The sequence below is a fragment of the Schistocerca serialis genome, chromosome 4, assembly GCF_023864345.2.
Source record: "Schistocerca serialis cubense isolate TAMUIC-IGC-003099 chromosome 4, iqSchSeri2.2, whole genome shotgun sequence".
In the NCBI taxonomy this organism is placed as follows: domain Eukaryota; kingdom Metazoa; phylum Arthropoda; class Insecta; order Orthoptera; family Acrididae; genus Schistocerca; species Schistocerca serialis.
The window spans coordinates 938,101,870-938,246,048 of record NC_064641.1 but is presented as its reverse complement, the minus strand read 5'-3'; positions in this window follow the sequence as shown (position 1 = coordinate 938,246,048).

Below are 144,179 nucleotides of genomic sequence, written 5' to 3'. Positions count from 1 at the left end.
TCAGAGCATTTTAATCATCATTATTCTCCTGGAGCCCAGCATCTTCCTCCGACTTACTTAATGATGCAGTTCCCAAACTCATATTTACGAATGGAGTAACCTAATCGTCTCCCTTGACAAATCCTGAAACACTCTCCTCTTCATTTCTGTCTGACTAGTGGAAGGAACAGAAGTGTGAAAGAATGCATTTACAAACCTATTCAGAATCAGTGAATTCTGAGAACCAAACTGATGTTAAGTCATCCAAAAATGAATACACTCTGATCATACATACGCTCCTAAACTCTGAACTTTAACGGTGCCTGGCCTTTAGTGGGTTTACTTTGATTGTTTACAGCAATCTCAATACACAGATCATTAACAGTAAATATTGAAAAATGCAAGGATGTAGATTTTCTGTATTAGCTCCCATCTTCCTCACACGAAAGACATTGAAATGTATTCATGATTCTATTTTTCCTCCCTCTATAAATCCTCTTTCACTTCAGTGACAGGTTTGCACTACGTAGTGTTCATTGTAACTTCTGACCCAGTTCTGACAATTTCAATTTCTGAGTGGCCTCCTTCGATAACTTCATTTAGTTTACTGAATAATGACTTCACATATTATGACTTCGACTTGTGGAATTTCTGGCCATTGGTTTTGCACTCTGTCTCTGGCATATGTTGGAAATTTTTATTTGTAATCCTGCTTTTTTTCACACAACCAAATTTTTTTTAAGAATGTGGTTAAAATTCTTCACAGTTGGAATAAATTTTTATTACACAAATGACCCATACATTTGCTTAACACTACATGTGGCTAACGCACGTGTCTACTTTGCCCTGTTTGGTTTAATGTTTGTGAAATAAATGTTTGAAAAGTTTGAACTGTTGGAACCCAACCAAGGTGAACACCCTGTCCCCTTTTTTGATTCTCCTGAAAGTTCCATTATCTACATTTATTTGAGGTGCATTGTCAATGTTAGTCTCTATTTCATTTAATGCTGCATTAATCTTGTGCAGAAGAAGCTCTTTATTTATTCCTTTTGACCCTTTGTCACAGTCTGTGGATTGCCAGTGGATTTCATATTCTCCAGTACACACTACCACATGCCCACAACCTCTACTGACCTTTCTTGCCACACACACTACTGCACATTGATGCTTGCTAGCCACTTTCATCTTGCACATAGCTGATCTCCATTATGTGTATGACTTTGTTGTTGGACAACCATGTTGATAACATGCTTAGACAGCATCTTTCCTAGAATTTGTCATTATGTTCAACTAATGCCTTAGGTGTTCAGCTGACATGTTTTAATACTTGGCCTCACTTCTGCAGATGTTTGGACCTGCTAAAGAGCTTTTGATGTGTTGGTTTTGTAGTACCGCCCAGGGATCATGTGTAGAGTCCTCTAAGGTTGACACATGTGCAAGTGAAGCTGCATTGACAGCTGAAATACTTTTATTAATCTTTTGTCAGTTATGCAACTTGTTAGCTATATCTTCTGTTGGATAAGTTGTTTATAAACATATTGTACAACATAGTGATTAAAGGGACAATTATGGAATAGTAAATAACTATTCAATACTGAACTAAATAAGAAAACAATATAAGGTTTTCAGCTCAGTGGGAAGGAGGTTGAAAATTTTTTACAGCAGCATACATAGCATCTCTCTGCAGCAGAGACGCTGCACGTAATTGCTCTGTTTACTGCCACACATGTGAATTGTTGAGTTCTGTCACCAAGTATCCAGTCTCTAGGAACAAGATTTTCTGTGGTGGATTAAACGCAATAAGTGGACCAGTGGGAATCTGTTTCATAGCCTCTCACAGCCAAACACCACTGACTTTTGTAACAGGACTACTCACCAATTTATCACCCTTAAGGAAAACGCAGTTGCAGTGAATGTTTGCAGATTATGTGGGTTGTTCTATTGTTGTATACAATCTTATTGGTGGATGTGGTCTGCCAGATTTCTGATTTGATTTGTGGACCAGTTAACGGCCCGTTGCAGCTTCTCGCTGTTTTCAACTTTTAGTAGAACTGTAGAACCATTAGCAAATAAGATATCTTTATATTCTTCTATACTTACATGCATTATGTTCAGCTGCTTCACCTTTTGGTCACTTTACCTAGAGTAGCATCTGCTGATGACGCTGTAATACACAGAAAAGTATTATTGTTTAGGGACTCTAGGAGGAAATATTTTGACGTGGACTGAATTTCTGTTTATTGTGATGAATTGCAGCTTGTTTTACATGTAAAAAAATGTAAGTGAATGTGTATGAGTAGGAGAAACAAGCCATTAATGTTCAAATACAGTACTGTGATGCTTGACACAATCTACATCCACGACTGATCTGGAGTTCAGAATAAAGTGCGTGGCAGACTGTTTGTCTACCCATCTTCAAGCTATCTTTTCCATCCCACTCAGGGACAGCATGAGTGAAAAATGAACACTTCAGTCACACCCTGTGAGCTCTAATTTATTTGGTGGTGGTGAAGATGATGATCATTTCTCGCTATGTAGGTGGGTGGCAACAGAATATTTTCACACTCTGGGAGAAAGCTGGTGATTGAAGTTTCATCAGAAGATCTGACTGCAATGAAAAAGAGCTTGGTTTTAATGATTGACACCCCAATTCGCGTATTATATCCATGACCCTGTCTCCCCTAATTTCACTATAATACTAATCGAATGGCCCTTGTTTGAACTGATTGTTGACCTATGTCAATAATATCTTGCACAGACCTCACAAAGCACAGCAATACTTCAGAAGATGGTGGATGTGCTTGATTATATGCAGTCTCTCTTGTAGACCTTTGGCACCCTCCAAGTGTTGTGCCAATACATTGCAGTCATTGGTTTGGTTTCCTCACAGCATAGTCTATATGATCATTCCAATTTAATTCATCTGTAATTGTAATTTCTAGGTATTAAGCTTAATGAACAGCCTTTATTTTGATGTATTGTGAAACCAAAATTTAGCGGGTATCCCCTCATACTCGTGTGGATGATCTCATTTCTCCTTATTGAGAGACAAAAGCCACACTTTGCACCATACAAATATCTTGTTTAAATCATTTTGCAATTCGTATTGATCATCTGACAACTTTACACGACGGTAAATGACGGCATCAACTGCTAACAATCTAAGAGGACTGCTCAGATTGTTTCCTAAATCATTTGTGTAGATCAGGAACAGCAGAGGGCCTATAACCTCTGGTGGAGATCACCAGATATTACTTCCATTTTGCTTTATGGCTTTCCATAAATTATTATAGTCTATGACCTTTCTGACAGGAAACCATGAATCCAGTGCACAACTAAAATGTGATGCAATTTTATTAGAAGTCATGTCTGAGGAATAGTGTTGAAAGCCTTCTGAAAATCTAAAAATATGGCATCAGTTTGAGATCCCCCTATCGATAGCACTCATTACTATATGGAACTAAAGTGCTAGTTGTATTGTGGTGCTCCATGAGAAAAACATTTTCCAAATCCATGCTGACTGTGTGTCAACAGATTGTTTTCCTGGAGGTAATTCATGATGAACACACACAGTTTATGTTCAAAAATCCTGCACCAAATGTGCATTATTGATATAGGTCTGTAACTGAGCAAATTACTCCCATTCCTTTTCTTTGTATTGGTGCAAATTTTACAGCTTATTCTTCAGGTGTGGATCTTATGAAGAGCAAACGGCTGTGTATGATTGCTAATTATGGAGTTATTGTATCAGATATTCTGAAACGAACCTGAGTGGTATACAATCTGGACTGGAGGCCTTGCTTTTATTGAGTGATGTAGGCTGCTTCTCAACATGGAGGACACCTATAACTAAGTTAGTAATGTTGGCAGTCATTCTTGTTTTGAATACTGGAATATTTACTTGGTTTTCGAAATTGTGTCCGCAAAGAAAACTATGCATCGTAACTCAGCTTCTGTGGCACTTCATCAGTAACATCACCATTGTTATCGTGCAGTGAAGGTATTGATTGCATGTTGGCACTGTTGTACTTTACATACAACCAGAATCACTTTCAATTCTGCCAGATTTAAGGACAGTTTCATTGCGGTAACTATTAAAAGCCTCTCTCACTGAAGTTTGCACTAAATTTCCAGTTTTTGTAAAACCTTTTCTGCCAGTTTTGGGATTTTACATTATTTTACATTTGGCATGCATTTCTTCATAGCTCCTGTAATAGTGTTCTGACCTGTTTTGTGTACTATGCAGATTCTCTTATTATTTTATTTGGTATATAGCCCACAACTGTCATCGATTCTATTTATTCGAATCCATACCATCTTGTCTAGGCCGACATAGTCAGATTAGAAGAAGTTGAGGCTGTCTCTTAAAAAGGGGTCAACCAAAATTTTTATCTGCTTTTATATATGTATATAGTGTTTATTTTTGTGTGCTTGGATTTTATGATATCTAGATTCACTACAATATATGTCTGGACACTAACCCGTGTATCAGTCATAATGCTCCCTATTTGCTCAGGCGTATTTGTTGGTAATTGGACTATTATGCTTTTGAAACAATTTCTGCTTAAAGTGGGACCCTGAGCTAATAATTATTGTTGAAATACTTATCTGAGAAAGCTTTTGGTATGATCTGAGATGACATCTTATACTTACAATCAATTTGTGATGTGTATTTTAGCCAACATATGGAGGGTAGATTGAAGTCATCACCATCTGTAATTCTATGACTGGGGTACCTATTTGAAATGACTGAGCATGTCTTTGAGCTGTTCAGCAACTCTTCCAGGTGGTTGGTAAAATGAGCTAGTCATAAATTTGTTCAAGATTTCAAATATAACCCATCCATACTAACTCACAGGGACAATCTACATAAATAAGTAAAAGGGAATGGTGATGAATTCAGATGACTTAAGCAGAGGGGAAACAGGATTAATTCAGGCTGTAGTTGTATTGTCTCATAAGAAGGTAATGACAGAAGGTTGAGGACATTTGAGAGGAGGAGCCATAATTCAGTTGGGTCGAGGTATTTTGTGGTTGACTGATGCTCAGAGTGCATCGAATGTCCCACCTTCACTGTGTTGAGTGTCCATCTTGTCTTTCTGTCCTCAGTTGACTTACTCTTCTGATAATTCATAATGTAATTGGATACATAGAGAATCTACTATATAGAAGGTCTTAAAGTTTACAAGCTCATGGAGCCAGTGGACCTTCCTTGTGGCAGAAATGTTGAAGGGGAAGGAAGAGGGGTCAAGGAAAAGAACTGGTGAGGTTTAGAAAAAAGGAGTAGAGATGGGAAAATTTGGAAGACTTCATGCAGCCATAGCCCCTTGTTTTGGTTGACTTTTCCAAATTTACTACTTTTACTAAAATTCATCAGGCCATCTCAGTCACCCCTCTTCCTTCCCCTTCAACTCTTCTGCCAGGAGAGGAGCCACTGGCTCCCAAAACTTACAAACTGTAATACCCTTTATAAGATTGTTCTCCTGCCAAAGGTTGCTGAGTGGACTTTTTATTTATTCAGTTGCATTATATTTTCAAAAACTGATTATTTTCTGCTGATAACTGCTGTGTTTTACTTCTTGTCATCATTTACTAGGTGAATTTGAAATTAAAACTACATTGATTCGGCCATAATTTGAGGATTACTTTCTCTGAACAGGCTAAACTGTTCGAGCATAGTTCTTTCACTGCATTCTGAGGAATTTTGCCAGCTTCAGTCAATATTGGCTTTTTGTCCTGAAAGTGGATTCTTTGCTCATGTAAGGATTCCTCACATGAGCCTCTAATTACATTAGCATCATCCACTCATCAGTGTCAGACAAGTGTTGCCATTCTGTTGTGTTAATGCAGGATCCCCAGTCTGTGGGGACAGATCCTTCTTGGTAGATTCAGCAGAGAATTTTTCACTAGAGTATCAAGTACAGGTGCAAGAGACGTGAGTAAAATAATAGACAGCTAACTGCAACTCTAGTTTGTTAATCATATGCGGGATGGCCTCCACGTATTTCCCTACCAGGTTTTTACAATTATCAGAGTTTGCAATGTAAGTTAATTTGACCATCTTCCCAGCATCATCTTCAACACTGGTATGATGTGGACATCTGAATTAGTTGCGTAATGTCCCTGTTAACATGATGCTGTTAAGTTTTTGAGAGAAAGTGTGTTTGTCACTACACATAGCTACATACATGTCCAATGTGTATTACGTATTTTGCTGCTGTGAGAGCAACTGTGTTGGATTCTTCCATACATTTGACACTATCCACATATTTACTTCAGGTTTATACAGATTTTGTCATAATTAAAAGCAAATAGTGACATATGTGAAAATACACTCCTGGAAAAAGAATTAGGTAAACCCTTTCAGAGGTTTCCAATTCCCTCAAGATTTATTGTTGCAACAGTATTTATGGAGTACATGAAATGACTAAATTTACAGGTTGGTAGCCGAAGTGGTACTGAGGTCTCAGATACCGGCCCATGCTGAAATTTCCATTTTAGTATGTGGTGCAGCCTCCAAATGTGTCAATGCGGATACTGACTCTGGCATCCAGTCCATCATACAGATGGTGAATATTGAAGAGGAATACACTATGCTACACCTGCCAGACCTGTTCTTGTAGTTCTGTAAGAGCTGTTGGGACAAGAAATGACTCGTGCCATTCGTAAACCATCATGTCCAGCTCGGGCTCCATTGGGGACAAGTGTGGAGAAAGTGCTGGCCCAAGGATTTTCTTCATGTCTTGCAGAGCATGTTGAGTTCCATGGGCACTGTCTGGGCTAGTGTTATCCTATTGGAACAACACATAATTTTCATGGTGCAAGAATGGCAAAAAAACTTGGCTAAAAACATTCTGCCCATACAGAGCAATGGTTCACATCCCTTTCATAAATGCAAAGATAAACGAGAGTTGTAGCTTATCGCAACCACAAACGTAAGGACTGTGGTGGGACCAGTGTGCCTTGAATGAAATAAGTTTATGAGACATCGCTCACCAGGTCTGTCATACACGCAAATGAGCATCACTTGCTGGCAGGCAGAATCTGCTTTCATCATTGAAGTCAATGACACACCATGCTGTCTTCCAAATGATCCTCTGATAGCATGAACAGTGCAAATCGATGCTGTGCCGTGGTTGGAAGATAGGCTAGCCTGACTGCTAATAACCAATTTTCAACAGTTCATGTTGGCACATATGGGCTCACAAGACCTCTTATCTGTGTGTGGTAGCTCTATCAACTGCCACTGTAGTCCTTACCATATGTCTGTCTATACAGTTGTCTGTGCGGTGTGTAAGTCCAGGATCTCTTTCATGTGAGTGACACACTGAGGGAGGTGGTGAAGTGGTTAGCATACTGGACTTACATTTGGGAGATAATGGTTCAAACCTGCGTCCAGCTATCCTGATTTAGGTTTTCCATGATTGCCCTAAATAACTTCAGGCAAATGCTGGGATGGTTCCTTTCAAAGGGTATGGCTGATTTTCTTCCCCATTCTTGTGTAATCCAGTGGGACCAATGACCTCATTGATTGGTCCCTTCCCCCAAATCAACCAACCAAGCAATGGGTGTGACAATACTGACATGACCACTGATAAGAGTGTCATTAGACAGCTGACACAACACATCTAGTCAGTCTCCTCTCTATGACATGCAACACACAAAGGCCCTGTAGTCAGATGTGCTTGACAAGTAAATGTGCTGCACTTCATACAAACTTTTATCATGGAGTTGCCTTTTTTTTCCTTCCACACACATGTAACACCCGTTCTTCTTCATCTCGGATGGCTCTGGTGTGTCAATGACAGCTTCTGAAGGGAATTTCCTGCTTAGATTGGAAATCATCTCAATGAGGACCGATACCTGAATTTCTATTTTTCAAGTGTTCATTTGCCAATGGAAATTCTTCAGAAAAATACATTGAATTATGACGATTCCTTTTGGTTGCGAAAGTGAATACAAAATTTGGCAATTTGTCCCTGTTATGTTCAGCATAAATGCAAAATGGCTAAGCAGGGATGGCTAGAGGACAAAAGTAAGGATGTAGAGGCTTATCTCACTAGGGGTAAGATAGATACTGCCTACAGGAAAATTAAAGAGACCTTTGGAGAAAAGAGAACCAATTGTATGAATATCAAGAGCTCAGATGGAAACCCAGTTCTAAGCAAAGTAGGGAAAGCAGAAGGGTGGAAGGAGTATATAGAGGGTCTATACAAGGACAATGTACTTGAGGACAATATTATTGAGATGCAAGAGCATGTAGATGAAGATGAATTGGGAGATACGATACTGCGTGAGGAGTTTGACAGAGCACTGGAAGACCCGAGTCAGAACAAGGCCTTGGGAGTAGATAACATTCCATTAGAACTACTGACGGCCTTGGGAGAGCCAGTCCTGACAAAACTCTACTATCTGGTGAGCAAGATGTATAAGACAGCCGAAATACCCTCAGACTTCAAGAAGAATAAATAAATTTCAGTCCCAAAGAAAGCAGGTGCTTTCAGATATGAAAATTACCAAACAATCAGTTTAAAAAGTCATGGATGCAAAATACTAACGCAAATTCTTTACAGACTAATGGAGAAACTGGTAGAAGCTGACCTTAGGGAAGTTCAGATTGGATTCTGTAGAAATATTGGAACACGTGACGCAATACTGTTCCTACGACTTACCTTAGAAGAAAGATTAAGGAAAGGCAAACCTACGTTTGTAGCATTTGTAGACTTAGAGAAAGCTTTTGACAATGTTGATTGTAATACTCTCTTTCAAATTCTGAAGGTGGCAGCGGTAAAATACAGGGAGCGAAAGGCTATTTATAATTTGTACAGAAACCAGATGGCAGTTATAAGAGTCGAGGGGGATGAAAGGGAAGCAGTGGTTGGGAAAGGAGTGAGACAGGGTTGTTGCCTCTTCCCGATGTTATTCATTCTGTATATTGAGCAAGCAGTGAAAGAAACAAAAGAAAAATTCGGAGTAGGTATTAAAATCCAAGGAGAAGAAATAAAAACTTTGAGGTTCACCGATGATGTTGTAATTCTGTCAGGGACAGCAAAGGACTTGGAAGAGCAGTTGAACAGAATGGACAGTGGTGTGAAAGGAGGATATAAGAGGAATATCAATGAAAGCAAAATGAGGATAATGGAATGTAGTCGAATTAAATCCAGTGATGCTGAGCAAATTAGGTTAGGAAATTAGGTTAGGAAATTAGGTTAGGACATTAGGTTAGGAAATGAGACACTTAAAGTAGTAAAGGAGTTTTGCTATCTGGGAAGCAAAATAACTGATGATGGTTGAAGTAGGGAGGATATAAAATGTAGACTGGCAATGGCAAGGAAAGCGTTTCTAAAGAAGAGAAATTTGTTAACATCGAGTATAGATTTAAGTGTCAGGAAGTCGTTTGTGAAAGTATGTGTATGGATTGTAGCCATGTATGGAAGTGAAACATGGACAATAAATAGTTTGGACAAGAAGAGAATAGAAGCTTTCGAAATGTGGCGCTACAGAAGAATGCTGAAGATTAGATGGGTGGATCACGTAACTAATGAGGGGGTATTGAATAGAATAGGGGAGAAGAGGACTTTGTGGCATAACTTGACAAGAAGAAGGGACTGGTTGGTAGGACATGTTCTGAGGCATCAAGGGATCACAAATTTATTATTGGAGGGCAGTGTAGCGGCTGAAAATCGTTGAGGGAGTCCAAGAGATGAATACACTAAACAGATACAGAAGGATGTAGGTTGCAGTAGGTATTGGGAGATGAAGAAGCTTGCACAGGACAGAGTAGCATGGAGAGCTGCATCAAACCACTCTCTGGACTGAAGACCACAACACAACACACATGTTCAGCATACTATAAACTAACACCATAGGCCAACTCCTAAATTTGGAAACAGCATAACCTATAATCATTTTGTCCACAGTATCCATTCCTCCTTCAGTGTGATTGTAATTTAATAATGATGCTTGGATTTGTTGTTTTAGGGGTGATATCATGCATATCGTGCATTGTGGACAGGAGTATCAGTGAACAATTACTTTTTGTTGGGTACAAGACAAGAGATTTATTAGCTTGGAAACCAAGTTTTGAAACCCCACAGGTTGATCTCTTAGATGTGAAATTCAGGAGGGATCTCTCTTCCCTACTTGCGAAGAGTGCATAGAATAGTCAATTTTTTTCTCTAACATGTCTTCCACTACTGGCAGCTTGTGTAAATTTCATCGATTGTCACATAATGAGCAGGATTATATGATCACTTCAGGTTGATTGCAAAGGAATGTGGACACTTTCTGACAGCAGTTATGCTGTCAAGTTTTTCCTTTCATTTTGAGTGGAAATGTTAGCAAACCTCATACAATGCATTACGCGCAGAAATCTGTTGTAGCTCATTAAGGCCGCATATGCAGTGGCTCAGTCTTAGAGTTAAAATGGATGGAGCAAGTGCTCGAGTGTCAGTCACCTCTGCTCTCTCTGAAGATGGCTGGATGGTATTCAGCCATAATATTAGAAGAAGAAAAAGAAGAAGAAAAAGAAGAAAAAGCAGAATTTATGTGGCTGAATGCCAAAAATTTAATGGAACAGTCTTTACACCATGACAATTTGAAGAACTGTAGGCACCAGCTTGTCACAGATTGGGTATTTAGTTCTGCTTTGAATGGTGTTACTTCTTGCCCCTGGGTTATGCTTACTAGTGTTAGTGACTAGAGCATTCTTCCTTGCAAATGGTAAAAATGCAACAGTAGCTACACAAATGTGTTCACATGGTATTAGTAGGATCTACAAAGAATAAATATTAGCAGAAATGAATGTACTGGAATCACCCTTCACTCCAATGAAACTTTTGAAGCAAATAAAACTGTCTAGATCATTAAAAATATGGTCTTTGTTCATTGTCTTCATGAGATATCTGCAATAACGATTAAAGGAACGTAAAGATTGATACATGCTTGTTAACAACATTGAGCTCAAAAAATTTAAAAAGTAAAAATTATTTTAAAGGTTCACTCACAAAGAAACTTTGAACTTGTGAAGCAAAATTCAGTGTCAATATTGAAATCTATGTCTAATCAGCACGTCACTTAATAACTGGTTGAAAGTTAATACAAAGATTTGAGTACTAGCTTACAGGCAGCACTGAGGTGGGAAACATTGCCTTCAAATTTCACTTTTTTATTAGTGTATTTTTCCTTATTCTAGTTATAATTATTAAAAAGCAGAAATAAGTTAAATTACAAATATACACAGTCAAATTATAAAACAGGATTAAATTCAGTAAAATTTCTTACTAATGGAACAACTTTTTAGATATGACATGTAGTCCATGTGCAGTGGGCCCAAACTTACCAAGTAATCACTGAATCTGTTAATATTATCTACACATCAGGCACATGAAATGGCAGTATTTAATAATAATAATAATAATAATAATAATAATAATGATGATGATAATAAATAGAAGTAGTATTGTCAAAATATCCACGGGTGTGCTGCCGGTCTACAGTGTCCAACGGGCACTGTAGACCGGCAGCACACCCGTGGATATTTTGACTATCAAATACGCCGGGAGAAACTCAAGGATCACAGAAGTAGTATTGTTACAATTAGGCTTGTATAATGGATAGAAAAACTGCGCCTTATGAACTAAAGCTTACCAAAGAATACACTAAAAGATGTAGACTTGTAAAATATATTATTTTCTTAATAGAAAAAAGAACCTCACTATTAAATTCAAATATTTTGAAGGCCACTCTATCTTGTGGAAGAACCAGCAACTCACATCCCGGTGTTGGTCATTTACTGTGCAACCAGCAGTGAATCCGCCAGCCCAGAAGATCTGAGGTGAGGTGTGGCCCAGTCAGCAGCAGGAGAGCATGCCACAGTTGGCATACATTACACCAGCAATTCTGGAAAAATGTCAAAAAACCATTTAGGGCTAAATTTATTTTGTTTCGTTAAGATTGTGGAGCTGTGCTTTTTTTGTGGTTCAAAATTTCTAGGTTCTCCATTTAGGGCTCTACACCACACTACCATGCTTTCATTTAGGTGACATAACTTATGCTTCTCCATTAGAAGTGCATTGTAAATGCACTTCCTTTTCTATCATAGGATTACTCCCTAAACCTTGTCATAGATCTGCTCCTCATTTGTCCTATATAAAACTTGTCTCAGCCGTTTCAGTTTATTTTGTATACTCCTGAATTGCAGTATTTGTCTCGCTTTATTTCCATTTTTGTGGAATAACCTATTTCCCAGGGTAATATCATCTACCAAATGCTTTGGGGACATTTTTGTGTAGATATTACAGCGCGGGATTGCACACAATCTACAAAATTCTAGCCTTAATCAAATTTATGCTGCTGTGGTGTTTGACATTCCTAACAGAGAATCATCCGACTCCAGAAACATATCGATCATTATAAGCAAGTATCCTGGTTACAATATGACGTGTGATTTAAATATTAGGTAGTCACAGGAGATGGGGTCAAAAGTTCTCTCTGTTTCCGGAACACTAATGTAGTGCTTTATCACTGATACTTTGCCATGAGGATGCCATCTGCTGAGTGCAGGAACTTGTGGATCATGGAATGCTCGGTGCAGATTCCACAGAATTCAGACTGTTCTGGGACTAGGATATTTGTAGTCTGTAATGAATTACTGGATCAATTGTATTTCAGTATGTTCAAGAATTCTGAATGAGAAAATAAGGAATGAGATTGGACTAGAACTTATGGGAAGAAGCAGATCATTTTGGGGTTTGTGGATGGTGATGGCCTCAGGTGACTTAACCTCAGAGGAAACAGGATATGGTGGCCGACCAATTCTAGGCGCTTCAGTCTGGAACTGCGCACCCGCTGCAGTCACAGGTTGGAATCCTGCCTCGGGCATGGATGTGTCTGATGTCCTTAGATTAGTTAGCTTTAAGTAGTTCTATGTTCTAGGGGACTGATGACCTCAGATGTTGAGTCCCATAGTGCTCAGAGCCATTTAAATTTGAATTTGAAACAGGATAAGAGAAGGTAGTGGTTGTATACTCTGGTAAGTAGGTAACAACAGAATATGCTTTGTTCACGTAAATCATTTCTGTTGCAAACCTCAAGTTGCTTAGCATTATCTGGTCGCCAGTGTTGCAGAAGTGCTTCCACTCCATCCTGTTCCTACGAGATCCCCAATCTGTGGGTGCAGGTCCCTGGCACCAGTTTCAGAAGAGCAAGCATACATGTGAGAGATGAACATATAAAACTTGATAGCAGAGTCGGTCATTGGGGGCTTTTACTCATATGCAGTATTTTCTCCATGTATTGCCTTACCATGTCATTACATTTCTCTGAGTTCATAATGCAAGTTCATTTAAGCACACTCCCAGTATCATCTTCAACACTTGTTAGGTCTGGATAGTTAGATTAGGTACATAATGCATCTGTTGAGTTAATGTTTATGTGTTTCTGTTAATATTTTGAGAGAAACTGTGCTTCTCCCTAAACATGGCTAGGTGTACATGTGACATGTATTTAGAATTTTACTGCTGGAGCAATTGTATTTAGTCTATCCATGTATTTAGCATAACCCTCCTGTTCAGTTATGTTTTGTACAGGATGTATCATAAGAAGTGAATGGTGAGCAAGAGTGAAAATATATGGTCTTGCCACTGCCTCATATGGAATACTGTCTTGCTTAGTGAAAATTTCCATCAAATGCAAACTTTCCTCATTTAATTGTGCTAAGACTTCATCCATGGGGTATTTGAACAGGAAGTTCAATACTACTTCATGACATTACTTGGCAGTATCTGTTTTACACAATTACCTGTTAAAGGAAATGTACATGTGTTGGTCATGGATAATATTTGAGCCTAATTAGGTAATTTAAAACTTTATCTTCAGGAATTTTATACTACTTAGTACAAATATATTTGACTTAAATCAGTGGCCATTCACAGCTACTTCTACAGTTACGTCACTAATGACTAATTTACTAGCTCGTGTTTGCAGGAATGTTTTCGTTTTTATTGCCACACACATTCGTTATGTATGAGGCGGAACTATGGGCCTCATGGGAAAAGGGTGACCCGGCTGAGTGATGCAGTTTGACTCTTAGTCTGATCATGAGGTGTGGCCATTAATTGCAGTGTTGATCATGTGTGCTCACATGAGGATCAATGAACTATATTTGATGGGATGTATCTGGAACTTAGGTGGTTAGAAAGTTAGTAGACAGGAATACAATTAAATACTTAGCTTTAATTCAGCATCAGCATTGAACGTTGATCTTGACGTTGTACAATAATATTTAGAAGTGCAGTTATAGACTGAATAGTTCTTTACAATTCTGATTGCTTCACGCATATAGATCAATTTTCAATGTGTAAACTGTAAGTGGCACCTGGCTAGGTCGTAGCTACTGACTTAGCTGAAGGCTATGCTAACTAGCGTATCTCTGCAAATGAGATCTCTAATATGAATGGTTCACTTGTTACGGCTTCAAAGTTGGCTGTAGAACTGGCCAGTGAGCTAGCCTGTCTCTTAAGACCAGCTGAGTGGCAGCACTTATTCTGCTAGTGTCGAGAGCGGCAACTCGCGGGTCCAATGTGTACTGACAGACTGCGGCCGATTTGAAGCCTACAACCTAGCAAGTGTGGTGCCTTGCGGTGTCACCACAACATTCATCTGTCATTTTTCACTACCTTCACCCTGCATATTTCTGTTAATGTTATAAGAGCAACTGCACTGTTCTCTCCACATGGTTGGGTGTAAGACATTAGTTTGGTTGTTACTTTTCCATTCGCTGCTACAAGAGAAAGTGTATTTGTGCCTCTACATATCTTGTGTAATTTCTCTGCTCGGTTAATGCATAAACCTCTTGGGTTTGTTACCGGATGCGTCATGTAAGTCCGACAATATTTCAGCAAAGCAACTGGAGTGTTGCCAGAATTCTTAAGAGAGTGTAAGCATCCTCAAAAGAGAAGGCATTAAAGTGTATTACTTGTCCACCAGCAACACTGAGGAATCAATTATGTTCATCCAGAAATGACATTGGCCTCAGAAAACACTGCGTATATAAGATTACTTACCACTGTGAGAAGTCATATTGGGCAGGGCAACTGCCAGTGGCATGGCAAGTAATGTAGTGTATGGCACAGCACAAAGCTGGCATATAGTATTTAACTTCAGATGTAACATACCAGTCTAAAGGAGCAGTGCCTACTGGACTGACACAGTGTAACTCATTTGTATGGCATCCTCACCACCGCCAGATGAACGTGTTGTGCTCCACTTTTTCCACATGCCACAACTGTGCTAGTCATTTTATGACAGTTTCTGTTTTGGTTGGGCTATTGTCACTGTGTCCAGGAATATGTGATAATCCATAGCTGATGTTCATTTAGTTGGTCTTGGGGAGAAATATCCATGTATTTAGGATTACAGCAGTGCTGAATACAGGACCAGGAGCACTTGATATAAAGGGCATGAAAGAATTGTGTCAATATAGGGAACAGGAACAGTAATTGATATTGAGTAAAAATCTCTCAGTGTACATGCCGCGTCAATTCAGGATAAAACTCCAAGCTTTCGATCACTACCTCCATGGTCGTCATCAGGGCTAAAACTGACTGTCGTGAACTAGTGAGGTTCCCACTTTTATATGCAAAGGACGGCTTCTGATTGGCTGGAATACGTCATGGCAGCAGCGATATGGCGCGTAGTGAAGTGGTGCCCTCTACTTCCATAGATGTAGTTGCTATCCCGCGTTGCTTGCAGCGCCATCCCTTGAAACAGGAGGTAAAGTGCGAGAAGTTTTTCTCTGCAATTTTTCTTTATCCGATGTTGGCCACATATAAGAAGAGGACCAACACATAGCGCGGCTTCCTTTTTGCGGTGCTACAACGAGCAAGATAGTCAGAGTCCTGAAGAGGCGAGGAATAAAACCAGTTTTCTGACCACCTAGGAAAGTTAAGGAAATGTTGAGACCAGTCAAAGATAGTCTCGGCTTAGGAGTGCCGGGAATTTATACTATTCCTTGCGAATGCGGCAAGAATTACGTGGGCCAGTCTGTAAGAATCGTTGCCGACCACTGCATCGAGCACCAACGCCACCTGAAATACAGGTATTTGGAAAAATCAGCGGTGTGGAACATAGCCTGCTTAACAAGCATAAGATTTTATTTGAAGAAACCAGAGTAATAGCCCACGCATCGAATTACTGGGACTCTGTGATCCGGGAAGCAGTCAAAATTAGACTTAGCGATAATAACTTTAACAGAGACAACGGCTATGCACTTAGCAACACTTGGAAGAGTGCACTGGATAAAGAAAAATTGCAGAGAAACACTTCTCGAACTGTACCTCCTGATTCAAGGGATGGTGCTGCAAGCAACGTGGGATAGAAACTACATCGATCGAAGTAGAGGGTGTGGTGTCACCGCCAGACACCACACTTGCTAGGTGGTAGCTTTAAATCGGCCATGGTCCATTAGTACATGTCGGACCCGTGTGTCGCCACTTTCAGTGATAGCAGACTGAGCGCCACCACACGGCAGGTCTAGAGAGACGTACTAGCACTCGCCCCAGTTATACGGACGACTTCACTAGCAATACACACTGATGAAGCCTCGCTCATTTGCAGAGCAGATAGTTAGAATAGCCTTCAGCTAAGTCAATGGCTATGACCTAGCAAGGCGCCATAGCAATTGATAGTTATCGTATGAAGCATGTCTCACCAAGAACGATGTATACAAATGATGGATTAAAGTTAAGTATTCCAGCAGCTACGTACTTTTCTTTATAGCATTCATTACGTATCCTGTTGCAGACCTATCTCTTGCCTGCATGAGCTAAACACATGCCTTTCGGCTACTTCCGAGTGGCGTGGCTGTCTTGTTATGCCACAACAGAGGGCACCACTTCACTACGCGCTATATCGCTGCTGCCATGACGTATTCCAGCCAATCAGAAGCCGTCCTTTGCACACAAAAGTGGGAACCTCGCTAGTTCACAACAGTCAGTTTTAGCCCTGATGACGACCACGGAGGTAGTGTTCGAAAGCTTGGAGTTTTATCCTGAATTGACGTGGCATGTACACCGAGAGATTTTTACTTGAGTAATTCGTCGCAAAAGACTTCATAGCCAGTAATCGATATTCATTAAATTTATTTCTGGAAGAGAAAGAAGGTTTAGAACTAAATAGAAATACAAAATGAGGTTTTGTATAAATTTTGTCTTGAAATTGTTTTACTCATCTGCTGGATGCCTTAGATTATTCACATACTTGGAAAATGAGACTAATCATCCCAAAAAAGGTAGGCAGTGGTTGGCTATTTGCCAGTACTGCTGTGGAGACCCCATTCCTTGTATTGTGAAGTCGACCATCGCTTAGCTAATTGGGCCACAGCAGTATTCAAACATTCAGTGCATGGAATTTGCCAGAGCAATGGCGTTTCTTGCCTAACTCAAAGTTTGTAATTTTCACATTGAAATTGAGATCAGCCAGTCCACCCATAAAATCAAAATATGATAGCAGACATATTTATATGTAAGTAACCAGCTCAGGTAACTAGCCACAGCTCATATCATGTGGAACTTACTGGACTGAGTCATAGATGTGTATGTAAAAGACCAATATTTGACATCAGTTGTTTCCTTATCATATTTCCCTACTAATCTGTTTCTGACAGCATTAATTCCAGGTCTCTCATAAACAGCATTGAGAAAATCATCTGAATAGACTCAAAAGACAAGGACATGATACTAATCGAATCTGTCATCTGTGGTGTTCGTGAGTTACCAGATAAAGTTATGTAGCAGAATAATATATGAACAGGAGATACTTCGGCAGTGATGTAATTTTAATAAAAAAATACATAGCCTGTATTTTGTTGTAGCATGTGAGAACTATCTTGATTTAATTTGGAAGTTAATATTTAATTGACGTACATACTTTCAGAGGTTTTGAAAATGTCAAAGAAAAATTTTATTGATGTAGTAAAACTTATTTGTAAATGTCACAATGCGGATGAGGAGAGGCTGGGGTGGGGAGAGGGAGGGATATAGTATGGTGGGAGTGGTGGACAGTGAAGTGTTGCAGTTTAGATGGAGGGTAGGAGAGAAGGTGTGGAGGGGGGAGGGGGTAAGTAGTGGAAAGGAGAGAAATAAAAGTAAAAATAAAATAAATTAAAAGACTGGGTGTGGCGGTGAAATGACGGCTGTGTAGTGCTGGAATGGGAACAGGGAGGGGGCTGGATGGGTGAGGACAATGACTAACAAAGGTTGAGGCCAGGAGGGTTACAGAAATGTAGGATGTATTGTGGGGAAAGTTCCCACCTTCGCAGTTCTGATGGTGTAAAACATTTTGATAGGACACTACCTACACATTTTTAGCATGCAGTTTTATCTACCCCAATGGTTCTCCTATTTGTCAACTTTACCAAAGAACACTGCAAAGAGCATTTGTTTTGCTTCTCAAGGCTATGTTACATCTTCTTAATGCTGCTTCTTGGTATTGGTATTGGTATTGAAAAATATGAACCAATTACATTGTGTCTGTATCTCAGGAACCTTCAATATTACCAGCTCTACCCAGAATTTCAAAATGAATTTTCACTCTACAGCAAAGCATTTGTAGATTACAAATTAGGAACTTCCTGGTAGAATAAATGTGTGTGCCAGGCTGGGACTCAAACCTGGGACCTTGCATTTAGCAGGTGTGCTCTACAAACAGAGATCTAGGCATGCCGCATAACCCGTGCTCACACCTTTACTTCCACCAGAACCTCATCTCATACCTTGAGTGTTTCACAGAAGTTCTGCTGTATACCTAGTGGAGCTAACACTCCTGGAAAACAGGGTATTGTGGAGACCTGGCTTAGCAACAGCCTGAGGGATTTTTTTCTAGGAGTGTTAACCAGCATGGCATGGGGGAGAATTTCTGTGAAATGTGGAAAGTAAGAGATGAAGTACTGGGAGATGTAAAACTGTCAGGGTGGGTAGTGCATCATTTTATTTATTTGTCCAACAGACAATCAGGACTGTATGGATGTTATCAACATAATTATAAATTTGTGTACCTATTGTGTACAATCAGAATTTGTGACGATTGTAACATAAAGGTACATTGTTAAACCACTTAATAACAGATTTGATAATTTTTACATATATCTATATGTTTCCATCATTCCAAATAGTACGTGACAGAATAAATACACTTTTCTGAGATGTTTCTTTAGCAAATTCCTGAAGTTATCTATTTTGCTTGTGTCTTTGATTCCTTGTGGAAGAGTGTTGTACAATTTAATTCCATTATATAACATGCTATTCTCAGTTTTTCATTTGTTTTTCCTATAGAGGTGTAAGTGCTGTCTGTGTCTGGTTTCATGTACATGTATGGAACTGTTTATTGGGAACTGGTCAATGTGTTTTAATGTATATTACTGTCTGAAAAATGTATTTACATGGAACTGTCAATATACCCAAAGATTCGAATAACTCCAAGCAATGGGATCAATTGCTACTTTCTGTTATGATTCGTACAGTCCTTTTTTGCAACTTAAATATTGCTTGTCTGTTCTGCTTTGTTGATCCCCAGAAGGATATGCCATAACTAATTATACAGTGGACATACACAAAATATGCAGTACTAGTACATGAGCTACTACACACTGAATTTATTATCCTAAGTGCATAGTAAGCTGAAGCTGTTTGCTTTCCAAGTACTGCAGTGTGCTCAGTCCAATTTAGTTGAGAGTCGACATGCATGCCTAAAAATTTTGTTGATAGTACACATTCTATCTGCTCTTCATTAACTTTTAGCTTGGTACTGTTTGGTTTTCTGTTTAAGTAAAAAATAATACTGTTGGTTTCTTTTTTACATTTAGGGTTAATTTATTAGTCTATCCACTGGCATACAAGCTTAAGTGTTTCCTCAAATTTTTCATTGAGCACACTTTGCAACTCAGCTTTGGTTTAGATGTTACTGTCATCAGCAAACAATACACATCAATGATTTTCCACACAGTGTCACACATGGTGAATCAGTACTAACAAAAGGATTAGGCCCAGCACACTTCCTTGAGGGACTCCTATATTGATGTATTCTGAATTTGAAAGATATGATTCGAGTTAGTTTGAGTGATCTCCACCTGTTGGACCCTGTTTTGCAGGTAATGCTTGTTATGTACTCTCCTTTGTCTAGTGCTTCGAGAATAACATTTGAGAAATGAGCTACAGCTGAATTTGTGCTTTTGCCAACCCAGAATCCAAATTGCTCTTTGCTCAGAAGATTGAGCTTTAAGTACCTCATGAGCCTGTTTTCCATTATGGTCTCTATGACCTTTACCAAGGATAAGAGTAACGACATTTACCTGTAATTTTCTATGATTTCTGGGACATCTTTCTTATATATAGTTATGATTTTTGTATGCTTCAGTAAGTCTGGGAAGCAACCTGTGGAGAACGATTCATTGATGATGTGCATTAAAGGCTCTTTGATCTTTCTTATATATAGTTATGATTTTTGTATGCTTCAGTAAGTCTGGGAAGCAACCTGTGGAGAACGATTCATTGATGATGTGCATTAAAGGCTCTTTGATGTTGTCTATGCAGTCCTTCAGTAAGCACCGGGTGTCCCGACTCTTGGGGGGGGGGGAAGGGGGGTCCATATTGGGGGTCTGGCCCTAAGAAATTTTCTTAATTTTAGATGGAAAAATAGTGAGTTTCAAATTTTTTAAGCATTTTAGAGTCATATGCTCAACATTAGAGCCCCGAAAACTGGACTCTCGATAACTTGACGCTCTGGGGAAACTCAGCAAGCCGGACACATTTCTTGGCTTTGAAATAAAGAAAGAAAACAAACCAAAACATAAACACGCAAGCTATTTTCATAAAAAGGTAATTTAATTTACAGTGATAATCATGCTTATCATCTATTACAGAGCAGTGAATATACAGCCCTTAAAAGACTGAAATTATATTTCAATAAATCATAAAGTATCATTAAAAGAATAAAACGTAAAATATTGCTGTCACACAGTAATAGCACTTTTATTAATAAGTGAAATAGCTAATTTAAGCTTACTTTGAATAAGGCTCAAGATTCACTAAACAAAAACAATAAAACAATGCTTTAATGCTTTAATACAGTTAATACAGTTAATGAAGTTCATATAGTATGCCTAATAATTTCATACAAAAAGTATGTAAATAGTGGGTTTTAATTGGGTTTTCCACCCTGAAGATATTTAAGTATTTGAAAATAATACAGTAATATAGTAATACAGTACTACACTAGTACTAATACTTTGATACTGAAAATTTAGCATTATGTATGTATTTATATAGTAGAGAGTTAAAGATTTTTGATATTGTTCTAAATGTTATTATCTGGGCTCAAGTTTCTTTAAAAAGGTGCCCCAGTGGGCATGAAGAACAGCCAAGTGGTTCAATTGCTTTTGCCCCATTGATGATCAGAGATATGGCTTCAGCCATCTAAGGGAGCTAAATGACCATTCTGCTGTTGCTGCCATGACTGGAACTACTTGGAGAAGTTTAATGCACTTCAATACTTCACATAGCATTCCTCCACCTGAAGGCTTTTGTGTAATGTACTTTCTCACATCATGCATGTTTTTTAAGACCAGTTGTTTTTTATTAGCAATATTGGCTAACATATTCAAGTGTAAGTGTAGTCTCTCAATCTCTAGGTCATTTTTGAAAGACTCAGTTGATTTTTCCAAATTTGTTTCACCTCTGCTTACTAAAAGCAAGCACTCTTGTTCAACTGTAATGACCTGTGTGAGTACAGTTGAAACAAACTGCTCAGTAATGCAAGATTGCACCATTTCACAAACTTCAATGTAAATAGCTTTGTAGTATTCCTTTTGGGTTTTAAAAGTGTGTGGTGAGCTGGCTTCATTGTTTTCACACTTCTTTGGTATACTTAGATTCCAAGGAACCAAAGGATCATCAACTTGTGAAGTTTTTCTTTTAAACACAATTCCCAAAAGTGTTCAAAACTATCACACATTCATTCAATATACTACTCTAGCCCCCATATATATTTTCAGATCAGCAACACTTAGATTAGGGCATTGAATTTTTTCATTGACAACCTCTACAGGGTTCATTGCATGGCAATAAAGACTTAAAAAGAAATAAGTCTTGAATTGTAACATTGACTCAAGGTAGCCTGCACATTCATAACCTGCCTCTGTTTTGTCATCTGCAGAAAATGTTTCATAAAACTCTAGAAGTTCTTCAAAGTTTTTAAATATTCTCAAGGTACTACAAAATCACATAGTCTATCAAGTTGAGCAAAGGGGTCATAGTCCAGCTTGGTCTTTGGCACTCTCACAATGTATGCTCCTGGAAAGTCCCATCCTTTTGTTGGATTCCCTAATGGTGTTTATTAAGTCCTTGGCTAAAGCCATAATGTCCCTTATAAACTTAAGATGTCAGAAACTGTCTACAGCTGCCAAGTCTAACCTGTGAGCAGTGCAGTGCATATACCATGATTTTGGTTGTATATCCAAAACTAACTTTTTTAGTCCTTTGAACTTACCTCTCATATTTGAGGCACCACCATAGCACTGTCCTCTGAAGTTATCCATTGACAAATCAAGACAAGCAAAAACAAATTTTAAAATACTAGAGTTTGTGATTCAGTCTTGGGGGTATGGTATTAGCCAATATAATCTTCCTTGATGATTAAGGAATCATCAACAGTACAAATACAAAATGACACTTGTTCATTAATCGAATAATTACTTGTTTCATCAACCATAATAGGAAAATGTTCATTCTTCTTGATTGAAGCCAATACCTTTCTCAACACAAACTTTCCTAGTAGATCAACGATCTCATTTTGAATATCATGGGGTGTCCCCTTATACCCCAAATGCCCTAACCAATCTTTAAACTCATGTATGTCATTCTTCTGGAGTTCCAGCAATTGGAAAAAAAATTGAGTTTACATCTTCCTGCCCTCTAATTTCTAGTCCTTGTTGCCATAGAAATTGCACAGTAGTAAAAATTGTCTCAAGAGCTAAATGGTGTTTCTTCATATCACTGTCTAACTGTTCATTCAATTGGGACTCCACTCTTCTGAAACTAAATTCTATCACTAACTGAACACCTTCTTTATGCGTAGACATATTTTCATGAAAACAGAATTTTTCAAAAGCCTTTTTCCAGTTAGAAAACCCTACCGGAGTAAATGAATCTTCTTTTTTCGAAGAATTGTAATAGACTTTTAGCATCTGCCTCTTTCCAGGTTTTGCAAAAAAATTTTTGGTTGATTCTTCATATTCTAGCCATGTATATTTAATCAACAAAGTCTTCTGGAATGATCTTCTCTTACCAGATTGACCAGGTTTTGGCTGTGCATGGTTGTCACCTGAAGACAATGAAGCAATTGATGACACAATGATTCCAGAATGAGATTTTCACTCTGCAGTGGAGTGTGCGCTATTGTGAAACTTCCTGGCAGATTAAAACAGTGTGCCGGACCAAGACTCGAACTTGGGATCTTTGCCTTTTGTGGGCAGGTGCTCCACCAACAGCGCAGGAGAGCTTCTGTAAAGTTTGGAAGGTAGGAGATGAGGTACTGGTGGAAGTAAAGCTGTGATGATGGGGTGTGTGTCGTGCTTGGGTAGCTCAGTTGGTAGAGCACTTGCCCGCGAAAGGCAAAGGTCTCAAGTTCGGGTCTCGGTCCGGCACACAGTTTTAATTTGCCAGGAAGTGAAACAATAATTGTTGGCGGTTGACTTGCAGTATCACCAACTTCTAAGTGCACCATTTTGGTATCAAATTTATCCATTGCAAACTTAATTCAGAATACACTAAGAGACTAAAGTAAATGAATAAAATATAGTCATACAAAATAGTCCACTAGACACTAAAATTAGAATACTAAACATGTCTGTAGCATGCACTGAATGAAACTACCCACACTGAATGACTGTGACAGCAGGGTGGGCTTTTCATAGCTGCAATGTCATAATGTCTGAAAGTGTCAAGGCGATGCAAGGCAGAAGGTTCCAGGCACTTCTGCTCCAGTCCTTTTGATGTCACCACAGCCTCAGTGCTGGCCTACCGGCGCCAGTCTTTACCCAAAGTTTCACACACTGGGTCAAATACTAAGTGTGCCTGCAGCACTGTAACACTATCATGATCACACCCCTCGTTTTCAGTTAACCTGCTTACTACCATAATAATTACTTGTTTTAACTCATTACTGAATGTATTTTAAAAGGTAACTATTGCAAACAAGGAAAATAATAAAGTCCAACATAATTTTGTGATTTTACAAAGCACAATATAACTAATAAATTTCTGAAAATGATTTTTTGAGGGCCTTGGTCCTCCTCAGGCCTCATGGAGTCGGTGCCTGTGTAAATGCTTTGTTCTGTTGAACTTTGCCAATCAATATTGCGGCATCATAGCAACCACACTACAAACAAAGTTTGCTAGTTTTTTGGTGTCATTTATTTTGATATCATTATGTTGAAACTGTATATTTACTGGCTTTAATTTTTTCCTATTAGTTTCCTGTTCAGTGATTTTCCATACTGCTTTGCTTTTGTTATTACTTTTCTATAAAATTGTCATTTTGGTACCTTTTAGTCACTAACAATACTTTTCTATAGATCTTCCTGTAAATGATAATAGTTATGAAATGCTGAATCGTTATGGTAGTTTTTCATTGAGCTAAGGTGCATTAAGGTTTCAGAGGATTTTCTTATCCCATTGGTTACCCAGCTGTTATTGTTGCATGAGTTAGTGATTCTCAGAACTTTATGAAACACTTCTCCAAATCTGAATTTAAATATTGACAGAAACTTCCGAAACTTCCCTTTTATCATAGTTTCCCCCATACATTTCTTCCCATGTTTCACTGTTAATTGGTGAGGCAAATAGAGCTCTTTTTGACTTAGAGAAAACCCTACTGTACTTAGGTATAGTATTAGGTAATAACACTAAAATACACAAGTTTAATAACTGACTGGAATGGTCTGAGATGCCAAGGTCATCTATTATAATGTCACACCTATCTTCCTCTCCGTCCGTTAGCATTTGGTCAATACTTGATGCTGAAAGTCTGGTTATCTTAGTAGCAGTGTTAATTAATGGTGATATGTCATAGTTGTAGATAATGTTATGAAAACTATTGCATGACATATCTGGGTTCATCATGTTAATGTTTAGACCTCCACAAATGATGATTTTGCCGTTGGGGCTGGAGACCATATCTAATGCTTGGGTTAACTTTCTAGTGAATGTGTCCATGTCACCACTGGGAGCATGATAACTACATAGTACAGTTAGTCTTTGGAATACATGTAGGTTTTTTATCTCTAAAGCTGATATTTCTACGTGTTTATCCTCGCTCAATGCCATAATCCCCTCACTAATTTTATATATAATCCCCTCCTCCACATATTTCCATGATCCACCACATTTCATAGTGTTTCTACTGTAATTACAGGCTAGACTGTATGAATATAGCACTAAATTTGTTAATTCTGAACCGTTACACCAATGCTCTGTTATGCAAACAAGTGAGCTGTCCATAGACTGCAGTTCCACCTCTAATTGTTGCACTTTGTTTCTTATGCACTGCATGTTTTGGTGGAAGACTGAGAAGCACTGAGCACTGCTTACCTTGTAATCTTTGTTTCTCTTGCCTTGGTCTAAAAAATCCTTTTGGTGATGAGGTGTTACAGTTATCTTACCGATTGATGCAATGGCCACTATTTCTTCTGTTGGATCCTCACATTTTCTTGCTGTTTTTGCTGAAGATGATTCTGGCACTGACTCTTCTTGTTCAAGTGATGATCCTGGCTGTGCTGATGCTGTAAGCTCAAAATTTATGATTCAGTTTTCCTGCAGATCATGTCTATGAGGCATGCTTGTCACTACAATATTTGGCACGTTGAGGTTCAGTAGTGTTGTTTTTAGACACTGTGTGGCAAATTTACCCTCATTATTTATACATCATCACTTCCATCTGTGATTATGAACATGTAATTCTTAGATAAGTCATTTAGTGAATTACTGTTTTTCATTATCTGGGTCAAAGGCATGGTCAGCTTAGTTGTTCCTGTCACTGTAAATGAAGAACTGTATTCATTTGTTTTATCAGCGATTTTCTTGGTGACTACCACCAAGTAAAAGGGCTCATTTTTTTGCAGTTCCCTGTTTTATTGATTGTTCAAATTTTCTTGACTGTGCATTTCATTTGACGTTTTGTCACTGATTTTGGTTCATCTGTGTTTGGTTCTAAATGAAGACTGTAATAAAACAGCAATTATTTATTTGATAGTGGTATCACCAGAGCTGTACTTACTGTTTGTTTACATGCTTTAGTTGGCACATGCCACATTTTGTGCATAGAAAGACTGTTTACAGGAACATCTTGTGCTAGCTGGTGATTTTGCTCCAAGCCTTGGTATTTCTTGTTATTTCTTCTAGAGTTCTTGGTATTTTGTGGTTATGGTCACTAAATTGTGTGAAAGAACCATTATTATTGTTTTTTCTGATTTTAGTGCATTCAGTATTTCGTTTTTTGTGGCACTCGTAAAGCACTGATGACATGTCTAGTCATGATATTTCAGATTCACTTTTACACATCTTATTGTGGTACCACGACTTGCACTTAATAGACAGGATACCTTGCTTGACCTTTCTCACACAAATATCACACACTTCACTATCACATTTTACAGTAATTGAAACATCACTATGTGAAGTAGTTTCACCCAGCACCTTCTTGAACTGTCTATAAAGGAGATAGCTTACAAATAACTTGTGTAACCAGTTTTAGAAAACTGCTGAAGTGTGTGGGACCCTTACCAAATAGGACTAGCATGGCATATTGAATCTGTACAGATAGGGGCGTTATGAATCATGTTTGGATAGCTCACTCCACAGAAAACAAAGGTTGCAGTTTAAGTGTCTGCGTCTGCCATGAAGTAGTCCTGAAAAAAATTTAGACCACAAGCAGATTTTTATGATCACAACATAACATTCTGACAATCCTTGTAATGTCATGTGTGCCTCACGGTTTTTTTTTTCTTTAACTAATTTGTGCCTGATTTTATTCTGAGAAGCTCAGTAATGTATGTAAATCCCCAAAATGTAAATGTGAATCAAAAAGTACTTGAGGTGAAGTGAAGCACAGCTGGACAGCAAGAAACTCTTCTACATCTACATCTACAGTTATACTCCGCAAGCCACCCAACGATGTGTGGCGGAGGGCACTTTACGTGCCACTGTCATTACCTCCCTTTGCTGTTCCAGTCACGTATGGTTCGCGGGAAGAACGACTGTCTGAAAGCCTCCGTGCGTGCTCAAATCTCTCTAATTTTACATTCGTGATCTCCTCGGGAGATATAAGTAGGGGGAAGCAATATATTCGATACCTCATCCAGAAACGCACCCTCTCGAAACCTGGCGAGAAAGCTACACCGCGATGCAGAGCGCCTCTCTTGCAGAGTCTGCCACTTGAGTTTGTTAAACATCTCCGTAACGCTATCACGGTTACCAAATAACCCTGTGACAAAACATGCCGCTCTTCTTTGGATCTTCTCTATCTCCTCCGTCAACCCGATCTGGTACGGATCCCACACTGATGAGCAATTCTCAAGTATAGGTCGAATGAGTGTTTTGTAAGCCACCTCCTTTGTTGATGGACTACATTTTCTAAGGACTCTCCCAATGAATCTCAACCTGGTACCCGCCTTACCAACAATTAATTTTATATGATCATTCCACTTCAAATCGTTCCGCACGCATACTCCCAGATATTTTACAGAAGTAACTGCTACCAGTGTTTGCTCCGCTATCATATAATCATACAATAAAGGATCCTTCTTTCTACATATTCGCAATACATTACATTTGTCTATGTTAAGGGTAAGTTGCCACTCCCTGCACCAAGTGCCTATCCGCTGCAGATCTTCCTGCATTTCGCTACAATTTTCTAATGCTGCAACTTCTCTGTATACTACAGCATCATCCGCGAAAAGCCGCATGGAACTTCTGACACTATCTACTAGGTCATTTATATATATTGTGAAAAACAATGGTCCCATAACACTCCCCTGTGGCACGCCAGAGCTTACTTTAATGTCTGTAGACGTCTCTCCATTCATAACAACATGCTGTGTTCTGTTTGCTAAAAACTCTTCAATCCAGCCACACAGCTGGTCTGATATTCCATAGGCTCTTACTTTGTTTATCAGGCGACAGTGCGGAACTGTATCAAACGCCTTCCGGAAGTCAAGAAAAATAGCATCTACCTGGGAGCCTGTATCTACTATTTTCTGGGTCTCATAAACAAATAAAGTGAGTTGGGTCTCACACGATCACTGTTTCTGGAATCCATGTTGATTCCTACATAGTAGATTCTGGGTTTCCAAAAACGACATGATACTCGAGCAAAAAACATGTTCTAAAATTCTACAACAGATCGACGTCAGAGATATAAGTCTATAGTTTTGCGCATCTGCTCTATGACCCTTCTTGAAGACTGGGACTACCTGTGCTCTTTTCCAATCATTTCGAACCCTCCGTTCCTCTAGAGACTTGCGGTACACGGCTGTTAGAAGGGGGCAAGTTCTTTTGCGTATTCTGTGTAGAATCGAATTGGTATCCCGTCAGGTCCAGTGGACTTTCCTCTATTGAGTGATTCCCATTGCTTTTCTATTCCTTGGACACTTATTTCAATGTCAGCCATTTTTTCGTTTGTGCGAGGATTTAGAGAAGGAACTGCAGTGCGGTCTTCCTCTGTGAAACAGCTTTGGAAAAAGGTGTTTAGTATTTCACCTTTACGCGTGTCATCCTCTGTTTCAATGCCATCCTCATCCCGTAGTGTCTGGATATGCTGTTTCGAGCCACTTACTGATTTAACGTAAGACCAGAACTTCCGAGGATTTTCTGTCAAGTCGGTAAATAGAATTTTACTTTTGAATTCACTGAACGTTTCACGCATAGCCCTCCTTATGCTAACTTTGACATCGTTTACCTTCTGTTTGTCTGAGAGGTTTTGGCTGTGTTTAAACTTGGAGTGAAGCTTTCTTTACTTTCGCAGTAGTTTCCTAACTTTGTTGTTGTACCATGGTGGGTTTTTCCTGTCCTTCACAGTTTTACTCGGTACGTACCTGTCTAAAATGCATTTTACGATTGCCCTGAACTTTTTCCATAAACACTCAACTTTGTCAGTGTTGGAACAGAAATTTTCGTTTTGATCTGTTTGGTAGTCTGAAATCTGCCTTCTATAACTCTTGCTAAACAGATAAACCTTCCTCCCTTTTTTTATATTCCTATTAACTTCCATACTCAGGGATGCTGCAAAGGCCTGATCACTGATTCCCTGTTCTGCACATACAGAGTCGAAACGTTTGGGTCTGTTTGTTATCAGTAGGTCCAAGATGTTATCTCCACGAGTCGCTTCTCTGTTTAATTGCTCAAGGTAATTTTCGGATAGTGCACTCAGTATAATGTCACTCGATGCTCTGTCCCTACCACCCGTCCTAAACATCTGAGTGTCCCAGTCTATATCTGGTAAACTGAAATCTGCACCTAATGCTGAGAAAATTTATGTGAAATGTATTCCAAATTTTCTCTCAGTTGTTCTGCCACTAATGTTGCTGAGTCGGGAGGTCGGTAAAAGGAGCCAATTATTAACCTATCTCGGTTGTTGAGTGTAACCTCCACCCATAATAATTCACAGGAACTATCCACTTCTACTTCACTACAGGATAAACTACTACTAACGGCAATGAACACTCCACCACCGTATGCATGCAATCTATCCTTTCTAAACACCGTCTGCACCTTTGTAAAAATTTCGGCAGAATTTATCTCTGGCTTCAGCCAACTTTCTGTACCTATAACGATTTCAGCTTTGGTGCTTTCTATCAGTGCTTGAAGTTCCGGTACTTTACCAATGCAGCTTTGACAGTTTACAATTACAATACCGACTGCTGCTTGGTCCCCGCATGTCCTGACTTTGCCCCGCACCTGTTGAGGCTGTTGCCCTTTCTGTACTTGCTCAAGGCCATCTAACCTAAAAAACCGCCTAGCCCACGCCCCACAACCCCTGCTACCCGTGTAGCAACCCCCGCAATGATAGTATTAGAGAATCTTTGAGTATGGACTCAAAAAAAGACAATTGATTTTATTTAGAAAAAGACTGTTAATCTGTATCTTGTGGAAAGAGGACGTGTTGCTAGGTCATCACTCAGAACGTATTGTTATATTTAATGAAAACTGATATTCTGATGATAAAACCGAGTGAAGTATGTGTAAGAGTTGTCAAACATTTATTTGTACAAAATTTTTGGAAGTGAAGACTAGGAATATCTTGTTTTTGAAAAAGGAGTGGAACTTCATTGTCGTTGCCGTCTATCAATCGACAGAATTGTAAGTGTACAAAACTCACTAAAATACATGGAAAGAAATGCATTCTCTATAGTTTTCATTCAATAAGTAACAACCTCTCATAATTTCTTAATTACAGTAATTAGATTATGTTCTTGTACAATAGTATGGTGCTGTACTCCACTGACCAATTTTGATGTAGCAGGACGTGTAGTTTGAAGGAAGTTTGTGTGTCAAGCAATCTCCTTTTCTCGCATAATGCAGATTGCTGTTTGATCTTACTTACTTACAGCAGTGGTTCCTTAGGTATGAAAAGCTATGAAAACTTGGGCTCAAAGCTATCTGCAATATGGCCAAGTAACTAACAGAGTCGTATTTTAAACCTTAAAGAACAATAACTTCCTCCAAATTGCAATACGTTAACAACTGGTGCAGAAGCTGATCATTCAAGGAGGCAGCAACCAAAAATTCAAGTACCAGTTACGACTTAAAGTAAAAATCTCAATGAAAAATCAAACTCTCTCTCCAAACACATGTATAAATTTTCATAATATTATTTTAAAAAAGGTCATTTTACATCCTGTACATCCATAAAAGTATCTTAACTCATTTGGTGGCATAGATGAAGTTAGAAATCTCAGAAAACTATCTCAGATATTTTGAAACTCATTTGGTGGCATAGATGAAGTTAGAAATCTCAGAAAACTATCTCAGATATTTTGATGTACAACACAGTTTACACTATTTACATTCAATTTTATTTTGCACTACTAAAATTCAATATTGCTTCGTGTTTATTTAAAAAATTTGCCGTGAGAGAGAGAGAGAGAGAGAGAGAGAGAGAGAGAGAGAGAGAGAGGAGTGTGTGTGTGTGTGTGTGTGTGTGTGTGTGTGTGTGTGTGTGTGTGTGTGTGTGTGTGTATCTGCCGTGAGAGAGAGAGAGAGAGAGAGAGAGAGAGAGAGAGAGAGAGAGAGAGGAGTGTGTGTGAGTGTGTGTGTGTGTGAGTGTGTGTGTGTGTGTGTGTGTGTGTGTGTGTGTGTGTGTGTGTAGTTTCCCCTGTAATCTTAATGTTTCTGTATAAATGTAATTTTGTGTGTATGTCTGTTTGTGTAGTCTGATTCTTTGGCTTTTTTACCTGAAGATAGGATATAGGTTATTGGAAACCATGGAAACCAGGAAGGACATCTGCAATAGAAGTAGATGAATATGGAAAGAGGTAATAAAAGATAGGCCCGCAGATGAGATGTAAGAAAGAAAATAAATAGAAATGGTTGCTAAGATCAAAGAAGAGAAAGACGATAGCCCCAAAGACAGGAAACCCTTCCCACCCCCCTTCCCCAGGGTCCCTACCTCATAGGTACTTGAATGAGATGCCGGAGAAGGTTTGTTGTTAAATCATCTCCTACAGAACGGACATTCCCACATTCATCCTTGAGGTCCCAAAACAAAATCTTAGTAACCCTGTGGAAATGGCAAGTGATGAAGAATCAGGCACACTTATTTGTGAGGGTTGTTTAAAAGGTGTGGTGTGTGTTTCGTGTTTGCCATGATTTATGTGTTCTTATAAATCATGCTGTTATCCACTATACCCACCCCTTTCAAAACTGATACAAACTGTCCAGTCTACATCACATCTCATAAAAGGTACAAAATATTCTGTACAAAGTAGTAAACCTATATACTATGTTATCACAGTTGTTTGATTAGTTATGTGTTTTTGCCAACTTCCTTCAGTTCACTAAGAAAAATATGCATCAAGAAATATAAATTGGAATTCTGGCCCAAATATACTACATTCAGTATGAGAATAATATTCTCATGACATCAGATAATATTTTGAAAGTTATGTGCCAGGACACTGTTCTCCATATTTACCTAGAAATATGGGACCAATGAAAGGATTACCCAGCATCTTTCAAGAATACCAGTGTTGGAGTCATCATAATGACACCTTATATCAATAATACATACAAAATTGAAGACACTGATTTTACCAAGGCCTCTACACACAGGTTTGCAAAGTAACTGGTGAAGAGATTACATACCAAGATCATTCCACCAAAAATATGACCTGATTATACATGGAGATAATGATGGTTGAAACCGAGAGAGATAAGATCTGACCAGGTGCACTTAATATATCTTGTCCCAAGGCTGTGCCAAATGACAACATGTGTGCAAATTTCCACCTCATGCTGCAGCCGAACAAAGTTGGGACAAGTCCAAATTGGGGACAGGTAAGTGCGAAGGCACTGTGCAAATACCTACCTCATACATGCTCTTGCTGAGTACATAAGTGAAGTACCAGAAACATGTATGCAGAAGCTTCATTACTCCGCCAAGAGATTTTATAGGGAGACGGAGGTTGTTAGTAGTCTGACTGAATGGAACTAGGAAATCCCTCACCAGGAATCATTGGGGATGACGTAATCAGTACTATTTTTTTTCATAGTATATTTGAGTGTGGGATGGTAGAGTAGCTTAAGATTTTGGAGGAATTCGGTGTATAAAAACTATTATAGAAGAAACACCGAGAACAACTCAGGACCCCACGGTCATCACTCTGGCCATTAATTCTGAACATTAATGTCCCTGGGGGATATATAGCTTTACATCCTTTACATTAGACTTCCTTTGCTGATCCAGTTGTAGGATCCATAAAAAATAATGTCTTGGGATGGATCACCTTCTGTGGTCCTTCACATTTTTGGAAAAACTTGTGTCTCTCTTTCTTCAGGGCAGAGCTTTGAAGATGATGAACTTCAGTACAAGATTGATGACCTATTTCTTGTAAATCAACAGCTTTTTCATTATGTTTACTTACTTTTGGTTTCTAAGAATTTAGTCTAAAAGGCACAACAATTTCCTGGTTCATTTTGTAATTGGCACTCAGTTGTTCAGACCAACTAAATAATCTAATGAGAAGTTCTCCTATAAAGGGTTCATCCATTACTTCTAAAGGTGTTAACCCACTTCATACATGTGGTAATCCATTTAGAATAAGTTCAAAGTCTTTAATTTTCATTGCCCATAAAGTATGTTTTTCATGGCAGTAGGTGCGGCATAGTTTTCCAATTTCCTTCATTACTCATTCACATGGGTTCGAGGTTGGGTTATAGTTTGATATTAATGCTTGACAAATAACTTCTCATGCTAGAAATTCTTTAAATTTGTTGCTCATGAGTTGTGGGCCATTATCCATAAGAAACCATTTTGGTTTACCTAGTTCTGGAAGGTATTGTTGTAAGCAGTGTATAACTGTCTGCGTATTTGCTTTTTTGATGGGATATAGATTAATATATTTTGACCAGCGTTCTATGGTGACCAAAATGTATGACACTCCTCCCTTTCCTTTTGGAACTGGTCCATAAAACTCTGCTGCTGTGAGATCGTGTAACAACTTAGGAATAATCAGAAACATTTTGTATTTCACATGAGTATGATCCTCTTTCATCTTCTGACAGATTTCACAAGTTCTAATCAAAGATACTAAATTATGCCCTAGATTCTTAAAATAAAGAAAAAATAAAAAAAAACTTATTCATATGAGATCTACATCTACATCTACATCTACATCCATACTCCGCAAGCCACCTGATGGAGTTTGGTGGAGGGTTCCTTGAGTACCTCTATCGGTTCTCCCTTCCTATACACATTTTCATTCCGAAGTGTACACATCCTGTATGAACATACCAAACAAGTGCGTCTTCCTTTACTTAGGGAATGCATAAACGCCAACATTGCAATGCTATGCTGTCCCTCCAACACAACTTATGATCCATAATTTTCCATTTTCCCACTTGATTAGTAAGTAAGGAATTCCAGATACACATATAAAACATTTCTGTAAAATAGGGATCATGATGGATATTTTCTGTTGTTCTTTGAGCCATCACTTGTACCCTGATCTTTGTATAATCTACTGACATAAAATTAATTTCAAAAATTAAGCCATGTTCATCTGTACATTTTAACTCTTCTATTCCTATGGGTAACCTAGACAAAGCATCAGGATACAACATGTAAAAGGTTCTGAGAATATTGTACCGAATATCATATTCCTGTAGGAAAAGCATCCATCGCGTTAATCTACTGTGTGACAATCAACTGTTCATTAGAAAGGATAGAGCTTGATGATTTGTATAAACATGAATTTCTGACCACAATACTAGTGTTTGAAATTTTTTGATACTCCATACAATTGCCAATAGTTCTTTCCCTGTAGCCATGTAATTCAATTTGTGCTTATTTAGACTACGGCTAGCAAAAGCTATGGTTCGGTGTTCTAGACTATTTAGATCCCATTCTCCTTGGAAAAGTTCTGCAGCATTTCCATAATCAGATGCATCTGTTGAAATTTTGAACAGTTTGATCATAACTGGATGATGTAATATGGATGATTCAAGAAGTGCACTTTTCACCTTTTCAAATGCATCATTTTCTTCTTGATCCCAAATCCACAGTACTCCCTTCCTTAATAAACATAAAATTTTCAGGTCATTTAGTTCATGACCTCTTCTGTACTTTTGATAGTATCTGGCCATACCTATAAATCCCTTCAACTGTCTTAAATTTCTTTGGTGTGGACAATCTTTTATAGCTTAAATGTGTTCAGGGTCTAGTTTAATTCCCTGCACCCCTGCAATATAACCTAAAAATTTAAGCTCTTGGGATGTAATGTATGATTTAGACAGTTTCACTGTAACACCTTTCTCTTTAAATCTTTTCAGAGTTATGCGTAAGGTGTGACAATGTTCTTCCCAAGTAGCCAATATTATTAAGGTATTGTCTACACATATTATTAAATCCTTCAATAAATCTCTCCCTAATGCTTCATCCGGCACATGTATAAATACAGATACAGAAATATTAAGTCCAAATGTAAATACATTGAAATGATATAATTTACCATCAAATAAGACTGCTGTATACATTTTTGTTTCTGGATGTAACCTGATTTGTCAATATCCCAAAGTCAGGTCCACTGTGCTGAAAAACCTTGCTTTCTCAAATTTGGATAACAATTCTTCAATGTTAATCAGTCTGTCTCTTTCTGTCTCTATCTGCTTATTCAACGTCTGAGTGTCTAACACTAATTGTACCACACCTGTAGCTTTTTTCACTGTGACCAAAGGGTTGTTCATGATGCTGCAAGCTGTGGTCTGTTATACTGTTATCAATCATTTGATTGATTTCCTCCCTCACTGCTTCTTTTGAACTTACTGGTACTGGATATGGCTTACATAAGAATAGAGTGTCATCTTTGATTTTGAAATTACAAATATAGTCACTGATTTCACTGGGACAATCGGAGAATACCACTTCATACTTCATTAAAATTTTGTATAAATTTCGCTTTTGTTGTTTGGTTAATATTAGTGACTCATTAACTTTGTCTTGTATGTCAGTTCATAGTGTTCCTGGACATACATTATCGATCCCTGGTGATAATTGTACTGTAGCTGTTAATCGCATACACTGACATTTTGTTGTTTGTTTACCAATGTAGCTGTCTGTCACAAACTGTTTTAGTAAAAGGAACAGTGGATGCTGGATACAAAGAAGATTCTGAAAATTTAAGATGACTTTAAATTCTAATAACCAATATAAACCAAAATATACATCCCTATTAATATTTTCTACTATTAAAAGTGCTTTACAAAATAAGATATTTCCGGCACTGCACTTCACGTGGGTTTCATGTTTCACAACTTTACTTTATTACAGACTAAACAGCACTTACTGCTATTTCCAGTAACTGGAGTTTACATAGGTCATTTAGAACAAAAAGTGAAGACTGTTCTAGAGATGAGTGATACTTCACTACCCGAGTCTATAAGTATGTTAACTTCAGAAGTTTCCATGGTCCCTGCTATTATAGGTTGTGGATTGTTGATAACTAGGTTTGGTTATCCCAACAGTAACCATTCTTTTGTAGGTAGCCTGTGCATGAAAATAACATACTTATCATTAACCAGGCCTCCTAGTGAATCTCTATGACCTGGACTCTGGCCCTGGATCCAGATCGCACCACGTTTTTCTCATTATTAGTAATCACAGGTTGGTAAACGAATCAAGATACTATGTTACCACTTTGTACTCTAGTATTACTTGTTACAAATTCCTGTGAAGTTACTGGACCTAAATTTGAAGGTGGATGCTTCTTCTGATGATTGTCGTTACCATTTTTCTATTGCACTGGTGTACTGCAGCTAGGTTTACTTCATGCTTTTTGAAATTATTCCCACTATTCCTTTTGAAATTCGAGTTTTCCCCTTGATGTAAAGTTTCATTACAGTCTTTATTTGGGGCATCTAGTGCATCAAGGAAGGATAACAATTCTTCAACCATTTTCCAGCCACTACACCAGATGCCTTGTCTTACACAGATGGGTAATTGTCTAATCAAAATTTGAATGAACCCCTCTTCCTCCATCAGCTTATCTAAATACTTTGCCCATATTAGATGCCAGTCTAAATATTGCCTCATGGTACCCTAAGTATTATTGTAATATTTTGGGTCCCACAAATCTGATATTAGTTTCTCCTGCACTCCAGCAGACCAATATTTCTCTTTAAATATTACGAACTTTTGTTCATGGGTAGATTTCCAAAATAAATTTACAGTACTCCATTATGAAGACTTTCCTAAAAGGTACCCCACAGAAAATTCAATCATTTTAGAAACTTCCCAGTTATTCAGCAAAGCTTTTTGAATCTTTTCAATAAATGAGTCAGATGCATCTCTACGTCAGGCTTGAATTTAGGGAATAGTCTCGATAACCCTGAATTCGCCCACCATTGCAAATCAGAAACTACTTCACTAGTCAACACAACATTGGGTGAAGTTCCTCATTTTTCTACTTGTTCCTGGATAAGTTTGACTTCTCTCCAGGGTTCGTCTATGCCCTTCCTGTTATCAGTAAATTTGGAAGAAGCCATAGGCAATGCTTTCCTCGATGTTATTCTCTCAGTGACTTTCTGATCTATAATTTCCTGTACCTGCTCCTCCAGACTACTTACATTTATGATATCAGAGCTTGCTATCTTCTCTTTGAAGCTTCTTTCTAAACTGTCTACTCGTGTACTTACACCTGTAATTTGCGATCGAATGTCAGGCATTAATTTACTATGCTTATAATGCTCTCTTTCAAAGTATGCACTTCCTGCTTTACAGCATTAAACTGAGCATGCCATACATCCTCCAATAATCCTAACTTTTCATTAATATCTATTCCTACTCTATTACATTTTTCCTCAGTATTCAATTCTAACTGTTTTGTCAAATTCTGAAAGTTATTTGTCTGTTTTTGGTTGAATTCAGCATACATAAGATTTACATGAATGCTTAAAGAATTAGTTAGTTCCTTCTTTAAATCTAATTTCAGATTTTCAAATTTACCATTTAGAGAGACAAAGTCAGTCCTTAAAGCATCCATGCCATTGCATAGATTACTAAATTCTCTACTCTGTGCGTCAACCTTGGCACTTAATAAACCCAGTTGGTTGCTTGGCTATTCAAGGTTTCCCTCTGGGCATCTAATTTATCATTTAATTGAGCATTTATTGAGTCTAACTTAGGACTCTCGGCATCTATTTTTTCATTTACAGTTGCACTTAGTTCCTTTCTTAAAGTAGCATTTTCAGCTTTGATTAGATTTACTAACCCAGTCTGGCCCTTCTTTACTAATTTTTATAGCCATGCCTGGTTTTGCAAGTTTCTCCTACTTGGTGTTCCTGATCCACAATTTTACAAGCTTTAGAACTTGTGAGCATCTAAAAATTAGCTTTCATATATTAATACAACTTGGTATAAGCCATTGAATGAACATTATTAGTGTAGTTATTATACTTAAAGTTATGTTTTTTGCTAACTGGGCTTAGAATTTGGGCTGTGTCATTGAGCATAAGTGTAATCAGCACCGGTGAACAGCAATTGGTGCTGGTGGCATCAGTTGTTGGTTTCCACGCAGGGGTCGGTGAGCAGATGTGGAAGTAGGTGAGCGCTGGTGAACAGCAGCTGGTGCCAGCAGCGTTGGATGCAGGTTTCTGCATCTGTGTACCCACAAAGTGTGAGAACTGTATACTCCCCACAGCAGATCTCCTTAGTCATACCATTCTAGGCATATCTCTTCTTAATCTAATAGGTCGAGATCTTCTCTCCAGTTTTTCCTCATTGTGGTTTTTTCACTTCTTCTCCCTTATTTACAGTTACAAATTTTCTTCATTGGATATTTAGGTAGAATCCAATTCCTTGAAATAGTTCTTTTGTCTTCTTATGCTCAGCTGCTATTGAAACACTTGATAGATTTTTCTCTTGTTTTTGTATCAAAATTCCTTTTTTCCTTTGGTCGTTTCACACTGGTCACTACATTCTAATGTTTTTGACCACAAGAATGTGTGAAGTAGGACTGTAACCTTCTCACTTCTTTTACATGCATGGACTTACTTGGCATGCACAGCTGATCTTCTTGTCTGGATAGCTGGCTCTATGTCAGTCTCCAAAAACTTCTTCTCCAAAGAATGATGGTAGTTAAGGAATATATACAGGGTGATCCAACTGAAGTTTTGGATGAGATTATCTTGAAAACTATACATTGAGTAAAAGTAGTGGGTAAGAAGAGTTCATACGCTCAAAGGGGGACATCAAATGATACTAGGCGTAACCTCCAGCCCATGCCCCATTGAGTTTGGCAGGGGGCAACTTTTAAATCTTAAACAGAAACATCCATTTTTATTCCAGATTTGAATTCTCCATAAAAAAGTAATCAACTTTTGTCTGAATCAGTTTTTTAAACCATTGACAGATGGCACTGAAATAGAGAAAAAAGGAAAATTAGGGAAGAACTCTGATTTATCTAGAATTATCCAAGAAAGACGCATAAAATCGATAAAGAATGTGTACCAATTGTTTTGTTATGCCAAATTAACCTATTTTTGTACAAAATGTACTGTATCCTACTTTTAGCATTACCCAGGAACGACAACATGGATGTAGTGGAATGATGTTCCCATGGGTTGCTTCATTAGTGTGAGTCCCCTTACCTCTCACAATTTGAGGTGCTTAATTAATGAAATTAGCCACAAAGAAATTGTTGAAAATTATCCCCATTTGCTTCAATGCATAAAGTCAATTGTCTGCAAAAGTTGTACACAGTTTTGAGCAGCACATCCTGTGGTATGGCTGCACATGCACTTTGAATGCATTGCTCCATATCGTTTCAGGTTGTGGGCTGTCTTTCATAGACAATATTTTTTTAAATAACCCCACAAAAAAAAATCAGATGTTAGGTCTGGTGAACATGGAGGCCACTGAATTGGTCTTCTGCGTCCTATCCACTGACCAGGGCACTGTAAATTTAAAATGTTACACACATTTTTAGCATAATGTGGAGCTGCTTTGTCCTGTTGGAACCACATTCACTGTCTAGTTTCTAAGTCAACATCTTCCATTAGCTCCAACAAATCATTGCAGAGAAGTTGTAAATAAGATTCCCCAGTGACATTTCACCCAAAAAAATATGGTCCTATCAAGTAACCATTTAAAGTTTCACACCAGACCATTAACCACCATTTGTGTTGATTGTCAATATTGGTCCCCTGTCAAACCACACTGGCACAGACCCATTGACAATCATGATGATTTTAATTTGCCATTATCTAAAAAAATCATTGTCATATCTTGTGATTTCCAAGGCCCATTGGCAGAAATGCATGTGTATTTGCATATCTTTCAGCATTAATGCCTGTGTCAGTGTGATATGATAAGCATGATATTTATGTACCTTCAAAATCCTCAAAACAGTCGATTTTGGTATTCCAGTTTGTCTCTGAATCACATGACTACTAATTTCAGGATCCAGTTGAACACAGGCGAGAATGGTATGGGTAACAGCGTAATTTTCATTGTATTTACAATGACAAGTTGGATGGTGCACATATTCATTATTCAAAACTTCTCTCAACAAGCTCGAAATGTTTTTGCTTGGATGTCGTCTGTTTGGGAAACGATCGGCATACAACTGCACAGCTGCATCATAATTGTTATGACATTCACCTATAATTAACATCACATGAACAGTCTCTGAAGGAGGATAGTGAGCAATGTTTTGCTAAAGAATAATTTACTTTAGTCAGTTGATGTTTATGGTTCACAATCAGAAAGTGAAGTGACGTCAGATCACAATGAATCGACCTTTATACTGAGCAATAGTTCGCAGTTCGGCGATGGTAGCACCACAGTCGGGTGAGTAATGGTATTGTGAAGAGTTCCCTAACGCGAAACTTTAATACCATTCCGCCTCCCTCCATCAAAAATTGTGGCGGGTGGGATACATTTTGAAAAAAAAAAAAAAAAAAAAAAAAAAAAAAAAAAAAAAAAAAAAGCTTAATTTGGTGTAATGAAAGAATTGGTGCACATTTTGCATCAATTTGATGCATCTTTCTCTAATCATTCTAAATAAATTGGAGTTCTTCCCCAATTTTATAGTTTCTTGATTCCAGTGCCATCTGTCAATGGTTTAAAAAAATGTATCAGATGGAACTTGATTATTTTTTTATTGAGAATACGAATCTGCAATAAAAAATGGGGTTTCCATTTAAGATTTAAAAGTTGCCCCTCACGCAAGGGGGTGGGGGATGGGGGTCACATGCAGTATTATTTGATGTCCCCCTTTGAGCTTATGAACTCGTCTTACCCACTATTTTTACTTAATGTATAGTTTTCGAGATAATCTCATCCAAAACTTCAGGCAGACAGTTCAACTTTCATAAAGAAAAAAATAATCAGTTCACACATAAACATTAGACTTCTTGTAAGTCATCCGTATTATCTCACATTAGGCACAAATTAAAAACAAAGATGAGGTGACTTACCGAACAAAAGCGCTGGCAGGTCGATAGACACACAAACAAACACAAACATACACACAAAATTCAAGCTTTCGCAACAAACTGTTGCCTCGTCAGGAAAGAGGGTAGGAGAGGGGAAGACGAAAGGAAGAGGGTTTTAAGGGAGAGGGTAAGGAGTCATTCCAATCCCGGGAGCGGAAAGACTTACCTTAGGGGGAAAAAAGGGACAGGTATACACTCGCACACACGCACATATCCATCCACACATACAGACACAAGCAGACATGTGTGGATGGATATGTGCGTGTGTGCGAGTGTATACCTGTCCCTTTTTTCCCCCTAAGGTAAGTCTTTCCACTCCTGGAATTGGAATGACTCCTTACCCTCTCCCTTAAAACCCACTTCCTTTCGTCTTCCCCTCTCCTTCCCTCTTTCCTGATGAGGCAACAGTTTGTTGCGAAAGCTTGAATTTTGTGTGTATGTTTGTGTTTGTTTGTGTGTCTATCGACCTGCCAGCACTTTTGTTCGGTAAGTCACCTCATCTTTGTTTTTATATATAATTTTTCCCACGTGGAATGTTTCCTTCCATTATATAGACACAAATTAAGATACATTTACCACATAGTTGATTCAACAGCCACTGAAATAGTGAACAAGTCTTGCCTCTAGTACATCTGTGTTAAAAGTTGCTAAAAAGCTTTTTTCAACTTTATTGTAGTGATGAAATAAACAGTTAAGTTACGAAACAGCACAGAACAACACAAAAGTTTCTTGGGGCTTCTGTGTTCTTTCATTACAATTTCCTTGACATGACCGACAAGTGCTGTTGGTTCCATTCGACTGCCATGTCTATGGTCTTCTCACTACACACTTTAGACCTGCACACACAGACAGGTGACACACAGTAGATAGGCTCTCTCACACTTATATTTAAAATGTCATGTATTCGAGAAGGTAGAAGGCCGAGTGGTTCTAGAAATTACGCGGAAATTCTCTAAACACTATTGGTGATATTAATGTAAAGTGACTCACTCCACATCATTAAGAAACTAAGTAATTGCAGTTGATGTTGCTCTGCACTTGACAATTAAGAATTCAGCATTTTTCACTCTGTTATTGACTCCCCACTGCACAATTTTGTGGCAAGATTTTGAAATTCTGTCCATTTTCACTTTCTCAATGTGCTCCTTTGTTTTTGCATGTTAAATTAAATCTTTCTTATGCACATTGAGACCAGTATTAAGTACCCACAGAACGCCTTACTGTTCTGCCAGATTGATTGGTGGCTAACCATTCTGAAAACAAATAAAAAAGTAAACCAGCTTTTAGAAGCATTTATATAATTACAAATGCAGCAAATGTTGTGTAAGTTTCCGTTTTCATGCTAGCATATAATGAGATATTTTAAAATGTATTTATGTATAGCTTTATGAAATTAATAGAATATTTCACAACACAAACAACAGTTACATTATATCCACTAAAATCTATGTTGTTATAAAATTTAAAACAAAGCTGAAATGGAGCATTCAGATTTTAAAATCAGGAAGGAGATCTAAACTCTAACACTAATGGCTTTGGATGACAATTTAAGTGCAAAATAAATATTTTAACTTGCGCTTCTTTTATGACATGACTTACTTGACATGCTTGGCCAACCTTCCTTGCTGGTTAGCCTGCTGCTGCAAACTCTTTCATTTTCTTCTCTAAAGTATGCTGCTAGGTACAGGAATTTCTTAAGACATGCCAATTTCATTTGCTTAAACTATCGACGTACATTTGAACTTCAGACACATTACAAATCTCACTCTTCATATAAATATATACTGCTTTGTAATCCTCTCATGTCTCCAAACGTTAGAAACAAAGTAAGCCAACTTTCTCTTACATGTAAACTAAACACCATGTCTAGTCTCAACATGAACTGTAATACACGTCTTCCCTTCAACAAGGCTAAGCCAAAGTTTTCCTCAAGAGTACCTTCTCAACTGTTCTTGTTATGATAACAATGGTAACTGACACAACTAGCACAGAATAACATAGAAGCTCAATGACTCATCTGTACACTTTCATTAAGCCTTCCATTGATTGCCCGACAATTACTTGTCATTGACATTCGACCACTGTGTCTATGTTCTTCTCACAAATGAATTTCAAACCTGCACACATAAACATGTGACACACAGTAGGTAGGATTCTATCATTCCACACTCACTTCTAAAATATCATGTGTTCAAGAGGGTAGAATGCTGAGTGGTTCTAGAATTTATGCAGAAATTCTCGAAGCACTACATAACCTTGCTCTGAGCTTTGTAATATCCAACAATGCCTTTGCACATGAACTTAGATGTGCTATACAGAAAAGCAGGCTATAATGAGAAATACCAGCAACATAAATACATTTCAGTAGAGGGTCAACTTCCCCATTCTTGGCATACTTTTGTACATACTTCCTTATCTTTAGTAGCCATTGTGTTTAATAAAATAATACATCTACAACATAAAACATTTGTGGACAATTTGAACTCTTGACTAGAGTAAAAATCCTGCTTACGTTATGTCATATATCAACACAATGATCGATAATGGACCAAATTACTGATTACAGCACATGACATAATTAAATGCAGTGAACTTGAGGAATTCCAGACCACCAGATGACATCATACAGAATCGAGTATTGGTTTTAACTAGAACCCTCTTTAAAAAAAAACATATATTTAATATTCCCCATAAAAATCTACCTGACTCTCTCTTCTACCCTACATTCGCCACTGAACAGTGACCTCTCCCCCCCCCCCCCCCCCCCCCCCCCGCCACCCCCGCCACCGCATGCAAATCTTAGGGGTACCCCACATTGGCAACATTGACGAAAAATGGTGGTAGAAAATAACCAGTGACTTTAATTGAGTTAGTGTTATATTTCAACCACTTTGTGCGGATGTTAGTTTGCCCAGTTTTTCACCCTTTTATTGAAGGGACTTCATCATTTTTATGCACATTTGATGCACCTGTTTGAGTGGTGTTACAAATGTGAGAGAGAAGAAATTTATATTTCTTTTGAAGGTAGTTAATGTTCCCATAGAAATTGTCAACTTGTGGTTTATGGAACACAAGAGCCCATGCAATACTTGTCAATTTTGGAGTTCTCAAAAAATTTCAAGATAATATTTTCTAAAACTGTAAAAAAATGTTTTCCTGTGATTCTCTTCACTTCATTAAATCGCTGAGCAATTTTGAGACTTGCTGCTAGCTCAAATTCTGATTTCAGAAACTTGTTCATATCGATTAGCACTGGATGACTGTCAAGGTTTTTAATGTGTTAACAAATTATTTAGCAAATTTTCTGGAAAATGTGGGTTCAAATCCCCCCAGATTTTATTGGCAAGTAGTCTGCCACTTTTCAAACCTTTCAGGTGATCATGAAGTGGGCTGCTTAATACATCATACATGTCTGCAGCTTATCTCAGAATGAAAATTAAATGGAAGACAATTTATCACTATTTTCCTCTATGATCCCTTCTCCCCTTGAATTTTGTAATTCATCATGTCTTCCGACAACAATAAAAACACCATGGTAAAATTGTTTCCATAAATCAGCAAACTGACAATACAATTTTAGCTTGTTACAACAATATTACATAATTCAAGACATAAAGACTGTACAGTAGCACCTGTTGGCTGTAATACAACATTTTTAGAGACAGCTATCAAATCATACTAAAAATGTTCTGAAAGCTAATAAAAATTTTTGAGATTTTGGATATTTGATATATTTAAACAAAAAATAAGCATGCAGATTTAAATACTATACGTGATGATCTCCAATGTCATCTGACATGAGCAATGAAAATTTTTTGCTGCCAGCAAAACTCACTCAGTGGCTACACTGCAACTAAGTTTTGTGTTTTTACTCCAGGGGGCAAGCATTTAAAATATAAGGTTTAACCTATGCAATGTGGTTGGTTTCTTAGAAATTTAAATGTTCACTGTGACCCACCTTTTAGGATTACCTCATCTTCCCCTATATGAATACAAGAATACTTGCGCTAAGGAGGAAAAGTACCGTTAGTCACAAGGAGTGAGAAATTATGTAAACTGTAGTGCAGGAGTGGGCAAGAAACCTGCTTGTGTGAGGTACACTTGCACTTGAGCAGGCACCTGAGTGTGGCGTGCATACAGGTGTGCCAGGCAGCTGCTTTCTCCCTCCCCTCCCCCATATTCTTCCCTGCCTTCTCCATGGTGTCTTATTTCCTAGCTGCATATCACTTGAGATCCAGCTTATTTAAGTACTGCAAGTCGAATTTGCAATGAAATTAATGTCAGAAACAATATTTCTACATACAGACTAACTCCACAACAGTTATATAAATTTTCATCAACTACTTTGCTCTTAGCCACAATACATTAATTTTTATAACCGTAAAAAATTTGTCATAGAGTTATGTTGAGCCAAACATTGCCATTACTTTCACAGACTCATGATGAAGACAAGTAGGCTAATGCTGTGGAAAGTAGATCTATTAATTTCATTTGAAAATTGTCAGGAATGTCATCTACAAAAGTAGAAAAAGATCTCAAAGCAATTCGAAAGCTTGGGATAGATTTAGCATATCCATAAACCACTTAAGTTCCTCTTTTATTGTACTAATTAGAGAAACATAGTCCTTGTCATTCTTTTCATGGTCAGAAGATAGAATAGGGAGATGTGCTGCAGCCTTTGATGAAGGCTGTCTTTGCCACACTGCAAGTTTTCTTGTGACAGTGTCTATTACTCCTCACCAATCTCTGAATATGGTCCAGGGAGTAATTTTTCACAGGGACGTTATCCTGTAAACTGATGAGGAACTCCCAGCTAATCTGGAGTGGGGTGATGTTCATTTTATTTGACTTGTGGAGGAGGCTTGCAAAGGCAACTGCACTGATGTTGGCTCCTTTACTCTGCCTTCTGAGAGGGATACCCTCCCAGAGAAGATCAAGGTCATGTGCTACAGATGTGACATGAAGCCATATGTCCCTCCATGTATGCGGTGCTTTCAGTGCTTGCATTTTGGTCATATGTCTTCTTCTTGCCATACAGGGGACCCTTTGTGTGGTGACTATGGTCATCCAGTCCATGAAGGAATCCCTTGTATTCCAACACCTTTGTGTGTCAATTGAGCTAACCACCACTCCCCTAGCTTGCTGGATTGCCAGCTTACAAAAGAGAAAAGAAGATCCAAGAATACTTGTCTCTGAATCACCTGTCATATGCTGAGGCCCACCGAAAGTATGAGAGACTCCACCCAGTGCCACTATCTTCAAATTTTGCCTCTGTTACTTCATTTCCTCCTCCTCCCTTGTCCTTACCCCTTCACCTTCCCCATTTCCCCAAACCCCCCACCGCCTGCAGTTCCCACAGCCACCCATCAGGGAGTGGCTCCCCCTGCCCAGCCAAAGAAGTGCCCAGTGCCCCATTCTTCAGCATCAGATGGTGATTGGGCTCCTTTCTGGGATTCCTCTCCCCAGTGTCTCTCAGGCCAGATGACTCTTACCACCACTCAGCCACGAAGTGCACCATCTGTGCACCCCAATGTCACCCATTCTCTTTCAGTTCCAGATCTTGCAGAAACCTGTACTCCCCCTGTGTCCTGCCCTCCTCCACCTCAGAAAAAGAAGAAGAAGAAACATAAATCCCAAGACAAGACACCAACAGTGCCCCTGGAGGTGCCATCTTGCCTCTTGCAACACGAGTCTGACATCTTATTCATGGATATCACCCCATCCTTGCAGGTGATGACTAGTGACTGACCTCCTCCCCAGCTTCTTCATGTCTACCGTGTACTATTCCCACATGATCATCCAGTGGAATTGCAAGGGATACTATCATCACCTACCAGAAATGCAACATCTTGTCTCCTCCTATTCTGTGTTCTGTCTTGTTCTTCAAGAAACACATTTCCGTGATGGAGTGTGATCAACATTTCGTGGTTACCTGGTGTTCTGTTGGAACCGTGCTGGCTCTGGGGTAGCATGGGGTGGGGTCTGCACATTGGTTCTCTCCGATCTCATTAGTGACTGGATCCCCTATGTACCAACTTGGAAGCGATAATGGTTTGAGTGCAAACAAATCTGGCAATCACCATTTTCAATGTCTACCTCCATCCAGGTAGGCCAATTCCTTATGTCTACCTTAATCCAGCAACTCCGACGACCATTTCTCCTCCTTGGGGACTTCAGTGCCCACCATCCACTGTGGGGGAGTGTTACTTCAATGGGTAGGGGTACCCTAATTGACCAACTTATCACGGACCTCGATTTGTGTTTCCTCAATGATGGTTCCCCTACTGACTTCAGTGCCACCCACTGCACCTTCTCTGCTATCAATCTCACGATCTCCTCCCCTGCCCTGGTGGCTTCCCTACATTGGTCATATCATGATGACCTTTTTGACAGTGACCACTTTCTGGTGATTCTATGGTTCCTCTGCTGATACCAGGCAGACAGGCCCCCATGTTGTGCATTCCACTGGGCCAATTGGCCTTTATAAATGTTTGCTGTGAACCCCCCTCTCAAATTCCTTTGATGCAGTCGTGCAAGGCATCTCTACCACTATTCTCTGCTGACACTGCTGTCCCTCTATCCAAGTCCCCCACATTGTCAACCATTACTGTGGTGGATCAAGGAGGTTGCAGTTGCTGTCCAGGTCTGCCGACATGTGCTGCAGCGATTTAAGTGACACCCTTCACAGACCAACCTCCTCACTTGTAAGTGTCTCCATGCTAAGGCTCGTTAACTTATTAAGTGGAGTAAAAAGGAATCCTGGAAGCACTATGTTACCTCTCTGGGGACTTACACCTGTTCATTGCAGGTTTGGTCCCAGGTCTGTAGGTTTCTGGGCTGCCAGCAACAGTCAACTGTCCACTGTCTGAACCTCCAAGGTGCTATATGCACTGATCCATTGGTCCTCGCAAAAAACCTCATGAAATACTTTGCAACAGCATTGTCATCCTCTTCCTACTATACTACCTTTCTCCAGCAGAAACACAGAGTTGAACAGACCCCCTTCTGTTCCATCCTGCACCACATTGAGCCCTATAATGCACCGTTCACCGAATGGGAATTTGTGCAGGCTCTTATCTCTTCACAAGACACGGCCCCACGCCTGAATTCCATGCACAGCCAGATGATCCTACACTTGGACATTCCCCAGAGGCAACAGCTCCTCAGGGTCTTAAACCACATTTGGCTCACTCATGCTTTTCTGTCACAATGGCAAGACAGTATAGTTAGCCCTGTCCTTAACCCCAGGAAAAACCCAGTGTCTCTAGTCAGACTAATTGGGTGGTAGCTGTCCAATGTATTTTGTAAACTGATCAAAAGGATGATCAGCTTCAGATTATGTTGGGTACTTGAATCTCAGGACCTTTTGTCCCTGTATCAGTGTGGCTTTTGGACAGAGCGACCTCCGAATGGTCGTTTATCCAGATTGGAATCAGCCATTCGACAGGCTTTTACTCACCGCCGGCACCTTGTTGCCATCTTCTTTGAACTATATAAGGCATATGACATGGCTTGGCACCATCAAATTTTAGTTACCCTCCATAACTGGGGCTACCGTAGTCCCCTTCCAATTTTTATCCATAAGTTTTTATTTCACCAGCTCTTCTGCCTTTGAGTTGGCATTTCACTCAGTGCCCCCCAGATTCAGTAGAATGGTATCCACAGGGTTCTGTGCTAAGCGTCAAACTCTTCCTCATTGCCATCAAAATGGGCTTGTGACCTCTGTTGGACTTCTGGTTACACCGGCATTGTACATTGACAATTTTTGCATCTGGTGCAGCTTCCACTCGGCACCTTGGAGCTGGCGCTTAGCAGATGCTACAATCCGATGGGCCTCTGCATGGTCCACCACCTGTGGCTTCCAGTTTTCTTCCTCCAAAATGTGCATTGTGCATTTTAGTCATAGACCCACAGTACACCCCGATCCAGAACTTTATTAGTGTAACCAGTTCCTTGATGTTATAGCACAGTCCCATTTCTTGGACCTTATTTCTGACAACAAGCTGGCATGGCTGCCCCACACTCACCACCTAAAGACTACATGTATGTGGAAGCTTAATGTTCTCGACCTCCTGGCCCACACATGTTGGGGTGCAGACCATTCCACTCTTCTCCATCTTTACCATAATCTAGTCTGGACATGAGCAGAGCATGGTAGTCGGGCTTATGGCTCACCAGCTGCTTCCACTTTGAAACTCCTTGCCCTGTCCATCATTGTGTGGTGAATATGGCTATTGGTGCCTGTTGCACTAATCCTGTTGATAGTCTCCTCACAGAAGTGGGGAGTTCCCTTCTACACATCCAAAGGGGCCAAATCCTTTTTCTTACACAATCACAGTTTGCCAATTCCCTGACCATCCTGTGTAACCTGGGCTCTTTGTCAATGAGGGATATCTCTCTCCTGTCTTCTACTAGCTTCAAACACCATCTATTTCTGAGATCATGTAGTGTGTTCACAGCAGGGCATCTAGCTATTCAGAGAGCCCTCCTTTTTCTTTCTCAGGCCTCCTTCCACAGTGTTTTAATTTGTTCAGACTCCATGAGCAGCCTGCAGGCTATTGACCAATGTTACTCTTGTCAGCATTTGGTCTCTACTATTCATGACCATCTCTCTGACCTTGAGTGTGCTGCCTCTTAAGTTTTCTTTCTCTGGATCCTAAGTCATGTGGGCATCCCAGGGAGTGAACTGGCTGACTGATTAGAGAAGCAGATACTTACCCCCATTTCATTTCCTGATTCCAACTGTGGATATGCGGATCTACGTTAAATCTCTCTTTGCTTAAAAGAGGAATGCCCTCTGGAGTGCTACTGCTATTAGTAAAAAGCTCTGCACAATCAAGGAGTCTACTGCAGTACGGCATTCTTCCTTCCACTCCTCTCAGGAGTCCACTGTTTTATGCCCTTTACACATTGGTTGTACCAGGCTCACCCACTGTTTCCTCCTACATAATGACCCATCCCCCACAATGTGGTTGTCGAACCAGACTGACAAAACAATATCTCGCATATTGTTGGAATGTCCCCCCCCCCCCTCCCCCCCCCCATCACTTGGCCCTTCGTGTTAAGTACAGTCTTCCAGATTCCTTAAATTTAATATTAGCAGACGATCCATGGATGGTTGAACTGGTCCTCAGTTTCTTCCATGGAAGTGGTTTTTATTTCCAGATTTAAGGTTCTACTTTAGTCTTGGTGCTGAGGCAGGTTGGTTGTGGTTGGGACTTCTTTTACAGTCTTCTCGGTCTGTGACCCCACACAGTCCCCCCACCCCCACCCCTTTTCCCAGTTTTTTGGTTTGATCTTACCTTTTATGTTTTAATGTGTGTGTTTGATAATCATTATTTTATAATTTGATTCCCCTGACTGGATCCGTCCAATTTTAGCAGACCCTCTTTCTTCTGTGACTCACTTTGGAATCACAGACTGATGACCTTGCCGTTTGATTGACTGGTAAACTGAGAGGGGATATGGAACCAATGAATTAATCTGGTGGAGATGCCACAATAGAAAAGTACTAAATAGTGGGTCACAATAGTGTTATGTACTCAGTCTTCTTCATGGGTAAACTATTTTTTGAAAATTCTCCCAATAAAACTGACCCTTCATCTCAACGCAGTATAAAACTCTGACACTATGAAGTTAAATTTTTTATTTTTTGACATCTTTTATTTTAGTCATCAGTTTCTTCCACCATTGGCTATCTCCTTATCTCCAATTGCCAAAATAAAGAAAAGAACAACTTACATTGAGACCTGAACAAGTGCAAATATTTTCACTAGGTCTACTGTAGAGTTCCTAAAATGGTACCAACACACATGATTCATAATAATGGGAGGCATTTGGTGAATGGATGCATTGTCAACTAAGCAGAATATTGTAAATCAGGGAATTACATACATAAAGCTAAGTGTGCTTTTGCTTCCCCACATTTTGCACTAGATGTACACGTGCTTTATTACTTTCACTGTTAGTGAATAACTGCTTGAAATGTTGTTACAATATTTGTCTATTATATAATTTTTACAGTCGAATATTGCTTTATACTGGACATGCATATCTTGTGCAATGAGTAGAGAAGCAACAGTACACTTAGTTGTATGAATATAATTCCTTCATTTCTGCTTTTATGTTTAGCTGAAAATGCACAAACACCTGTTCACCAAATGCCACCCATAAATATAACCATATGCATTTAATACCAATTCACTAAGCTTGAAAGCAGACCTAGGGAAAATATTTATACTTGTTTCAAGTCTTAATTTTGACTGGTTTCAGCCTGGAATGACTATCTTAAGATGCTACATTAGAGAAGAGGAAAGTTGATATTATTTCATAAAGTGATTCTCTGAAACAAAAAAACAAATTTTAACAGTTAGTCACGCCTCAAACAGATGTTTTGTTCAGAAACTCACAGTATTTTGACAAGTGTGGTGGGTAAACCTTCGTAAAACACAAACTAGAAGGGGTTTTGCATTGCAGGTGTCAGCAGGGGCCGTACTTTGCACCTGTGATGGTTTTCTGAGATGACTGAGACAGCAAGGTAGCACATCTTGAAGTGGTCAATGTCATTCATAAATTTTGTTGACATGGTGCACAGCAGTAGTTCCAGTTCAGTCTCTGCATATGTTTGGCATCCTTCCAGCATGGTGTGTCGATGGCTGTTTGGCTATTCCTTTGCAAGGGTGGCCCATAATGGCTCTTCTGAGCACCCCCACCCTTTGCAAACAGAGAATTGACCAAGGTGCATTGTCAGATTGTCATGTGGCCAAACATAGTGAGAAACCCCACTGATGTGTAGGGGATTTGGTGCATCAGTTGAAACCTATCTTGGGCTGCCAATCCTCCAACTGGGTTGACCTCAAATGCCTCCAAGAACTGACAGATATGCATCTTCAACTTGTTAAAAGCACAGGTGGCAGTTGCGCTCCTGCACCATCTATAATGGTTTGAAGTCGTGCTGCTGGCTTATCGCCCAACAGCCCACCCACCTAAGCGTGCTCCTCAGGCATTTCTCCGAACTGCAGTGTTGCCTCCATTGTGTGCACTGCGCCAGGGACTGGTGGGTGTATTCGTGTGGCTAACAGTTCACCACTGGAATGGAGGAACCCCTGAACCATCCTGCTGACAGCATTGCTCGCAGCTGGCGGTCGAGTAGGTAGATTCTGCATACCTGGGTGTAATCTTCAGCACACTGCACTATAGTGAAAATTTCATTCTGTAAATGTATGTAAATTAATCTATACATGTATTGACATCTCTGCTTAGAAATTACACAATCACCATTTGCCAATTCCCTGACCATCCTGTGAATGGTGTCCTCCTTGCAAGTGAGGGCTGTCTCCCTGGTGGCAGCCTCCCACAGGTGGGATTGCTGGTTGGCATGTGTAGATTACATCTATCAGTCTATAGAGAAGGCCTTGTCTCCAGACAGTACCATAGGCTGCTAATAGATTGATGCAAGCCAAAGAGGTTTTCATCTTCTGAAAGCCCATTTCAATGTGTACTGTGAGGGTGTGTCGAAATAAATAAAAAAAATTAAATTTATTGGTTTTTTGAAAAGAGGAAAAATTACAGATATGGAACTTTAGAATTTTTGAAAGGCTTTTTTTTACAGATATTTATTGATCGCCTTGAATGCGGACAAATTCAGTGCTGTGTGAAATATGGCTGTACTATAATTTACCATTCCAATTTATTACATTTTGAATTCTACGTCATTGTTGATTTAATCAGAGTTCTCACCTTAGACGTAGAATTAGTCCTTCTGCCACAATATTAATTCATCAGTCGCCATCGAAGTTCTTCTCTTTGTTGACCGTGTGTACCTTCGTAAGTCGGCATTGGTTCACTTTACGAAGACGGTGGAAACCAAGGAATACAATGCTACGTTGCTTTAAATAATTTTCGTAACACTTCGATACTTCTCACTATTTTTTTATTCACAAGACAATAAGACTTGCTCTGCTCATCACACAAACCATAATTACTAACAATATGGCTGCCTTTCCGCACAGTCCAAAAATTACGTCCATCCTCCACGAGGCAACAATCGAAAGTGTCCCTTAGCTCCTTGGAGTATGAAACAAAAGAGTATCCAATGTGAACATTACAAAGATTATAATCTACATGCCTCTCAATTCAATCTTTGGTGCAGCTTTTAATGTAGTGTATGTCTCTGCGTCAGACTGTGTCATTACAAGGGCCAGGACTGAAACCACACAGATTCGTTTTGGGTGAATGCCAGCTTGTTCTACAGTGTTGTTTGACCAGTCTTGCAAAACAGTACACGTTCTAGAAGTTTATGGATGACACTAAGCAGTGCAGTGGGACAAAAGCATTACTTGGCTTTGGGAGAGCAGTCACCTTGGTATGTTTAAGTTCTTGGGGACTGTTTCTCATCAGCAGTAATGAGGTGACCAATTTTGCTAACCATGTTCAAATTTATTTACCAGACTTGATGAGAAATTCTGAGAGTATGTGAACTGAGCCAAGAGATTAAATAGGTTTCTGTCCATTATTGATACTGCAGTCTCTTCAAGGGTTATGTCACAAATATTTAGTGCCCTAGATGACTGCTGCTTTTCTATCTTTTAGCTCCTGTTTAGTCTCTCAGTGATGTGCTTTTTCAGATGTTTTGACCATGTGTGAAGCGGAGAAAATGTTCTCAGTTGATGGGGCTGCCTACAGCTCCGCCTAATTTTACAGCAGGGACCATGCTTTCTGGTGACACTTAAATATGGATGGAAACTACTCAGATGATAGGATTTTACTTTGTGCAGTATCCAGGTGCTGTGTCAGTTAATCAGCGAACTGTAACCACCACTTTGAAAACCATTGTGGTGTTCCTCACATTTCTCGTCCCAGCCTTGAATATATCCTTTCTGATATCCTCAGAACAAACACTTGTTAGATGTTCTGGTAACTACATGTACAAAACTGTGGCAGATATAAGCAGGATGAGGAATCCAGTCCAGATATTTATCAAGGAAAGCGTTCCAATCAGCTTTTTTTTTAGGTACATTCTGGATTGAGGAATTAAGGTCATATTAAAAAGATGCATGTTAGTCACAGGTTTGTTTTGAATGTTGATATTCTGGTTACTAAGAGATTGTCAATTATCATTTTTATATGTGTGTTTAAATACTGTCAGTCTATCCCTGGGAGATAGAGGATCTGAGGACGCTAGAAAATGAAGTGCCATATGTAGAAATCAGGACATTTCCTATGCATTTTTGTATTTGAGGTCAGCAGAGTAGTGACAGCAGCAGAGGTAGCCAAAAACATGTGCGCCATGTATGGAGATAATGCCACTGGAGAGAACACGGCAAGCAAATGGTTTTCTCATTTTGAGGAGGATCGTTCTAACACCTGTGACTTTTCAAATACAGATAGACTTGTGGGGGTTGAAGAGTGTTTAAACACATTACCCCCCCCCCCCCCAAGATACACTTCAGTGTACATGAAACTGGCAACTGTAACGAACTGTGATCATTCCACAATAGTGTAACATATGCATGCATGAGAAAGGTTCAAAAATGGAGTGTATGGGTACTGTATGATCTAAACCAAAATAGCAAAGACCAGGAGTGGGCATGTGTAGAAAACACTGACCATTACTATTCTGTCTTGTTAATGCTTTTTTTATACTAACATAAGGAAAAAAAAGGAATGGTTTAGTGCAAACAAAGCAACTCCCAGCACAAAGACATGCACACATCCACAAAAGATGTTGTCCATCTGGTAGAACAAGGACAGTGTGGTGTACAATGAATTGCAGATGCAGTTCAATGACACTGACCAGGAAGACTGCATGAAGTGATGACAACCCAACTCCTGTACAGTTCTTTTGGCAGCCTAGCAGAATACAGGCAGTATCAAGTCATTTAGCCCTCACTTCTGTTACCTGATACTGCACCCTCAGGTTTCTCCCTCAGGGGCTCACCACTCTTTGGCGGGTATGTTCTTGGCTACCATAGGTCCCCAGCCTTTGCAGCATCTTTACCCTTCTGTGTTGGATATCCTTCCTCTTGCTATTCCTTTTCGCTTCCCTTGGAGAACATGTCTGGGATGTTTCTAGGAATGTGTTCTGCAGTTTCAGTAGCTGATATGTCACACCACTGTTTTTAATTCCTTTTTTTCTTCCTTCACTCACCTTCTCCTGTCCTTCCTCTGCTTCGGTGTTTGAGACTCATTTTCTTCTTCTTCTTCCTCCCTGTGTGATCCTGAAGGCATCTCTCATAAAACAGATGACTGGGTAGTGTGTAATTCCCAGCGCTGGGTTGGCAGGTTTCACGTGTACCCCCTGGTACAGACCAGGCCCAGGGAGGGTTTATTGCCTGAGTTGCTACCTTCCCAAATTGCCAATTGGTCCCTCTGTCAGGTGATGGGGAGGTGTGACCTGAGGTCTGAACAATCACCTAAAGCAGGTGAGCCCCAGACTGAGGAAGGGAGCCACCAGTTAGATGAAGCACGTCTTTGGATATGCTGGCAGTCATCTTCACAGTTTGCATCTACTAAATGTAAATGGAATGAAGCTCCTGATTCATAGACCCTTCCAGATACACCACAGTTCTTCATGGTTTCATGTACTGAAGATGGCCAATCCTTTGTATCAGTAAATCAGTTTCTTATTCAGAAAGGTGTTGATGCAGTTGCTGGCCCTGCAAAATCCTGCTCTCATTTATGCAATGCCACTTTGGTTTTGCAAACTGTGTGGGGTTCGGCAAGTCTTAAGCACAACTACTTGCTGCTTTGCTTCTCCACAGGTATCCTGTTCATGTTGAGGCCCATAGAACTCTGGATTCCTGCCTCAGGCAGACTAGTGTAAATGACACCATGGGAAGAATTCAAACATCCCACACTGGAATGTCTTGTCAACACCGAGCCAAATGTGTAACCTGTGGTAGGGATGTGTACGAGAGCAATTGCCCTTCTCCTCCTCCTCCTCCTCCTCCTCCTCCTCCTCCTCCTCCTCCGTGATGTATCAACTTCAATGGTGACCATGCTGCCTCCTCTCAAAATTGTCTCATGCATCTCGATGAATGGGGTGTCCAGGAGGTCCAGGTAAAGGAAGAAGTTCCTTACCTGGATATTGCAAGTTATTGGCTAGTCTCAAACCACGTGTTCCACCATCTGCTAATTACAGTACTGTTCTTGCTATGTCTTACTCCATGAAGGACATGGCCACAAAGGCCTGTGACATCAAACTCAGCACTGAGTTTATGAAATCACCCACCATCCTGACAGCATTGCCGTCTCCTCATACAACTGTGCAACAAGCCACCAAACATTGACCTACAGGGGTGAAGTCATGTACTACACAACTGGCAGGCCAGGAAGGACTGAAGGAATACACACAAAGACCTACTACATCCCTCCAGCCAACAAACGTCAGTCTTCCTGTGCCAACCGGGAAGTCTACAAGAAGTCAAAGGCAGATGGTCTTCTCCTTCACCAAGTCTGATATCCTCTTAGACGCTGTTGCCAGGTAATACCCTGGCCTGGCTGCCTGTGTTTCTCCGGTGTGCACTACCAACCATTTTTCAGCACTGGATTCCGCAGGCTCACAGAAGGAGCCTTCTGACACTTCTCCAGACCTCGTGGCACATGATCCTCCTGCCTCTGTGCCTTGTAGCAGCAAGTCTTCGAAGGCTGACACTCGGCAGCCACCAAAGTGAGACTCTTTCTTTCTTTTCCTCATGATAGCTTTCCTTCAATGAAATATTTGTGGTCTTCTATCCAACAAAGAGGATTTATGGCTGCTCTTAGAATCACAATGTCCACTTGTTCTCTGCCTCCAGAAAAAAATAATAGCGTCTCCATGACCCATTTGAGTTCTTGCATTTCCTTTCCCCATAGGATGGCATCCCACCACATGGGGGAGTCATGCTGCTCATGCGGTATGACATTCAGAGTCAACCCATCTCCCTGACTACCCGCCTTCAAGCTGTTGTAGTTCACCTTTTCTTTCCTCACTTGATCTTTTCCCTTCACACCATTTACATCCCTGTGTCATTTGATGTCACCAGGACAGACTTCCTACTGCTTACTGGGTAGCTACCTCACCGTTTTCTGCTCCTTGGTGATTTCAGTGTGCACAATGCCCTTTGGGGTTCACCCAGAACCTGTCAGACAGTGCCCCGTTAGCCAACCTTCTCAGTCAGTGTAACCTCTTCTGCCGTAACGCAGGAGTCTTTTCAGAGTCCACACACACATATTTCCATTTGTACCTATCCTCCTGCACTACCCATCTGCCCATCAACCTGAGGCGGTCTGCTCTCTGACACATACTCGAGTGACCATACCCCCTGTACTATTCGTTTACTGACTCTTACCCCACTTACGTTCACACCCAGATAGCAGCTTACTAAGGCTGACTGGAGGCTTTACTCCTCTCTGCAACCTTCAATAGACAGTGTTTACCCAGCTGTGATGACTAGGTAGAATATCTTAGAATATTCTGTGGCGGTAGGTTTAACATACTGTTCCTTGCACTTCCTCTTTACCACGCTGTGTCCTGGTCCCTAGATGGACTCTGGCATGCTGCAATGACAATTACACATGGGGACACACACTCCACATTTTTACCATCATCCTACAATGACAAACTGTGTTCACTATAAAAAGTTCGGTGTACAGTGTTATCCTGGTTTCGGGATAGTGTAAAATGAGCTGGATTTCATTCACTAGTTCTTTTAACAGTTCCACTGCCTCTTCCATCATGTTGACCAAGCTCTGATAGCTCTATGGTACCAATAGCCATAGCCCAATTTCCGGCCTGACAGTAGCAAACGATGTCATCGTGCACCCTATTGCAATCTCCAACGCCTTGTGCCACAATTTTGATGAGATTTCGAGCTCCTTCGACTATCACCCTGCCTTCCTCCATCAAGAATGAGCAAATGCAGCTCGAGCAATACTCTTCTCTTCTCAGAATCTTGAGTGCCTTAACTATGAGGCAGCTAGGTCATGCTCACACTTCATCCGAATCCCCCTCCAGGGCCAGACAATGTTCACAGTCAGATGTTGCAACATCTTTCTCCTGCTGGAAAAGCACTTTCTCCTTCATCCATGCAAATGTGTGGGCAGAGATCAGATTTCCAATGCACTGTCATACCTATGCCTAAGGCCTGTAAGGACAAACACCTTCCTTCTAGATACCACCCCATATTCCTCACCAGCTGTGATGGAACATACGATTCATGCCTGGCTGGTACGGTGGCTCGAGTCTCACAATTTATTAACCACTGCAGAGTGTGGATTTCAGTGTGCAGTTCTGCAGTTGACCATCTCGCAATATCTACCAATGTCATGAATTGTTTTCTGCCTAAATCCGCCTGTGGCAGTGTTTTTCGATTTGGAGGAAGTGTAAGATACTTTTCTGGAGGACAGGTATCCTCCATACTCTCTATGCGTGGAGCTTCCATGGCTGCCTACTCTGTTTTCTTCAGGAACTCTTAAGAACAGGACGTTCATTTCACCTTGTTGGATGCATTTATCGAGGAAAATAGTGAGCCTCAAGGTCCTGTCCTGAGCATCGGCATGTTTGCTGTTGCCACTAACCCTATAATGGCCCGTCTCCCACCAGACTTGTCTGGCTTCTTTTCATTGGCGAATTTGCCATCTATTGGGGTTCTCCATGAACTACAGTCATTGTGCAGTGTCTCCAGTGATGTCTCAATTGTCTTCACTCATGGAGCATCAACAGTCACTGTAGTTTTTCCACTGGCAAAACCATTTCTATGAATTTCTGGCGGTACAATTTGTTTCTTCCACCATCTTTACATCTTCAGCACGTTGCTCTTCTGTTCATTGAAGCTACAAAATTCCTGGGGCTCATGCTCCATAGGAAACTTTCTGCATCCTCCCACGTGTCTTACCTGGTCCCTGAATGTCTTGTGTGTCCTCAGTGGTACTACCTGGAGAACAGATGGGACCAGTACAATCGGAGTAGTACATTTCATTGTCTGTTAGAAACTGGAATATGGATGTTTCGTTTATGTATCTGCATGTCCATCCTTCTCATGCCATCTCAGTACTATCAACTGACATAGCATCCATTTGGCCACTGGTGCCTTCTACATTAGCCCAGCTGAGAGTCTGCACACAGAAGCTGCCAAACTACCACTGTCCTACGACTGTGACTTTCTCCATAGCAGATATACATGCTGTTTGTCTGCCATACGTGGCCATCCATCACATGCCTCTTTCTTCGAAGACTCTTGATCGTCAGTATGAGTTGCATCCTTCTTCTCTGTTACCTACTGGAGTTCACTTTCAGCTCTTGCTCCAGCAGCTTAACTTCGTGCTACCTGCAACTTTTCCACAGAATATAAACCCTTCACCAGCTTGGCTTCGTGTGGTGGAGTCTGCAGCTCATAGTGTAGTGGTTAGTGGTGCTGCCTCTGAATCACGGTGTTGGAGATTTTCTCTTCCCAGGAACTGGGTGTTTGTGTTGTCCTCATCATTCCATCATCATTCATGTAAGTGGTTAGATTGGACTGTGTACAGATTGGGGAATGTGTACAGGTGCTGATGACAACACAGTTGAGTGCCCCACAAACCAAACATCATCAGGGTTATCATCATCTTCATCAACTTCATGTGGCGGCCCGTGTTCATCTTTGCCTTTATTTGCTTCCTAAGGATACTACTCCTGCCTTGTTCTATCGCCTTCAATTTCACAACCTTCGCACAGAACTTCACGATTGTCAGTACAAGTGTCATCAGTGTACACAAAGATACTGTGACAGGTGTGCCTTCATCATTGGTCCTGATGTTTTTCGATATCATCTTCCGGTACAGTGCTCAGTATTTACAGCAAAGCTGTTCACCCTGTATCAGGCCACACAGCACATCTGGTGACACAGGCTTTTCAATTACGTCATCTTCTCAGACACTGTGCCCTTTAAAGCCTCTGTGTTCTGTACAATGTCCATCCATTAGTGCAACTGGTCCAGGAAAGCTGTCACATGCTCATTCTTGATGGATGATGTTTATGTGGGTTCCCAGTCACCTCAGTGTGACAGGAACTAGGCCACTGACGATGCTGTCAATGCTGCAGCCCTTGTACCTCAACCCACTGGTTCTTACATTCCCTCCAATGATCTGTGTTGCTGTCTGTCAGCTGTTGGTGTCACCACTGGTTCTCCCTTCATGGGAACAAGCTGCAGGTTATTAAGCACCTCTCAGTGGGTTGGACGACCTCCTCTCGGCCCTCTCGCTGCAAGATCATTTTAGCTAGGTTGCATATCATGTACTGTCTTTTTAGCCATCATCATTTGTTAAGTCGTGTTAGCTATCAGCCATTTTAGTGACTGGTGTCGACCGCACTTTACTTTCTATCCATCATAGCAATATGGCGAAGGCTATTTAATGTTTAGTTCATGAGCTTCGTTTCTCTATGGAGTATTTTACAGAACTTTCAAAAATGGCTCTGAGAACTATGCAGCTTAATATCTGAGGTCATCAGCCCCCTAGAACTTAGAACTACTTAAACCTAACTAACCTATGGACATCACACACATCCGTGCCCGAGGCAGGGTTCGAACCTGAGACCATAGCGGTCAAGCGGTTCCAGACTGAAGCACCTAGAGCCACTCGGCCACTCCGGCCGGCACAGAACTTTCTCCATGACCCCCCTTTTTTTTCTTTTAACTATCTTCTATTTTGTCGATTGGGATTAATGTGTAATCGTTTTTAACTCCTCTCTTTGTCGTCATGTTCTACAGTTCTGACATGAGGACATGTGCCCTGGTTGTTTTTGAGTGACAAAGCAAACAAAATCCTCAGATTTTCACCTTTTGCGCCATATCAAACCATTTTCTTGCAATTTCCTTTCCTGCTGAAAATGTGCTCCGAACATGGCTCAGAGACTTATTCACCACAAAACCACCTGTTATTTCTGCAGCTGCCGAATCAAAAAGTTACCCCAGGGTTGGCAGACTATTTCAAATAGTGAAGGATAATATATTATTGACTAAACTGGTATGTATGTCTCTTAGGCAGCAACCCAATAAATGGAATACTTGTGCTGATTGGTTCTAAAGCAGGCAGTGTTGACTAGCAGGGAAATTTGACAATATTTTTAGTCATAGCGACCAAACGTCGGCTTCCATCAGCAGTGACTAAACATGAGTCTGGCTAGTTCTCATGTTTCCAAGCCACTGAACTGGTGGAACTGGCATCTTTAGCACTGAAAGTAAAATAGGTGTTCTTTCCAACTGCCTAGTTTACTAAAGCTTCCTTGTATTGTTCAGATATTCTACGCTGAGTGAAAAAATAGCAGCAACAAAGAAAAGTTGTTAGACATAAACGAAAGCTGTTAGTCATGCTTCAACATTTGAAAGATGTCTGTTCAGATTTTGCTCTACTCACATAAGAGATGCACTAGTAATGCCAGTATGAGGATGCAAATCATGATTGCTTCAAACAGACACTGTTGTGTTTGAGAGTGTTAGTTTCTTTTGAGATTGGATGTGGTGTTAGTAAAGAATGTTTGTTGGGCCTGTGATTAACGTTTGTCCCAGACACACTGGCCCAACACCTGGAGTTTTTGTCTGGAATGAGACTTCGTATGACAGCAGGAGCACTCTCATGGTTGCCCCACGAACCCTGACGTCATATTTGTATGTCAGTCCGGTGAGTCCACATGTTGTGTTGTGTAACGTTCCCTGCCAGCACACACACTATTAATAAAATTAAATGACATTTAATTGTACTATGTAAGCCTATGAAGCAATTCGTATGTACTGCAATTGTTTAACAAAAGATATTATTTAATTTTTTATAAATGACATTCGTTATTATTGTAATATTTTCTGTAATAATATTCTCGATGTATTTATGATTGTAATATTTCAATACTCATAATGTAGTTGCAAAGTATGTTGATGTCTGCAATAAAAAAAATTTAAAAAAATGTAAAATGCAGCCACAGAGGGCAGTAATGTTGTAAGATTGCAAAGAGACATTAACGATTGGCAGTGGTATAAATAGGAATACATAATGTGCATTCTTTGTCATCTTCCTCGAGAGCTGAGAGAGAGAGGAACCTGTGACATAGCATTTTATGAATGAGTAGACTTCTTTTGTCTGTATCTATCTTTAGCCGCCATTAGAGGAGAAATTACAAAGTAATGTAAGTTTAATTGTTGTGGTGGTCTAAATACATTATAATTTATCAAAATTGTGTATTACTAATGTAAATTAGCTTGCCCATGTCATCTATAATATTTCTTTAAAGAATTTTCAGCATTTTTAGTGATTATCGTTGGTGTTGCTGGGCTGTGCCGTGACCGAACGATTTGCAGCGGCGGCACATTTAAAAAATTGTACCGCTAAAAAAATTAACCAAACCCGTAAATCGGGAGCAGATAAAATTAGCAGCGAATTACGAAATATTTTTCTTTTACAGCAATCCTGAGGCTTACGGAATTTATTACTGGTTTTACGTTTGTGCATTAATAGGCGGATAATTAATGTTGAAGTTGTTAATCTGTTGGTTCTTTCAATTTCTAAAGCAAATAACTTAAACGTATAGTGAAGTGTGTTTTGTCAATGATAATTAAACGTTCAGGTCAGCTTTGCAATATTTAACCATTTTATGTTAACAGAGACAGTCTTGTGTTCCATAGCTAATGCTGGGAAAGAATTCAGTAAATATTTTTAAAAAAACACGGCATTTAGAAAATCTGTGCCAAGGCCGAAATACGTAAAAAAAAAATTAATTAATACAATTTTCAACTAAATGTTCTTAATCAGTTAATATGAATTTATCAGCATGAGAGGGTTGCTAAGATTCACGTAATTTTAAATGTGCTTAATTCTGTCTAAATGAGTTTTTATTACCACACACAAATAAGGGGTTCTACAACAAAGTTCGTACTGAAAGAGCAAATAACAAAAATATTTAAAGCAAGATTTCTTCCCTGTTTTCAAATCCATTTTAATTTTATTTACATAATAAATATATAAATAATATATTTTTTTTATTATTTCATTAAATTGGTGCCCAATAATGTGGGGCACAAATAAGCAGTGGCCACAAAATACCAATGAGATAACTAGGGAATTATTGTAGTTGATCTTTGTTGGAGAACAATTAATAATTTTTTCATGTATTGTACGTATTGCCTAACCAATATTGTATGGTAATACCTGTATATGATTTTTTGCATGAGAACACTATATACTCAGAAGCAAGCTGAAGAAAAGAGCTCATTATATCAAAAAATTAATTACCTACCACAATACCAGGGGGCAGCTGCACCCAAGATAGATCACCAAAAGGTAAAGCTACAGTGTAGTTGTCGTGTGGGTAGTAAAGTAGCCTCAGTGCGGTGTTCTCAGATCATTAGTGGTGTGCTTGTTGTTAGTTTTTTTTTTTAAATAACAGGACATTTGAGTAGTTAGTCATTGTAGTATGTAATAAGTGTGTTTCAACAAATGACCATTTCTTGTGTGACTATGTCAGTGAAACCTGAGTGTTAGGATATTTAGTTCAGATGTTGTTTCTTTTGTTGACTATGGTTAGATTGCGTAGTCAGCAAAATATAAACATGGATAATGAACAACAGTTAGCAAGCAGTGATACCGAGTTAGAAAGTGGGGCACAAAGTAATGTTAGTGGCGTAGTTCAGGAAGTACAATGTGAGAATCTGGGGGCACAAGGGCAAGAAATGTTGCCACTGCCAGCCAGTGATTCAGTTGAAAGCAGAAATACTGTGCCAACTACAAGCACTATACATGGACCAGGGAGTGGTGAGGTGTCAGAAGTGCAATCATTAAGGGTTATGTTCGAACACATGCTCAATTTCCAAGCTGAATTTGCACGTATGCAAGCAGAGCGTGAAAGATAACGTGATGCTAAACAAGCAGAGTGTGATCGATGGCAGCATGAGAGAGACTTGCAGTTAGTGCAATCTTTGGAAGCTATACAAAGTGAGATTGTTAGTTTGAGACAAAACTATGAAACCATACCCAAAGTGGTGCAAGAACTGAGCAAAAGAGTAGATAATATCCAGGTGGCTAATGCCAGTATCGTAGATGAAATTAGTGTACTGGCTAACAGGTGGGATAAATTAGAAATTGACACAAGTCAAGCAATAGAGCAGAAAATGTCCGAACAGGCGAACAAAATTGAAAATGAATTAATAAAAAAATAGACGAGAAGATGCACGGCGCGATTGAAGCCAAAGACGTGGGCTCCAATGCGGAAATGCAGGACCTAAAAAAGGCGGTGCACATTGACATTCCGCTGTGGCAGTGGAATGTCAACCGTCGTCTTGCGGAGCTGGAAAACAGCTTGTTGCACGGCGATGCACAGGCGTGTGTCATGCCAGGCAGGTCCAACAATGATAGGCATATAAATACAGCAGTGAAAAATTGTGACTGTGAGACAGAACAGGCAACCAATGTTAGTGAAACAAACAAATGTCACTCCAAAATAGTGATTGAAGAAAGCCTGATTAAAAATTGACAGTTTCAGATATTTACAACGGAGTATTTATCAAGGGATTTAGAAACATTTTGCTTAGCGTTTGGAGTCATACACAGAAAATACAGTTCGTTATGTCTTACATACAAGGAGATGCTGCATTATGGGCAACTGAAGCAGCTGACAGTTGCGACACATATGAGCAATAGGAAAAGACATTCTTGGCCAAATATTGTTCAACATGTATTCAGGAGAGATTACGGAAAGAGGTATATAATCCAGAGCCATATTCTCCACGATTAGGCAAATTTGCGAAAAGATTTTGAGAAGTACATTAAAGACCCGTTACTGGGACGAGCAGATTTCATCCTGGGATTTGATCAGACTATTGAAATCACACTTGACGATACACGTAAAGGAAAAACTTGTACACATATCGGAGAACGACATGAAACATTTCTTGTCTGTTCTGGACTCAATTGACCTGATTCAGGAGGATGTTAAGGCAGCCTCTGAACAGGCTAGAAGTAACGGAAACGGTTACAGAAATGGTCGAAATAACACGCCTCCACCAAATAATGGAAACGGCGGAGGTAACAATAGGAGACAAGATTATGTACAAAACAGGAATAGAGGTAGAGACCGGGAAGGCAATAGTCTGCCGGTGAACAATGACCGGAAAAGGAGATTCGATGACCGATATGAAACAGGCCCACCAAGCAATAATAGATGGAAAAATGCCAGGTGGCCATGGAACACCAATATCTATAACGATGCAAACCGAACTTGGCCACAGAACCAGAGGCCCAGTCTGGACCAGAAAAACAGTGAAAGATATGACAATAACTGACCGCCACCACAAAATGTGCCAATTGCGCAACCGTGACGGCTGACGCAACACAACTTACACATAGTGGAGGTCAGCGAGACAGAGCAGCCCCACCCATCCACCAGTAATAATCCAACAAACTAGATTCAGCTGAGATACGCTCTCCATCGTCGGCTGAGGTTTGGAGTGAGAGCAGCCCAACACAGAATAAAACATCGGAAATCTCTATCCTCAGGTATAAAGACGGGGTGCAGATAGGACATGAATCAATAACTGAACCACCCACGTGCATAAAGGTGCACAAAGGCAAAGTACAAGTGATAATAGAGATCAAAATTAACAATATTGATGTGCAAGCAATCGTAGATACAGGTGCTACTGTCAGTGTCATGAGTATGGACTTATTCAGAGTACTGGGGAAAGAAAAGTGTATGCTGACTTTTCCTGTGAACAATTGCAAAGTCACTGGAGCCATCAGTGCACAGCGACAAATAATTAAACTCCAAGTGCGGGTAGAGATGTATATAGGGGGAGAAGCCATAGCGTGCTTGTTCCTGGTAGTAAAGGGTTTAAAAGTAGCCTGCATTTTGGGGGTAGATTTTTTGAGAGAAAGGGACGCAGTAATCGACCTTTCTCGGGGAAAATTAAGTTTGATGAACACGGGTAGGAGGATAGAATTGTCCATGCTCAGGTCTGAAGAGGTACCTGTGCCTAATTCAAATGCTATTAACATAAAATGTAGGAATCAGTGGATACTACATTTAGACAATCATTTTCTAGGACAAAATCTCAATTATCCAGACGTACAAGGTGGTCAATTAAAAGCAAATGTGGACGCAATTGTGAACAAAGTATCACAGTCCGAAAATTTGAACTCAATGCAGCAGCAGTAATTGGTACAGTTATTATCTGACTATGCAAATGTATTTTCTGAACGACCAGGAATTTTTAAGGGATATCAATACAATATCGAGGTGAAGCCTCACAAAAGCAACTGTTGAGTCTCATACTCCATTTCTTGGTCCACGAAGGAAATAGTAGCTATCTCTTAGCAGATCCCCACTCAGGGAGAGTACGAGGACTGTATCCACGTAAGGATGTGAAAATATTCCTACAGTAAATGACTAATAGTCCTATGTGTTATGTGTAAAAAGGTACACCGTCCTTTTGGAAATGAATGAACATTAATTATGTGTGATCTGTAGAGATTATGTACTGGTGTAGAAGTATTTAGTTATAAGAATATGACTGACTTTCTCTTTTGTTTATGATTATTTGTGTTATGTCTTCTTTTTTAATTAGTGTTAGCTTAAACATGCTCTAAATGTCTGCACAAATAACCTGATTAGTCCAATTATTTGTAGTGTTAAATTGTGACAGAGATCAGTCAGTAGGAACATTTTAGTAGTGATTAGTTTGTGTACTGCATGATATTCTATATGTGTGTCGCACTTGAAATATTTCTTGTTAACAAAGATGATGTGACTTACCAAACGAAAGCGCTGGCAGGTCGATAGACACACAAACAAACACAAACATACACACAAAATTCAAGCTTTCGCAACAAACTGTTGCCTCATCAGGAAATATATAATAAAATAATATATAATAAAAAAAACAAAAATGATGTGACTTACCAAACGAAAGCGCTGGCAGGTCGATAGACACACAACCAACGGTTGCTTCGTCAGGAAAGAGGGGAGGAGAGGGAAAGACGAAAGGATGTGGGTTTTAAGGGACAGGGTGAGGAGTCCCCCCCAGGGGATCCACAACTCTTTTGTGGATACGTGTGTAGCGAGCACGGGACCCCGAGCTAATGTGGCCTTCCTTCCTTTCCGGGCTGCATACCTTCCCTTTCCGTATCCTTCCCCATCCCCCATCTTCGCCCCCCCCCCCCCTCACCTCTGGCTCTTTCCTTCCCTTTCTCCCCCTCTGGGGAGTATGGTTTGTGCCTACGTCCGGAGACGGACGCTTGTAAATGTACCGCACTCTTCGCCTTCCTTCCTTGTATGTCTTCATCTTTCTTCGTCCTTCTCTATTCCTTACCTCTTCTCTTTACCTCTTCTCTTTACCCTTTTCTCCGCTGTGGCGTTTGAGACCTCTCTTCTTTCCTTTCCCTGTCTCTTTCTTCCTCCCTGTGCGTGTCTGAAGGCCGACCCACGCACTTCCATGCGTAGCCGGTGACGGGGTAACGCGTAATTCCCCGCCCCGGGTAGACAGGTAGGACACGTACATACCCCCTGGTAAAGGCCAGGCCCACGGATGGGTGATTACCCGAGCTGATACCTTCCGAAAGTGCCGATTGGTCCCTCCGTCCGTTTGTTGGGAGGTGTGACCTGAGGTGTGAACAATCACCTAAGGCGGGTGTGCCCTCGGTGAGGGCCCCCACAAGGGAGGAGCGCGCCATCGGAGACGCCGGTAATCATGGGGGATTCTTCCGCAATGGTTTCCTCACCTTCCACTAGGTCTGCTCACAAACGTAAGTTCACTGAGTCTCAGCCACAGACGGTTCTTCCATCATTGCCACAGTTCCTTGTTGTTTCTCGGTCTGACGAAGGTCACGACTTTTCCACGGTCAACCCTTTCATTATTCAGAAAGGTGTCGACGCAATTGCGGGTCCTGTGAAGTCTTGTTCCAGATTACGGAATGGCACCCTGTTGTTAGAAACACACAGTGCCCTCCAGGCTCAAAAATTGCTGCGTACTTCTCTGCTCCACACCTTCCCTGTCCGGGTGGAACCGCACCGTACCTTAAATTCCTCGCGTGGAGTCGTTTATACGCGCTCCCTCGATGGATTGTCTGACGAAGAAATTCAGCACTATCTGTCTGACCAAGGCGTCACGGCTGTTCATCGGGTTATGAAAAGGGTTGACTCGAACATCATTCCACCCCGCACTGTCTTCTTGACATTTGACAAAGTTCAACTCCCATCAAAAATCAAAGCAGGCTATGAGATAATTTCCGTTCGCCCTTATGTCCCAAACCCTACGCGTTGCTATCGATGTCAGCGGTTCAACCACACCAGCCAGTCCTGTTCCAATCCGGCCAAATGTGTTACGTGTGGCAGGGATGCCCATGAGGGTGCTTGTCCACCTCCATCCCCTCGCTGCATCAACTGTATGGGTGACCACGCTGCTTCCTCTCGAGATTGCCCTGTTTTTAAGGACGAAAAGCTGATCCAGGAAATAAGAGTGAAGGAAAAGGTGTCGACCTTTGCTGCTCGAAAGTTACTCGCCAGTCGACAGCCCACCGTGCCTCAGAAAGGAAAATACAGCACTGTCCTTGCTTCTCCTCGGTCAACAAAGGAGGCGGCCACGCAGACTTGCGACCTCACATTTAGTACCACGGTCGTCAGATCGGCCAGCGCAAAGATCGCCCGTTCAACCTCACCTCTTTCGCCTGCCCACTCTATGGCTCACCCTTCGTCGGGTTCTGCTAAATCTCGAGCCCAAAAGTCAGACGCCAAGTCTTCAAAAAAAGAGCATTCTCGTGAAGAGTTTTTACGTACTGCAACTTCACAACCATCGGTTCCTCAATCATCTAAACATACCTCCAAGAAGGCTACGAAGAAACACAGTTCCTCTCCTTCTCCGCCAAGGCGTGTCCCATCTACAGCACCACCTGGCGGAAATCGCCCTCGGCCATCTTCTGTGTCGCCGAGGCGCACTGTTGGTGGCCGGTCAACTGGCCGATCGTTGGTGGCAGGAGCTGCTCCTGACCAACCTATGGATCAGGATCTTCTGCCTTCGACTGAATGCCATTCCATGCTGTCGGTCGCAAGCTCTGAGCAGTCGTTGAGTTGATAGCACCCTTGGTCACGTTCCTCCATTTTCTTTTCACCCTATGTCCATTATCCACTGGAATATCCGCGGAATTCGCGCCAATCGGGAGGAATTGTCGATCCTCTTACGATCCTACTCGCCGGTCATCTTCTGTCTTCAGGAAACAAAGCTGCGTCCCCATGACCGCTTTGTTCTCCCTCATTTTCAGTCCGTCCGATATGACCTCCCCTCTGTTGAAGGCTCTCCAGCCCATGGAGGACTCATGATTCTGCTCCATGATACTCTCCATTATCACCCAATCCCCTTAAACACTTCCTTCCAAGCTGTCGCCGTCCGTCTTTCCCTTTCTCGATACACGTTCTCTCTTTGTACGGTATACATTCCATCGTCTACACCAATGACACGAGCTGATCTCCTTCATCTTCTTGATCAGCTTCCACCCCCCTATTTGCTGGTTGGGGACTTCAATGCCCACCACCTGCTTTGGGGATCTCCACATCCTTGTCCACGTGGCTCACTATTGCTAGACGTCTTCCACCAAGCGGATTTAGTCTGCCTCAACACTGGGGTCCCCACATTTTTGTCTGCCTCCACGGCAAATTTATCCCATTTGGACCTTGCGGTCGGTACTGTTCCGCTAGCGCGGCGCTTCGAATGGTTCGCCCTTGATGATACACACTCGAGTGACCACTTTCCATGTGTTCTTCGACTGCAGCCTCAACTGCCATATATGCGCTCGCGACGCTGGAAGTTTGCCCAAGCCGATTGGACACTTTTTTCGTCTCTAGCGACATTCGATGACCGTCGCTTTCCCAGCGTCGACGATGAGGTCACACATTTTACCGACGTTCTTCTCACAGCTGCGGAACGTTCAATACCACGCACCTCCGAATTGCCCCGGCGCCCTCCAGTCCATTGGTGGAACGAGGCATGCCGTGACGCAATACGTGAGCGGCGACGTGCTCTTCGCATTTTCCGTCACCATCCAACTTTGTCCAACTGTATCCGATATAAGCAGCTCCGTGCGCGATGCCGTCGCGTCATCCGCGATAGCAAGAAGGCAAGCTGGAAATTCTTTACTAGCTCATTTAACAACTTCACTCTCTCCTCGGAAGTTTGGAGTCGGCTTCGACGGTTCTCAGGCGCGCCTAGTTTCTCCCCGGTCTCTGGGCTCACTGTCGCGCATGATACCTTAGTGGACCCCGTCGCAATTTCTAACTCATTGGGTCAGCACTTTGCTGAGATTTCGAGCTCTTCAAATTACCCGCCGGCGTTTCTCCCGAAGAAATGTGCAGCGGAAGTGCGACATCTAGCTTTCTCCTCTCAAAATCGCGAAAGCTACAATACTGTTTTCTCCATGCGCGAACGCCAACATGCACTCTCTTCTTCTCGCTCCTCCGCCCCAGGACCGGATGGTATCCATGTCCAAATGTTGCTGCATTTATCAACCCATAGCCTGCGTTACCTCCTTCGCCTTTATAATCGAATTTGGACCAACAGTACCTTTCCCAGGCGATGGCGGGAAGCTATTGTCGTTCCCGTTCCGAAACCTGGAAAGGACAAACATCTCCCCTCTAGCTATCGCCCCATTTCTCTCACGAGTAGTGTCTGTAAGGTTTTGGAGCGTATGGTGAATTACCGTTTAGCTTGGTGGCTGGAGTCCCGCAGTCTTTTAACACCAGCCCAATGCGGATTCCGAAAGCATCGTTCTGCTGTTGACCATCTTGTAGCTCTCTCCACTTATATCATGAACAATTTTCTCTGGAAACGCCAAACGGTAGCAATATTTTTTGATCTGGAGAGAGCGTACGATACCTGTTGGAGGACAGGCATCCTCCGCACACTGTTCTCTTGGGGCTTTAGAGGCCAGCTGCCCCTTTTTCTTCGCGAATTTGTGGCAGAGCGCACATTTAGGGTGCGGGTGAACACTACTCTTGTTGTGTCGGTAGCTGGGCCGACACCGTGAAGTTGAGATTGCTGAAAATGAACTCTAGACTAACGCTGTAGCCGATAGTGCACGCACGGCTAAAGCAGACGGGCGTGAAGTCTGGAACATGAGAACTTATAAATGAATAAGAAGAAAAGTATGTAGATGCTTATTACTTATCTTTTTATTAGTCCTTGGAATACATCTCTCTTGAATACTCGTAAGCTATAGGCACTGATACCAATGGCGCCTTGCTAGTTCGTAGCCATTAACTTAGCTGATGGCTATTCTGTCTCTCGGCTAATGAGAGAGAAAAGGCTTCGTACATCTGGTCGGTAGCTAGGTTCTCGTACAACTGGGCGGTAGCTAGGTTCTCGTACAACTGGGCGGTAGCTAGGTTCTCGTACAACTGGGCGGTAGCTAGGTTCTCGTACAACTGGGGCGAGTCCACTCTCGTATCACGAGACCTGCCTTGGTGGTGGCGCTAGGTCTGCGATCACAGTGGCGGCACGCGGGTCCGACATGTACTACATGGACCGCGGCCGATTTAAGCTACCACCTAGCAAGTGTGGTGTCTGGCGGTGACACCACAACTCTCTCCCGTACTTTCTCCCAAGAAAACGGGGTACCCCAGGGCTCCGTGCTGAGTGTTGTACTGTTTGCCATCGCCATTAATCCAATTATGGATTGTCTCCTTCCTGATGTCTCGGGCTCCCTCTTTGTGGACGATTTTGCGATCTACTACAGCTCTCAACGGACCAGCCTTCTTGAAAGACGTCTTCAAGGATGTCTCGATCGCCTCCACTCGTGGAGCATCGAAACCGGCTTCCGTTTCTCACCCAGTAAGACCGTTTGTGTTAATTTTTGGCGACATAAGGAGTTTCTTCCGCCCTCCTTACATCTAGGTCCTGTCAACCTTCCATTTTCCGACGTCGCTAAATTCTTGGGTCTTATGTTTGACAGAAAACTGTGCTGGTCCTCCCACGTTTCCTATCTTTCGGCTCGCTGTCTGCGTTCCCTTAACACCCTCCGTGTCCTGAATGGTACCTCTTGGGGAGCGGACCGAGTGGTCCTTCTCCGCCTCTATCGCGCCTTAGTGCGCTCGAAATTGGATTATGGAAGCATAGTCTACTCCTCTGCTCGGCCGTCTATTCTTCGGCGTCTCGACTCTATCCACCACCGTGGATTACGTTTAGTGTCTGGAGCTTTTTACACCAGCCCTGTGGAAAGCCTTTATGCTGAGACTGCTGAATCTCCGCTGTCCAATCGGCGGGCAGTCCTTCTGAGTCGTTATGCTAGCCATCTGTCTTCCATGCCTGCTAATCCAGCCCATAACCTTTTTTTCGACGCCTCCTTTGATGTCGGGTATGCAGGCCGCTCCTCCACCCTACTACCCCCGGGAGTCCGCTTCCGTCAACTGCTCCATTCTCGTTCCTTCCGCTTTCCTAAAACCTTCTTGACAACTTGGGGTACAGCACCGCCTTGGCTCCGTCCCCGGATCGACTTGCTCAGAGACCTATGTCAATTTCCCAAGGTTGGTACCCCTACACTTGTTTACCGTCGGGCATTTGCTGCTCTATGTGCACAAATGACGGAAGCCACATTTATTTACACCGATGGCTCGAAAACATCGTTAGGTGTAGGGAGTGCCTATATTGTTGGCGACACCCCAAATCACTTTCGGCTTCCTGACCAGTGTTCGGTTTATACTGCGGAGCTTTACGCTGTTCTCCAGGCTGTCCACTACATCTGCCGCCATCAGCGGATACAGTACGTAATCTGCTCAGATTCTCTCAGCTCTCTCCTAAGTCTTCAAGCTCTTTACCCTGTGCACCCTCTGGTCCACCGGATTCAGGACTGTCTGCGCTTGCTCCACCTGGGGGGCGTCTCAGTGGCGTTCCTCTGGCTCCCGGGACACGCTGGTATCTGTGGAAATGAGGCGGCCGATATAGCGGCCAAGGCTGCAGTCTCTCTTCCTCGGCCTGCTCTTCAGTCTCTTCCGTTTACCGATCTACGGAGCGGTTTATGTCGCCAAGTTACTCATTTATGGCATGTGCATTGGTCAACACTTCCCCATAATAAATTGCGGGAAGTGAAAGCCCTTCCTTGCGCTTGGACCTCTTCCTCCCGAACGCGTCGTCGGGAGGAGGTAATTTTAGCTCGACTCCGGATAGGGCACTGTCTTTTCAGTCATCGACATCTTTTAAGCGGTGATCCTCCCCCACTCTGTCCCCACTGCTCTCAGCTGTGGACGGTCAGACACCTTTTAATTGAATGCCCCTATTTTAATCCGTTACGCTCCCGTCTACAGCTATCGCCTGATCTATCGTCGATTTTAGCAGATGACACGCGCTCAGCTGACCGCGTTCTACAGTTTATTAGTGACAGTGAAATGACGTCAGTCATTTGAAGCTTTTTTTTGGGGGACAACCAACCCCTTTCTATAGTGGACTTTTAAGCATTCCGTCTGCCTTTAGTTTCTCAAATTTTCTGACTTTGTTTCCATTGCTGCTGATTTTAAATTTCGTTTTTTTCCTGTTTTCTACGTCACGGGCTGGGCGCTAATGACCATAGAAGTTTTGCGCCCTAAAACCACAAACAAAAAAAAAAAAAAAAAAAAAAGGGTGAGGAGTCATTCCAATACCGGGAGCGGAAAGACTTACCTTAGGGGGGAAAAAGGACGGGTATACACTCGCGCGCACACACACACATATCCATCCACACATATACAGACACAAGCAGACATATTCAAAGATGAAGATAGCTACACACACATATATTATATATGTCAAATTGACAAATTCGAACCCAGAATAATATCAATAATATGAGACCCTGAGAACTTTATTTTCAAACCAGTATTGTCAAAGAGAGTAATGCACCCAGTAATGAACCGAGGGCACCATGGGACGCAAACTTAATGCAAATTTAAGTAACGCAAAGTTACGCACAAAGAAGCTTCAATTGAAGCATGTGCAGATTGAATCAGTAAAAAGAGCTAGCCTGATACGGTCCAAGTCAATTTTAGCCTACAGAGACTACTTGCAAGGTCCTACGTAACTACAGTGCAAAGTGAGACATAGTTTCAAAGGAGTTATTGAACTATATGCCTGAATCCGGCTGGAATGCACAAATAAAATCTACTCGAACATAAATATAGATGATTTTTGGGCAAACTAATACGAAATTTTAATATTTGTTACTATGTACACAATTATCACACACTTTGGTAAAGAGCGAACAAAGAAGTTACAAATGTGTTGTTACAAAACATTGCGCATTGGACATGGTAACTGAAAAAAAAGAAACTTAAACAAAAGTGCAGTATTGTGTGGCAGAGACAGACAGTGAGTGTTAAAACTGCAGCAATAGGTCACGAGGTTATTTTGAACAAGCAATAAGAAACTGTATCATCGCTATGTGTGCAAGTGGACAAGGAACTAACACAACACGAACAGTGAGCCGATAATAGACGGTGGGCCAAGCTAGTGTCAAACTATAACTCTTTGTGTGCCAAGGGACACCAGGAAAGCACATTGACTACAGAGATACATTTTGTCCTAAGGTGAAAACTTACATGTGACTAATGACAAGTCATGACATGGTAAAAAAATATTGTGTGCCCATAAAACGTGTTAATGTGACAATGAAACATTGTGCAAACCAGACTAGTGAAGGCCTACTGAATAATAACTGCCAATAACTGTATGCGTTCTTTCCCACAGCAGGGAAAATGCCCATAAGGATAGTACACTGTCTGTGAACTTGTAGCATGTTTGCTGGAGCACTGCAAGAAGATGTCACACGGGCAAGCTGATATACAATGCGCATCCGGCTACTTCAGCCATACAGCCATGCAGCCCATAGCAGACCAGACAGCCACACGCCTCTCCGCACCGTAGCTGTCAACACCGGGGGCAGTGACCTAAACGGAGCCGACGCGCCGCACTGAGCACCGCTCAACAATCATTCCGCACCGCGCACCAACTACAGCATTATTGACATATTCCAAAATATTTACACGAACTGCATAACATGTCAATGAACTCGATTTTTGACAAAGATTGAACACTTATTATGTATACCCGTAAATTGACGAGAGAAAATGAACAGTAACAAGTGTAGGAGATGGATTTGTAACACATAGGTAGTGAGAACATTATGAAAAGTGACGTACTAAATGATATATCGTAGGACAAGTGACCTTGCAGTATATCGCAAAAATGATGATTACGAGTTGTTAATCACAAACAACAAACTTTTGTTGAACTGTATGTGACTGTGATGTTATGTAAACTTTGATGACAAACTGCTAAATCATTTCAAAAGAATGACTGTTAAAGAGACAAGATTAATCATGAACCAACTGGGATGGCAGGGCTCCGGCACAGTTTTGCCCAGGCTTCCTGTCTGCCTTCGCCCAAATGGGGGAGCCATGAACATATATAACCCAGGGACTAATTAAAAGAGCCATTCCGAAAAAAAATAAATAAATAAATAAATAAATAAAAAAAAACTGGATTGTAAAGAGCGTTACTGGCACCATTGTGTCAAAGTATAGAAACTCTTTGCCAAATGCTGCCAGGGGGCAATTTAACGTTCCCTGCCAGCACACACACTATTAATAAAATTAAATGACATTTAATTGTTCTATGTAAGCCTATGAAGCAATTCGTATGTACTGCAATTGTTTAACAAAAAATATTATTTAATTTTTTATAAATGACATTCGTTATTATTGTAATATTTTCTGTAATAATATTCTCGATGTATTTATGATTGTAATATTTCAATACTCATAATGTAGTTGCAAAGTATGTTGATGTCTGCAATAAAAAAAATTTTAAAAAATGTAAAATGCAGCCACAGAGGGCAGTATTGTTGTAAGATTGGAAAGAGACATTAACGATCGGCAGTGGTATAAATAGGAATACATAATGTGCATTCTCTGTCATCTTCCTTGAGAGCTGAGAGAGAGAGGAACCTGTGACATAGCATTTTATGAATGAGTAGACTTCTTTTGTCTGTATCTATCTTTAGCCGCCATTAGAGGAGAAATTACAAAGTAATGTAAGTTTAATTGTTGTGGTGGTCTAAATACATTATAATTTATCAAAATTGTGTATTACTAATGTAAATTAGCTTGCCCATGTCATCTATAATATTTCTTTAAAGAATTTTCAGCATTTTTAGTGATTATCGTTGGTGTTGCTGGGCTGTGCCGCGACCGAATGATTTGCAGCAGCGGCACATTTAAAAAATTGTACCGCTAAAAAAATTAACCAAACCCATTAATCGGGAGCAGATAAAATTAGCAGTGAATTACGAAATATTTTTCTTTTACAGCGATCCTGAGGCTTACGGAATTTATTACTGGTTTTACATTTTTGCATTCATAGGCGGATAATTAACGTTGAAGTTGTTAATCTGTTGGTTCTTTCAATTTCTAAAGCAAATAACTTAAACGTATAGTGAAGTGTGTTTTGTCAGTGATAATTAAACGTTCAAGTCGGCTTGGCAATATCTAACCATTTTATGTTAACAGAGACAGTCTTGTGTTCCATAGCTAATGCTGGGAAAGAATTCAGTAAATATTAAAAAAAAAAAAAAAAAAATACACTGCATTTAGAAAATCTGTGCCAAGGCCGAAATACGTAAAAAAAAAAAAAAATTAATTTATACAATTTTCAACTAAATGTTCTTAATCAGTTAATATGAATTTATCAGCATGAGAGGGTTGCTAAGGTTCACGTAATTTTAAATGTGCTTAATTCTGTCTAAATGAGTTTTTATTACCACACACAAATAAGGGGTTCTACAACAAAGTTCGTACTGAAAGAGCAAATGACAAAAATATTTAAAGCAACATTTCTTCCCTATTTTCAAATCCATTTTCGTCCATTTACATTTTTTTTCATAAAATATATATATATATATATATATATATATATATATATATATATATATATATATATATATATATATCATTAAAGCTGCCATTCATGAATAGCACATTCTAGGGGCTGTTTTCAAACAGGACAACACTCACACACATACCACTGTTGTAACCCAACATGCTATACAGAATGTCCATGTGTTGGCTTGAAGGATGTCATTGGATGACAGCTTAAGGGTCATCCACAGCCAGCATTAACATTCTCTTTATTGACCAACCAAGAGCAACAGGCATGGAACTCCATTCCACAGACTGGCATCGGCCACCTGTAAAACACAGTGCATACAAATTTGCATGCCTGGATTCAACATTATGGTGCTTACACCAGTTATTAACTTAGCAGCGTTTCACATTTGCAGTGGCTTATCTTGTGCTTACATTAACCTGTGTTGCTGCAATGTTAATCAATTAAATAAGTCACCTAGACAAAGATATTCTAAAAATTTCATTCCTCTAAATTAATTTTCTTTTCGGAGTTGAGTTTCTTTTTCCAGCAGTGTATATGGTATATGGCCATCACATCTGGTGGAGAATGTCAGTATGTTTCAAAGACATATGTTGGCCAGGAGCTACATTGTGATTTGAATCAAAATTGGGGAACTGACCACACATAGTATCTACAGAGTTAATGAATACTGCTGTCTGTGGAACTGAATAGCAAGTAAGCATTCACAGTTTTAGTCCGAACGTGTGTGACTACTTCATAGGCGTGGTGATATGTTGCACCAATGGTTTCATATCCCAGTATTTAGGACAACAATGTAGACGATGAGCCTAAACAGTATCTCTTGTAATCTTAGGCATTTGGTTCTGGTAATGCACTCAATGATCAACTGGCATATTTTAATATTTGTTCCCACTTTTCTAGATGTTTGGCCCTGAAAAAGAGCTTCTGATGTGGTGCTTAGTCATTTCTCTTCCGATTTCAATGTCCTTATTCTTACTTAATTAATCTACAATCACTGATTACATAAGGACTCAATGTGCACAAAGTCTTACATAGTCAGGAGATCTGAAAATATTCTCTGGTAGTCAGTTCCATTGCTTCCTTACCAGCACCCAGGTGTCATCTGTAGGACACTTACATGTACCTTCACTTCCGTAGGTGTAATCCTCTATTCCTGAAATACTTACATAAAGATATAGCTCAACAGTTCCACAATTGATTGCATCTTAGGTAACCTGTTTACTCCAATATTGCCCACCAGACTGGAATGAGTCATTCAAGAGAAATTGGTGTACATTTGATTTGAATACAGATTTACTACATACTTAGTGTCTTTCTACAGCAGGGACAGGTAATGTAACTGATATTCCATTTTTGTCACACATGGAACTAGAGAGTTGTGTCCAAAGGGTATGGAGACCATGATAACAAAACAAATTGGAGAAAAAGTGTTTTGACAGCCACTGGTAAGTATTCTCATCTTGCTCAGTAATTTGCAAGAGGACTTTCTCGGACTTAACCTACATATAACTCTTATCATTCTACTAAGCAATGAAAATATTTTGAGCAAGAGATCCCCCAGAAGATAATTCCATGTGACATGGAGTACCCAAAAGCAAAAACATGCAGTGTTTGTGACTGTTTTGTATATAATACAAGAGAGCATTCTGGATCCGAAAGCTGCTGAGGTAAATATTATTTCAGACTGGAACATGCACTGTGTAGTTTTCACTCTAAGTGATTGCCCAGGAATTTGGTGCCATCATCTCCTACACATGCTCATTATTGAGTGTCACTGAGAATTCCTCACACTCTGTGACATGATCTAAATTGTGTAAAATTTATCTTTCTTAGGTACGCAGAAAGGGAGGTAACAGCAAATCAGTTAGACTTTGGATAAAATGTTGTTGCTGACTGTTAATGGGTGACACCTGCATTGTAGCAGAACATTTGTCAAACATGGAAAATTTTCACTCTACATCATTCACAACAGCTGGCAGATATGCATAAATCAGACAATAAAGGACACAGAACAGAAAGTGCATCTATAATACTACATGACTAATGTGTTTCATGACACTCGGTGCCAGTTGCCTGGTACATGACAAAAGCTTCCAGGAGCAACAAAAATTTAATTATAGACTCAATTTCAGAAAGATATTAAATTTGGAAATCAAATTCGACATAATCTGCTCATCAAGAAGCAGTATCCTTGATTCTGTTTAGAATATTTTATTTATCAAGCCTTTGATCTAATTTTGTGTGTGTGCGGGGGGGGGGGGGGGGGGGGGGGGGGGTTATGTTCCGGACTCATGACATGCAGACTTATGCAGTATTTCACAATGAGGGTATTTAGAAATTCCCAAGAAAACAAGAAAACATTAAACATTATTTCACAAACCCTTTCTAATTTTTTCTTGCTTGCACACTTAATGTTAAACCATTTACCACACTGAAACAGCTTATGCTTCAAATTGCTTTGCAAATAAGTTCAAAACATGGGAGTTTGACTCCATAAATGATCAGGGGTTTACTGTTTGATTTGTAATTGCTATTAATACTTCTGTTGACTAAGGATTCCATGTTTTATATTTTGCCTTCTGTAATAATGTTTTAGCATCTCCTTGAGATCTAATACTTTGTTTCACTTCAATTGATATAGTTCTCATTAGAGACAAAGAGCTATACAGTAACTGTTCATGTTTTTATTCTGCATAGGTCTATGACACTTATTCATTAGAAATGTACTGATTGTCACAAATATTTTTATAATTGGTTTTGTTGTGCTAATGTGATGGCACTTAATGTGTAATTCTTTGTAACTATTTATGCCATGCAGTGTATCTAGCTGCTTTAGCGCTTATGTACCCTATGTCACACTTTTAACAAGCAGAGAACTGTGCTGCTTGTTGTGCCAACAGGTCAGCAGTTACTACTCATTACTTGTTGCAGTAGCTTCATGCATGGCATGGCATAAATAGGAAACTTATTTACACCAATTTAAACTTTAAATAGGCTGAGTACTATATGGCTTTCTTTTGTGTTAATAAGTTGGTACTAAATGTTTATTTTCTTGTAACCAATTAGGCCATACAATGAGTGTAGCTATTATAGTGCTTGTACATGCAATTCGTAATTCAGAACTCACTGTTTCATTGTACTTACCTCTTGACACAATGTGTGTAATTCCTTGTCAATATTTATGCTAAAGAGTGCATATAGCGGTCTTAGCACTTACATATGCTACTTTCCACTCGGAATAGGCAGGAAAATGTACTATTCAAGTTATATGTTTTGTGTTTTATGTATAGAACCAAGCTTATTTTTATTGTGACCATTGCTAGTGTGTAAAAAATTCTACGCAATATATTTGTACATACCACCAGTTAAAACTGTCACTATGTAGCATCATACTTGCATCTGCAACGCCATCTGGCACAAACACTTATAAATTCCTGAATATTTATAAAATGCTGTGTGTGTTTCTATGTATTTTTTTAGTTTACACTTATGTTGTATAAACATTTATTACTGTTGTTGCATTGCATTTCCGTTGGTTTAATGCTCTTTGTAACTCATACATAATTCCATAAGATGGAGCTGCAGGATGCCACACCCTCTCTTGCAATGCCATCTGTTATTAAACATTTGTGTTCTCATCTAATGGTCAGCAGTGTTATTAGTCTGTGTACATTTGTTACCTTTACAACTTGTAACTATTACGTTCAGTGATACTAGTAAGTGCTATGTCTGCTGGCTGCATGCAGTTCCATGATACATGTCATCTTAAGAATTGCAATGCCATTATTGCATGCTGATGATGGGTTTGTAAACCATTTTTATTTCACGAGTAGTTGATTTGATTTATTTCTACAGATGTCTGATGATAGCAAAGCACCAAAACATCTAACTGCATTCACTCAATGACTTTCCCTCACTGAAAAATTCAGCAATTCGCAGACTATATATAGTTTTAGATATTAGAATTCAAAGACAAGCAATACGGTAATAAAGAGTGTGCGCTTTAGTATGGATATGAAACTTACAAGGGCCAACACAACGAATGTATTATAATTGTGCTTTCATGCCTTTATGCTCTTTAATGATCCATGGATTTTATTATATACTGCAAAAAATTTGTGTTCTTAAGCAACCAAATGTGATCTTATAACTCCTTATGTAATATTAGGTAACTGTCTTTAGATAAATACAAAGGTAGAGTGAGCACAGTTTTCTATTAATAGCTGTAATTATGCTCTCAGTGTAATTTGAAGTTCATATGGAGATAAACAAGCATGTGTTATTAGTATTGTGCTTTTGAACTCTACCCATATTTCACTCTGTATGAGTATTTAAATCACAAATTTATTGGCTTACACATTTTGTTCTAAATTTGTTTTGTGCACACTATTGTGGTTGAGTTGTGAATTGTTGTGTTTCCAGTCAATAATTATGCATGTGGAATACCCACATGCAGTCTCAGTATTATATTTAGTACTAGTGGCCTACTGATATTAACATTTCTTTTCCCCTTTTGTCTAAAGTAGAATAGTAATTTGACAGTTCTAAGACCACATTCAGAAGCTCTCACGTTACATTCATGTGTTGTCTTCAAATACAATGTCATCGTCCATATGCTTAAGAATCCTTAGTTATGTAATAAGAGTATTTCTGGACTCATTTATTGCAAGTCTCCTCATAATATTTGGTACTTAACAAATATTGGATGTATAATTTATTACTGTATTCCTTAACATGATTTCCTTGTATTGCACTATAGTGGGTTCAATTTAATGATTGATATTTGGTGTGCTTCTTAATTACGTTTGGGTTTATGTGTAGTTAATGTTCATAAAGAATGTGCACTCTATACATACAGTTCAGTCACTGTGGGGGTAGTAGTAATTTTCTTAATTCCAAAATTCCCTTCATTGAATGTAACAAATTTACTTTCATACATTAATACGATCTTACAACATATTGGCAGAAATTGTTCGATGTTGCTATGCTTTGTTTGTCCTGACAGTGTATAACTAGAATGCTGCAAACTTATGTTCACTGTTTTATACATTTTTATTGTGATAGTTATTTTTCATACCTGGAGAAATGTAGTATATTTGATGATGTGATAAATATTTTACGGTAAGTATGTGAAGACAACTATGTAATCTCATTGGATATTGAATTTTGTTCTGTTGTTACATTGGCTTTTATATTATGGCCTTTGTATAGTACTGTGAGTGTGGTCTGTGAAGGAAACTAATAATAATAATAATAATAATAATAATAATAATAATAATAATAATAATAAATAAGGATTAGAAGACAGTATTGTCACAGATTTTTGCAAGCCAATAACATCACACAGATTCCCAGTGTATCTCAGTAATGTCTGTTACTACTGATAGATGATGATAAAAGTAATTTTGTCTATCCTTTGACCCCTCACAAACACCACAGAAGAATACCTCTCATCATAGACTCCACTTATTTATTTATTTATTTATTTATTCATCCAGAAATCTTGTTATGTTATTACAAATAGATGTAGTATAAGTTACAGTTAACATGCTATGATATGTAGATATACCTAAGATATAGATTTATATAAATGATATGCTGTACATAGTGAATCACAACTTTTTTGGTATGTTGCTCTGTAATCATCATCTGATGACTGTATGTAACACTGTTCACAGGTATGATAAGTGCAGATGAGCCATAACAAGAAACAGTAATAACACAATGTAAATAGAGTCAAATAAGTCACTTTAAAGTAATATTTCAACACATGCAGTAAAATACATCACAAAAATTGTTTTAGATTACTATTCATAAATTCTTCCACTGAATAGAAGCAGTGGTTCTGTAGGATTGACTTTATTTTGGATCTGAATCCTTTCTGGCAACACCTGACATTTTCAAATACTGAGCTCCTTAATCGTGGAAGACAGGGGTACTTGTTTCATTGTCTTAATTATTCGCTTCTGCATAATAAATACATTCTTAATGGAGAAGCCACAAAAAGGAATGCAGTAAGTAATTATTGAGTTACTAATGCAAAGTAGGCACATTTTAGTGTTTTGATATCACAGATTTTACTTAAAATACTAAAAGCATAGCACAAACTGTTCATTTTACTTAATAATTTATCTTCATGTATGTCCCACTGCAGTGTGTCATCTATCCACACTCCAAGGAATTTTGTGGCTCTTTCTCGCCGTATGGGCACTTGCTCAATCCTGATATCATCTATCACAGACTATACGTTTTGTGTCATGTGGAAATTTATATACATTGTTTTATCTTTATTTAGGAGAAGTTTGTTTTTGTTCAACCAGTTTACCAGACTGCAATTTGTATCAGCAATTGTGGAGTTGAGCTGATGAGGACAGTGATTTGAAAACAGTATATTGGTGTCATCAGCAAACATTACCGGCAGGCTTTCCTGAATGCTTTGGGGCATTCATTGATGTATATTAGAAATAAAAGGGGACCAAGTGTAGAGCCTTGGGGAATACCTTGTCTTACAACTTGCTCCTCTGATTACATCAAAATTGGTTAAAATGCTCAGTCACTACTTTCTGTATTCTGTCTGAGAGATATGACCTAAACCAGTCATTGCAATTTCCCCTAATCCCATAACGTAGTAGTTTATCCAAAAGTAATACATGGTTGACAAGATCAAAAGCTTTAGTGAGATCAAGAAATACACCTGTTGTGTGTTTTCTATCATTGACTGCCCTATATATTTCATTTAGAAATGAGTATAATGCTCCATTTATTGATCTCCCTTTCCTAAACTAAAACTGGTGAGGACTTACTTTACAAGAAATTTATAACACGGTCATATACTAATTGCATGCTGATTTTTTTTAGGACTTTTGATGAGCTTGATAAGACTGAAATGGGTCTGCAGTTGTTTACATCACTCCTTTCCCCTTTTTTAAATAGAGGAATAAATTTTGCTGCTTTAAAAATTCTAGGAAATTTACCTGATGATAAAGAGCAGTTTATTATATCTGTAACTGGTGCACGCACATGATGGCAGGCTCGTTTTAAAAGGCAATCAGATATACCATCAAGACCAAAGGAATGTTTGTTTGGTCTCTGCCTTATAATATTGCAGATTTTATTTGGTGTGAATGGGTCAAGGAACATTTATTGTGGGAATACTGCTGAATCTGAGTGATAGGTGAGTGCAGCAGTCTTGATTAAAGAAGAAAACATGTCACGAATTTTTGTGAAATGGTCATTATATATTTCACATAATTGCTTAGGGTCAGTGGTAACACCATCCTGATCTTTAATGCAGGTTATTGAGTGTGTCTTGTCTTTTTTGCTAACCATTTCATTTATCAATCTCCACACGGCTTTTGATTAATTACTTGAGTTGATAATGAATTGCCTATTATACACTTTCTTTGCTTCATGAATTACCTTGTTTATAGACAGTGAGGTATACCGTAACTATTTCAAGCAGTATAAAAGAATTCTAGTTTTACTGTAGGCATATAGCAGTCTCTTATTTCTGCAAGAGGTTTCTATTCCTGGTGTTAACCATTTATTATTGGACAGTTGAGATGTGTATTTTTTAGCTGTATGTTTGATTGGGAATGCCACTTCATAGCAGTGTTGCAAGATACTCATAAATTCATTAGCCTTTCTGTCAACATTGCTGGCACAATAGACACCTTTCCAGTCAGCTTTATGGAGCACAAGTGAGAAATGTGCTGTATTATTTTTATTGCCAATTGATCTTTTGTAAGTCTGTTGGGGAGGTTTTGTCTGTCTATTTGCATCTTGCATGGTCATATTCAGTATCAAGCAGTTGTGATCTGATATACCGTTGGAGGTGATGTCTAGTTTGCAGACAGATGACATGCCAGTGTTAACCAAAACAGCATCTATTTCAGAGGAACTGGTATTAGTTGTTCTAGTAGGTTTTTTGTTTAAATTTTTCATGTTATAACATTGCAATATATTCACTATTTTCTGGGAAGCAGTGGATTCTACTAGGAAATCTATATTAAAGTCTCCACATAAGATAATGCTGGGATATTTTAAACTGTACTGTTGTAGTAGCATATCTAGTTTGGAGGTGAATATTTGTGTGTTACCATCAGGTGGTCTGTAGATATATATAACTAAAAGCTTAATAGATTTAACTTCTACTGTGACGTGTTCAAAATGCTTTTCACAGTTCGTATGCTTAGTTTTAAGTAATGGATTACATTCTACAATATCTCGGGCAAGTTTTAGACAGCCAACTCCCTTTTCTATTAGTTCTGCAAAAACTGTTAACCATTTGAAAGCCTGGAAGGAAAAAATAGGCAGCATCATTATCTTTAAGCCAATGCTCGGCTATACAAAGCACATCTATAGTGTCTCTAAAGCTTTCTAAAAATATTTGTAGCTCTAAACTTTTGTTCCTTATGCTTTGCATATTCTGGAAGAAAACACAAAATTTTGACTTTTTGTGTGAATACAATGGTTTTTCAAGTGAGTGGGACTCGGGTACAACATTTACTCTGTAACGCTTATTGTTCTTTAGTCTAAAAAAGATTTCCTTTGAGAGTTAACTACTGCAGGAATAGGCAGCTGTGATAATCCAGCACACTTAATATACATAAAATTAGTGATTGCTTGAGCTCTGATGATGGTATGATCCAAACCATTTTTGCACTTGGGTACCAAATTTTTGTGAGACCCGTCGGATGTAACAGTAGCATTGGGAGTGATGTTCAGTTCTCTGTAGCCGAGTGGTATTGTAGGCCTACTTTGTACATTTGTTTTCTTTACACTTTCTAATCTGTCCAAACCTAACTCTCCTACTTGAAAAAGGTACTACTAATTACAAAATCCATGATTTTCTTAATTGCATTTTCCCTTCATTACCATTAATGTGCTTACACGAGCTTCTGTGTCTCTTCATATTGTTATAGTCTGTCATTGTATGGATTAAACAGTGTATGTAACACTTGATAATTTTTCATGTTCACTCTTTAATATATTGCAAACGTGCTCATACAGAATTTTCAAAGTACTTGTCGATCATCTGTTTCCTTTTCTTGTTTTATTCGCCCACAATGGTATTAGGTTGCGAGGCCAGAGGGTGTCTTTCATTCTCATTCTTCAATCTCACCTCCCATGGGAGGGGGAGGGTGCTGCCTCAGGTCTGGTGAAGGGGAAGCCAGCGTTCCTAGGGGGCAAACCAATCGGAGAAAGCCTGGTCCTCCAAGCTGGGTGTTATGCGGTCAAGTTGGTAAATGATGCATGTAAAAATCTTCATAGTCACAGGCCTGAAAATAATTCTTGGATGTGAAGGCCAAGCAAGAGATGGTGAGGTCGCAACAAGCCATACTTGATGTGTAGACAGCAGTGTCAGTATGACCATACACTCACAATACCCCCAGTTTGGGAACAAAATTTGAATCATAGTTGGTGATGTTTCTCTGCATCAGTAAAGGGGGTGGAAAAAGAAGCATTACACATCATAAAGGATCCTTTCCAGAAGGATGTAAACCATGTCAAATGTTAACTGTTGCTGCTGCTGGAGGTGTCATCACCAATAGAAATATTGGAGAATATTAGAATCATGTAATTCCAAGTTGCTGCAATTACTACAGGGACAATCCTGGACAGATGAACAGTGCTGAAGTGACATTGAAGACTAGTGAATAAATGAAAGTGAGACAAGAGCACACTGCTGTTTCAAAATTCCAGTGATATTGTGCACCAGGCTGTAGATTCCTCACAAGCAAAGTAATTTTGTGGTTGCCAGGTGCAAAGAGAAGACAAAGTCAAAACAAGGATAGAATGCTGTGGTGGAACATTTCTGAAAGTATCAGATACTGGTGTACTTCCTCAAAAAGCAGTATATCAACAGTACACAGCCTCCCAGATGGTACCATGCTCCAAGTTCTCTCTGTCTCACACCTCATGGATGTCTGCACTGATTCTCATCGTTTATTTTTTGTGACTACAACTGGAGGAGTTGTGATCTCTTGTCACTGTAGAAGATCATTCTGCTGATCTGGCAGCAGTAATATGAGAAGAGGTCCAGCCAGAACTTCACCTGCAATCTTTCACTTGGCAAACAAGATCATGGTGGCAGCTGAATAAAGTCTTTAGTGGCATTGGGCTATTACTTCTGCCTGACTTGAAAGCACCTAGCTTACAAGATATGTAGAGAAAGATGCAAGCTGTAGGCCGGCACCTCAAAATTGGAAATCACTTCCCGACAATTTACAGGCCTTTCAGCAAGACACGATTAAGGTGGCTCTTTAAGGAAAGTGACAGTTTAAGGACCAGAGGTTCTGAAGTTGACAACATTCCCCACTTCAACTCCCCTCCCTTACATACTTCATACAGTCGTCTACTGCTTCTATACTTAAATAACTGTTATTTAAATAAGCAAGTAAAATATCATGTTGAATATGTGTATAAAACTGAAATAAACTGTCAGGTCTCCTCGTAATATATTTTTCCCTGTATTTTGTTAGTAATGGAAATGAAAGTTAAAGTTAATCCATTACTTCATCACATGACTGTAACATGGTTAAATATGCAACATTTGAGTCACATAGTATTGTCATTAACACGTCAAATAATTTCAGATTGTAAGTGCAAATGTTGCTCACCAATGTAGAAGTGAAAGTTGTGTCATCAGATGCAGGTAATAAGTTAAAATACCAGAAACAGGAGAGAGATGTCTACTCTAATTACCCCACTTGAGGGTATATTTTGTCAAGAAATCTGTGTCGTTGGGCGTTTCATTTGCTTCAGTTTTTCAGCCTATTATATCCAAACAGTCCTTGAAAATTGAGTTGTAGCTCCAAAGCACATTAAGCAAGACTTCAGGAATAAAATCCTTAGTCATACACAAATTTTATTTTCTGCTCTCTGCCCTATGTATTTATATTACTGCATATTGATATACACTGATGTTATGTAATGTCTAAAAAATTGATTGTATACAAAATATTTATGTGATAAAAATGCATGCATAATATTAATTTGCTATGAACCATTTTATTGTTGTGAACAGTCATGTTACTGAATTGTTGGTTCCACTTATCTCTAATTTATTTGAGGAAATGCTGTGCCTGAACATTCTCATGTTTTAAATGTACCAGTAAACCCCCTGATGCTTAGAGACTCGAGCTCTCATGTATAAAACAGCTTCAGTCATGTGATTACTCATAAATTAGTTACTGTTTTAAGTATTGCATTTCAAACTTAATTTCAATATTTCACAAACTTTCCAAACGAACTTCATGTACATAAGTGAGAGAGTCAATAGGCGTTCTCAGTCTCAAATACTGGATGAATATATGAGTAGTAAAGAAATTCATCGTTTCCATTATCAGTAGGTAATAAATGTACATTTATCATGTATCATCCTTAGTAGCTCATAGGGTTGTGGCAATGTAGTGAATAGTCCATCAGATTTATCAGTAATTGGTTTGAGAACTCATTCTGGGTTTGTCATTAACTTTAGTTGTTCTGCCAGCACGTCTTGCAGCTTCTGATTAAGTGAATTCCAATTTTCTGTGTCGGAGGGTCCCATTTTAGCTGCTGTATCAAGCTTGGACGGATGTAATTACTGTTCAAATCTATTGGGTGTTGTGGTATGAATCTTTCACACTCATGATCTGATACAGGGTCTATATAAGGATGGTGATGTAGCTGGAAATTGATCAACCTGCACATTTAGGATTCACAATTTGTAAACCCAGGCATTCATGAGATCACTTTCATTCTATTGCTCATGGACACAGAGTTTTGTAGATGCCCGTTTTGAAAATGTGTAAGCTCAATTTCTCCCCATTTTGATTCTACCTAGGGGCAATTAGGCCTACTTATTACATGATATGAAACAGACACCTACAATCATGCACAATAATGGTCATTGACTAGGCACAATTATTTGAAATACAGTGTGCGAGTTACTCTCAGGGGAAAAATTGATCTCAAGTTGTGTAGTACTCAGTTATTAAGCTTTTGACCCTGTTTTAGTTTGAGCAAATTTTTCTATTCTCACCCAAAAAAAAAAAAAAGGAAAAGAAAAAAATATGTAATAAGAAATTGAATAGAATGGTTTTTATAATTTGAACTAGGCAGCCAGGTGTGGGATGTGGTCACATTAGAGATTCTAAACACAAAGGGCTTAAAATGTGAGGCAATGTATCAGAAATATGTCACAAATGATAACTGTCTCTTCATGAAAGAACCGGCCATTAGCAACATCTGAGGTAACAAAGTGTCGTCCAGCAGAATGCACTAGATGCTTCCCTGGGAAGACTCAAGAACTCCCAACTGCACATCCACAGCTTAGCTGCAGCGATACAGCCCTGCAAGGACACAATTGTGGCTCTCGTTGTTACACGATGCCAACTTGTGCAGAAGCCAGCTTAGATGTCGTAGTAAGGAGGAGACATCTGCTGTTAACTGTTGTCCATCCGTAGCTGTCCACAGCTCGGAACCATACCTCCCAGCTGTATGAAAATAGCCAGCAGACACTGCTACCACCAGCCCTAAGGCATAGAAGATACATCAATTCACACATTTGTGCTATCATCGGTGTGCACACAGCCTATCCTCCTCCACAGAAAAGCAGGTACCTTCTCCATTTTCTCTCACAGCAAGAAGGAAACTAGTCCACTTCTTGAACTGAGATATGTGGACTTGAGATTTTTCCAGTCTGCATATTCTGGACCAAGAGACTGACTGGATTAAGAACCTTAAAAACTTGACAGGGCCCCTCAAAATGGGAAGATAGCTTATTTGAAGATTACCTTTTTGCCCTGCCCGTCCCCCTGCTCCCCAAACTCCAAAATTATGGATAAACCCCGTTTCCCCTGGCTTAACCTCAGAGGAGCGACCCCCTTCATTATAATGGTGCACCTCTCTGGAGTGAGAGTTCTATGTTCCTACATGCTGGTAATTCGTAGGATAGCTCGATATGGAAGAGGCTGTAGTGGTCTTACGTGCCTCGTAGTGAACAGAGTTAAAAGTCAGGTTTAACCATTTAAGCATGGTGTCCTGTCTTCAGTGAGAATGCTGATGAAATGCAATACGAATCAATTTCAAACTCAGATTAAGATTCTGCAAAGGAGGGTTGCAGATACTAGGGTGTTGTGGTGGAATGATTAGTGTCATTCGCAAAGCAAAGCCTCCTAAACTGATGCAAAACAAACATGGGCATTATCACTAAAAAATGATCTCGGAAGGCCAATAATGGAAAATATTTGAGGTAAATGCGAAATCTTTAGACTGACTGTGACGCCAGTACTTACTACAAGCCATACACAACTGGAGAGAGCATCCATGACAACCGGGATATAAAGGTCACCATCCCGTGTCCTAGATAACAGACAAATGTAATCAACGGTCAGGTAGCCCACTGGGTTATTTTCCTTCCCAGAATGCAACCTCCCTTTCTGAGAATTAGAGTTAGACTTGGCTATCTTGCTGCTCTGACATTCTCTCACTCTGAATTACCTGATACAATCTGGGTCAGGAGAGGTGCTCCCTAATCTTTGAAAGTGTTCTGGCAACTGCTAAATGAACACCTGCTGCAGAATTATGGAAATAATATGAAATAGCAAGAGTTGGTTCACCAATCACCATTGAAACATTACTCACTCCTGGCTCGGTAGCACATAATGCCCTTCCTTACACTGTAACCTGTCATACCAAACACCTAGCAAGTTGGCGCAAAGATTACAACACTGGACTCATGTAGTAACCATGACAGGAACTGTCACGGGGTTGCTGCCAACGAAAATGCAGCGGGACCAAATGGGAGAGGCCCGCAAACAAACAAGATGGATGAATGGGAATGGAAGGACAAGCACGGCACGATGACAGACAACCGAGCAAGACTCGAAGTACAACAACAAAGTATTAAGCAATGGAGTCACAAGAGATAACCTCATGAAATCAATACAATGTCCACTCATAAATGGGAAGTAAGCACATGCAATGTAAACACAATGTCTGTAAGCGAGATATCAACCGATTCAATGCGAATACCAGACTTCCTCACTGAGTGAGAGGCTGCCACCTAAATACATGATAGGGTATGCCACTATTGGTCACTGGGACAATGTGCTCTACAGTGGAGCACTCACATTAGACTCAGGGCCAGGAGTGTGCAGTAGTCATGGCGTAAGCCGTGGCAGCGCAGAGACCTCCAGTGGTCATTGAGTTCCATGCGGTCTGGCGCGGATTTGAAACACGCAGTGCTTGGTACCTGATCCCTCCCCCCTGAAACTTGTGCATAGAGGCGAAAATGCCCTGGACTTACCACAGTGGTCGGCAGATGGGAGAAAACACAGACTTGTAAACTGCCACTGTCGGGGAGGAAGGGACGTCCGAGGTGTCCACGATGGCCAACACAGAGGCCACGGCATCAGAGGGAGCCTCCAATCCACTGGGGGGCAGGGAGGGTTGGCGGCAGTCTCGTGGGGAGGCAGCAACCGGTGGCGACTCGAGGACAGTGTCTGTACCCGAAGTAGGGAGTGTAGGAAGATACAGCAGTGGGAGTCCCACAGGGGTACGAGGGCAGAGCTGGTTATAATGGTGGCACTCCAACACCTTTGATAACTTCACTGATGTCACATGCTGCTCATGGGCTACGATGACTGAGGAGGGCGTCCAACCCTGCTTGATCCCATACACGCGAGCCCACACGGCCGCGCATGAGGCGTAATGCTGGGAGGGCCAGTAGCAGGGGTGGGAGGGTGAAGGTATCAGCAAATAGAGCAGGGTTCATGGCTCTCGCCCAATGGAGAAGCTCTGCCGGACTATGTCAACTGGTTGGTGCAATATGTGCTCAAGAACAGGGTGAGGGCTGATGAAGTTGGCATTGTTTCAACTGCCTTTGTCATCTGCTGTTTAAATGTGTGGACAAGCCTCTCCACTGTGCCATTGGAGGAAAGGTGGGCTATGGATATGTTTGATACTGTTGGCCTGAAAGATGTCTTGGTAGGAGAATGCCATGAATTGGGAGCCATTATCAGAGACCAATGTCTGAGGCAGGCCCTCAATGGTGAGAAACTGAGCCAGGGCTGTGACTGTGTCCTCTGTGTTGGTGGATGCCATGCAGACAACATGTGGGTAGTTGGAGTAGGCACCAAAGATAAGTAACCACATGGACACCAAAACCGCGCCTGGAAAATTAAGTTTGATGCGATCCCAGGGCCAGCGTGGCAAACTCCAGGGTGTGAATTCTGGTACCATGCACCGCGGAATTTGAATCCGTGCCAGACGTCATGGACGTCGAAGAAACATAGAAGTCTCTGCACCATCGTGCCATAAGCTGTGGTGGCTCACGCCTCCTGGCCCACTTTTAGTGTGGGGGTGCCACAGTGGAACACATGGTCCCAGTGGCCAATACCGGCACCCCCGATAGCGTACTTAGGCGGTGACCTCTTGCTCAGCCAGTCAGTCTAATCTCGCTTATATCGGTTTACACCTCGCTTTGCGCTAGACTGCTTACTTTCTGGTTCATGTGCGAGTGGACGTATTTGTTTCCTTTGGCTCTGTTGTTTGGCCTTGTTGTATTCATTCTGTCCTTTGTTGGTCGTGTCCGTACTCTTCCATTGTGTTGTTGTTCATGGGCCTCTCCGCGGGTCACACCGCACTTTCCGCCATTGCTGCCCTGCGACCGTCCTGGTCGCAGTTACAACATTTTGGCGACAAGGTAAACAGTTGTCGTTCTTGGTAAGGAGGCGAAGTTGGTCTGTCTGCTGGAGCAACAGCAGCAGCTCATGGAGAAGCAGCAGCTCCAGTTACACATCTTACAAAAGCTGCTGTAACTGACACAGTTGATGCTCGGGACATGTTACCGCATCAGCTTCATGGTCCTCGGGTGTTCGATGCTTTCCCACGTCCGCCGTCATTTCCATCCCTTAATGACGCTAAAGAGGACTGGAAAACCTACTTACATAGGCTGAAACAACATTTCACGGCTTTTCAAGACACGGACGACTCCTTGCAGCGGTTGTTGTTTTTGTCTTGCGCCTCTCCGGACACGTTCTTTCTTCTCCGCATGTTGGCACCATTGTCTGTCAGCAAAGGCAGATCTCCTGGAAAGAGAGAGCCACAGGATCAAACTATTATTCCCAATGCTACCATGTAGTCGCCACTCGGCTGGAATTCCATAAGTACCACAAACAGCCTGGTCAATCGTATCATTCCTGGGACACAGACTTGCAGGGTCTCAGCTGTCGATGCGATTTTACGTACACCAATCAGCAGTTGAAGGCTTCGTATGCGGACTCCCTGATCCAGGATGTAGTGGTTCAGTTGGCTCCCGACCCTGAGGTCTGCACTGCCGTGTTGAATCTTGACAACCCCTCCTCGGAAGAGATTCTCTGCATTGCCCACTCCTTTGAAATTGCTCAAGTGGCTAACAAGCGTCTTGTGGCACGACTGCAGGTGGCAGCGATCGCTGAGTTCCAGCGGGTTCCACCCTCGCGATGTCATCGTGGCCCAGCTAACAGGGGCCAGTGCCACTGCGAATCTTTGTGTTCTGACGTCTCTATGGCGTCGGCACCTTCGGTCGCCCCTCGGCGCCGGTCGAGTGGCCTACTTACTTCTTGCCCACAGTGCTTCACTGCCCATTCGCGGGCTGATTGTCCCCACCACTGGAAAATGTGCACGCTGTGTAACAAGGAGGGCCACTTCCGATTGGTTTGTCATAGTCGCTCGACTCGATCCAGTCCTGCCCCTCCTGGGCCTTAAGATACTGTCCATGCTCTGCAATCGGTCGTCCCACAGGATGACCCATCAGCGTGGAAGCTTTTCCTCACGCTCCGCATTTTCTGAGAGGATGTCAGCTTTAAGGTCGACACTGGGGCCACCGTCTCCCTGATTACTATGGCGACACATACCCGGCTGGACTCTCATGCGTGGTCACCTCCTTCTCGCCCTTTGTTCGTCTATGGAGATGGTTCCATTCGCCTTCGTGGATAGTTCGTTGACCGGGTGACATACAAGCATGTTTTGTGGCTCCTTACCCTCTCTGTCGTCGACTATCTGTCGGCTTTGAATATTTTTGGCCTGGATGCATTTCAACTGTTTGGCTTTTCAATTTCCGATGAAGTTAAGGTCGTTTCCACGGATGTTCCCTTTCAGGACTTGGACGATCTGTGATCTGCTTTTGTGTCATTGTTTGCACCGGATCTCGGATGTGCTTCCGGCTTTCAGGCGCACATCACCCTATGGCTGAATGAACAGCCTCGCCTTTTCTGGGCCAGGCCCCTTCTGGGCAACCAGGAACTTGATCAGCTCCAGGCCGCTGGCGTGCTGGAACCTGTAACCTATAGTGCATGGGCGACACCACTGGTGGTCATACGGAAACCCAATGGGTCCCTTTGGCTGTGTGGGGACTTCAGCACTACAGTCAATGCTCAGTCCCTCATTGTTACTTACCCCATTCCCCGACAGGAAGACCTTCTTGCCAAGCTTGCCGGGGGAGAGTATTTTTCCAAGATCGACCTGACTGAGGCATACCACCAGTTGCCCTTGGATGTCGAATCTCAGAACATCATGGTTATCAACACGCCTTTCGAATTGTATAAGTACAAGTGCCTTCCCTTTGGTGTCTCTTCAGCGCCAGCCATTCTCCAGCGATTCCTGGAGCAGCTTACCCAGCCTATCCCTGCATCTGTGAATTATCTGGACGACATCTTGGTGGTCGGGTGTTCCCACTAGGAACGTTTGCAAAACCTCAGCGCCCTATTTCACACTCTGCAGTCTGCTGGTCTACGCTGTTGGCTGAACAAGTGGTGTTTTTTTCAACTGGAAGTGGAATACTTGGGCCACTGGCATAGCAAAGATGGCATTCGCCATTCGGGTCATAATGTCGCTGCCATTGAGGCCCTTCCTCATCCCAAGGACCTATTGGAACTGCAGTTATTTCTGGGCAAGGTTACTTATCACTTAAAGTTCTTGGCCCAGGCTGCCTCCGTTGCTCAACCCCTCAATCACTTGTGTCGCAAAGGCATACCTTTTGTTTGGACTCCTGCCTGTGACCAGGCTTTTCTCCATTTAAAGGTGATGCTGAAGTCTGTCCCTTGCCTTATTCCCTTCTCTCTGGACCGCCACTTGGTTGTGGCAGCTGATGCGTCGGCTTACGGCATTGGGGCCGTCCTTGCACACTGGGATGCCGATGGCTCTCAACAGCCCATCGCTTATGCCTCTAAGACGTTGACCCCAGCGCAATGGAACTACTCCCAGATTGAAAAGGAGGCCCTAGCGATCGTGTTCGCCATCCAAAAATTTCATTCTTATCTCTTTGGGGCAAAGTTCACCCTCCTGATGGACCATAAACCCTTGGTTACACTTTTCGGACTCCACTCTCACCTTCCCAAGCAGACGGCTCAACATCTCCAGCGCAGGGCAATGTTTTTACGTAATTATGCTTACACTATCCGGTATAAGCACACCGCCCACCATGCTAATGTGGACTCATTGTCACGTCTCCCAGCAGGCCCCGATCCTGCTTTTGACCAATAGGAGGCCCTCTGCTTTCACATTGATTCTGCCCACCGGGATGCGCTGGATGTTCTTCCTCTTATGGCTGCTGACGTTGCTGCGGCTACCCACCATGACCCTGTCTTGTGGCAGGTTCTCAACTATGTGGTCCACAGGTGGCCATCCTATGTTACTCGTCGGATGCAGTCTGATTTCTGCCCCTGGCGCCACCTGTCCCACAGGCTCTCCATGGTCGATGATGTCCTTCTGTTGGCCACGGAGTCAGATGCCCACCGGGTGGTCATCCCTCCGGAATTGCGGCTTCGGGTACCCAGTTTGTTACACCACGGGAACTGGGCTATGTGCCATATGAAAGTTCTGGCTCGCCAGCATGTGTACTGGCCCGGCATTGAAGGCGATATTGATCACCTGGTCCGTGGCTGTACTCTCTGAGGGGGGGCTTGCCTGGTGATGCGCACAGTCTTGTGTACACTGGCCTGTGCTGCGCCGGTCCTGGAATCACATCCATGTCGATTTTGCGGTACCGTTTTTGGGGTCCATGTGGTTACTCATCGTTGATGCCTACTCTAAATACCCATACGTTGTCAGAATGGCGTCCACCACCACGGAGGCTACACTCACGGAACTGGTCCAGGTTCTCGCCACTGAGGGCATGCCCCACACGTTGGTCTCCAATAATGGTCCCCAATTCCACGACTGCTGCTAGGCCAACGGTATCAAGCATATCTTTAGCCTTCCTTTGCACCCTTCATCCAATGGCGCGGGGGAGAGGCTTGTCCGCACTTTTAAACACCATTTAACTAAGGTGGTTGACACATCTCCAACCACATTGGCCCTCACCCTGTTTCTGAGCATCTGTTGCACTACGCCATTTGGCTGTCGCAGTCCGGCAGAGTTCCTTCATGGGCAGCAGCCGCGGACCCTGCTCCATTTGCTGATACCTTCCTCCTCCCACGCCCACTCCCAGCCTTCGCAGCGGTATGCCCCTGGCACGTCTGTGTGAGCCCACGAGTACGGGCGCAAGGCGGGTTGGACACCCGCCATGGATGTCGCGGCCCACGGGCGATGCGTTACGTCAGTGCAGACGTCGAAAAGGTTGGATCGCCACCATCATAATCAGCTTCACCCTCATGCTCCCACGGGACTAGCGCCACTGCCTCTTTCCCTACCTGCTTCAGGTACGGACGTGGTCGTCGAGTCACCATCCCAGCCCCCGGTTGCCGTCTCCCCGCAGGCCTGCTGCCGGCCCTCTCCACCTCCGGATGGATCGGCAGCACCCTCCCCTGCCCCTGGAATCTGGATCGGCTGTCACGGATACCTTGGGTGTCACTTCCTCCCTGTCACTAGCTGTTGATACACCCAGTTCCTCTTCCCACTGCCGCCCACCTTGGTACCTTCCGGGGCGTTTCCGCCCATATGCACAAGTTTCAGGAGGGAGGGATCTGGTAACACGCGCCACGGAATTTGAATCCGCGCCAGAAGTAATGGACGTCGAAGACCCATAAAGGTCTCTGCACCATTGCGCTGTAAGCTGTAGCGGCGTGTGCCTCCTAGCCCACTTTTAGTGTGGGCACACCACAGTGGAACACGTGGTCCCAGTGGCCAATAGCAGTGCCCTGACAGCGTACTTAAGCACCAGCCTCTCGCTCAGCCAGTCAGTCTAATGTTGCTTACGTTGGTTTACACCTCGCTTTGCGCTAGACTTCTTACTTCCTGGTTCATGCATGAGTGGACGTGTTTGTTTCCTTGTGACTCTGTTGTTCGGTCTTGTTGCATTCATTCTGTCCTTTGTTAGTCATGTCTGTCCTCTTCAGTTGTGTTGTTGTTTGCAGGCCTCTCTACGGGTCCCGCCACGCCTTCCGGCATTGCTACCCCATGACCGTACTGGTCGCAGTTACAAAATGAATGACTGAGGGGGGCTTGCCTGTTGATGTGCAGACACAGTGCACCTGCAGACCAGGTGGTCAATACCGCCATTGAAAATTTTGGCTCGCCGGCATGTGTATCGGCCCACCATCATGTGGCACGGTGTAACAAGAAGGACATCATCAACCATGGAGAGGCTGTTCGACAGGTGGCGCCACGGTCTGATGTCAGTCTCCATCTAACAAGTAGTGTAGGAAGGCCAACCATGGACCATGTAGTGGAGAACCTGTTACAAGATAGGGTCTTGGTGTGTAGCCGTGGCAATGTGATCAGCCATAGAAGGCAGGGAATCCAGTGCATCCCGGCGGTCAGAATCAATGTGAAAGCAGAGGCCCTCCTGTTGGTCGAGCACAGGATTGGGGGCTGCTGGGAGACGTGACAAAGCATCTGCGTTAGCATGGAGGGCAGTGGGCTTATACTGGATGGTGTATGTGTAATTCCATAAAAATAAAGCCCAGTTCTGGACACATTGAGTCACCCACTCTGGAAGGTGAGAGTAGGGTCCGAAAAGCATAACTAAAGGTTTATGGTCCATCAGCAGGTTGAACTTTCCCCAAAAAGATAGATTTTAAATTTTTGGTGGTAAACACGATTGCCAGGGCCTCATTTTCAATTTGGGAGTATTTCCGTTGTGCTGGGTTTAACGTCTTACATGCATAAGCAATGGGCTGTTCTGAGCCACTGGTATTCTAATGTACGAGGACAGCCCCAATGCCATATGCCGACGCGTCAGATGCCACAACCAAGGCGCCGTCTGGAGAGAAGGGAGCAAGGCAAAGGGTGGACTACAGCATCATCTTTAAACAGAGAAAAGTGTGGTCACAGGCAGGAGTCCAATCAAAAGTCATCCCTTTGCGGTGCAAGTGATTGAGTGGTTGAGCAACAGGGGCAGCTTGGGGTAAAAACTTTAAGTTAAAAGTAACCTTGCCCAAAAACACCTGGAGTGCAGATAAGTCCTTGGGACGAGGAAGGGCCTCAATGGCTGCGACATTGTGATTTGAAGGGCGAATGCCATCTTTACTAAGGGAGTGGTCTAAGTATTCCACTTCCGGGTGAAGAAAACGACACTTGTCCAACTGACAGCATAAACTTGCAGACCGCAGAGCATGAAATAATGCGCTGAGGTTGTGCAAATGTTCCTGACAGGAATTCCAGGTGACCAAGATGTCATCCAGATAATTCACGAAGGCTGGGTTAGGCTGTGTAAGCTGCTCCAGGAACCCTGGAAAATAGACGGCGCCAAAGTGACACCAAATGGAAGGCACTTGTACTTGTAGAATCCCAAAGGTGCGTTGATAACCATGATGTTCTGGAAATCGGAATCCAAGGGTAACTGGTGGTATGCCTCAGCCAGGTCGATCTTAAGAAAGTATTCACCCCACAAGCTTGGCGGGGAATGGGCTAAGTGTCTACTAAAGACTGGCACTACTATCAATGCTCAAAGTCCCCACTGAGCCAAAGTTGACCCATTGGGTTTCCGTACAACCACCAATGGTGTCGCCCAGGCACTTTATGTTCCAGCTCCAGGCTGCTGGCATTCTGGAGACAATCAAGTTCCTGCTTGACTGCCGGCCATAAGGCCACCGGATGGGGGCAGGCCCAGAAAAAGCAAGGCTGTGCATCCGGCCAAAGTGTGATGTGCGCCTGAAAATCTGAAGCACATCAGAAATTCATTGCAAATGACGACACAAAAGCTGAACACAGAGCATCCAAGTCCTGAAAAGGAACAGACCTTAGTTTCATCAGAAATTGAAAAGTCAAACAGTTTAAACACATCCAGGCCAAAAATATTCTAAACCTATGGATGCTCGACAACAAATAGGGTAAGGAGCCAGGCAACATGTGTATATGTCGCCTGGATGACGAACTGCCCATGAAGGGGATTGGAACCATCGACGTAGACGACCAAATGCTGAGAATTCAGGGGAGCTGAGCTGGGTATATGTCACAGTATTAATCAGGGTGATGGTGGCCCCAGTGTTGAGCTGAAAACTGACATCCTCAATAAATGGCGGAGCATGAGGAATAGCTTCTGTGCTGATGGGTCCTCCAGCTGGATGACCGATTGCAGAGCATGTGCTGTATACTGAGGCCCAGTAGGGGCAGGATGGGAGCAAGTTGAATGACTACAATGAACAGATTGGATGTGGCCCTCTTTCTCAAACATTGTGCACGTTTTCCAGCAGTGGGGGAAATCAGATAGCGAGTGTGTGGTAAAGCACTGTGGGCAAGATGGAAGTGGACTGCGTGACCAGCGATGAGGGGTGACTGGAGGCTCTGAAGCAATAGAGATATCAGACATAGAGGAATCCCGATGGTGCAGGCCTCTGTTGGCTACACCATGTCTATGTCATGAGGGCGGAACCCACAGAGACACATCAATCACTGCCACTTTCGGCTGTGCCATAAGACGCTCGTTAGCCACCTGAGAAATTTCAAATGAGTGGGCAATGAGGAGAAACTCTTTGAATGAGGAATTATCAAGTTTCAATGCTGCAGTGCAGACTTTAGGATCAGGAGCCAACTGAACACCCACATCCCGGATGAGGAATTCTGCATACGAAGCCTTACACTGCTGATTGGTGCATGTAAAATTGCAGCGACAGCTGACACCCTGCAAGTCCGTGATCCAGGAACAATATGATTGAGCAGGATGTTTGTGGTACTGGTGTAACTCCATCTGAGAGGCGACCACATGGTAGTGCTGAGAATAATAGTTTGTCAGCAAAAGGCATTTCTCCTGGAAAGAGTGTGCCACAGGCCAAATTGCGGAGAAGAAAAAATGTGTCTGGGGAGCCCCACGACAAAAACAACGACTGCTGCAAGGGGTCATCCGTGACCTGAAAAGCTGTGAAATGTTTTTCAGATGGTTTAAGTACGTTTCCCAGTCTTTTCTAGCATCATTAAATGGTGGGAACGACAGCAGACGTGGGAAAGCATCGGACACCCGAGGACTCAGAAACTGTTGTGGAAATGCATCCCTGACACTGACTTTATCCGATAGACATCTTACAAAAGTTCATATGGTTGCTAACTGGACCTGTTGCTGCTGCGTGAGCTGCTGCTGCATGAGTTGCTGCTGTTGTTCCAGAAGGCAGACCAAAGTAGACTCCATGCTAACAACTACTACCATTTACCTCGTTACCACAATGCTTAACCATGACAGGAACGGTTGCGGGGTTGCCACTAACGAAAATGTGGCGGGACCAAACAGGATTGGCTCGTGAATCATTCTCCACATTCACTGTATTGGCCTGCAGATAGGAAGGAAAAGAAGATACAGGAGTATAAGTTCCTTGATCGTCTAACCTATATTGAGGCTTGGAAGAAGTATACACGTCTTCATCCTGTGTCAATGACATCTAGCTATGCTTTAATTACATCTTCACCCCTTCCTCCCCCTTCCTTACCCCAGTCCCAAACGCCTCTTCCCCTCTCCCTGCAGTTCCCCCACCCTCCCCTCCTGGCGCTGCTCCCACTCCCTAGCCGGGGAAGTGTCCCGCTTCTTCAGCATCTGCCTGTCAAGGGCACCCCTCCTGGGACCCCCCTTCCTGGTACCTTCCAGGCCAAAGGTCTGCTGCCACACTACAACCATGAGAACCACAATCTGTGGGGCCCCAGGTCACCCGCTCTCTTTCGGTTCCAGAGCTTGCTGCAGCTGGCTCCCTTTCGCAGCACAGCCCTCCTCGATCTCAAACAGAAAAGATGAAGACTTGACTCTGACCTACTGTTCACGGATGTCGCCCCCTCCTTGTCAGTGACAGATAGTGACCTGGCGTCGTGACTGGCTTTAGCCTGTTCACCCCCATTTGAACCATGATTATGTGTTTATCCGATGGAATTGTGACAGATGTTACCATCACCTACTGGAGTTGAAATCCCTTATTTTGTATTACTCTGCAGCTTCTGTGGTTCTACAGGAATCTCATTTTACTTATGATCACTCGGCGGCTCTCCACGGGTTCCATGCTTTCTGTCGAAATCGTGTTGGCCCCCTGCAGGCCTTTGATGGCGTTTGTACATTGGTTCGTATGGACGTTACTAGCACATGGATTCCTCTTCAAACTTCATTGGAAGCAGTTGCTGGACTCTGCAGTCACAATTTGCAATCTTTATCTCTCTCCTTACAGGACTCTTACACTTGCTGCTTTAACTGCACTTCTTCAGCAACTTCCTCCTTCCGTCCCCGTTCTCGGGGATTTTAATGCTCATCATCCCTTGTGGAGCAGTGCATTTCCATCTAGTTGGTGTCTTCTCATAGACCTGTTCCTTGCAGACCACGATTTGTGCCTTCTTAATGATGTCTCCCCTACCCATTTCAGTGTCGTTCATGGTACCTTTCGCGCCATTGATCTCTCTCGTTCTTCTCGCTCCCTTCTCCCTTCATTGCACTGGTTGCAATAGTGACAATTTCCCGTTGATTCTATCGCTACCTTCCCACTCCCCAATGGACAGGTTACCTCGTTGGTCTTACCAATGCGGCAGTTGGCATCTATACTGCACAGGTAGTTTTTTCTCCCTCTTTGTTGGGTTGTATTGATGACGTCCTACGTGACATGTCTGATGCGAATGTTCACGCTGCTAGCCTTGTATCCCACGCTAATCTGGACCATTTCACCGCTGGCATGACCCGTGGTACTGTACAGCAATTGCCATTGCCATCCGTGATTGCTGTCAAGCTTTGCAACACCTTAAGAAGCACCCATCCACTGCCAATCTTATTACCTTTAAATGCCCCCGCACCAAAGCCCGTTACTTAATCAAATGGAGCAAACCGGTGTATTGGGAATGCTTTGCTTCTCCCCTCGGTTCTACTGTCCCACTGTCATGGGTCCATGCACCGTATGGTGGATTGCAGAGTATGTATGTAGATGTAGATGCAGATGGGTTTCACTTTGCTCTCTCCAAGGTTGCCATCGGAAGTCTTCCCTGCTAGTCCTTGTCCCGCAAGAATCAAGAGGTCCATGCAAAGGCTATCCAGGAGGGTGTCTTGTGACCCAATTTGTAACAGCGTCAGCATCAACCTCCTATCCAGCTGCTTTCCTTCACCAGAAACAGTGGGCTGAAGAATCCACCCCTTGTCTGTCAGAATCTACCAATGAACCTTTTCCTGAATGGGAACTTCTTTCCACATTTTCTTCTTCTCATCATATGGCCCCTGGCCCAGATTCCATTCATCACCAATTGCTTCAACATCTCAGTGCTCGAAAACGACAACATATTCTCTGGGTGCTTAACCGTATATGGTTCCAGGGTGACTTCACTTATGAATGGAGGGATATCATCGTGGTTCCCGTCGTTAAGCCTGGTAAGAACCCCCTGTTTGCCAAAAGCTTTCGGCCAATTAGTCTGACAAATGTTGTTTGCAAGTTAGTTGAATGGATTGTAGCCTGTCGGCTCAATTGGGTCCTTGCAGCTTGTGATCTATCGTCCCCTTACCAGTGTGGCTTCCAAGAGGGATGGTCTCCAATCGATCATTTACTTCGCTTGGAATCCACAGTTGATCAGGCTTTTTCCCAGTGCCACCATTTTGTTGCAGTATTTTTCGACATTTGCAAGCCCTATGACATGGGTTGGTGCCATCTTATCTTACTTACACTTCATGAGTGCTGTCGTTGGGGCCCACTCCGGATTTTTATCTGCCAGTTGGTGTTCCATCAGTCGTTCAGGGTTCAGGTTGGTACTGCATTTAGTTCTCCATGGCCCCAGGAGAATGGCATCCCACAGGGTTCTGTTTTGAGTGAACTTCTTTTCCTCATTGCTATAGATGGACTTGTGGCCTCCATTGGTCACCCCAGCTCTGTATGTGGATGATTTCTGCATTTCGGTTAGTTCCTCTTCGATGGCCTCTGCAGAGCGGCAGCTCCAGGGTGCTATATGTTGTGCCTCTGCATGGACCCTCTCACTCGGGTTTCAATTCTCTCCTTTAAAATTGCGGTTGGTCCACTTCTGTCTCCATACTGTGGTCCACACCCATCCAGAGCTCTACCTCGATGCGCAATGATTACCTGTGGTCCCACAGTTTCGTTTCCTGGGTCTTATTTTTGACAAGTAGCTCACTTGGCTGCCTCATATCAGACTTATAAAGATAGGATGTTTCCGTAAACTCCATGTCCTTCGCTTTCTTGCCCACACCTCTTGAGGTGCGAATCATTCCACTCTTCTCTGCCTTTATCAGGATTTAGTGCTGTCTCGCTTGGACTATGGTTGTCAAGTTTATGTTTTGGCTGCTCCTTCCACACTGCACCTCCTGGATCTGGTCCACCATCGTGGTATCCGTTTGGCCCCCAGTGCCTTTCCTATGAGCCCTGTTGATGGTTTCCTGATTGAAGCTTTCTGTTGACGGTCCCAGCTTCTGGTCTCTTACTCAATCATTGTCCATTCATCTCTCACTCATCGTTCCTATTCTATCCTGTTCCTATACCAAGGATGTCACCCACCCGATTCCCGCCCTCGGGCGGGTTTATGCATGGGTTCCGCCTTGTGTCTCTTCACCATGATTTTCAGCTTCCTTCTTTGTCCTGTCTGCCATGTTCCCTCCCCCCCCTCCCCCCCCTCCCCCCCCCCCCTCCTCACTGGTTAGATCCTTGGCCCCGTATTCGGATGGATCTCCACTGAGGTCTGAAAGATTCTGTTCCCCAAGTGATGTTCCATTGTTTTTTCCACCGACTTTTATGGGAGTTTTGGGATGCTGTTGTTTTTACACTAATGGCTCTAAATCTGCTGATCATGTAGGATATGCCTTCACGTCCTCTGTTGGCATGGAAAATCATCTCCTGCTAACTGCATGTTGGGTGTTTAATAGAGGTAAGGGCCTGGGAAATTGCCATCAATTCTGCAGTAAACAGACCGAACCAAACCACGTTTTGTTATGTACGGACTCAATGAGTGGCCTTCAGGCTATTGACCTGTGTTTTTCCTGCCATCCCTGGGTCTTGGCCATCCATGACTGTTTTGCTGATCTTCACCATGCTGATTCTTCTGTTGACTTCCTTTGGGCTCCTGGCCATGTGGGTAACCCAGGTAATGACCTTGCTGATGGTTTGGCTGGGGGAGCAGTCATTTCTTTGTAACTTTTCCTGCGGCAGATTTACAGCTTCATATCAAATCCCACTTGGCACAATCATGGGCCAACTCTTGGGAGGCTAATAAACTTCGTGCGCTTAAGATGACACCTGTCCCATGGCATTCTTCCTTCTGCCTCTTCCAAAAGGACTTGACCACCCCATGTTGACTCCACATCAGCCATACCAGGCTGACCATGGTTTTCTTTTGCGTAATGAGCCACCCCCATTATGTGGTTGTGGAGCCTTCCTGTCAATAGCCCATATTTTGGTGGAATGCCCCCTTCTTTTGGCTGTGCATACTAAGTACATATTTCCCCGCACTTTACCTTTAATATTGGCAGCCGATTCCCAGATGGTTGAACTGGTTCTCTGTTTCCTCTGTGAAATTGGTTTTTATTTTCAGTTTAAAGGTTTTTAATCTCCCGCTGGAGTAGGGGAACTGTAGTGAGGGTTGGGGTGTCTCCCACTGTAAGCTGTATTTTGGAGATTCCTGATTTCCCTCCCTGGCCAAGATCCTCTTTTCTTTCCCTTTTACTCTTTCTTTATCACTTTTTTGGTTTGGTTAGTCTCCTTTTACAATATGCACCTTTACATTCTAGTGGTTGAACGCTTTTGAATAGCAGGTGATCTTGCCTGTACTGCATCAGAGGTGGGATATTTCCTGCCTCTAGCAAAGCCTTGAGGTTGTCCACTTGCTGACTTCCTTCCTTTTGTTTTCACCATTGACAACACGACTGCACTTTTACGTTTTTTTGGTCTTTTACCTTTTATCATTATGACTCTTCTCAGATGTGAATCAATTCGAGTGGATCACCTTTGAAACAAGGGGCTGATGACCTTGCTGTTTGGTCCCTTCAACACCAATCAACCAACCAACCAACTTTCTCTATACCTGTTAAATGTAAAACGCCAAATAGTGCCATAATTTCACACCTATCTGTAACATTACAATCTATGATGAATTTGTAGTTTGTTCTAAGGTTGTCAGCATATTTGTTAGTATGGGATACTATCATACCTGTAATATTAATGTCAAAAAGCATGAAAAACACACAAATTTCATAGAGATATCTTTTTAATAGCTTGTGAGACCCTGATTTCTGCTACTTGTATTGTGAAGTGGACCATCTCCTCCCCACTACTGTGGCCAATGTAGTAAGCAGAGATCCAAAGTTGTGGCGATCTGCTGGAGCAATGCTGTTGTCTCACCTAACTCATATCTTGTAATTTTTTCACCAAAATAGAGATCAGTCAGTCCACCAATGAAATCAAAGTGACATGGCAGACTTTACAGGTCTATGTATGCAGATAATGAGCTCAGGTAACTTTGCATAAACTCACATTGTATGGAAATATCTGGATTGAACTATGACATTTAGATGTGCGAAAACGGGATATAAATTTGTCCTTAGTTGTTTCATTACCATATTTCTGTACTGATGTGTTCCTGGCAGCATTAACCAAAGCATTGACCAAATTATCTGAATAGGCTGGAAGGTGAAGCTTAAGATTGTAATGAAATCTGTTGTCCATAGCATTTGTGTGTGTCAGCTGATCAAATGACGGAGCAGAGTAATAAATGAACAGGATATATGTTGGCAATATTGAGGTATCAAATAAGATCATAGGGTGACCTCACCAGTCTGCAGAACTAGTGTAAAGACACAACCTTTTTTCCTTACACCAAATGGTGTAATTGTTATAAAAACTACACAGTTCCCACATGCAAAAACAAAAAACAAGCTAGCGTGATTTAGTTTACAATTTAATATGTAACTGATGTATATACACTACTGGTCATTAAAATTGCTACACCACAAAGATGACGTGCTGCAGATGTGAAATTTAACTGACAGGAAGAAGATGCTGTGATATGCAAATGATTAGCTATTCAGAGCATTCACACAAGGTTGGTGCCAGTGGTGACACCTACAACGTGCTGACATGAAGAAAGTTTCCAACCGATTTCTCATAGACAAACAGCAGTTGACTGGCAATGTCTGGTGAAACATTGCTGTGATGCCTCATATAAGGAGGAGAAAAGTGTACCATCACGTTTCCGACTTTGATAAAGGTCAGATTGTAGCCTATCGCAAATGTGGTTTATCGTATCGCGACATTGCTGCTTGTATTGGTTGAGATCCAATAACTGTTGGCACAATATGGAACCGATGGGTTCAGGAGGGTAATATGGAATGCTGTGCTGGATCCCAATGGCCTCGTATCACTAGCAGTCGAGATGACAGGCATCTTATCTGCATGGCTTTAACGGATCGTGCAGTCACGTCTCGATCCCTGAGTCAACAGATGGGCACATTTTCTAAACAACAACCATCTGCACAAACAGTTCAACGATGTTTGAAGCAGCATGAACTATCAGCTCAGAGACCTTCGCCACAGTTACCCTTGACACTGCATCACAGACAGGATTGCCTGTGATGGTGTACTCAATGTCAAACCTGGGTACACGAATGGCAAAATGTCATTTTTTCGGATGAATCCAGGTTCCGTTTACAGCATCATGGGCGTCACATCCATGTTTGGCGACATCGCAGTGAATGCACATTGGAAGCGTGTATTCGCCATCGCCATACTGGTGTATCATCCGGCATGATGGTATGGGGTGCCATTGGTCACACATCTCGGTCACCTCTTGTTCGCATTGATGGCACTTTGAACAGTAGATGTTACATTTCAGATGTGTTACGACCCGTGGCTCTACCTTTCATTCGATCCCTGATAAACCCTATATTTGAGCAGGATAATGCACGACTGCATGATGAAAGTACGGGCCTTTCTGGATACAGAAAATGTTCAACTGCTGCCCTGGCCAACACATTCTCAAGATCTCTCACCTATTGAAAACATTGGTCAATGGTGGCCGAGCAACTGGCTCATCACAATACGCCAGTCACTACTCTTGATGAACTGTGGTATCGTGTTGAAGCTGCATGGGCAGCTGCACCTGTACATGCTATCCAAGCTCTGTCTGACTCAATGCCCAGGCATATCAAGGCCGTTATTATGGTCAGAGGGGTTGTTCTGGGTACTGGTTTCTCAGGATCTATGCACCCAAATTGCATTAAAATATAATCACATGTCACTTCTAGTATAATACATTTGTCCAATGAATAACTATTTATCATTTGCATTTGTTCTTGGTGTAGCAATTTTAATGGACAGTAGTGTACTTTTAAGGGTTTTGAACACCAAAGAAACGTTTTGTTGACATAATGAAACATTTTTGAAAATGCAACACTTTGTCACTACCAACCACCATAGTTTGTTGTCATAAAATCAGATAGAGGGAAGACAGGTGATATAGGTCAGTCTGCACTTCCCAAGGAATTCGAAGCAAATGCAGAAAGACAAACTTTGAGTGACAGCAGGTTGATTGCTTTGATCAGCGCCAACAATCACAGGCCATATATGAGGGTCACAAGTTTTGGGATTCTAAAGGCTACTAGGTGCAGGAAATTCTTGTAACTCTTGGGTCTGAATAACACAATTTGCATTCAGACTTATTACTACACCGAAGGGTGGTTGTATACATTATAAAAAGCAAAGGCTGCAACTGGCTGCACAACAGAAGTAGGTGTTCCTGCCCACAGGGTTAGAGTGAATGGCTGAATCACACTTGCAGCATTGCAAAGTGTGAACTTTGAGGCCACTACTCCAAGTGAGAAAATAGATTTGTTGGAGCTTATCTGAAGATTTTGGTAGGGAGCACACAGTAAGTTATCTCAGATGGAGAGTCATCATCAGATGCAGAAGTAACATTGGGTGTGCCTCCCGGAAAGTGAGTTGTGACTCCTGCTTTTTATGTTGTATATTAATGACATTTTGCAGATGATGCTGTTACCTATAATGAAATACTATGTGGGAGAAGCTCCAGAAATATTGAGTCAGATGTTTCTAAGATTCCAATATGGTGCAGAGACTTAGTACTTGCTCTCAATGTTCAGAAAAGTAAAATCTTTCAATTCACAAATGAAAAAACTGAATGTCCTATGACTATTATATCAATGAGTCACTGGAAACTGAATGAGAAAGTACGTTCAGTTGTGAATAAAGCAAGTGGTAGACTTCACGTTATTGGTAGAATATTGGAGAAGTGGAATCAGTTTACAAAAAAGATGGCTTACAAATCACTCTGGCAACCCTTCCTAGAATATTGCTCAAGTGTGTGGACCCGTACCAGATAGGACTAACAGGGAATATTCAACATATACAGAGAAGGGCAGGGTAAATGGTCACCAATTTATTTAATCTGTGGTAGAGTTTCACAGAGGTACTGAAGGAAATGAACTGGAAGATTCTTGAAGATAGATGTAAACTATCCTGAGAAAGTCTGCTAACAATGTTTCAAGAACTGGCTTTAAATGATTACTCCAGGGATATACAACACCACCTTACATATCACACACATAGGGATTGTGAGAATAAGATTACAATAATTATTGCATGCACAGAGGCATTCGATCAATTATTTTTTCCACACTCCATAAATGAATGGCTCAGGAAGAAACACTAATAAATAGTAGAATGGCACATACCCTATGCCACGCACCTCACAGTGATTTGCAGAGTTCAGATTTAGCTGTAGATGTAGATGTAGCAGTAGAAGCTGGCTATGAGCAACAAGAAGTTCGCTGCCCAATGGTCTGATTGGGCACTTGCCCTGAATAAATGGAACCGGGTTTTTAAGGGATTGTGGCAGCACACTATTTCTCTGTATCTGTAGTCAGCCCACCAATCCACCAACATCACATGCATTGGCTGTTGTGTCTTAGCCAAAGACGCCAGGGAAATGAAAACAGGTTTAGATCATTTCTCTTCTCCTACTCTGTAGGTTGTGATGTTTCTGGGCATTACATTGATCCCAAGTTCCATAGCAACAGCATTCAGCTGGAAGCTGTTGTTAGTTGTAATAGGAAGTGTAGTGACATTCAACCATGTTCTATGTCACTTGGCATTGCCCTGAGGCACCTCGTGAGTGGGGTGTGATGTCGCAGCACTGTTACCCATTTCTCATCTCATTCTAACCTGTGTAAACACACTGAATTGCAGTTAGCATAGGCAGCAAGCTTCATACTTGCCCATAATTTTTTTTTGTATGTTTGTGTTTGTGGGCGGGTAAGAGGGTGTGTGTGTGTGTGGCCAGCCATCTGCTAGAGTGACACCATTCAGCAGCTTCTAGGCAGTGGATGCAGTTGCTGAGAGTTTCTGCAATTGAGTAATTTTTTACAGTATTCTCTTGAATTGTAACAAGGATTCCAAATCTGTTGCATAGAGGTGAACCTTTATCTTTTGGGATTCTGTAGTTCAGTACATCAAATATGTCATTAAGTACATTCTGTGCAAAGACACTAAGGGTTATTCTGCTGAAGTCATTAAAGGACTGAACTATTCATCATGGAAACAGGCATGATGTCATCTATATATACTGCATTTCTCATCCATTTAGACTAAAGTTATACCTCAGCAATGCAGTTTGTTATTGTTAGGCCACTCATTTGATTAGTTATGAAGAATGTGGTACAGAAACTTCTTCACTTCAACCTGTTACATAGCATAATACCTCCATCTATGAAATGGCTCTGCGACAACTTTAACAGGTGTGACATTCTAGAAAAAGCCTCTGCTCTTGGTTAAGAAAATGTTGTATTTGTACCAACACAAAATATGGGTGTAAAAAATACCCAGGTTTATGTTACAGCTACAAAAATTGTTGCACCCTCTTTGACAGCCTTGATGAATGTCCGAAGAAAACTTCTAGCCATAACTGTATAGTAATTGTAATAACCTGTGTTTCCTTATACAATGTGTGAATTGTGGTAATGTGAACACTGGGGTGGGGTAATTCAGTGCTTGTGATGTTCAGAAGTAGAGTGCAATGTTCCTTCAGACAGGCATGCATGTCCAAAGCAACAGTGCATTGTACTTCTGAACAACATAGCGTATGTCTATCTGCTGACACCAGGTAAGTGACTTTAAAACAAATTGTGAATTTTGATTAATATATTTCGCCTGTACAGGAGTACACATAATGAATGTAAGAGTGCAAGTTGAAGACACATGATTGACAATAAGTGGAAGTTTGGGTTTACCCATGAATCATGGTGGGATAGGCTAATGGTAAGGCTACTGTGTTTAGTAAAGAGAAATCTGGGTTAGAGTCCTGGTCTGTCAGAAATTTTCATTGTTGTCATTCCATCATACAACTGATGGTTGTTCATATTTGAAACAATGAGTACATTTCATCAACATTGGTGTGTTGAACTAGTGGTATGCCCTCCAATGGTGAATGTGGGAAATCTATGAGGATGCCAGGTCAGCAATTAGATATGGATGGATTTGTAAGGTGTTGACCTGCATGATGAGGGAATTTGTTACCTCTGCCAATAATATGTTGCATCCTTTTAGTGCCAGTTCTTTCTCTGCCTCCTCTTCTCATCAGGTTGATATTGCAAAAATCAACCATTTAAAGTCCGTCTGAATCTGAAGAACTTTCAACGTGATGAAATTTATATAGATTTTGAAAATGAATTTTCACTCTGCTGCAAGGTTCGTGCTGATTAGAAACTAGAAATTGCCTGACAGGTGGAAACCATATGCCGGACTTGGTCTTGAACGTGGCATCTATTTGTTTTTGAGGGCAAGTGCACTACTGACTGAGCTATCCAAGCACACTTTGTGAACAGCCCTCACCACTGTACTTCTACCAGAGCCTCATCTCGTACATTCCCTACATTACTGAAGTTCTTCTGCATACCTTCTGGGACTACCACTCCTGGAAGAAAGGATATTTTGGAGCTATGGCTTAACCACAGCCTGAGGGATCATTTCCAGGAGTGTTAGTGAGTATCTCATCTCTTACCTTCCAAATTTCACTGAATTTTTCCTGCATACGTTTTGGGACTGATATCCATCTGTGAAGGCAGGTCATGAGACGTATTCGGATAGCTCAATTGGTAGAGGCCTTGACCATGAAAGGCAAAATTTCTAGAACTGAGCCCCAGTCCAGCACACAATTTTAATCTGTGTGAAAGTTGTCTTGAGGGCAATTCAGAACATGAATCATGGTCACAACATGACATTCCAATCTAACCGTTACCCCCAACAAAGGATCCTAGTTCAGTTCATGATCTAGGAGGAGTGAGGAACCTCAGTCAATCTGTTCCAATATGTTGTATCAAAACACAGTTTTCAAACAATGTTCTTGTTGTGGCCTTCGGTCCAAGTACTGGTTTGATGCAGCTGCCCTTAACAACACAAAAATACCATTTACATTCAGCTCTACTTTTCCACTACTGACATTCAATACTACTTGATGTTAATTTTAAAAATCTACTCCTAAAATTGTGTATGTGACAGCTTAGGTCCTCGGTATGTCTGGGCCAACCTAATTAGCGTTGAATTTCCTCCTTCCTACAGTTAAAACTTCTTTTTCTCCACAATTGTTTCCATAACTGCAATTCTTTGTTATGACAGAATTAGCGAGGTTTCTCATCTTCACTCTTACCATATGTGATGTCGCTGATAAGCAGAGTAACACTTCATGCAAAACAGCAAGTCTTCACCTGCAAAAATAATCACAGGGTGATTGACTTTCTGTGATCAGTACCAAATCAGATTAAAGAAAGATTCAGAGGCAGGCTGCAAGCTCTTTTACCCATAGGTTTTAACAACATGCAAGTATTACAGAGATTGGGAAGTTAAATGGGAATCCCAGGAGGGAAAGTGGCCTTCTTTTTGAGGAACACTGTTGAGAAAATTTAGAGCACCAGCATTTGAAGCTGAATGCACAACGATTGTACTGCTGCCAACATACATTTTACATAAGGACTATGAGGATAAGATGAGAGAAAAAGATTAGGGCATAATGGAAGCATTCAGGTAATTGTTTTCCCCTCACTCTGTTTGTGAGTGGAACAGAAATGGAAATGACTAATTGAGTTACACGATACAGTCGACCACACACTGTACTGTGGCTTGTAGAGTATGTATGTAGGTGTAGATGAAAATAAAATGAAACAACTTATATCAGATACCATTCCCTTATATCTTCATGATGTAAAAAGTGAGTGCTACTATGACTGGTCTCTTTAACCCATCTAGTGGCTAGTGGTGCTGTGTCTCGTTCACAGAGTCCTGGGTTCGATTCCCAGCTGGGTTGGGTATTTTCTCCACCAGGGACTGTACGCTTGCATTGTCCTCACCATTTCATCATCATTCATGACTGTGGCAAGACTGGACTGAGTAAAGTTATGGTTTCGTACAGCCACTGATAAGCACTGAATTGAGCACCCCACAAACCAGCCATCATCATCATCATTGTCATCATCATCATCATCATCTCTTCTACCCTGACTGTTGACTCGACTATCACCTGTATTGTCATCATCATCGTTGCTTTTATTGTTATGAGGGACTGTCTCCTATAGGATTATTTCCTCAGTCTGTGGATCCAACGTCCACAAACGTTTTCTACTCATAGCTATTTCTACTGAACCAACTGCCATAATTGTTGTCATTACACATTTGTGGGTTCTGAGGCTGCTGATCTCTGAATGGTACGCATTTGGGAATCTCCATCTTCAATTTTCAGTTATTTGGTCTGTATGGCTGTGGAAAGTCCTCTAGCTTGTATCAGCGACCGAACAATCTTGATAAAAAATTCAAGCTGTAATAGTCCAGTTTTTGTAGAAAGCTTTGAAATGCTTAACTATTATCATTGCAATAGGTTGCTTGTATAATGTGCCTTAACTTTAGAAGAGACATTTGAAAAATTTTTACAAGGCCCCCCCCCCCCCCCCTGCCACATCAACTATTTTATAATAATAATTTTAACAGCATGGGAGAATAAACAGAGCACACATCTTAGGCTCACAGCAACAAATTTATGTCTTCCAAAATATTCTATTAATGTTCAAGAGGTTGTAATATGTGAGGACTTTTGTGTTATATAGTTTTATTCCACATTAAATTTGCAAGACACAACCCTATTGGTTCTTAGTGCACACACTCTGCAAATTTACTCACTCATTTATCATGAGCTTGTCTGTGTTTACCATTGCCGGCTCATGTAAAATGGCCTTTTCACTGTGTAACAGTTACCTCAATTCAGAATTGAGCAATACAAGATTTTGATGCTCACGTTTCAAACACGTATGCGTCCTGCTTGTGCTTTAACTCTGATTCAACCTACAATATAATATTTCTACAAAATACATCACTTTTATGTGCCCCATATGGAGTTCAAACTCTCAGAACCCATCCTGCAGGAGTGCTCATGCTCAACTCAGTCACTCTGTCACACCAGATCATCTCCAGGTGCCAGTTTCTCCCTTACAGAATGATGGGCATCCCAGTGTGCACTGCCACTGTGCTGTAGCAAGGAACTGGAAGGACAGTTCCGATTCTTCAAGTGTAGGATCAATATCCTTAGAATACGCTGATAAATTCTGCAGGACTGTATAGATTATCTGAAAAGTGATTTTCTTTTTGCCAACCACATACTTGAAAAATGTGAAAGAGCAAAAATCATATTGTTTCAAATTTCTGGACGTGGTGTTGCATGTGACACATGCTTGCATTGTGGGTGACCAGACTGAAGGAACACTCCGAAGTGAGAGGCCAGATTTTGTAGCCGGTTCTTAAACTCCAGCTTGTGACACATGGCATGGGGAGTCAATTAGTAATCTAACTGTTGTGTAGAAGCCCACTGGCCTACAAATATTTTGCCTTAAAAAATTGACTGCAGGGGCACAGACAAGCACAATATCAGTATGTCTTCAGTATGGCACCCTCCATTCATATCACAGCTGTCAACAGTGATGATTACCATTGTTTTAGCTTCCTCTACTGACAGAACAAAAACTTGTGTTTCACACCGATGACATCACATAGTGGTGCTTCATGCCATCTGCCCAGTTTACGATGGTGCGACATCAACATATGTAGGTTCTGAGTCTGATAGGTTGAGGGAATCTGACGTCTGGATTTGCTGGAGTAGCATTATCCTGAGTTTTCTTGTTTTTCTCTTCAACAGCTTTCAAGGATTGGGACTCTTGAAGGACTTACCCTGTGGTGGTAGGAACTGAAGAGGAGCCAGCAGCCCTTGGACCTGAAATAGTGTCTTCTTCAACCACTCCATGTCTAGTGTTCACCGTTCCATCAACAATGACGCCATTAATCTTCTGCCCTTCCTTACTGTCTCTGACTGGTGTTAGTTTGCTGGTCTGGGCATTCCCAGGGAGAGGATCCCATAATTGGAGGGAGTCACTAGTAGATGCTGGATGAGGGAACTGTGTGTGGGGAGGTGATGTACCCAAATATGGTACATAATAAAGATATTTCTGGTGATCTAGCCACAGTCATGGCAGAATGCACTATTTTTGAGATGGTATGAAAATAATAGTATTTTTTCCAGGCTCCTTAATATGATAGAATGTAAAATCAGACCTCTTCAGGTCTTCGCTTGCCTATTTTGAGGATTGGAAAGTGAGTGGGTTGTTGTCTGCAGTTTCTGCATTGTCCTTGATACTTATTTTCCTCTGACAGTGTGCTCATGGCAGGAAGGTTACTGGTCATGAAATAACACTTATATCTGTGTAGAGAGATTTCTGGAGCATCAGGGCCACAAGCTGATACCTTTGATCTTTCCACTGTGTCTGATACCATCATGTGCCACCTACTCCAAACGAGATCTCTACCTGCAGACAGCACTAAAATCGAGCAATGCTCTTCTGCTTCAGCTGGCATTTCTGAGAATTCCAGTGCCCACAAACAGGCTGACAAATGCTCGCCATCGTGCACTGGATGGCAACGGTTTGGGCCTCAGTTGTGTGCACCTGTGTTGTAAGGGGCTGCCACTGGGTGTGATTAATTATTTGATTTGACTGCTGGAATTGCAGTGACTTGCTCTGATTTTATAGTGGAGGAAGTCTTAGCAAGGAAGTTCACTTCACCACTCCTGTTTGACACTGCTGCTGTAGTAGACACTTGCAACAAGCAAGAAAAGGTATTAAACTGTATAACAAGAAAGGGACTGGATCACTACAGACAGTGTGGTCAGTCATGGGATTTTCTGTGTGTATAATAAAATTACAAGGGTTGTACTGCAGCTGGAGGAGTGGTAAATCTGCTGAAACTTGTTGCTAGTTCCGTACCATTCGTATGTGTTGTTTTGTGCCTCTGTTGTTGAAACGTCCTTGATTATGAACTCACCTACTAATTTGTTTCAGTTAATCAGGTCTGAGGGGAGAATCATATGGGATGGAGTGTAAATGGCTGCACAAGAGGAACAGTATCACATCTTGCACCTAGAGCCACTGACTGTCATCCCTTCAGTGTTGAATTTGCAGTTCCAAGTGCAGCCCTAAGAGGCTTAAAGAATTTCCTGTCCAATGGCTGTAACTTGCAAATGTTACATGATGGTGTGTACAGCACACAAATGTGATGGTTACCTGTACATTCTTTAAGTGACTGCTCTTTATGAATAGCATGGCCATCCACAATGAAGAGGACTGGATTCATTCCTGTTGGCAGAATGTGCAGTTTAAAATGCTACAACCACTGCAAGAACATGTTGCGATTCATCCACCTGCTTTCAGGAGCTCCACAAAAAATTATTTCTTTTGAACCTACCATCAATGGATTATCTTTATACCGTTTCTTCTGAGGAAAAATGAAAATTGAAAAGTGCAGGTATAAAATGGCATGTGACATCCATTCTTGATGATTCTGTTAAGACACTAGAGTTTTGAAAAAGTGAAACACTGCGAGATGTGATCACAGGGAAATTGATACCACTGATTACAGACTTGACGCTACACACATGAGTAACACTACGGACCTGTACCTGCACTGTGATTCTATACCACGAGGTCTAGGGACAACAATGGCAGCTCGATGGTGGCGCTTCTCTGTACTGAACTGCCACAGTCAAAGAGCACGTGAACATGTTGCTGGAGAATACTCTGCCACACGGTTTTTAGGCACATCTACATAGCATCAATTGTGGGCTGCTGTACACCTGAATGTACAAGTTGCCAACCAACCATATCCCACACACGGTTGATGGGTGACATGTCAGATGAACAGACAAGCAACGGAAGAGATGGCACCATTCGTTCTTCGAAGATGAGTTGCACATTCCTTACTACATTTAGCTGAATGTTGTCATACTAAAATATGCCATGTGCAATGGCTTGTATTAGGGCCAGTGACTTGGGATGTAAAACCTCCATGATTTAGTGGTAACTGTTCAGGTAGTCCTCAAAACATAGGTAACGTGCTCTTATGTTGCACGCAATGGCGCCCCAGACCTTAACAATTGGTGATTGTCCACTTTCCCGCTCACCATACAGTCTGCACGATTGGCTTCACAATGGTGATGTTGAAAGTGTATGCAGCCATTACTGTGAGACACCTCGTAGAATTTGGTATACATATGCAGGCGAATTCTTGCCACCTTGAATCTGGCAGTGCTACAGAATTCAAGAGCTGCAACAGTTTGTCACATCTTCTCTGGTGTTATATTGTGTTGCATTCAGTCACTGCTTCAGATTTAGACCTAACTTTCACACTGTCATTAATCCTCTGTGTGGTTGTTAGTGTGAATTGTTAGTGAATGCTTGTATGTCGCAAGTGGAATTGTGGGTGTGGGGGTGACAGATCCTAAGAACTGGAACTGTTTGCCACATTTTGCAAATGCAACTGTTGGGAAAACAGGGACGTTACCTGACAGTGACACCCATCACTTGCACTGTCAGGAATATCACATCACAAAGTCTGTCTTTCCAACATGATAGTATCTCTTTCAAAATGTTGGTCCAACAGGTTCGACAACTCCCGTGCAGCTGTAAAATCTGAGGGTAGGTCTGGGTCACCTCCACTGTTGGTGTGTAGTCCCTATGCTTTTCCCCCATGCTTTGGTACAAACACTATTTTGGTAATCTCACTAGCAAGCATCATCTTAACAACACCAATAATGAACTTTCGAACAGGCCTGTGCACGGATTCATTATTAACCACTATCACCCATCACAAATAAGTGCCACTATTACACAACATGCATGCATGCACCATCTTCCATGTGTATGGCCTCTCACCTGACCTTGCAATGAATGTGACACTTACAGCCCTAGATGGACAAACAGATATATTTCTGGTGTGCGGTAGCGCTTGTTGTCTTGTGCTCCTGTTTTTCTGTGGGATACACGTGATTAATCAATCATGTTTAACTTTAGTCCTCACCCTTTGAAGCTTGCTCTCTCTCCTATAGGATGCTCATTTCACATTTATCACAAACTCTGTCATTACATATACTGTGATCAGACATCTCCTGCTGTAGTAGCCCAAGGATTGTGAGTAATTGAGTCACCTGACCCTTTGCACACGTTGTTCGTGGTCACAGGCAGGTAAAGATTAAGTGCATATCCTCATCGTTCATAAAAGTCTAGACAAAAATCATGTGCCACATGTGATGTGCTTCGTTTGTGTGTTGAATCCAAAATGACGTATTTAAAAATTTCCTCCATAATGAGTATTAGCACCATAAAGTGTGTCCCGATCTACAGTATATTACCATTATCATCCTTCTAATCTTCTTTAGACAGGAAATTTTCATAGTACAAAGTTAGATATGGTCATCAGCCTACCACCCTGTTGCAAGCAGACCCCTATATTACATGTCTGGAGGTTGTGGAAAATGTGGCATTTCACAATCGCACATAAATTGCTTTCTTTACAAGCCTGTTCACCTCTCAAAGTCTGTTAAGGGTTATCACCAGGAGATCCTGTATCTTCTCTGGTTTGTGATAAATTTCCTTCCATCATACAACTAACCACTTCTTTCATTCTATTTTTGTATCTTTTTCCTCTATTATCCCTTCTCTCCTTAAATTTTGATATTTAATAACCCATCCTGCAACAATAGAAGGGGGTTTAAAATGCTTTTCATAAATATGCAAATTGTCAGTTGTAGTTTGTCAGAACAACATTGAACAATTCTTTACATCTCTAACTACACAATCAGATGCGATTGCCATAATGCAACATTTTTAGACAGAGGTCTTGAATTGTTCAAGAAATATTCAGAATACTATGTTGACTAAATATATAAAATGTACAAAAGTTTTAAGTCTACAAGACGTGTAAACACACACATTATATGCGATCGTAGCCAACGAAGTTTGCTGGGAGTGCTAAAATTTTTTTGCCATGAACGAAATTCTCATTTGCAAGTAACTCATTCAGAACCAACACTGTTATAACATTTAGTCACCAATAATTGCGTGGGTATTCAAACACTCTCACTTAGAAACAATAGCTGGTTACATGATAACAACTCAGTATCTCTTATTCGACTGCCATGCCGTGACATGCGGCTGGCGCCGTTCGTAGCTAGGTGACGCTCCCGCGCTCAGCCGAGTTGCAGAGCGCCTCTATCGCCGTTTGCGCGTGCTGTCGTGGCGGCACTGTTAAATGTCGTGGCACTGTCACAACACTTTTCCCCCCTTGAAAAAAAAAAAACCACTCACTTCCTTGGAGATATGGACAGTCCGGAGACACCCATGGCCTCTTGTGAGGCCCCGAGAAGATCCCGCGGAGAGACACGAGAGTATGGTCGAAAATGTCCAGGACAGAAGCTTGTGCGTGGAACGTGCCTCCTGGACGAGATGATGGGTGAAAACTCCGGAGCAGCATCCATAGGTGTCGTGGACCTGGGGGTGTGTTCCAGCGTGACGGGTCCCGGAGAAGGCGGCGTCGCGACTGGGGCTGGTTCCGGCGTACTCGGAAGTGGTAACGACGTCGGCTGCATCAACACGTACGGTAGATCGGCAGTAGTGACAGGACTGGCTTCTCGGGCTGGTGGAGGTGAAGGAAGGGGCGGTGGCACTGGCGTGGCCACCACTCGTGGGCACATCTGGTCATAAAGGCGAACAACCATGCCGTCATCCGTATGTATTTCACAAAGCCGGTGGCTGCAAAGAGCCTTGTCCACCCCTGGAATCCATTTAGGGCAAGATCCATACCCTCGTGCCCACATGTCGGTGCCCACTGAGTATTTTCCCTCACTAGGGGACACAGCACAAGGCCTGACAGGGTGAAGCAGGTGCAGTAGAGTGCGCGGTTGGCGGCCATGCAAGAGTTCAGCAGGGCTGCGATCACCCAGAAGCGTGAAGCGATAAGAACTCAGTGATTTTTCCGTGAATCACACTCTGCTGCAATTTCTAAAGAATTTTTTCATCTGGCTTTTGAAAGTGCGGACAAGGTGCTCGACCTCCCCATTCGATTGCGGATGGAAGGGCGGTGCTGTAACATGATGAATACCTTGTCCAGTACAAAAATCACGGAAGGCCTGCGAAGAGAACTGAGGGTCATTGTCCGTGACGATTGTGGATGGAAGACCTTCTAGCGTAAAGATTTTGGACAAAGCCAGCGTCGTCGCCGCAGTGGTGGGCGACGGACATCGAACAACAAACGGAAACTTCGAGAAGGCGTCAATCAACAGTAGCCAATAAGTACTGAAGAAGGGGCCGGCAAAGTCAGCATGCACCCGTTCCCATGGCTGCGCCAGATCAGGCCACTGAGAGGGCATTGTACGAGGTGCAGCCAGTTGTTGAGCACACTGACTACCCGCAGCAACTGTGTGGGCAATGTCCGAATCAATACTGGGCCAATAAATGTGACTGCGGGCCAGGGACAGTCCGAGAAATACCCCAATGGCCTTCATGCAACAGTTTGAGAACATCTTTGCAAAGAGAGGCTGGCACCACGACCGGTGGAGATGTGCCATCTGTGGCCAGAAGAACAACACCATCATGAACAGACAGACGAAGGCGCAAGGCATGGTAGTTACGAAGGGAATCCGATGCCCGGCCCTTTGTCCTGTCCGGCCAACCCCGTTGAACAAAACAGATCACCTTGCGCAGGACCGGGTCCTGCGCAGTAGCCGACGTGACCTGCGAACCTGTAAGTGCAAAACCCTGAACCGCACGACGTTCTTCCTCATCAATGTGGAAACAGAGTGGTTCATCACGATCGAAAACCGGGTCGGGACCCATCATCAATCGCGACAATGCGTCAGCGTTGGAGTGCTGTGCCGTGGGGCGATAGTGAATCTCATAGTGAAAACGAGACAAGTATAAGGCCCAACGTTGCAGGCGGTGAGCTGCCTTATCTGGAAGCGACGCCGATGGGTTGAACAGAAAGACCAGCAGCTTGTGGTCGGTGATGAGGTGAAACTTAGAACCATACAAAAAACGCTGAACTTTTTTAGAGCATAAATGATAGCGAGCGCCTCCTTTTCGATTTGAGAGTAACGCCGTTGCGCATCGTTGAGGGTCTTGGAAGCATAGGCGATGGGTCGTCCCAACCCATCCTCATACCGATGGGCTAGAACAGCCCCTAGGCCATACTGTGACGCATCAGTCGCCAGAACCAATTGCTGACCCGGACGGAATGTGGCAAGACAAGGCGCCAACTGCAAATGAGCCTTCAGGTGGACAAAAGCCTGCTCACACTCATCGGACCAACAGAAAGGGACGTTTTTGCGTAACAGCTGATGCAGGGGGTGAGCTACAGCCGCCGCGGATGGAAAGAATTTGTGATAATAAGCAATCTTGCCTAGAAACGCCTGAAGTTCTTTGACTGTAGACAGCCGGGGTAGAGCGTTAATGGCCGCAACATGCTGACGTAGAGGACGTATACCCTCATGGGACAAGTGGAAACCAAGATACACAATGGAGGGTTGTAAAAATTGTGACTTGTCCAGATTGCACCTCAACCCAGCCGAATGCAAAACCCGAAACAGTGAACGCAAGTTGCGAAGGTGCTCCTCAGTGGAGGCCCCCGTGACAACAATGTCATCCAGACAGCTTATGCAGCCGGGAACGGAAGCCGTGAGCTATTCCAAAAACTGCTGAAAAATGGCTGGCACGCTAGCGACGCCAAATGGTACGCCTCCGATAAGTCAAGTTTGGAAAAGAACTGGCCCCCAGCGAGCTTGGTAAATAACTCCTCAGGACGGGGAAGAGGATAAGTGTCAATGAGGTTCTGAGCATTGACAGTGGCTTTAAAATCACCACACAATCGCAGACTCCTGTTTGGTTTAGAAACCGCCACGATTGGCGATGCCCATTCAGGAAGGAGAATCCCTGAAGCTGTTAACCTGTCTATCTCAGCCTTGACAGGTGCACGCAACGCCACTGGAATAGGGTGTGTCCGGAAAAACTTTGGGCGAGCTGTAGGTTTAAGACTAATGTGGGCTTCAAAATCCTTGGCACGACCCAGACCAGCAGAGAACATGGACGAAAATTCAGAACACAATCCATCCAGCTGTTGATATGGAATATCCTCAGATATGAGGTGCACATCATCATCAATGGAGAACCCGAACAACTGGAAAGCATCATAACCGAACAGGTTTTCAGTGCCCACATGATCCACCACATAAAACGTGAGGGGCCTAACAACAGACCTGTAGGCAGTGGAAGCATAAAACTGGCCAATGATAGGAATTTTCTGTTTATTATAAGTTCTCAGATTTCGTGTAACTGGAGACAAGGGATGGGAGCCCAACTCAAAATATGTGCGAGAATTAATGAGAGTTATTGCAGAGCCAGTGTCCACTTGCATGCGAATGTCTTGATCCAGAACACGAACAGTAACAAACAACTTATTTGTTTGAGAAAGTACACAGTTAACATCCATGTCCGATGCCTCGTCCTCGTTGACAGGAACTTTAGGGGACTGACACACAGAAGCAATGTGACCTTTTTTCCTACATTAATTACACGTGACCCAACGTTTTGGACACGTGGCCCTCTCATGCTGTATGAAACAACGTGGACAAGAAGGAAGTGCGGAATGAACCTGCTTCTGTGGTTGCTGTTTTCGCTGCAAGCGTTGCGGCCCAACGCGACGTTGTTTACGCGAGTGAACCACCACCACATCTTCATTCTCCTGTGAAACAGGCAAATTGTCCGTGTCGAAAGTTGACTGTACAGCGCCTACATCACACCACGTGTCTATTTGCGCACCAGCAGTGTGAGACACTTCAAAGGATTGAGCGATGCTTAGAACTTCCGACAACGACGGGTTTGGCAGTTGTAGGGCACGTTGTCGAACTTCTTTATCAGGAGCAAGCCATAGAATAGCATCCCTAACCATTGAATCAGCATAAGACTCATGATGAGTGTCCGTGACGAACTGACATTTCCTACTCAGACCGTGTAGTTCCGCCGCCCAAGCCCGGTAAGATTGATGCGGATGTTTACGACACCGGCAGAACACCACACGGGTAACAACGACATGGGTGTTTTTTCGGTAATTGTTAGACAATAAGTCACACATTTCTTGGAAGGACAGAGAAGCAGGTTCCTGCAGAGCGGCTAACTGAGATAGCAGCTGATAGATCCGTGGGGAAATCCAAGATAGAAATAACGACTTACAGATAGGAGCGTCGACAACGCCGAAAGCCAAGAAGTGTTGCCGCAAACACTTCTCATCATCCTCCCAGTCTTCTGCGGCCTCTTCATAAGGAGGGAATGGAGGCGGAGAAGAGGAAGACAGATGATGAGTTAGCGACGTCGACAATGATTGAATAGCAGCCGTCAGCTGTGTTTGTTGTTCAATGAGCGCTTGCATAAGCTGTTCCATGTCTGCCCTGTCACGAACACACAAATCCACAACGCAGTGAAAATATCTGACCTTGTTGCCAAAAAGTGTTATAGCCTTTAATCACCAATAATTGCATGGATATTCAAACACTCTCACTTAGCAACAATAGCTGGCGCCGTTCGTAGCTAGGTGGCGCTCCCGTGTTCAGCCGAGTTGCGGAGCACCTCTATCGCCGTTTGCGAGTACTGTCGTGGCGGCACTGTTAAATGTCATGGCACTGTCACAACAAACACCACAAGCAGTATTACATTCCCACTCCAGATGGCAAGCATTTAAAACAATTTGAAGTATGCTTTGTGGTTAGTATTTTCAGGAATTCAAATGTATATCCTCACCCAATATATGGACCTGCATGATCTTCTCTACTTCAATAACGGTATACTTATAATTGCAAAAAATCGTTATCCAATTTAAGTACCACAAGGTGAATTTACAATGACATTGCTCTTGTCTTTATTTATCAGTTTTGTACTAGATTTCATTCAGTGATTAAAATTTACATAACTGTTTGCATTTAACAGTTATTCATTAATTTTCTTAATATTTGAAAATCTATTTTTCAGACTTATCTCAAACCCAATATCGGAAAGCTCATAATGAAGATGAGGAAGCTGTTGTTGTGCAGAGTTATGATAATATTGTATTAAACTTCTTTCTGTAAAGGAGTTGCCTATCAGAGGACAATTACTTTGTAGGTCCATGTATTACTTCCATTTACAAATTGCAGGAAGTGTCATCTGCAGAAGTAGCAAGTGGTCTCAAAAATAATTTGAAAGCTTGGAATGGATTTAGTATATCCCTAAATCATCCAGGTTCATCCTTCGTTGTACTAATTAGGAGAATGTACTCCTTGTAATTCTTATCCTGGAGAATAACAGTCATCAGAAAAATGCAGCACATTTCTCTGCTTTGTCTGTCTTTCCACATTGGAAGTTTTCTCATGAAAGCGATTTATATTTTTCAGTCATTTCACAGATTAATTGATTTTCACCTAGCAGGCTAGTGTGCAAAGCAATCAAATGTCCTGTAATATCCAAGGCAAACCAAGTTCGGCAGCCCACTATGGATATTCTGTTTTGTGGTGATGCCTTCTTTTGAGCTTTAAAAACTGATTTATTGGGATTCTCTAGTCAAAAAAACTTTTCAGGACATTTCTGCAGCTACGCCAGCAGAGTTCACTGTGATTTGGTTTTTTGCCATACTCATCCAAAATTTGAACTATAATTTTTTGAAACTGTCATTGTGTCCAAAGTGGGATATCAGGTAACTAACTGTCAAGAATGTTTATCGCCAATGGTCATTCAGCTAGAATTAGGCTTTGTTTTTGTACAGATCACAATAAAATTTTCTGAAGCTATTTGCAGTAAATAGAGAGGGTTGACATACAAGGAATTTGTAAATACTCTACATGGTAAGGCAGTGAACATAGTGTTCATTGCACATTGCGATTACTAACCTGGTGAGCGCAATTAACGTACCACGCTAACAAATACAAAATATACTGATGCAGTGATTAAAGAATTATTAATTGTATGCTGACAGTTCAATTAGCTGTTATCTTGCATGCTAATAACAATTGTACATTATTCTGTTTGTGAGGGCCTATCAGTTAACAAAATAAACAGTGGATATATTTGATTTTACAGACTGATCTCAGCACTACTCAGATCATGAAATCTTGCAAACAGAGAAATGGGTTGTCCAATAACCAATTGTGCAGTTTTTCATTAAAAATTTGTAATGGCATGCCCCAAGCACTTTGTGTTATTATTTGAAGAGTTTTAAAATAGTCACTTTGTGTTAGAGGCACGGTGGTGTTAATCTGTATCTTGGTACGTCATCATCCACCTTCATTCTATTGTTGTAGTACGAATTTCTACCCTAGCAGAATTTTATGTTTACATATAGTAAACAGATATATGTGTACATATTTACATTTACAACAGTCAATAGTCTGAGCCTGGTAAAGAGAGGACGACAGTGCTCTCTGGGACTTGTTTTACACATTATGCATTACAACCTTTCCTGAGTTCCGAGAATTTTGGCAGTGTAGGAGGGTGTGTTATCAAATGAGGAAGCCATATGTAATATGTGATGGCAACAGTCCAAAGTATATTAGTCTCAGGAAGTCAATACTAATCATGTCTGTAAGTTTCCAAAGCAAGTAGGAGATACTAGAAATCTTTTTAATACCTGACTAACATGTTCTTCACAGTTAACTTTGGATTCAATATGCATTCCTAGCACTTTCACTGATCTGTTTTCTATGTCCTTGGGCAATAATAAAATAAGCTGTTTTGTTTTCTCTGGATTACAGAGTAATTTATTTGCTGAGAACCAGTGGAGGGCAGATTTGGGTGTTTCCTGTTTACTGTTATGCAAGACAGAGATTTTCTGAAGTGAGGTGACCAGTGTTGTGTCATCACATAGCGTATGATTTATGTAGAGAGAAATGTCACTTATAATGACGATGAAGAAGAATGGTCCAAGTAATGTGCCCTTTTGAACACCACATAAAGGGGTGTGTTTATAATACTGCATAGCAGTAACAGCTTCATATCTTTATTTTCAACTGTGACAAGCTAATTCTGGATTACATACCTCATAAAATTCTAGTTCTGTTGTTAGGATGTCAAAGGGAATGTAGACAAATGCTTTGCTCATTTCATATAAGATAAGTAATTGGATGTATGTAAGTAAGTGAGATATCTCAGACAATTATAAGACAAGGGTTTTTTCCCCATTTCATCTTTTGGAAAATAAAGAGTCACCTTATATTCACTGATAAAGCTATAGCTGCTAAGGTCAACATTTTTCCATTGTTTAACAGGATATATAGTGGTTGTCTTACATTTACAAATGAAGCTTTGGCTATTGAGGTCACACAGAAATTTATTTTGAAGAATTCAGGACAGAGGTGGCCAAATAAAACTCGACTTCCAACAGGTTCAAGATATCACGATATGCCAAAGTGCCTTGATAAACTATCAACGCTATGCAAAGAGTCATGTGACAACTCAGACATTGCTAGTGTAAGTGATATGCGAGAAACTATGAAACAGCTACTACAAAAATATGTTTCTCTGCATAAAATTTGACTATTTTCTGGAACGTGGGAGGAAACTGTGCCATATTGTATCGTTTACAGACTCTTGTTGTATTTGAACAGGTTCAGAGTAAAAGTTCTCATACATGTATGGATACCATGTTGAAATAAAGGAGAAATGTTATCCTTCAAAAGAGTTACTGGATTCTGAAACCAGATCAATATTTTGATTGAGAGACTGTAATGATTTGATATGTGCATTGCAAATGATAAATTTGGTCGCTGTTCATGTATTAGAATTCTGTATAAAAATGTTACCAATTTTTAATCAGCTGTTGAACATGATGCTGACATTCTGACAAAAAATGATGGAACAAATGAAATAGATCATATTAAATGCATTTGCAAGAATAAATTACAGTCTCAAGACGTGATGTAGTGCTGGTACCAATAGATGTCAGAAGATGGAAGCCGAGAGGAAGTTTGAGAGTTGAACTGAATCATGATATTAAATTAAGTATTAGCTGTTGCTACTGCTGCTGTTACATATGATTGCAATATGTTCTGGGGCACAAGTCAGTGTTTAACAGTTGATCAAGCACAACACTGTTCCTCTTCCAATCCTTCTACAGTGATATCAGCTTAGGTGAAAACTTGATTAGTACAGGCAGGGGAGTAGCGCATGGCCAGCAAATTACATTGTTTTATTGGCCGACCATTGGAATCTATCTTGCGTGCTTCAGCTTTTTAGGAACATGTAACATGTTTAAATTGCAGTTTGCCTGAATCAGTTTGAAGTCGGAATTGAGTTGACTGTAAAATTTTACAAGAACTCAACAAGAGTATTCATTTCTGCAGGAGAAAATAAAAGTCTAGATGAGGAACAGAGGCATACGTAAGTGTTTCATGATGCCATGTAGTCGACAGTCACCGTGACATATGACGGGAATGAAACCATGTCTCTGATGCTGGATCAACATTGCCTTCTCACCACTCTCTCATTGGCAGTATCTTTGGAAGCAAGACATATTGTAACATATGTCAAAATAGAAGCATAATCCTATACGTATATGCATAAAAATAGCTGTATTCTGAGATCGCAAGGTAACCACATCATCAGAAATGGCAACATATTTGGAAAAAACAGCCAAATGTGACCACGATGATATAAATTTCACAGATGTGCGATGATGATGATAATGATGATGATGATGATGATGAGTAAAAACTAGTGGTACCCCAGATGACAGGGTTGCTATGTGAAAAATGTATAAAGGAAATCCATCAGAAAATTAATGTAAAACTTTTTTTCTTCATTTGTTTTATTTGTCCTTACATTATCAAATTGTTAACAATGAACAAACGGCATGCATTTAGAATAGGTATTATGTTAACTTCTGAGACAGATACTATAACAGTTTGTAATTTTGATTAGTCAGAATATCCACCTCCTTGTATATAAAAGTCTTGTGTCACAGTGCCATACTCCTCTGAATTGACTCGATCAATCCTGATGAAATTTTACGTGTATATTTGGTACATCTGAGAATCTCTCATAATCTATTTTTCATACCCCTAAGTGATAAGGATGGTCCACCCCAAAAATTTTTTTCTTGTTTTTTGGACAGAACTTTTTATTTTATTTTTTTTTTTATGGTGTGGCATTACAAAATACACACAACCCTAAATTTTCACCCCTCTACCACCAACCTCCATGTTTAATAGCAATTTTAGTAATTAAATAATTTTCAACCCCAGTCAATAACTGATCAATTGTCACTTGATCAGTTATCTTCTCCAAATGTCTACCAATGATATTCAATACATAGTCAATTGAAGAAAATGTACCAAAAGGCATGACTCCAATTTCCCTCTTTGAATCAACATAACTAGACTGAGAAGTTCACCTAGGTAGCACGCATCATTTGCCAAACCGACATTTAGGCCTAGCGCACTTGCATCGATTTTTATCATATGGAAATATATCATACAATCAAATTCTTTTACTAGGACAAAGAAATTCCTCTGCTCTCCTTTGTTCCTCTACAAGAATTTAATTGTACAATATTTTTACTTACAATAAAAATCGATGTGTGTGGGCTTGGCCTAGTTCATAATGCTGGCGAACATGTTTCTACACAAAGTTGCCGCTATGTTTGTATGCTCATGGACGAACTGTGTATTGGCTGCAATTGTTAAATCCAAGTGATCTACCATAGAAACGCACTTCCCCCTTAGCCTTTTCTCACTCCCTACACAGTTTTCAGTTATTATTATTGTTTGTGTCACGAGCTACCACCAACAATGGCTATTGTGTTACATGTATACACTGTGTTACACATATACATTATTCTTATATACCAGAGATAATTTATATGGCAAAACAAAATAACATATTATTCTTAAGACCTGCTATACCCGGTGAACTTCATTCTGCCTCTGAAAAAACTTTATTTTTTCTCAAGAATGCCCTTGAAAACAGGGGGTTGTATTCTAATCAGAGCTGTCTTCTGATCATGGCTGTCTTCTGATCATGGCTGTCTTCCGATCATGGCTGTCTTCTGATCACGGCTGTCTTCTGACAGGGCTGTCTTCTGATCAGGGCTGTCTTCTGATCAGGACTGTCTTATTATCAGGACTGTCTCCTAATTTAAATATTGGAAGTACTTTGCAAACTTTGAGGGAATTGGGAGACACTGAAGACTGTAAATAGTCCTTAAGTATGGAAGCGAATAGTGTACACATCAAATCTATTGTTTTCTTTACCATGTAATTTGAGAGCCAGTAACAGCCCATACTTAAGAGTTTGATAATTCTGAGACTTCTTTTAAATATAAGAAGGAACAGTCTCAACTTCTAATGATTACTAGCAAGTGTGGTGTCCCATATTTCTGGCAAGTAATACTCCTGATTCAGGCAGCTGATACTGTAGCGATTCTACTACCCTTCACTTATTGAAGTATAGAACCAATAGAACTATATTCCCGAGTATCTAGGATGTGGATCAAACCATCTGGCAGAAAGAAATGTGTGTCAATTTTTCCCCCTTTCCAAAAGTGCGCATATACCCATTACTAAGATAGTCATACTACTGGCCAATATGCAATGTCCTATAACATGACTCAGTGCATAGCAGCAGAGGTATTTCTTCATAGAAAATGAATCCATAGAGATGACGTAACCCATCATCGTCTGCAGAACCCATTGTCCAACTGAGGCAGGTTGCTGACACACTGTCCTGTGTGGTCCTGTTGCTTGAGCATCGCTTTTCTTCACCCTCTGTTACAGATAGTGAAGAAGTTTCTAAAAATATTGTGCTGAGTCCCCATTTCTCCCAAATAAAGGCTTTACTACCTCAAATGGTGAAGGCATCTTCCTGCCATATACTATACTATATGACAGGGTGAAAGCACAATATTGCTGTGTTCTTTTACAGTCCTAAGCTGATACAGCATATGGGAGTCACACCTCTGTCATTTGGTTGGTGTTCACCAAAAAATGTAAAATTTGGCAATTGTAAGATGAAAATGCTGCCTTCTTCCATTTGAAAGGTCGGTCTAGTCCTAAGGTTGCGAATGCTTAGCAAATTTGATAACTTTTTCATCAGATCAGACATAAAATTGATAGCCTCATCTGTTATTATTGTCAGCAACATGAAATTTCAGTAGCACCTGGTATTCCATAAATGATCAGGCAACAGCCATCCACACTATTTCAAATTGTTTGGATGCTTCTGACAACCTTTGCAGTTGATGTCTGAATAATAGGATGAAATCGGCATGTTGTGCACACAGTATACCATTTCTAGAATCCGGCTCCTGCTTCTGGTCCTTGGCCAAAAGTTTATGGTTACTCATCGCTCAGTTGGTATTCAACCTCCATGACCTGCCGAAAAATTGTCATATGCTTGCATTAGTGCTTTCCTAAAAAGCTGCAGGTAACACCATGCATGGTCCACAGTCATTTTGCACAACAAGCCTCTGTGTGTCACAGACTGTGGTTGCTCCCTAAATTTGGCTGTCAGTGTTAGCAAAAGTTCCTTCTTTCACTCTGTAGTGCTCTTATTCACAGTACTCCAGCCTTTCTGCTTACTGGTGGTTATCTAATTGAAGAGTGTTTTAATCCTAGAAACCACTTCAATGCAGCATGGTCTGTCACATCTTAATAATTTCTTCCATGCCGGTAACAATGTAAGTACATTAAACCATAGATGATGGCCAGGGTCTCCCGTATAATCAAAAGCTATACTTCCTTGTTCCAATTGATGACTTTTTTGGGAAACAATTAAAACAGGTGCACCATGCAGCAATTCTTACATTATTGGCTGTAGATCTTTCAGGATTCTGTATGGTTTCCCATGAATTTGTCCATCACTACCCACTGGTATCATACATTGCATAGCTGTTGTTGCTGGTAATGGTCCACCACAATTTAAAAAAGTCTAAATCATCACAGTGAAGTTTTGACCACTGTTCTGTCTGTCTGCACAAAGTGAATCACCTGTTCATGTGATGTAGATGGATTGACAGTCTGCATGGGACTGTCTCCCCTTGACATACCTAATCATCATCCCGCAGGATGTCCAAGTTTAATTCCCTGGCGGACAGACCTCATCTGAACTGAAGTTATCCGCACACCTCGGGACTATACAAGCTCGACCTATTATCTTATGCTTGCTATATTACCACGCAGAAAATATACAAGTATTCATCTCTTTAGTGGATTCCACAGCACTCATCATCTCACTTGATAGGTCACCAAGGCTATCAATTCTGTATCTGTTGGTAAAATACTGTGCAAACTGAATTTCAGTGGACAAATCTGCAGTGTATTTTGTATCACCTGCATTATACTTGAAACTTGTGACAATGTCACACTAGCAGTGGTCGTTTGCATCTGGACTGTTGTCCTTGATCTGTATTTTCTGGATATGGGGCAACACAGTACCCATCAGCAATGAGTGGCAGTACTTCCATCTGGTCCTGAAAATTTCATACACCAACAATGAAACTGAGCCATGTTGATCCCAATGACACCACATCATTGTCTCTTACTCCACACAACCTATATCATGTAGTCGCAACATATTGCCTGGAAATGCTCGTAAAAAATACATCGAGGGTCTAGCCTCCATCAGAATAAATCTTATCAGTTTTGGCGTTTTACCTTAATGCTTAGGATTGTGTATTGACCTTCATAATTATGTCTGAAAATGCATCTACTGATTGATTCCATTTCTGCGACAAACCATTCAGCTGTTCTCTAGAAAGCGTCCAACTCAACCGTTTGCAATACAGTTGGTAAAGCCTTTTAATAATCTGTTCAGATGCCTGTTCCTTAATCTATCTCTCAAGGTACATTATGTGTATCTTTGAGTTACCATTCCACCTTAAATTTGCAAACCGGCCTGATGAGATATGATTGTATATGGTTAGTTAGGGGCAGCTTTCAAATCATGAATAAATACTGATACACTGTCAGTGAATTTTTCCAAAACAAAGAGGCACCAAATTATCATGCCTATAAATCCTGTTGCAGCTAATGATATTCAGTGAGGCTTTTCCCTGTACCGGCTCAGCTTGCCAACACTCATTAATGGCTACAAAATGTCAGTGGGCTCCTGTTATATTACTGCTCCTTTTCACATGCAATATTACTGCTCCATTGCAGAGTTGCTGAAAGATATAGCCATGCTACTCACACCGTAAAAAAATTGATCACTTGGGCTCAGAGGGCTGGCTGGGTTCAGGAGGCTGTCCAACCATCACACCAGGTGTGGTGAGTGGATTCTCATCTGACACCCACGGGCATTAGTGAAACAGTATCAAGACACAAATGTGTTATTTTTGATAAAGTGCAATGGTTGACTTTTCTACACTCCAGCACAGTGGCAGAAGCACCCACCCCGTACACGCTGTCTGAGGGGAGTGGCAGCAGCATCAGCTCCGGCTGTGTAATGGCACCAGACCTGTCAGTCCTATGCAGCTGACACTCTGAAAGTGTGCCTCAGTTACTGGGTATATTGTGTGCAGGCTTGGTATGTGAAGTATTACCTACCTTCATGTCTCATCTTTCATTTATACTGTGCAGGTTTGAACACTTTGGTATGACAGATCATGGCTTTTAACCTTGAATCTAGTTTGATTAACTTGTGTGTTTTTGGCATTCAGTCTGCAACACTAAGATACATCCAGTTGTTGCGTGCACACTTGAGATTCCCGAATGCTGTTCTGTCGCTCGTGCTCTGAGAATTAATAGACAATGAATTATTGTCACACGACAGACACTTGCATCAGTATCACATTATCCAACATGAATGCCATGCGACTTTATCTCAAAGTTAATGTCATGATCAATGGGAAATGGCTAATTTAATAAGTGACCTTCCCATAACAAAACAAACTTACCATTTTCATGATTACAACAGCTTCTTACATCATATATGTGACAAGAATTGGGAATACAATTCTAATAACTTAAATATATCCGTGTGGAAACTGAACTCTCTTAAGCGTTCGTCTTTCCTACATGCCGCTGGAGAGTGGAACGGTAGAGAAAAAATGTGAACATGGTTCAAAGAACCCTCTGACATGCACTTACTGGAGCATGTCATCAATCTACATCTACATCTGCACTACTACTATGCAACTTGCACCAAACGACATCAGTCTCCACAATGGGTCCTGCTGCTCCACAGAATCACATAGACAGCTTGACAAGTAGAGAGCAGACTGACATAGGTTGCTCCTCCAGCCTGCCCTGCTGCAGAATGAGTAACTGTACTGGAAATGAGTAGTTCTTGTGGGAGGCTGCGATGTGTTCGTTATGCATCTGGTCTGCTTTGTCCATCTGCTCAGCTTTCCTGAACGCTCCATGATGACCCAACTTTACTTTCCAGTCACTCTCGCTGCTGTATTTCGTAGCATCAGCATACTGTTGTTTCATCTGAGTTACACTTTCTTGCTTAATTGTGTATGGTAAACAGAATGGCAGCACCTCCCTCCTAAGATATTTTGCTCCATAGGCTTCTCAGACAGCCCAGCTCATATGGTATGCAGCAATCTGTTCCATAATCTGGACATAATTACAATATCAACGGTCTCCCCAAAACGAAATGTCACTCTATTACTGCAGCTTGGCCTGCTTTCCTCTGATTCCTAAGTTGCAAGGGAAGATGTCTGAAATTTTACTGGACTGTGCCAATATATTCATTCGCGGCACAGCACTACATAGCAGAGCACTGTCAGTATTGTAGTAGAAGATTTACATGTATCAGATGGCTATCCATTGGTCAATATCATTTCAGTGTTCAATATTTTTCAGATGTAAGAGAATTTTGTATCAGATTTAACTCATTAAACACCAACAGTAAAGCTCTTCAAATTTTACAATGGGTGTTTATCTCACATGCAGAAAATATCTGGCTTCTGCCACACTCCCCTTGTGCCAGATTTTGAACAAACAAAATCAGTATTTGAGACAGGAGTTGATCCTAGCATTGATTCACGGTTCATAATTGAGATGATTCACGAACTTGTACAGCAAGAGTATGCATCCTGAACAATGATAGTATTGATGGTGTCTCCACAGGAGTAGTGAGAGATAGCCAGATTCCCTTCCTTTGTATTGTAAACTGTATCACCTCCTCTCTGCTACTGGGACCAATGTGATATTCAGACATAGTGTGCATGGAATTCTGCTGAAGTGAGGTTGTTGTCTAATCTAAACCAACATCAGAATGGAGGTGAGTCAGTCAACTCGTAAAATCAAAATGTGATGGCAAAGCATCCTGATTTGTGTATGTAACCAACCAGCTCAGGTAACTTACCATGACCTACATCTACATCTACATTTATACTCTGCAAGCCACCCAATGGCGTGTGGCGGAGGGCACTTTATGTGCCACTGTCATTACCTCCCTCTCCTGATCCAGTCATGTACGGTTCGCGAGAAGAATGACAGCCAGAAAGCCTCCATGTGCACTCGAATCTCTCTGATTTTACATTTGTGATCTTCTCTGGATGTATTAGTAGGGGGAAGCAATATATTCGATACCTCATCCAGAAATGCACCCTCACGAAACCTGGACAGCAAGCTACACCGGGATGCACAGCGCCTCTCTTGTAGAGTCTGCCACTTGAGTTTGCTAAAGATCTCCATAATGCTATCACGCTTACCAAAAAACCCTGTGACAAAATGCGCCGGTCTTTGTTGGATCTTCTCTATCTCCTCTGTCAACCCGCCCTGGTACGGATCCACACTGATGAGCAATAATCAAGTGTAGGTCGAACGAGTGTTTTGTAAGCTACCTCCTTTGTTGATGGACTACATTTTCTAAGGACTCTCCCAATGAATCTCAACCTGGAACCCACCATACCAACAATTAATTTTATAAGATCATTCCACTTCAAATTGTTCCATGCGCATACTCCCAGAATTTTACAGAAGTAACTGCAAGCAGTGTTTGTCCCGCTATCATATAATCATACAATAAAGGATCTTTCTTTCTATGTATTCTCAATACATTACATTTGTCTGTGTTAAGGGTCAGTTGCCACTCCCTGCACCAAGTGCCTATCCGCTGCAGATCTTCCTGCATTTTGCTACAATTTTCTAATGATGCAACTTCTCTGTATACTACAGCATCATCAACAAAAAGCTGCATGGAACTTCCGACACTATCTACTAGGTCATTTATATATATTGTGAAAAGCAGTGGTCCCATAACACTCCCCTGTGATATGCGAGAGATTACTTTAGTGTCTGTAGATGTCTCTCCATTGAGAACAACATGCCGTGTCTTGTTTGCTAAAAACTCTTCAATCCAGCCACACAACTGGGCTGATATTCCATAGGCTCTTACTTTGTTTATCAGGCAACAGTGCGGAACTGTATCGAATGCCTTCCAGAAGTCAAGGAAAATGGCATCTACCTGGCAGCCTGTATCTGACCAGTCTGAAGTCATGGAAAATGGCATCTACCTGGGAGTATGTATCTAATATTTTCTGGGTGCCGTGAACAAATAAAGCGTGTTGGGTCTCACATGATCACTGTTTCTGGAATCCATGTTGATTCCTACAGAGTAGATTCTGGGTTTCCAGTAATGACATGATACCTGAGCAAGAAACATGTTCTAAAATTCTACAACAAGTCGATGTCAGAGATATAGGCCTATAGTTTTGCGCATCTGCTCGATGACCCTTCTTGAAAACTGGAACTATTTGTGCTCTTTTCCAATCATTTGGACCTCATGTTGTGGCAGTTCCTGGATTGAACCATGACGGAAGTGTATGGAAGAGATACACGACATGGTGTTGGGCAGATGTGTATGCTCTGGATAGAAGTTAGTGGTCAGTATTTCTGTATCATACTTCCATTCCGAGATCTTTGCAGCAGTATTAATTGCAGGTATCTCATGAACAGCATTGACCAAATTATTTGAATAGCCCAAAAGGTCAGGCATAACAGTGTCATTGTACATGCCACCTGTAGCATTTGTGTGTGGTAGCTGAGCAATTGATGTAGCAGAATGATACAAGAATAGGATATATGTTGCTAATGTTGAGGTGTCAAGTAGGAACAGAGTGCATCTCCTTATGCTAGTTGGTAAGATACTTAAACCAAACAGCATAGAATTATTATAAACATTATTTCCTGATTTTGATAACATGTAATGTTGATTTAACATGTAACTTCACCTATGATTGGCATTCATGGTACTTTTGGCTTTCAACAAGGCAAAGAAAGATTTTATTGCTGTAATGAAACATTTTTTGAAAGCAACAGTCTGTCGTCACTAACTAGATTACTTGAACGTTTCCAACTATCTCTTTTCTAGTATTCTCCTCTATTGTAATATTGATTTATCATTTGGAGGTCTGGAGTCAATGGCATCTTTGATATACTGAACAACTTCAATAGTGTCTTTGTATAGAAGATACTTCAAGGGCTGAACTACTAGTCATGAAGATATGCATGATGCCATCCTTTCTGCTTTGTCATCTACTTACACTAAAGTGCATTTTGGTAACCTGGTGTGTTACTGTTAAGTAAGTCTTTCGATATTAACAAATGGCAAAATAGAGAAACTTTCTAATTTTCAAAATATTACGTAATAAAATGCCTCTGTCAGTGTACTCGCTCCAATAAGATTTCAACAGATGTGTGTTCAAGGAAACCTACATGCTCTTGCTGTTACCTGCTGGATTCAGAAAATGTTTTATTTAATATTTTTACTCTATATTATAAGACACAGCTACAACAAACATTGCAGATTGTTTGACAGCTTTAATGATACTCTGAAGCAACTGACTAGTCTTAACTGTGTAGTAATTTTGATTAACTGGTTGCTTATACAACCCATGACTGTTGCAACATGAACGTTGGAATGTGGATCTAATGTCATGAAGGACAAGACTTCAGATGCATGAAGGAATTTTATTGCAGACCTGAAGATGTCGTACATTGTCTTCTTCTTCTTCTTCTTCTTCTTCTTCTTCTTCTTCTTCTTCTTCTTCTTCATCGTCGCCTTCTCCCATGTCACATAGGGTTGGCGTTGGTCTTCTGGATCCTTCTCCTCCATAGAACTCTATCCGTTGCCTCTTCCTTCTTCCATCCTTTCACCCTTAGGTCCCCGGATATCTTATCCTTCCACCTCATCTTCAGTCTGCCTCTCCTTCTTACACCTTCAATCTTTATATCTTCAACTCTGTTTCTGATATACTCTTGCCCTTTTCTTTGTAAGTGTCCGTACCTCATTAGTCTGCTCTCTTGTATCTCTTTCCCCATGGGTCCCACTTTCACAGCTCCTCTAACAAATTCATTTCTAATCCTGTTCTTCCTTGTTAACCCACACATCCACCTCAGCATCTTCATTTCTGCCACTTCCATCTTCCTTACCTGGGATACTGTGATTGGCCATGTCTCTGCCCCGTATATCATAGCAGGCCTTACCACTGACTTGTACACTTTCCCTGTCAACCTAATGCTCACCTTCTTGTCACACAACACTCCACTCATTTTCCTCCAGTTGTTCCAATCACAATTTATTTGGTGTTGTATCTTGCTTTCCAGTCCTTCGTTGCTCTGTATGTACGACCCCAGGTATTTAAATTTGCAGACCGATTTCAGCTCATCATCCTGGATCTTGCAAGACCTCATCTGGACATCCTTCAGTGCTAAATATTCTCACTTTCTCCTGCTAATATTCATCCCTGTTTCTTCTAGTGCCTTCCTCCAATCCTCCAGCTTTTCCTCAAGTCTGTCAATGCTCTGCTCACAAAGAACCACAACATCCGCAAACATCATATTCCATGGCGCCTCCTTCTTCACATCTTTCACCAGCACATCCATAATCAGGTCAAAGAGATAGGGACTAGGCACAGATCATTGATGTTACCCTACTTTTACTGGAAACTCCTTTGTCATGCTCACATTACTTCTCACCTGCATCATTGCTCCTCTGTACTTTTCTTTCACTAACCTCACATACTTCTCTGGCATGTACTGCTCTCTCATGCCAAGAAGGACTGATTATTCTAAACCAATTTGCATTCAGTGGATGCAGAACATTGGCAGCATCATTAATGCATTCTTTTATCAACTCGGAAGTTATAAAGTTGCACTTGACACAGCAAGAGCTGAAAAATCATTTTCTAATGCCAAGTACCAATGGGCTGTCACTGCTCTCATTCAGAAAAGTTGAGATATGTGCTCCTAAAGTACTACACCAATTAGATGAGACATGTACTAAAAGAAAACTGTAAACCTCTTATGATCCTAGCAATACACCAGATTCATTAGGTGTCATCTGACTGCTCCTTTGACTCAATTAATTTTGCATCCCATTTAGAGTTCAAAAGTAAGCAGTACTCATCCACGAGAAATGTGTTCCAATTTCATTCTGTATCAAATTTTGTTACTGTGCACAAACAAAAATTGGCACTCCTGTCCCTTTTTAAATGTTGTCACATTTCCAGTTGTGTATTACTTTGATTGGCTAAAGTAAGAAATTGAAATTGTGCCTAGACTCTGAACAGAGAGAGAGAGAGAGAGAGAGAGAGAGAGCAAGCACAGGTGCATGCTCGGGTGGGGGGGACTGGACTGAGAGGTTCTATTGATTAAGGGTCATGAGAATTGAGTAGATTGAAGTCCAGGCAGGGGCAAGCTAGAAGGTCTGTGTCTACTACTGAGAACATAAGTAGCTATTTTGTTCAGAATATCAGGAGAAAGTTTTGCAAACAGCTCACGGTGCATATTTATGTGTTCAGGCATCAGTCTACTTGGAACATTTCCCAGAAGTGGTCTTCACTGGATAGCCTGAAGATATTGTTTTTCTGATGTACCATAGGCCTTCTAGCATATATCCATTCCAGTTCTTTCTTTAGATAGGTAAATTTCAGAGATCAGTGTTGAAAACAATGAAGATAGTGTGTAGCCTTAAACCAAACAAATTTCTTTATTGCCATAAACAATGTAGTAAGCAGCCACTTTGTATGACCTTTTATTTGTACCAACATACATTTCAGAATTTAACCCATCTTCAACTGGTGTAATACATACTTAAATCATCAGTTGGCACATCATTACAGAAATTAACTTCAATTTGGGTGCTGCAGCTGCCCCATTCAAAATAACAAATTTGTTTGTCTATTGTATTTCAAGAGCTGTATGTCTACAGTACATTACTCTTTAGATGCACTTACTTTCTATTCTGCGTACTGTTGCTCCTAATTTCTCCATTAAAACTATGGCACAACACATTTTATTTGTATGATGCATAAACACAGGAGCATTGCCATGTTGCCAACTGATAAAAGTGACAATAGATATAATTTTTTGATATAAACAAAGTACACCTGCCTAATAAATACTGAAATTACTGCTGCTGTCTTTTGGCTTATATATTAAATATTTTTAATTTTAAAATTAAACTTAAAAATTGTAGGTAAAATATATGGCCTGCTGAATTGATGTTTTTAATGAATAAAGACAGGAAAACTGATTGGATGAGATATATGGTATTTTATTCATTATCAGTATTTGGGCTGTGGTTATATAAGTAAATGATGGAATTTTCATGGAAACATTCTAAATGACCAGAGTTATCCAACAAAATGTCATTTGAGGATGCACATTTGTGAGATTAGATTCAAATTTCGTAGAGTAGGTTCATTCTTTCACCTAAATTGCCCAGGTGAAGTATTAGTAGGTTGTGTGGTATGTCTGTAACCTGCTGTCACTCTTCAGTTGCACGTAAGGAAAGTGTGGATTTGCTTAACCTTTTCTGAAAAACATTATAGTGACATCCACACAGTTACCTTGAACTGTTCATTGGTAACACCTGTCATGAGCAAGATGATGTAACAGCTGATTTGTACAGGAAATGACATCAGTGTTTTAGTTTTGATGGTGGGAGAGGTAAAAGTTTTGTTTTAACATAGCATCCTGTACCATAGTAGATATCATTGTTTGAATCTGTGTTTTTCTGCAAAAACTCAGTTTCTCCACATTAACCCACACTAAATGATTGAACACAACGTTTTATCATTAATATATTACTGCAGATGTGGTCTGCGTATTATCAAAATTTTTTGAATGCTGTGTATCGCCATGCAGCGATCTTCTTATTGACGACCAGATGCCTTTGAAATGGGTGCACATAGAAATAGATGTCAGAGTCTGCGAATATCACATTGTTCCAGGTCACATAAGTGAACAATGAATGATTTAAAAGTATGACTGTAAATTACAGTGAGGAATCACAGTAGTTTGTAGTGCCTGGAAGGATATTTTCCTTTTATGACTCTTGTTAGCACCATCTTTGTACTCCTCAGAATAGCTTAGTCTTTTTTGGAAATAACGCCATCACAGTCAGAGTTTTCACTTTGTTTCAAACAAAATTCCATATAAATATCTCTTCAGAAATTCTTCTAGTCCAATGCTGTCTCCTCTGTTTGATAAAGTTTATCTGTGATAAAGTTCCCACATCTTTTTACCTGCTTATGGGTTACCAAAAATTTTTGACATAACTCAATTTACTTTTCAGAAACCAAGAACTTCAATAAATAAGGCAAATCATTTGCTGGCCATTCTTTTTGCAGCTCCACTGCACACAGTCTGTACTTCTCTATTATGAGCAATAAGGGCTGTAACTACACCACACTTGCAACCCCTTGTAGTGCTGGCTACAAATTAGTTTGCCAAGCACCACTTGGCAACATTGGCCTCATGGTCCATAAGGAGAAGGTTACAGGCATGAATTCATTCACATGCTGAAGTTGACAAAGCTTAGCTCAGAAAACTTTAAGATATTATAAAAGCTTTTAAAAAAATATTGTTTTGGTTGATGGTATGTGACCCCCTTGACACCTCTTTGGATCTGCTCCATTCAGAACCATCTCTACAGGAAGTTTATTAATGGGGTTTACATAACTACATCCTTGTCACAGGCTGTGCCTAACATGTGGGGGGACATCAGTTACATAGACATCAGCCTGTGATAAGAGTCAAAAATTGAAATGGCAGTATGCTGCAATAGCAGAAACTGAAGAAAGGGTCATCTACTCAACACAGTAATTTGTGAGTGTGTGTCATCAGTACCATAATTCCACATTTTGTACATAAATGTTTCTCCTTTAAACTAATTTTTCATGCACCATTCCAAAGCAGTCTAGAGTTCACAAGCTCGCTTACTTTTTCTCATATAACAGGTAACCTATTATTCTAACTCTAATTTACATAATTATTACTTTTACTGATAAACCAGTCAGCAAGTATGTTACATACCGGCAGTTTGAAGGGTGTACCGGTCTTGTATTTTGTGCAGACTGCACCTGCCATAAGCCAAGCAAACTAATACAGCACTCTAAGTCTGTACACTTATAGTCATGATGCCGTGGATTCCTCTTTTGTAATGTTGTTCTATCTGCTGAAGGATTCTTTTTTGTGTTTTGAATTAATTTAACGAATGTAGGTCTGGGTTTAGGGTCTTATTTTGGAAGGTTAGGTAATGGGTTGGTAACAAATGTATGGCCTTTTCTGGCCAATACAACATAGATTGTGTCACATTATGTGAGCTGCTCCATGATGGTAGCTGGGAGACAGAATGCCTTACCCACAATGTCACTGTTTCTTCCGTTAATTAACAATCTGATATCTTGCAAATCCATTCTGGTCATGATCCTTGGCTTTCATTGCTTTTAACAATTTACTTCATATTTTCTAAGGAGACAGTGATACTAAACTAAATGAATGCCCATGTTCTGAAAAAAGGGTGTGGCAACAACACTTCTCTCAATTATTCAGCTGCTTCTGCCCTGCCCAGGAACAGTTACACATAACATAATTGTGTCTTAGTCTGAATCATCCACATGAGGCAAACTTCTAACAATGGAAAATCCAGGATGGAATGTAACAATACCAGAGAAGGGAAGCAGCTACTCACCATATAGCAGAGATGCTAAGTTGCGATATTCACAACAAAACGATTTACACAATTATAGCTTTCGGACACTAAGGCCCTTGTCAGCAGTAGACCCACATACACACACACACACTCACACACTCATGCAAAGACAACTTGCATACACGTCTGCAGTCTCAGAGAAGTGAAACCACACTGCGAGGAGCAGCACCGGTGCATGATGGGAGTGGTGACTGTGTGGCGGTAAGGGGAGACTGTGGTGGGGAGGGGGAGGGATAGTATGGTGGGAGTGGCAGACAGTGATGTGTTTCAGTTTAGACAGAGAGCAGGAGAGAAGGTGCGGAGAGGGTGAGGGGCTAAGTAGCATAAAGGAGAGAAATAAAAAGAAATTAAAAGATTGGGTATGGCAGTGAAATGACGGCTGTGTAGTGCTGGAATGGGAACAGGGAGGAGGCGGAATGGGTGAGGATAGTGACTAATGAAGGCTGAGGCCAGGAGGGTAACGGGAATATAGGATGTATTGCAGGGAAAGTTCCCACCTGCACGGTTAAGAAAAGCTGGTGTTGGTGAGAAGGATCCATATGACACAGACTGTGAAGCAGTCTTTGAGATGAGGGATATCATGTTTGGCAGCGTGTTCAGCTACAGGGTGGTCCACTTGTTTTTTGGCCACAGTTTGTCGGTCGCCATTCATGTGGCCAGACAGCTTGTTGGTTGACATCCCTACATAGAATGCAGCACAGTGGTTGCAGCTTAGCTTGTAAATCACATGACTGGTTTCACAGGTAGCTCTGCCTTTGAAGAGATAAGTGATGTTAGTGACCGGACTGGAGTAGGTGGTGGTAGGAGGATGTATGGGACAGGTCTTGCATCTAGGTCTATTAGAGGGGTATGAGCAGCTGAATTATATTCACCACCAGGGTTTCGATTACCTCTTGTTGTTCCCTGAAATGAGAAATACCCTACCCACTATCCTTCCCACCCCTCCTACCATGATATTCCACCACCCACAGACAAAATATACTCGTCCATCTGTACACAGACCCTGCTCCCAATCCCTTACCTCATGGTTGATACCCCTGTAATAGACCTACACGCAAGACCTGTCCCATACATCCTCCTGTCACCACCTACTCCAGTCCGGTCACTAACATCACCTATCCCATCAAAGGCAGGGCTACCTGAGAAGCCAGTCATGTGATTTACAAGCTAAGCTGCAACCCCTGTGCTGCATTATATGTAGGCATGACAACCAACAAGCTGTCTGTCAACATGAATGGCCACCAAAAAACTGTGGCCATAAAACAAGTAGACCACCCTGTTGCTGAACACTCTTCCAAACAAGATATCTCTCATCTCAATGACTGCTTCACAGCCTGTGTCATATGGTTCCTTCCCACCAACACCAGCTTTTCTGAATTGTATGGTTGGTAACTTTCTCTGCAATACATCCTATGTTCCCGTAACCCTCCTGGCCTCAACCTTCATTAGTCACTGTCCTCACCCAACCAGTCCCCTCCCTGTTCCCATTCCAGCACTACACAGCTGTCATTTTACCTCCACACACATTCTTTAATTTCTTTTTATTTCTCTCCTTTGTGCTACTTTGCCTCTCCCCCTATCTGCACCTTCTCTCCTGTCCTCCATCTAAACTGCAACACATCAGTGTCCGCCACCCCCATGATAATATCCCTCGCCCTCCCTGCCCCAGCCTCCTCCTTACTCCCACCCAGTCACCACTCCCATCATGCACTGGTGCTGCTCCTCGCAGTGTGGTTTCAGTTCTCTGAGACTGCAGACGTGTGTGTGTGTGTGTGTGTGTGTGTGTGTGTGTGTGTGTGTGTGTGTCTGTGTCTACTGCTGACAAAAGCCTTAATGGCTGAAAGCTACAATTGTGTGAATCTTTTTGTTGTGTCTATCGCAACTCAGCATCTCTGCTATATGGTGAGTGGCAACTTTACATCTCTGGATTTGTTACACAAGGCAAACTGTGGGACTTCCTCACAATGTGGTAACTCTTCTGCTGACATCATCACATAGGTCTCCTTTCCTTCCTATATTAGCAGTACTTCTTGTGTCTTTACCCATACCAATTTTCACATAGCTTTTTACTTCTCTGCAAAGGATGTGCCATGAAGTATTGGAGGTCTGCATCTACACTCACTTTTATGAATCACACCAAGTATGGAATGAAAACAGATGAAGCAAGATTACATCAGTTCACAAGTGGTGGAATAACGAAAATCTTCATTCTGTAAACTCACCTATGGGCTGCAAATCAACTGTTCAGCCATGCTGTAGTTTTTGTGGCTAGGAACTGTTATGGTAGTAACAGCTCGGGACCTAATCATCAGTTATTTGCATGGTGAACTGCTATTTGTAGCATTGCTACTTCACTCA